General features: G+C 42.8%; 2 protein-coding genes across 2 annotated transcripts; both read left to right on the forward strand.

The window, feature by feature from the left end:
* Nucleotides 1–40515: 40515 nt before the first annotated feature.
* LOC113900337 (aromatase) lies at nt 40516–94500 on the forward strand. The gene is made up of 10 exons (XM_027554016.1): nt 40516–40702; nt 60859–61041; nt 64231–64381; nt 77577–77731; nt 80905–81081; nt 83541–83655; nt 86434–86548; nt 87205–87367; nt 89789–90030; nt 91199–94500. Exons 2-10 carry the CDS (start codon nt 60897–60899, stop codon nt 91445–91447), a joined length of 1512 nt encoding a protein of 503 aa, XP_027409817.1. The 5' UTR covers nt 40516–40702; nt 60859–60896; the 3' UTR covers nt 91448–94500.
* A 43645-nt stretch (nt 94501–138145) lies between these two features.
* Nucleotides 138146–140101, forward strand: LOC113900338 (aromatase-like). The gene is made up of 2 exons (XM_027554017.1): nt 138146–138382; nt 139559–140101. The coding sequence occupies exons 1-2, from the start codon at nt 138227–138229 to the stop codon at nt 139805–139807; spliced, it is 405 nt and encodes a 134-aa protein (XP_027409818.1). The 5' UTR covers nt 138146–138226; the 3' UTR covers nt 139808–140101.
* The last annotated feature ends 4078 nt before the right edge of the window (nt 140102–144179 follow it).

Consider the following 144179-nt stretch of genomic DNA (forward strand, 5'->3'; position numbering starts at 1 on the left):
ATGACCTTATTTTTTCAGGTGGGGGCCATAACGCAAGTGAGTAAGGAAGGGCTGTTTGGTTTTATACTACCGCAAATGGCAGCTGCACCCCAGCTGGTGGGTCCTCCCTGGCTCTCAGTGTGAGTTTCCTCTGTAACTGCTCTATGCTCTCTGGGGTGTGTTGGTTCTATGGCAAGGGACAGGGAGCTGGATTTGGAAAGTCCCCTCTCTGCCTCTTAACTCATTCTTCCAGACCCAGCTCAAATGTCTTCTCTGTGAAGCTTTCCTGGGTCCTCCCCCCATTCCTCAGAGTGGCCCCAATCCCCCCCTCCCCATTCTAACTTCTCCACAGTGGCCCTGTTCACCATGTCCCTTACAGCCAAAGTACGAGGTGACTCTGCTAGGTCGTCCCAGCCCTAGAGGTGCTCTTGTTTGTAATTCCCAGTGTTTCAGCCTCACAGAGTACTGTGAGAATTTTTATGCCAATCAGTTCAACTGGAACGCTCATGAGGTCTGAAGTTTGTAAAAGACAAAGATTTCACTCTTGGGGCGGGTGTGGGGGTGTGTGAGGGCACGGTATTGAACCAGGGAGGTTGGGGAGGGGACAGGGAGCGGAGACGTTTGCAGGAAAGCCTTGTTGAAATCGTGGAGGCTGAGGTGGACTATGACCTCTGGGTCACTGGAAGAAAACTCCTCCCCAGGAGGGGATCACGGCTACAGCAGCAGCTCTGAGTCACACAGTCAGAAAGGCATTAAAGATTGGAGGCAAATAGCCATTACTACAAAGGATAAAATGGCATTCTCCTCCAAGTACCACCTGGTAGGCCTAGCATGCTGGGCCAAGGCTGCCGTTGTTTGGCTTGAAGCTTGCTTGCTGGGAAATAGGAGGCTTGCCATAATTTTGAGTTAGGAACAGGTGGAGATGGGAGAGGCCTGATTGGGGGTTTGGAAAGTGGGCCTGGCCCCTCTTTCCTCTTGACCCTGCTAATGGTTGATGATTCGGCCTCAGACAAACCTGCTTCCTTAAAGAGGGTCTCAGGCAGAATAATTCGGATTAGGTGACAAGATGAACTTTGGAATTCCTTCCAGGTCTCGAGGGCTGGGATCCTAGGGCTCCACAAGCCCCATTCCCACCACATACCTGTTCACTGGTGTCTCTGGAGGGAGGTGTATACATAAGAGTTGTCATGTGGTCCTTTTGGAAAAGAGTTGAAAAGACTTGACTTCCCACTCATCTTCAAGGTGAACCTTCCCTGCAGAAAACAGCTCACAGTTCAACTGGTGCACCGGCAGGAGGTGATAAATCCTGACCCAGGAGACCAACCCCAAAACGTCTTTCTTCCAGCATTCTGAAATACTTTATATAAAATAATTGTACTGTATTTTAGAGGTGTATAAACATGAGTTTGAGAACAGTGGTTCCTAAGAATTCACTTTACAAACAAAAATATGAAAAAAGGTGGTGGCGGCAAGGGCAGGCTGCACCAGGAACAGCATTTTTCCTTTTTCTAAGATATTAAGGGAAAAACCCAAACTCTGATCTGTGATCATTGTTTCATGTTTAGCAAAACACTTTAATGTAAAAAAAAAAAAGGGAAAAGGATGTAATCTCAGCATAAAGGACAGACCTTTTACACTGAATTTAGCTCTATGAAAAAAGGACCTCATTGTCCTTATTTCAGTGAGAAGTTCACCACGGAAGGACACTGGTCCATGATTGGCCCTGGGGCCCCCTGGTTTAGAGGAGAGAGTGTCCTTTGATGGTGGTCACTGGGTCCACCCCGCTGCTCGTTTGCCTGTTTTAGCCACTAGCCCACACTACAGAGAACCGACGGTGATGGCTCCCTCCTGCCACCCACTGTGCCATGTGGATGTGGGAGAGCGAGACTCATGAACACAAATCAAACCTATAGCCCTTCTTTTCTATTTCCTTCCGACTTCAGAGAAACAGTACAGTTCCTCTGCTCCTCAGATTCTTTCCCTTAAGGCCTCTTCTGCCATAATGGCTGCCCAGAGGGTTGCTGTTAAAATAAAACTCCAGTGTCCACTCCCCTTCCCGGCCCCAGTGACACAGCACCCCCACCCCCCCCCCCACACACACAGAGCCCCCCATGCCAGTTTTTATTCTCTGCTGCTTTGGAAATGTGTGGTCTTTGCCTTACTGCACCCTACTGCACCACCACTCCTCAGCCCCAGCCCCAAGCCCCTCTTTAACCCTCCTGTTATCTAGCATCTATCCTTACCCCTCTGGAATCACTTGAAAACTTGAAAAGTAACTTTTGGAAATCAAGGGGTCTTTTCTTGGTTGTCCTCAAACTCAACTTGTGATCCTTAAAATGTTCCTGTGCTCCTATAAACAAGGCTCTGCCTGCCTGGCCACGTCTCATTGTGTCCCTTCTCTCTTTTCTCACTCTTCTCTCCACTCCCCAAACCTCTCTGCTGCCAGAGCTTTGTGACTGACGTTGCAGCCTGCTTTCCCAGAGCCACAGCCAGAAGAGGACAAGAGAGCCCTGACTGGGCTGGCACTTCATTCACTCTTTCTGGGAAGTGCAAAGATGTGGAGACAGTGTCAGTTCCGTCTGGCAGCATCAGTCGTTCTGAGCTTGGTCTTGGTTTATCGGCTTTTATTCCGTCTCTCACCTAACCCCAGCTTTCTGTACCCAACACCAGTGCCTCCCTGAAAGCCTCCCAGGTGGACACTACCCTGCTGCCTGCTTCTGTGGGCGGGAAGGATAACACTACATGCTTTGCTGCCCTTTACGGGGCTCCCCAAATCCTGGTGTTTCAGTTACCTGGAGACAAGGCAGCTGGCAGGAATTCTGTGAGAGAGGGGCGGGAAATTAGGAGAATGAAAGTCAAGGAAGATCCCTGGTGGAAACTGAGAGAAAAGTGACCAGACTGAAGCTTGTCTAGACTTTTGAGTAACACGTTGGCTAATGTTTCGCCTGTCCTGAATCACCCTGGCATTACCAACAAAGAATAATGCATGATCCTTCTTGAAGTAAAAGGAATTTAGTAACACTTCACAGAAAATTCTACTGTAAATATTGTGCCCTACCTCAAAATATATTTTTTTTTTATAAGGAACGTTGTTAATTCACTGCAAGCCCACTCAGCCACTGAAGAATTTAGGGTATTCAGCTGGAGAGCTTTGTAATGAACAAGTAGCTCAATTATTCTACTTTCATTATACAATCAGACATTCTTTGGCATCAAGGAATTAGAGCATATTTTCTCTGGCAAATGGCAACAATTTGAAGACATATCCTACATAAGTGGTTCTTGAGTAAATGTAGCTCCATTTTAAAATAGGGATTTCCACATGATTTAACCTCTTCTGGTCTGGTCTCAGCTGGTTCATTCAAGGACCAGGGAGAGCATTATTTAGTGAAGACTCGCCAATTTTGTGTTTAAAATAATTTGCACAGACAGTCAACAGTGTTTTGCACCAGGCATTGGACCACTAAAGTTTGTTCCCGTAACTCAGCGGATTTGGCCCCTTCCCCTTTTCCATCCAGCGCTCCTCTGGAAGCTGACCTTTCTACCTGAGACTACCATGGCCTGTGGAGCACTCAGCCCTAGCAATCCCGGCCTCTCCTCAACCCTGGACTGCCAGCCAGAGAGCCTGGTGACTGGAGACTAGGCCTGTGAGGGCTAGAGGACGGCAGTCAGGGGAAAAAAAAGAAAAAATTCTTCTCTTGAGGATAAAGCTGCCCTCCACCCACACAGAGGGACCTCAGACCTTTTCCCAACGTACATGTATAAGCAAGCCCCCACTAGCCTACGCTCCTTTGGGCAGTTTAGAAAAAGGTGTCGCATCTGGATGGACCCAGGACTAGGCAAGAAAGCAGGAGCTGGATTTCATTCCCACTTGGCCCCTGCACCTTTGGCCCTAAGTAAAGAGGTCTTTTCCTTGGCCTTTAACATTGTTCCTCCTGAATCAGAGGCTGACGAAATAGGTAAGACCAAGAAGCAGCTTAAATCCACACAAGTTGGATATGATTGGCCCCTTTTGGAAATGCTCAGAGCTTTCTACAGATTTGGGGATCCCCAAGGCTGCTTGTCAGCCTGAGCCATTACTGCTCCCACACAGAGTGGTGGGTTGGTTGAGGTGATCGCCAAGATTCTAGCATCATGTTAGAGATACGCTACTTTTACAGCCAGTGGTGGTGGCAGAATGACCCCCACCAGAGAGTTTGAGTTGAAAGGGAGGTGCTGTAAAACTGTTGCCTCTGAAGTATGGTCTGTCCAGGCCAATAAATAATCTGGTTGGGGATGATTTCTCTCTTTGCACACTGCAGGGATTGTGAGATGAATGATTAAATCTGTGCAATCCTGCCTGAAGGAGGGAGAGTCCCCTCCCCCACCCTCCCCCACCTCTTCCAGTTCTCTCCTCTTTGACTCTTCTTGAAAGAAGAGTCCACACTCGCTGCTCAGCAGCTCCTCTGCTCACCATCTGACAGAATCTGAGTGGTGGCAGAGCAGCAGTGTTCTTCTAATGGTTGAAGCCACTAGCCTCCTCCTGCTTTTTCAGCTTGTCAGTATAGTGTTCTAAGCTTATGGCTTCTTGCTCCTGTCTTTACATTGCCCTCCTTGGACTCTCCAGTTAAATGATCCACTCCTGGTTTTCCTTCTACCCCGTGGCTTCTTTTCTGCTTCTTCATTAGTTCCTGAACCGAGGGTGTCCCTCAGGGTGGTGGCCTGCACCTTCTTTTCTGATCTCTGTGTCTATGCTGGAGATCTGACGTGTCCAGGAGTGGCTGATGCCCAGGTTTGTCTCTCCAGGTCCTGATCTATCTACAGATCTCTAAGCCCACAGCTCTTGACTGCTGACTGGACTGCCAGCCCCTCAACCTGTTCAAAGTGGTCATCTTCCCCCTCTATTTTGCTCCTCTTTCTGGCTTCTGTAGATAAACACTCTGCACCGCCAGGGGCAAGGACTTCAGGGTCATGCTCCTAGGCTGGACTCTGGCTCTGCACTTTAATGGGTAGCCTTGGAGGTAAGGTCCCTGGTTCTCAGGTTCCTTGTAGGCTACCAATGCTCCTTCCATAGTAAGAACTTGCTAGATGTTGATCACCTTGTCCGTTTCTTCTTAGCACGAACATCTTTCCTATAAGGGGGTTTGCCTCCCTGGGTGCTTCCTGGGAAACTGAGTGGGAACCTCAAGTAAACAGAGACCGAGGGGTTAGGAGAGCGGGCTCATAGGGGAAGGCACCATTCAAAAGACGTTTTTGCAGTTACCTAGTTGTTTAACATAATATGTTCTTTCCCTTCCCCTACACTTCCCCAGATTCATGTCAGTTCTTCTGAACCATCTCTCACATTGGTTGCCTCCTTTCCACCTTGAGGGGAAGTTATCTAAGTCCATGTGACCAGTCTCTCTGCCTTGAGGCTCTGTCCAGTCCATCTTGCCCACATGCGGCCTCCCTGCTTGAACACCTGCAGTGACCCCACCCCCACTCCACACCTTCACTTTAAGGTTTCGGATCTGCCACCAACCTAGTTTTCTGCCAGACCTTGACTGGCTCAATCACAGGGCATGCTGGGGTGAAAGCGGCACAGAATCTTGCATTTGGTGGGAAGGAGAGCCAGTGTTCTACCCAAGGGCATCCAGTCTAGAGCTTTGGGGTCCTGGCAATGGTCAAGGTGAAGTGCGGGCCTTACCTGCACCAAGGTGCTGAACTCTTGCCCTCGTCATGGCAAGTCTTGGGCAGGGAAGCAAACCTGTGCCCCACAGAGCCAGTTAGAAATCAAGGCACTACAGGAGGACCAGCTGGAAATCAAGACAGACTCAGGGAATGGAGAAAGAATTCCGGCCTCCATGTGGAGAGCAACATGACAAAGGAGAGGGAGGGAAGAAAGCAGGGCTGTGATTCTGGGCTTTAGGCAGTAAGATGAATTCTGGACTCTGAAGGCAGAACCTCAGCTGTTTATCTTTCTGTTCCCCGGCTCTAGGTGGGAATCTTGCAAATTCTGCTTGTTTATTTGGTTTTACACCTCTCACTAGCTTTCTTTCCTCCCATAGATGGCACTGGGTCCTATGAAATCTTTTACATCATCTGACGAGCAGGAATTCTCACAACCAAGACAGAAGACAGATGGGTGATGTTTTGCCATAAACCTCCATCTTAGGTACTGAGCACTATACTCAGCCAGTGCGAGAAAACTTTTTTCAACTTTCTTGGAGATTTTAGGAATAATAAAATACTCTTTATCATTTTCATTTGGCTAAAATGCATTCTTTTTCTCCTTTAAAGAACTGCAGGCAGCTCCCTCCATTTCATAACCGTTAAATAAGTAGTCCACCACGTGCTGAGAATTTAGCTGCCCACCACTCTTCTGGTCCCCTAGCTATTCCTAGCAGCTTCTATGTAAGCATCCTGGATTTCATTCTGGATTTGTTCTTTAATGTCTAATAGCTAACATTTACTGAGTGCTTACTATGTGCCAGGCACTGTGCAAAGAGAAACACATTGTATCTTTCCCAAGTGGTTCCTGGGAATAATCTGAGCAGGAATGTGAGATAAAAGGAAACTCTTAGGAGCTGGGGAAGTATGGGCTCACACAGGATTGGACCAGCCAGGGATAACAGTCTTCAAAAGGTGCATTTGCAATGCACCCTCAGTTTCCCACCTGCTGTCTGCCTTCCATTCACTCAGCGCTGGGCCTGAAGTTGGGTGGTGGGGCAGGGCCAGGCCAGAGGAATGTGGGGGCTGCTTTCACTGAACCTTGCCAGCCTCTGCTGGGTCTGGTAGCAGGAATGTTGTATAGGATATTGGGGCACTGGAAAGGGCCTTTCTCAGGCTCCTCCAGCTCCCTGAGGGTTAATGATAAATCCCTTCAAAGGGGCCAGTCTTTATTCCTTGATTCACTGGAAAAGGGCTTAGAAAGCAAATAGCTCTAGAGAAGGTGCTGGGGTTACCTCCCATTTACAAGAAGAGACTCGTAAAAGTTTGACTCAGGAAGGCTTTCTGGCAAGGAGTGTGGAGAGGATGGTGTGAGAATCCTGCCTGTCTGAGGGGAGTAGGGAAGAAAGGGGACACAGTGGGCAGCTGAGAGTTCAGCAGGCAAACCTGCCATCTGAGCATGGCTGGGAGCTCCAAAGCACCCAACCAGCTGAAGGTGGAGGGTAGTTTGCAGCCTTACGTGAGAGGAAACCCAAGAGTGATGACAAGCAGAACCAAGCTGACATCCCTGTGGATGAGAGCAGGGCTCTTGTAACATGAAGCCTGCGGTTAGAGTCAGGGGCAGGGCCCCTGGGGAGAGCTGCTCCATGCCCAGAATGATGCCAGGGGAGCCATCTACTCACCTGGGGGCCCCCCTTTCCCCCAATTCATGATTTGAGAAGGAATTCTTTTAAAATGTTTTTGGAAATGTGTATAAACTGCAACAAGGCACTTGAAATGTAAGGACTTGTGTATTTAGTAAAGTGCGAAGTAAATTACCTTCACTGAAATGAATTAAAGCACCATAGAAAGTAGGATTGTCCCCACCAATTCAGTATGTCTCATTACTAGGGAGCTGTATCCCTACCCCTCCTCCCACAAAGAAAGTAACTAACCCCAAACCCTAGTTCCACAGCAACATACCTATTTCAGAGAAATCCCTCCCCACTTAGTTCACCTTCCATTTCTCTTGACAGTGCAAGAAGGATGCTGGAATCCAGTGGGGTGTGTGTGTGTGTGTGTGTGTGTGTGTGTGTGTGTGTGTGTGTGTTGGGGGTGGGCTTACCACCATTACTTGCAGATCCCTTTGTTGAAGGTTGCCAAGAAAGGTTGGGAGATGTCAGAGCCCCCTCACTAACTGTGGCCATATGCTAAGTGGAGGGCCAGCTGGGAGAAGAGGGCACAGGGCTCAGTAATCCCCTGCCTTGATTTAAACAAATGGTCAGTACCCCGGGAGTTGGGGGCTGGTTCGGGAGATAGGGGTGTCCCATCAGAAAGGCAAAGCAGAGACCAGACTGAGGGCAAAGAGGCTGCTGTCAGCACTGAGAACAGTCTGAGTTTAACTGGAAGTAGACTGTTGGGTCAGGGGGTCAAATCAGGGCTTCTGTTTCCAGGAAGGAAGGGATGGAGGGTGAGGGGAGGGGAACAGGCTGGGGGATACGTGACCGCTATCCATGTAGTGGGCTGCAGAAGCGTGCGCGGCGGGGTGGTAGAGCTGGCATGCTTATTAGACAGCTCACCCAGACCGAGGAAATGGGGTCAGATGAATCCCTACTCAGTACTAAACACTTAGGCCCCGGGGAACTGCAAGGAGTTATGGTGGAGAACCTGACTTGAGTAACAATGTGGAATGCTAGGGGTCAGCTCCAAGGCACCAAGGCCTAAGTTAGAAAGCTTGGGATAGACAGTGAGTTGGTACCACGCTTTGAACTGTAGACAGGGCTGTGGCTACTTGAACAAAAATCCTTGTGTCAAGACATGATTGGTCTGGGAATATGGCAGGACTGAGAGCTCAGGTAGCTCAGCTGTCAGGCCCTGAGGAGCACCAGGGAAGGTGGGGGCTGGGGACATGAGGTGAAGGGTAAGCGGCAAAGTTCACTGTCCATCTACTAAGGGCTGCAGACTCCAGCAGCCCAGGGATTAGAAGATGAGTAAGACATGGTCCTTACTCTTGAGGGGTGCATGAATTTGGGGGAGAGATAGGTTGGGGAAAAAAATAGAGACTTTAGCACCTTGAGATGACTTGTCACATGCATGGTGCTTTTAAACTATTACATGAAAACAGCTTTCTACTACTTAGTATTTTACTCCAATAACACTCTTTAGCTAATATATCAACTCTTTACTAATATATCAAATTCAGTTATCCATGGACTATTTCACTGAGGCATTGAACTTTTTAACATTCCACCTTCAATTCACACCCCACCTCGAAGATGTCAGAATTTCCTATTAGTTACCAATAAAATCAAGCTGGCGACCTGGATCTGCTTTGGGTTGGACATCCAGAAGGCAGTGCTTTCGTTTCCTTTAATAGGTTTAGCCCTGCATCATTGCGGATTATCAGGAGTCAGTATGATAATTACTTTGGGGGTTTTAACTGAACAGTTAGAGGAGGGGGTGCCATTTGAAAGTAAGAGGGAGACCCGCAGGGGCAGAGTTAGGGCCAAGGTGCTTGTGGCTGGGAGAGGAGGAGGGGCCTGGGGAGCCAGTGTGGGAACAGACACCTTCCAGCAAGGTTGTGTACCAAAGCCTGAGCGGCAGCTGTTTGAGAACTGGAAGAGGCTCACTGCAGCTTCAAGGAAGCAGCATCATGAAAAGCCCTAAGTACCAGGGGGCTCTGTTTCCTGGTCACTTCAAAACAGACCTTCCCTGGTCTGCTAAAGCAATGTAAATCTACATTGCTTTAGCAGTGCCTCTTGGAAACAATCACACTTAACCCCGTGGCAGTGGTTAGCCCCTGTCTCTCTTGGATGACAAGGCTGTGTTGTTTTCCCTTTCCTTGAAAGTTATATTTTCTACTCTTTTGATTGGGATTGGTCTAGGGAATTGGAAAGGGCAGGATAGGCAAGGAAGACTGATAAATTTCCCAGCTCATTCCCAGAGGGTCTATTTTTCTTTTGGAGTGGGTGTCATCTAGATGAGTTATGTGTAGGAGGAACATGCAGGGGCAAACCCTAACGGTTGTTGACCCTGCCCTCTCCTGATCACTATATGGATAGAAATGATGGGTGGGATGGATCGAAAGCCTTTTCTGCTGGGATCACCCTTGGCAAGACTGGGGCAGCACTTCTGTCCCCTCCAGAGGCCTCCTAGAGGTGTGTTCTGAATATGCCACTGCTTACCTCTCAAGATGTCATGGGCATGAGGTCTCGACTTCTTGCTTGTATGTAAGCCAGAATATCTCCTCTGTGTGGATCTCTTCCTTTCATTGCCTCCTGGGTGGTTTTCATCAGCCTTCCACTGGATGCCTGCTGCATGCTTTGCTGTTGTTTAGTCGCTATGTTTACAAATCAACGAATCTCCTGCAGGATGAAAACAATTGGGAAACCCTGAGTGGGAAGGAGGCAATGGTGTCGGAAGCACGGGCAACTGGAGAACATTTGTTCCTTTGAGGAGGATTCCCTTTAAGCTAACTGAGGACTGATGCCCTTACACAGTGGGCTTTGGACATGCCACGTGGTTACAGCACACTTGGCTTCAAAATGCAGTGTTAGAGTGAAATAAGCACTGTGTACTCTGCTGGCTGAAAACTGTGGTTCAGGCAGGAACCAACCTTTAAAGGAGGGAAACAAAAACCAACAAAACAGGTTCCTGAAGACAGAGCAGTTTAGTTTAGTGCTTTTTGGCCTTTATCTTAGCCCACCTCATTTCAAGATGTGTGGCTGTCCCAGGCTTGAGCAGGTGTGCATAAAGATGGGGCAGAAGAGAGTGCTTCCCTGCAGATGAGAGGTGGCTTGATGGGGGGATGTACAGGGAGAATGGGAAGACAGGGAAAGATTGACTCAGAGGTGGATCAGAGAAGGGAAAGAGAGTAGTTTTAAGATAATTTTGCTCAGTTTATTTGTATTTTGCTAAAGCAACATTGTTGGCTTATAATTGTGTTGCAACTATTAATTATCTCCCTTTGATCTCTCTTGAGGAGGATTAGAAGATTCTAGAGCTAGTCTACAGGGAAATTTGTTTAGTGTGGATATTAATGTATGTGCCTTGTGAGGACATGTAATGCTCATAAGTTCAAGAGCACCAGACCCTTAACTTCTGTTTGCTTCTACATTTCCCTACCACAGCATATTCTTCTTTTGCTTCCCATTCCTTTTCCCATTTTTTTTTTCTCACCCAGGAAACTACTTAACAGATGGGTATAATACCAACTGCGAAAGAGGGTCAATGAGGGCCAGACAATCTATGAAGAGAACATCATGGTTCTTTCTCCAAGAAAAGCAGTGAAATTGGATTACGTGGTGGTTCTTATCAGGCTGAGCTCTTTTGTTACGTTAATTATCATACAAATTGCAGTCCGAGAGCTCCCTGCCTTGAATATCTGGCAACCAACAAGATGGGTTTGGACATACATGCTTGCTCTGGAGACCAGGGGTGGTGGATGGGCTCTTTGTTGCGGTCTTCAACATGTCAGAGCAAGGTGCTGCTGAGGCCTTTCTGGAAGGGGGTTGCTGTTGCTCCCCCAATGGCAGGCTGGTTTCCAGAGTGTTGGTATGACCAGAGCTTTGGGGACGTGGGGTGGGTGGAAGCCATATTTCCTGTGGCGGGGTGGAGAAGGAGGGGAGAGAAGGGGCGTTCTATCTAGCAGGAGAGAAGGGGCAGAGGGTTGTTACAGGTACATTATCTAGATAGTTGGATCAGGTCTGTTACTGGTGACAGGGACAAGGGCGAATCTTCCCTGAGCACCCAAGAGATACGCTGTGTCTGGCCTTGCTCTTTAGGTAATCATTGGAGAGTATGCCTGTGGACAGATGTATACCCCCAAAAAGCAGGGATACAATCTGGATGGGGGAGCAAGGTGTTTTAGAGGGATTTTTGCTGAGTAAGGCTGTGATGATGTGCCTAAAGGGGTGATGACACGTGATGTCTTAAAGCCTTCATCACTGCCAGGAGAAGGTGGGACCAGGAGGAACTGCCGTTAGGGAAGGCAGCAATAACGTGAGCCTTGAGGCCTGCCTCTGTGTCTCAGATCTTAGCATGCCAGAAGTCCCTGTGGATTTCAACAAGAGTTTGGAGTCCAGAGAAGCAATCAGCACAAGGGCAAGCTTGGTTGCAGTACTTCTAGCCAGGATGGACAGCCGTCTCTGGGAGAGACACGTCCTCTCTGCACCTTCACCTCACACCTCCCAAAATGGCCCTGAAGTTCAATTTGAGGCAGGTGTGTTCTGCTGCCGTCACTGTCCAAACCCTGTTCTTTAATAGCAGCCACTGCGCTGACAGCTAGAGGAGACTTTTCCGGGGCGGTGGCTCCTCTGTGGCCCTCTGGTACTCTGGCTTTTAAGAGTAGCTTTCTGCCCAGCACACAACATTGGCAAGGTGCCTTGTTTGGTACTGCTTAAGCTTTTACTAGTTGCTGTAGGCTGCCTGCATGCAGAGATGTCCCTTGAGAGAGGACCTCAAGCACTTGAGGCAGCCTCCATTCTTATCTAGTAGGGCATGCTCCTCTAGATAGGCCCTTTGCCCTCTTCTGGGGATATTTTCCCACAGAATTTGGCATGGGAGTTGCAGGCCACTATACTGGAATAGGAGTAGGTCCTATCCACTTTCCAGGATAGGAGTAGGTCCTCCTAACTAACTAAGAAGGGGGCTCTTCTATTTCTAGAAAGTGTCTTCGGTTTTCAGTCAAGAGAGGCAAGTCCTGGGGGAATTACTGGCAGTTGGGTAGGAGGCAATAGATGCAATAGGGTGCCCAGGTGGGAGTGGCATCAAAGAAAACTGCTTTTATCAATGAAAGGCACTGGAGGCAGCAACCACTTCTGCAGAAGATGTCTTGGGGCTCGATGTCTCTCAGTGTATACCGTCTCCCTACTCTTCTGGATTCCCAGCTTCCCCCTCATTCCTGAGGTTGGGAGATGGAGCTTATATGGGCTGAGCAGCACCACAGCAGTGGTAGAACCAGGCTGTGGGGGCTCTTTGGTCCATTCATCTGTGGAAAAAGTGGTCTGCTGCAGTGTAGGATCCCAAAAACACCAGATCACATTCCTTGGTGCAAACAGTTTATTTCCTGTGAAAAATGTCCTTTCAGTTTGGGACGCTTGTAGGAAGAGGCTTCATGGATCCAAGCCTATTTTCTTCAGTCACACAGGGTTGACAACTGAGTGGGTCCTTCACAGACCCGCTACATTTCTCACCTCCACCTAGGCAGGTGAAAGCCTGGAGCTTGGCCAAAGATTGGTATCCTGAGTGGTGCCTGAATCACCTTCCAATGGGCAAGAGGTGGCCAAAAAGACAGGCAGGGGCCTCATGTCACAGAGGTAGAAGCAAAGAAATCCAAAGCAAATGGCCACAAGAGTGGGGAGAGTCAAAGCAGAGCCAAAGGAGTTGAGATTAGGGCAGATGGATAAGAATAAAGGTGGGTTTTATTTTCAGATTGGACTCCAAAATATAAACATCTGCAGAGCCTGCTCCTTTGGAGGGAACCAGGCACATGCGGTATAGGGCCAAGGAATAGTTCAACCTCTTCAGGCCCAGTTTTTTTTCCTTTGACTTGGAAGTTAACAAAACCATTTGATTGAGGTCTAAATGCAAAAGCCCTGTACAAAGTATGTGGAATTGGGGAAAGAAAAGTATAAGGTGGTCCCTGCCTTAAGAAACATGCAATCAACTTCATGGCCTCTTTCCCCCTAACCTCCTCTACGTTTGTCTCATTCCTTCAACTAAGGACCAATCACGTACTCGGGAATTTTAATTTCTCTTGCCTTTTTCTGTCCCTAATTGCTCTCAGATCCCTTCCCTTTCTACTTCCATTTCTTTCTTAAAAAAAAAAAAAAAAAAAGGCAATAAAGAAAAATTGGGGGGATTAGAAAGGGAGAAGAGACTTTAAGGGAAATCTTGGTGACATACCTGAGTTTATTCTGCAACACTCACATGCCCTATATCCATTTGACTCATAGCTTGGGCTGGGCAAAGTCAGCGTTTCCTTTCCTCTTATAATGAATTTCTGCTGAGCATTAGCCCCATTCCATTTGCACAGGTTGTAATTTTTTTTTTTTTTCCCAACTGCCATGTATCTCTAAATAAGTTGATACTGGTGGGTCTTTCATCTACTCTGTAAATGAATGATGAGATGATTGTAACCTAACAAAGATCAGCACAAGGTAATGAATGAGAGCCAGACCACTTCATCACCCCACCTGATGCTTCCATCCCACCTCCTAGCCCTGGCTCCACATTCTCCCACATAATGTGTTCATCATAACACTATTTAGGAGTCAAGACAGGCATGAATTCTTTTCTAATGGCAAGCACTTTGGAGGCTTGTTTAAATATATATATATATATATATATATATATATATATATATAAATAATTCTAGGTATTCTTTTTATCTTACCTGAATCTTAACTCCAAGTCTTTGATCCCTTATTGCTTGCTTGCTTCTCACCTAAGATGGGACCAAAGAGAACTGTGAAGGATGGAGGAGGTAGGAAAAGAGATGGAGGATGGCAAGGTGTTATGAAGTCATAGAGTTAAGGAGTGTATATAGCTTTATTTTGCTCCCCTACATCACCTATCCTACCTGTTAAGAAGCTTCACATGCTACCATTCTTAGTCTTTCATTTAAAAATATATTCCTAAAATGTAAATGTCCCCTGGGAGGGGTAATACTTGAATGACAGCTAATTTGAGGGGAGAGTCTCTCAATGGGCAAAGTCACCACACAGTGGGAGAGAAAGAACCCCAAGGCCAAACCTTACCTACTTAACCAATTGTTTTTATTGCTGTCTCCTTGATGGTGCTGCACAGGGGAGAAGATAAAAGGCAGATTTGTACACCAGCCCCCTCCTCCCAGCATGGTACAGACCTGCAGCCGTGGCAGCTGTTCACACACAGAAATATCTGGCTGAAGCCTAAGATCACTTCAGTTTCCCAACTGAACATTTTTCCAAGTGCAGCATCTTTTTTCTCTTAATTTTCCTTTGAAAAAGACAAAAGTAGCTCCACAATTGCCCTGTCTTCATACTCCAAACTGCACCCAAGTTTACCTGGGACAGGTATATGTGTGTACATAAACGTACATCTCAGACCCCCCCATGAGGAGTCAAAGTTTCCGAGAGCCCCGTGAGGTTGTAACTCTCTCCCAGGGAATCAGCGGTGTTACTCCCTGTCCATGGGAGCGTACGCACAGATCTTTTCTCCTCCTCATGGTCCGTTTTCTATTTGTGATTAGTAATTGGCTTCTCTTGGTACGTTACGATCTATTACAAAAGCCAAACACTAAGAGGGCGAGCTGAAATGACAAATTTTGGTTATAATTTATGTTGGCCTCTGACATATATATTTTTTTTAATGATTTGGTCTCTAAGCAACTGATCTCTTAGCAACAAGAAGCACCTTTATAAAAGATGGCACACAAAGAGTGATTGCCAGAAAAGCCACCCGGTTCTTTAAACAGCAGCGCATCATTAGCAAAACTCACCATCTTCAAGAGTCCAAAACTAGAAGTGACCAGCAGACCCAGGTAACCTTGATATTTGCACATTATCCTGAAAGAAAAAAAACAACTCATGCAACTATTGAAGAGAACAAAATTCTTTGAGATATGTTCCTTTTTTGAGGTCTTGTTAGTTGGTCTTGGCTAACTTTTAATAGAATGTATTCTATTAAATAACTGTTTCTTGATTTTTAAAAACAACTTGGACTTGAATTTTGTGATCAGAAAACTGTTCACTTAAAATATTTTATTGGCATGAGGATGGAAGGGGGAAGCAATCTCTCCTTTTTCTGAGTTTATTTCTGCAGGTTTTCATTTGAGGGGAAAAAATCCACACTGTGGCAATATAGAACTGTGCAAGTATCACCCCGAATGGTATGCTCTGAGAGGGGGAAATACGTGAATTTTTTTCCTAGTGCATTTTTAAGCTGCTAAAATATTTAAGGAGTATCCAAATAATTTTACTTCTAAACTTCAGCTTTTTAATCCAGTTTCTATTCCAGTAGCAAGTGGTCTTTTTTTTTGCAAGTATTTATGGACCGGTTTTTCTCTTCTCTCTTTCATAGCACAAAAGCAAGCATTTTTCTATTTGTTTTCATTACCATCAGAAAAGATTCATTCCAAAGCTAAAAATAGAAATTCCAGGCATCTGTGCCTTGTTTCCTTTTTTTTTTCCAGGTACCCAGGAGTAGCTTTAAATCTTTCTAGAAATTTGGAGTTAGAGATGAGGAACCATTTTTTTCATCTGAACTCCGTCAATTAAGACTGTGTAATTATAATCCCACTTGGGGATTGCATAAAAAGATGTGTTGTAAGAGTGAAATAAAAAATTTTCCAATTGAACCTGGAAAGATTATAGAGATACCACAGATCTAAGCAAAGAGACTTTAGAAAATTTCAGTTTCAATAAATTAGACAAGTTGGGATGATGATACTTTGGTTTTTTATAACAATCGTGTGTGCCACTTATCTTTAAATTGAACCATGTGCTGACACCTTTTTGAAACCAGAAAATGGGATATTTAGTCTAAATACAGAGTTCAGTGGGTCAGGGCATTCAAAATCAGGACAGTCCCAGAAAATCTGGGACCTACAATTGCTCGGTTAAGAAAATGCTCCTTAATCAGCACAACACGATCATGCTTGATTTTAAAAGCTGCTTATGACTTGTGTTTCTGTTACTGCTACCAATTTCAGGCAGAAAGAATTCCTTCTTGTGATAGCTTTGCTTGGAAGTTAGCAGCTTGGGTATTTTAAATTGAATTGCAGAAAGTTTTTTTTTTTTTTTTTTAAGCGATGTGCTATGCAAGTACAGAGAAACATAGCTTTGTCCTTTAGAACTAAAGACTTACTGTACTTCTGGTCATTATTCTGGAAACTTGTTTGTGGATTTAAGGAACTTGGATAAATAACTATAAGATATAACTTGTGTGGACTGTGTTTGGATGTATTTCCATTTTACAGCGTACCACAGTCTCCTAAATATGAAGGGGAATTAAAATAAGTGAAAATATGATAACATTTATATTATAAGTGGTAGTTTTTTCAGTGGTTCTTTAAGATTTTTCAGATCCATTCACTATGTCTTTTGAGGGTTACATCTTCTACATTTTGTCTATGCGTAAGGAAACAAAGGGGCCCACAACACTATAGAGCTTGTCATTTTGTAATGAGCTGTCTGGCCAAGACAGACAAACAATGACAAAATCTGAGATATACAATGAGATACTTAGAACAGACTGGCTACTATAGACTAAGGCAATTTGTTCTGCTGTTTTGGGATTAGTTACTTCTGAAACACACACACAAATACACAAATGGTCTCAATATAAATCATAAACCAGGAAATCAAAATAAGCCTCTCCATTAGTGAGGGCTTCCCGGGAAAAAAGATAGTTTCATGAACGAAAAGCTTCTAATTATTTGGTGTCTAGGATTTTCAGACAGACTTAATGGCCCTTTTCCTTCAACTTTAGGGGTGGGATTGGGCTGGTAGGGTGGGGAGGGGTGTGAGGGGAGGGTAACAGCTGGTAGACCCACTGGCAAACTGTCCTGCTTTGTGGGAGGTCCACACTGCAAACAAATCCATTTACTCTGGACACCTTAATACCTGAATTGAAATGGTCAGTCAGAAATGATCAATTATGACATGATTGGCTTTTTAACAGAAAAAAATTTAAATGAGTCATACTTGAGATAATTTGGTCTTTCTCTGGTGAGAAGGGAGCAAGAGAAAAACCTTCGGAGCAGCCCCTATAGGCTGGGTGCTTTACAATATGCAGTTCTGTTTAATCCTCACAACAACTGTGCAAAGGCATCAGCAGCTCCACTTGACATGTGTGTGAACCGGGCTCAGCAATTTGCCCCAGGAGGTTACGTGAACAGTGAATGTAAAGTTGGGATTTCCACTTAGGGCCAGTCTGACTCCCCAGCCCATGCACTCTCCTTGTGCCACAATGGCACAAGCTACCATTTTAAACTGACCTTCAAATAGTCCCTCTAGTCTTAGTAAAGCAAACGTTTTTAGTAGGTGGCTGGTGGTGAAGCTTTAGGCATCTTTTCACAGCAGAGAATCCTTAACCCCTGGTTCTGGGGTGACTCAGATCCCCAATTTTCAATGGTTGTCACAGGCTATGAATTGGAGGGGGCATTTGGCTGGGCTGTGGCACTGGCAGTCACAGGGCATATGGCCTCCTTGCTATGACACACATCTCAAGTCAAGTGGGGTAGGACTCTTTGAGGTACCCTTTCTGTGAGAACAGAGCCTGAGGCAGGGCTCCCTAGGGGGCAGCCCCTGATCACAACAGTTAGGGGCTGCATGGGTAGAGGGGAAGCAGGTCAAGTGACATGCCACCAAGTTGCAGTGACTGGGAAGAGAACCCAGGCGGGCTTGGGTGAGGGTGGGTGAGATGATGCTACTGAAAGCAGAGCTTCCTCCGAGGGACACTGCTTCAAAGTTGCAGGACAGCAGTGCCCCGTGCAGTCTGGTTCTAAAGCCTCTGGTCTGTACGGATGCCCCTTCTTCAAATATCCCTAACAAAGGGATGAGTCTTAGTTAATTTAACAAAACTTCCCTGAAACAGTATTTGAGGAGGAGATCTATAGAGGAGGGAGGGCCAGGACTGCTGTGACTAACCCTGGAACAAAGCGCTTTACATGCGCTTGTCTCTTTTGATCCTTCTATCAGCTTAGAGACCTGAAGAGTCCTGCCCAAGGCTTAACTCAAGTCTCTGACTGGAAATCCTGTGGTTCTTTTCCTGCAGCTGGGAAATAGGATAGTGTTAATATATACAAGCACATACATATTCTAAGGTGTGATATAGATCCAGAAAGGTTTGGGGTTGGAAATGATCTGCCTTGAACTTGGCATGATCATCAAATGAATACCAGTGGGGCAGCTCTTCACCTGCTACACTTGAGTTCATCCCTGGAGGAAGAACTAACACGCCAACAGATGTAACAGGCAACTTTCCACTTCTTTTTCCAGACTTTGTCTACTGGGGTATACCCACAGGTAATCCCTCCAACCGAAAAATCAGAGGGCCAGTGGGCAGCTTAGGAAATGTGAAAAAAAATGCATGATAATAAGTTCTGCTTTTGCATAAAACATGATCATTATATTTGTGCAAAGATATCCAAATAATTCACATGCCTCTACTGCCCTCGAGTACTTGTCTTCAATCGCACTCATACTCTTTGAGTTCCTGCCTGGTGCATGGTGCTGTGACACATATGGTCAGCACATAGATGCCAGATACTGACCTCGGACAGCACAGGCCATGCCCCTGTCTCTATACAGGGCGCAGAAAGTCTCCTCTCATCTGGCATCCCTGGGTAGAAGAAGAGGGCCCCTTCATTTCTTAAAAAGTATATCCATTGCGGTTTGGGAGCTGACTTAGAGTTTGCCTCTTTTAGACTTCTCAGTTTAGAGGGGAGGAAACTGAGTTGAAGTGATTTGCCCAAGGTCTATGCAGCTAGTCACAACAAGGGATAGAACTCAGTCCTCTTGACTCCCAGTCCAGTGCTCTTTCCTCTGTATTATAATTATTAAGAAGAAGAGGATGAGAGTTCAAACTATTACCCCTATTTTACAGATAGAAAAACTGAGAGCCTAATTCAGTTTAGGAGTGACTGCCACTCCAAAATTATGAAAATTCTTAAGTTTATGGAAGTGATTTGCAAGCTCCTCAGGAATTCTATTTTCCACTCTTCCTGATGGAAACACATATGCAGAGTTCAGTGCTGCAGTGAACGCGCTGAAGCGTTCAAAGGCTGTGCAACCTGCTGATCATACAGTTTCTCTCCTATATGAAAAGTAAGGGGATTGAAACTGGTCCTTGCCATGATTAAGCCTAGTATCCAAACAGATTATGCATTTATAGATTCTCCTAAAGAGGCAAACCAGCATATATCTGCATGTCAGATATGTCACAGCCATGCCCCACACCAAAACTTGATGACAAAGGGTACTGTTTCCCTCCTGTTGGACCCACACTTGAATTTGGTACTACTCCAGAAAAGGCTCTAACAGAAATACCCTGATATGCAATTAGGGGAGCTCGACAATTGTGATGACAATTCTAAAAATTCAACAGAAATGTGTGAACCCAGCATGGACTGAACTCTCTGTGCCAAGTTCTGTGCTAGGACCTTTACATGGGTTTTCATATTTAATGTTGATGACCTATGATGCTAGCATTGTGAGCACTGTTTTCCATATTAGGAAGCTAAAACTTCTTCACTTAAGGAACTCGCCACCATAAAATGGTAGTTGATTATTCAATATATGTTTACTGCACTTAAATGATGTGCCTGGCACTGGACTAGATGCTGGTAATATAAAGTTAAATAAGACATGGTCCTCATCTTGAAGAAGCTTATAGCCTGATGATATTCATTTCCAGCTGATGTGAGAACTTCTGCTTGTCAGAGCTAGATTAATGTAAATATAGTATTTGCTAAGTAAATTCTAAAAGACTTGCTCTAGAACATTCATTTTGAAGGTTGGAAAGGGTTAGAGAAGCAATCCTAGGATAGCAAAATATAGGACTAGGGTCTACAATGAGAGGGAAAAATTAGAGACAGAGAATTGGCATTCATGACACGTGGAATAAAATGGGCAAAAAGCATGGAGGTGAGAACGATCAGCTCACATAAGAGGGCCAGCAAACCTTGGGTTTCTTCTCTTGGCTGAAGGTGTTCCATGTTGAGGAATAATGTGAACAATAAACTTGGTGATACAAGACACTGGCAGAAAACCTTAGCAATCAGACAAAGCCGTTTGAATTAAGTGATCAGAAAATGAGTCAATAAAAATATGCTGATTCAGGCTCCTGGTTTTTGAATATCACTAGACTGTAGACATCTGTGACAAATAATTCCAGAGAAAGAGTTTTGTTCATGTGTTATTGATCCTAACTTGGGCATACTACCAACTAGATCAGTCTTTTGAAATCCTTGAACTAATCAGGAGTGAACTGATGGTCCTGGCCTGGGCAACAGATGCAGAGGATAAAACCCAACTGGAGATGAGTTCAGAGCAAACAATGGGCTAGGCTTTGTGATTAGATGAAAGAAGGAAAGGAGGAAAGAAAACAAAGATAATGCTGGTAACCCTAGAAATAACAGAAATTTAGGAATTAGCTACCTAGTAAGATTGGCTTTCAGTAAGGTTTAGATATTACAAATGTGCTTATTCAAGTGGGAGACATTCCTTGAAAACATTAAATATGTCCCCCAAAGTATAAATCAAGATATTTAGGGTCTAAGAATTTGTGCTGTTTTTAGAGTAGAAGGTGGGAGTGGGGGGCAACCTGGAAAACATCATGTAGATGCTAAGCCATTAGAATTTCCATGATGTTTTAATGGTTTTATGTGAAGATGAAGAGTAGGGGTACTCTGGAATACCCAAGAAGCCTGGGACCACACCTTTCGGCAACTGACAGACCTGTTAAAAAGGGTCTTGCTCCTACAAGTGTTTGGAAGGGTGTCTCTAATGAGTGTGGAGAGGGACAAAACAGAAGACCTCAGTCTGCAGACTGGGTGACCCTGGGTGATTAATGAGAAAAGAGGTCACCATAAGGAATTAGGACAGAAGACAGATAAAAGGTGGCCAGAGACTTTAGAAGAGAGCCCAAAGCAAATAGTTGCAAGATGTTCTTTGCAGCAGCAGAAAAGTAAAAATTTCTGACTGGCAAACAGTTCATCAGACTAGTGAAAGAGAAGTCATTGGTATCCTCAAAAGGCAGCATGTGGAACAGGAAGCTGGTGAACCAGGAGGGGTGGAACATCAGAGCCCAGTCCGGCCTCCTGACGTGCAAGCCCATGTGCTGGATGGATGCATAATTAGTCAATACAAAAACCTGGCCATCAGCATCAATCTGTTTTAATATCTAGCTGTCTGGCTGAGTCAGACTGGGGAGGAAAGAACATGAACTTTGGGAGTCAGACAGAAGGATTTTAATCCTTCCTCAGCCAGCAATCAACTGTGAGACAGTATCGAAAGATTTAACCTCTATTTCTTTATCTTTAAAATGGAACTGCTTTTACTTATCTTACAAGTTTTTTTTTTTTCCTTTTTTAAAGACTGAGGCAAGGAAAAATGCCTATAAATTATGGTTAAAGGTACTCAGTACATACCAACTCCCCTAGGACAGTGGGTTGTGTAGCTGTGTTACTTAGTGTCTTGCAGTTCTTAAGAGGATTTTCAGAAACTGTTTTTGAAGGTCAGGGGCAGGGAAGTTCTGGAGAGACAAAGGCTGAAGCTTCAACTACACCCTACTCTTACTAGAGCACTGCAATTCCATAAAATTTTTATTTAAAAATATGATGAAAGCAGAGACAAAATGACAGAGACTAGTAATGAATTTAGCAAAGTTTCAGGCTACAAGGTTAATATACAAAATCCAATTGTATTATATTACATTAGTAGCAATCAATTGAAAAAAAATTAAAAGCCATTCCAATACAATAGGACAAAAAGCCATAAAATACTTGTAATAAATAAATTAAAAAAAGTTTAAGATTGCTACATCAAAAAGTGCAAAACACTGCTGAGAGAAATTAAAGATCTAATGGTGAGATATATCAGATTTGTGCTCTAAGGCTGTATCTTTAAGGCGGCAATTCTGCCTAAATTGTTCTGTAGAATCAATGAACTGTCAATTAAAATTCCAGCAGGCTTTTTGTTTAGAGTTTCAAAGAACAAAGCTGATTTCAAGATGTATACAGAAATGCAAATAACCAAAGTATGGTGAGTTAGGGACCTCTGAGAAGCAGGCAGGGAGACTGGATTTAGATATGCAAGAGATTTCTAGAGGAAAATGGGGAGGAGAGAAGGTGGGAAAGGGAGCAGGAACAGACAAGAACACTGTCAGATCCCAATGCAGGTCGGGCACCCATGAAAGGAGACAAGGAGGGAAGAATTGTGTGCAAAGGGCTTCAGACCAGAGTGTAATTGAGAGTTTTAGTTAGGAAAGGGGTTGTCCCCAGGCAAAGATTGCCTTTTGGAAGGGTCTTGCATTGGACGGAATGGGTTATCAGAATACCCATACCATACTCAGTCATTGGTTGGAGCTACCAAGAGAAAGATAGCCTTTCTGTGAACTTGCTGGTGAATCTATAGAGTTAGAGTCATCAACCACACTTCCAAAAGCAGGTTCTTTTGAAGGAGATCTGAGAAGCACACTTCCATGGCAAAGTTATTTATTGAGCTGCTCTGGGTCTTAGTTGCAGCATGCAGGATCTTTTAGTTGTGGCATGAGAACTCGGTCACAGCAGGTACTAAGGACTAAGGACTCTCAGTCTAATTCCTCAACCAAGGCTTGAACCTGGACACCCTGCATTGGGAGCATGGAGTCTTAGCCACTGGACCACCAGGGAAATCTTGCAAAGTAATTTATAAAGAACAAAGTTGGAGAATTTGTCTTCCAAGTTACCAACCTTATTGCTATATTTCAATACTTTCTATAAAGCTACAGTAATCAAAAGTTTGGTATTGGCAAAAAATAAACATACAGATCCCTAGAACAGAATAGAGAGTCCAGAGAGTCCTACACATATACTGTCAATTTTAAACAAAGGTACCAGGGCTGTTCAATGGGGAAAGAAAACTTTTTTCAACAAATGGTGCTGGATCAACTGGATATGGTTAAGGAGGTAAGGGGTGGGAGAAGCATCAACCCTTAACTCACACCATACACAAAAATTCACTCAAAATGAATCACAGACCTAAATGTAAAACCTAAAACTGCTAAACTTTTAAAAGAAAACAAGAGAAAAAAATCTTTGTAATCTTGAGGTGGTGAAGTTTCCTTAGAATACATATAAAAAGCACAACACAGAAGAAAAATTAATAATTGGAATTCATCAAAAGTTAAAAAACTTTAGATCTTCAATAGACAGTAGGAAAACAAAGCAGACCACAGACTAGGAAGAAAATATTTGGAACACATATATTAAACAAAAAACTTGATTTCAAAATGTTTAAAAGAAAAAAAAAAAAAAAAAAACCTCTTAAAATTCAATAAGACAAACCAATTTTATAAAACAGGGGAGGGAGTTCCCTAGTGGCCTAATGGTTAGGATTCCAGGCTCTCACTGCCAGGTCCAGGTTCAGTCCCTGGTCAGGGAACTGGGGCCCTGCAGGCTGTATGGTGCTGCCAAAGCAAACAAAGCAAAAAAGGGGAAATACTTGACCAGATGTTCACAAGAGAAGATATATGGCTGGCCCAGCCCTGCTGACCTCCACAGCTGACTTGGGCTGGGTCTCCTCTTACCTGCTCAGTGAAGCAGGTTGGTGTGGGGGCCGGAGTTTAAAAAAAGAAAGAAAAAAAGATAAATGAATGGCCAGTAAGTTGGCTAAAAATAGCTCAAAGTTATTAGTAATTCAGTTCAGTTCAGTCACTCAGTTGTGTCTGACTCTTTGCGACCCCATGAATTGTAGCACTCCAGGCCTCCCTGTCCATCACCAACTCCCAGAGTTCACTCAGACTCACGTCCATGGAGTCAGTGATGCCATCCAGCCATCTCATCCTCTGTCATCCCCTTCTCCTCCTGCCCCCAATCCCTCCCAGCATCAGAGTCTTTTCCAATGAGTCAACTCTTCGCATGAGGTGGCCAAAGTACTGGAGCTTCAGCTTTAGCATCATTCCCTCCAAAGAAATCGCAGAGCTGATTTCCTTTAGAATGGACTGATTGGATCTCCTTGCAGTCCAAGGGACTCTCAAGAGTCTTCTCCAACACAATTCAAAAGCATCAATTCTTCGGCGCTCAGCCTTCTTCACAGTCCAACTCTCACATCCATACATGACCACTGGAAAAACCATAGCCTTGACTAGACGGACCTTTGTTGGCAAAGTAATGTCTCTGCTTTTCAATATGCTATCTAGGTTTAGGGAGAGGCTAATTAAGACCACAATCAGATACTTCTAGAATGGTTAAAATTAAAAGACTGACGCATATCAAGTGTTAGTGAGAATGTGGAACAACTGCAACTCTGATACTTCTGGTAATTTGAAAGATAATTTGGCAGTTTTAAAAATGTTAAAAATATAGCTACCACACAATGCAGCCACATTCTATTCTTGTATGTCTGTGTTCATTGTAGCCTTATTTGAAATAGCCAAAAAGCTGGGAAACAAATTGAAGGTTCATTAACAAGTGAATGGATAAACTGTGGTTTAACCATAAAATAGAATGCTACTCAGCAATACTGAGAAACAAATTGTTGAACTGAACAATGACATAAATGAGTCTCAAAACCAATATGCTAAGTGGAAGAAACCAGACAAAAGAGTACAGATTATATGATTACACTGAGAAAAGATTCTCAAAAATGTAAACTGATCCATAGTGATAGGAAGCACATTTGTAGTTAAGGATGAGGCAGAGGAAGGGATGGCTTACAAGATGATGAAAATGTTATCTTGATTTTGGTGATGATCTCATTCATACATAGATATGTGTCAAAACTCATAAGATTGTATGCTTTAAATATTTGAGGTTTATTATATGTCAATTATGCCTCAATAAAGTGGTTTTAAAAGGATGAAGGAAAGAGATAAGAGCTAGTGTAAACCATGCAATCCCATCAATACAATAAAAGGATTTGAACAGTGCCCTAGAAGAAACATAGGGAAGAGTGAGTCTAGTACTTTGCTTTCCTACTTGTCTATTTAGAATCTGCCTTTCCCTTAGGCTGGAGAGAGTGGAGAAAAAAGAGATGCCTAGTAACAACCGGCTGTGGCAGTTAAAGCTTCTTGGAGCACTCCAGCTTGCTAGGCTGGGGTCTGCACAAGGAGTGCCCTTCCCTTTTGACAGGGGAGCAGGCAGACTAGCTGCCTGGGTAAACACCACAGGGGTTGGTCGCATAGAGCCTGGAGCTCAGAAGGGGGTTGTACTTGCTGTTTAATGGTCTGCAGTCACCATATTGACTCAACAGTTTTATCTTTGAGTCTTTGTTTTGTGAGCAAAGTCCCATGAGACTGAATGCACCAGGAACTTGGACCCTTGGCTCAAACAGGGTCATGCCTCCTGCAGCTTCCCAAGTTTTGGATTCCCCACTCCTCTGTCCTGCCCAGTGAACATGGCTGGGCACAGATGGGAGAAGGACAGGACTGGTGCACAGCCAAGGGGACTGAGTCATCACACGGTGGTTGCCCTAAGAGTATCCCTGTGCCCAAGAGAGCACAACAGCAAATGGCAAACTTTAAAAGGCGGAAAGACCATGGAAGAAAGGAAAATGCCTTTCCCTCCCTGCTTTTTGACCAAGGGGCTCCTCCTTTTCACTTTGCACTGAGCTGTGCAAATTCTGTCTATGCTGTGGAGCTGCCTGCCTGAGATTGCTGTGCTCCTCCAAGACCTACCTGCCCAGTCACTGCAGCTGTGGACTGCCACCATGACAGGAGATGGGCCAATTTTGCTCCTAAGAGCTTTCCCACCACTTGCAGGGGAAAGGTGTGACTCAATGACAGTGGAGCATTGTCAGGAGAAGTCTGGAATGTAGGGCACATTCGCTCTACAGAACAGGAACTCTATCAGGGTAGAAGCAAGGGAAAGTCTTGCTTTCCTGAGATCCCTCTGGATGCAGACTTCCCTGCTTGTTGATTTCCTCTCCAGTGTGGAATAAGAGTGAAAGTCCCAATGTGGTATCTTGAAAAAAGTAACCATGACAACAGCCAAGTCCATAGAGAGAGTAGTAGAATGTATTGAGCTCACCTTCAATACCTAGCCCTTCCTTCCGGAATGACTGCTCCTACGCAATGATCCAGCTTCAACAAAAGAGCAGAAGGGAAGAGCAGGCCTGGAAAACCTTCGTGTGCCCAGGCCCATCAGAGATTAGCGGTATCTCGTTGATTTGTCAGTTCTGTGCCTTCAGCTGTCTTTACACAGTCCAGGTAGTCCAAATCAGCTTTAGAAAACTTATTCTGAAAGAATGAGAGCAGATAGGAGCTCTTTTTAGAAACATGTCTGTTAAACACATGTGTTTAGAAGTAAAAATAAACTTGGAAAGTTTCATTAAGTGAGTTGGGATATGATCAAACTTGTGGCCTAATCTTCGACTCCGTGGTTGGAGAATGAACTGGTAGGAGTGTTTTTCCTTTGGTCCCAGGGGAAGGGCTTCCCACCAGCCCTTCTCCAAGGCAGAATGAAGCAGTCCAGTCTTCAAGGGCTCTGGCTGGGAAGAGAGGAGGTCTGGGTTCTAAACTCTACCACTAACTTGGGACCTTGGGTGTGCGGTTTAGCCTCTTAGGCTGAGCCAGTGTTTGCCCTGCTCTGTCTGTGGATGTAAATCACTGTGACCTGTGAGAGCATATCACATATTTGTCTTTGCTTTTCTCTGAGTCTGGCATTTTTTGCAAGGTGAAAGATAAGTCTTTCCTCTGCCGAGTATGGGAAGACTTGGGGAGAGAACAGAGGGTTATTGCAGCTTTCCACTGAGGAAACCAGCTATTTTTCTCAGTGTTGGGGGAAGGCAGATTTGCTTTGTCTCTGAGATTATAACTAGACTTATCAAGACTGGTCATGTATGCCAGCCTGTAGCCTAGCACTTAGCTCACTGGGCATCAGAGATCTGAGGCTCTAGAGCCAAAAAGTTCAGGCAGGCATTGGGTCAGAGAATAACAGATAATAATCAAAGGAAGTGGGGGAATGCCAGCCCCATTGAAAGGAACAACAGACTGTTGGCCATAGGGACTGTGGGTCCAGTGTGGGCCGATCTGAGTTTTCCTCAAGAGAGGCCTGAAATCTGGGCTTTTAAAACTTCAGATGTCCAAACCTTTAAATAACCGCAGTGAAAACAAATTTAAAGCATAATGTAAGCCAAAGTGAGACAGGTTAGCGGGCTGGGAGGGTTAATGACAGAAACTCTGGTTAGTGGGGGAAACGCAAGAGCAGGCCAGTCGCGGCCCACTCCTGCAGACAGCCCAGGTGGAAGCAGGGCCTCGGGTGTGCTTGTGTAGGCAGCTCACCTCCTGTCCGTCAGCTGTCCTCTTCCGTCTCCCCTTCCTCCAGCCTGAGGCTGCTTCACCTCTACGTGGGAGGAGGAGGTTTAGGCCCTCCTATCACCCAACCTTTTCCCAAAGCCACCACTGTGGCCAGTCCTCCCTACCCCTATAGGGCCTGGATTTTGAGACTCAAAAGCCAGGAAAGTATTTTTTCCTTCTGCATTCTGCTTTTCTGAGGCAATGGAAAATGCTCAGCTGATTTAATGAGGAGAAGGTATAAAGGTAAACCTAGTAACGCTAACTAACCTGACCCCAGCCCAGGGGTTATACTGGATGGAGGAACATCACACACAACAGGAGGCTCAAATGTGGGCCGTGTGCTTGGGAAGTTAGGGCTAGTCTGGTATAGCTGGTGGCTGCTGCTGCTAAGTCGCTTCAGTCGTGTCCGACTCTGTGCGACCCCATGGACGGCAGCCCACCAGGCCCCACTGTCCCTGGGATTCTCCGGGCAAGAACACTGGAGTGAGTTGCCATTTCCTTCTCCAATACATGAAAGTGAAAAGTGAAAGTGAAGTCGCTCAGTTGTGTCCTACTCTTAGCGACCCCATGGACTGCAGCCTACCAGGCTCCTCCATCCATGGAATTTTCCAGGCAAGAGTGCTGGAGTGGGGTACCATTGCCTTCTCCGATAGCTGGTGGAGTGTAGGGCAAGTAGCAGGGGAGAAGACTGGAAAGACAGATGATATAGGACTTAACATAAAAAGAAATTAATTGGCTTCGATGTCTGATTACTTATGTGTTATTTTTGTGGTCCAATTCTACATCTGTTTTGTGTAATCTTTTCATCCAAGCACTTTAAAGTGACATAAAGGGCTTCAGAAAGCATGATCTGGAAACCATGCTCATCATAATTTGCCATCTACAAAGGATCCAAAGCTGACACAGCTGAACTCATTTGAGGGTATAAGTAGCCCCGGACTTCACTGAGAGGTGCACCACGGCTGTCACTAAGCTTTCTTGCGATTTCAGAAACTGCTACCACTTTCTGCATGCCCTCTCCCCGCTGCCCCCACCCAGTTCCCATTGCCTACTTTGCCAGACTCCACCAAACTCTTCTTCCCCCAGTGACCCTTTCAAATCCATCTCTGACCCCTGAGGACACTGTTTTCCTTTCTACCCTCTCAAGCAGAGGGTTTGTTTCCAATGGTACAATCTCCAGTTTCAGTGTCCGGAACCTGGGCGCTGCCTCTGGACCGTCACTCTCTTTTTCTTTCTAAAATACTGTAACATCCTTGAGGTTCACGCTGTCCACCCCTTACCCTGACTTCCCTCCTCACTGAAGCCTTTAGCCTCTCTCTCCGGGTCTTCCTCTCCACTTTACTCTAAGGCACTACCATCCTTAGTGCTGATCAAAGCAACACCCTGGCTGCAGAGTTTGTTGACGACTGCACCTTCAGTGACCTTCTTCCTCCACCTCAGCACACTTTGAGAGGCGTAAGTGAAACCTTGCCATCATCAGAAACTGCACCCACTCTGACAACCCATCCTCATCATCTCATCACCTTCCAGCTCATTTACTCAAGTCCCCTCACTAAAATATTCTCCAGCCTCACCGAGATCTCTAAGCCAGTGCCATCACCACTTTCTCTATGTCTTTGAACTTCCTCCTATCTTGAGCTTCTTCTGTATCTGGCCTAGAAGCCATAGTTCTTCTTATAATAGCCTCAAAATATTACTGAGTCCATGGCGCCCCTTTTGCTTACCCTTGCCCGGCAAAGCCCCACAGATAGATAGATAGATAGATATACCTGTGCCTGAGTAAACCAGTATTACTGGAGAACATGGCACAGCTGGGTATATGGGCGTGATGCTAACTAACTTCATGTTTGCCAACCTTGTCTGTATCCTCAACACTGCTCAGCCGTTTTACCATGCTTTGCTAGAAGCTCCTGCTACTTTCACAAATTTCATTTCCTCTTTAGGCTTCCAATCCCTTTATTGTCAAGACATGAAGAGAATGATGACCTCCATACTCCAGGGAGAATGACTCTTTCCCTCCTCTTTATCCCTACAGCACTTCATTCAAATGGTCAATATTATTGCCAGTCGTATATAACACAAGTGATTATGTAGTTAACTATGTCAAGGCATTGTGCCATCTCTGATGAAATAGCTACTTCAAACTAAAACAGCTGGAAAACAGTCATAAGTTGAAAGAAGTATATTTATTGTCTTTATTTTCTTGACTTAACAATTAATTAAAAGCATCTTTTCATTTTTTTAAACAAAGTTCTGGTAGGGAATGTTAACAATGCTTATTGCTCATTTATAAATAAGATTTATATATACTCCTTCCTTTGGTTTTGGAATTAACAATTTCTTATTTCTTTCCAGAATAGCTTGAGGCACCACCTTGGAGGAGCCTCTAAATGACTCTTGTATCCTGAAAACCCATGGTAACCTCATTCCTACTCTGCTGGTTCCAATACCTTTCTGTAAGCTATTTGTATGTGCATGCTGTAGCCTTTTAAAAGGGGCCAGACAGTTTTAGCCACACTGGATCAAATAATAACATGGTTTAATTCATACATGATGTGGATTGGATTATACAGATGTATAATCCAATGTATACAGATGTACACAGATTATTCAGAATGTATCTGAATACAGGTCCTATGCTGTCACCAAGAGCATTTTACCATCTAATTCCAGCCAAATCCTAATAATACCACAAGACTGGGACTGTCTATCTGGGAGACAATTCCCAGTTCCCATCTCCTTCCTCTGTCTAGAGTAATCCATTTGCTGTTCCACCTTTGTAATTTGCATACTCCTTTCATGCGGAGTTTATCACATAAAACCTTGCTATTTTTATATGTATTCGTGTCTTTCTCTTTAGCTGTATCAGGATCTTCTTAAAGGCACAGATAATATTCTCTTTGAGTTCCTCCTACCTGCTCCCACACCTTCCACCCACCCGAACTGGAATCCTAACACCATGCTTTGCACTTAGTTGAAGTTCAGGGTTCCAGAAAAGTTAATGGATGAATGAATCATAAACACAATGTGGGTCATTTCCCCCATGCAATGCATCACCTGTCTTTGCCCACTCTGAAAGCGCTCAGCCTCTTCTCTGCCCACTCCCCCAGCTTCCCATAGTTTCTCCCCATCTGTCTGGTATTCATCTCTACCTCTAAAGTGCTTTCCAATCTGCTGAAATGCTGGTGCCTGCACCATAACTCCCTCTTTTAACTCCTTTTCAAAGCCATTCAGAAAGACTTAATCCTAAGGCTTAGCACTCTTCCATTTGAGAACTGTCCTACCACTCTGGGCTTCTCCAGCCCTGATAATACTGCTCACTCCCCCTCAATCTATGAAGCCTCCCTTAGCAAAGGAGCCAGTTGTCTTGGAACCAAAAGAAGCTATGTGCAGTGCCCAAGTCACCCACTAAATCCCCCTGGAAACTGAAGAGCTGGATGTGTTTCTCCCTAGGTTCTTTCCTTATGCCATCTTTTCTTGAACATCGCCAAAATGCTGCAACTATCTCCAATTATTCCTAAGCTTAAGTGTTTGCCAGAAACTGATGCATATGTAAAGCATGCACTCTTACTGTTCATGCAAAAAAAAAAAAAAGAAAGAAATTTTTTTTTTTTGCTTTAGTGATTACTTAACAAATGTTCCTGGCTATAATGACCCTAAATTCTAACTCTGCCTACCATTACTCCATAGATGTTTTCACTAACCACTACCTCCTCTAACGATCACATCGCCCTCTCATTGGGTGGGAGGTAGGGGGTGCTGCATCATTAGTCCCATTTTACAGATGCACAGTCTGGGGCTGGAAGAGAGATTTTGTGATTTTCCTAAATTGCCATGGTTTGTAAATGGCGGTGGTGGTACTGAGACTTTCCTACTTTCTCAAGCTTTTGTCAAATTTGTCGTGAGCAGCATTTGCTGCAGCCAACTTTGGTTCCTTGGGCATGCAGTCATTCATTTAAATGCTGGCTTCTTTGTTTATTTTTTGATTTAATATCTTCTAATTGGATAAACCAGATTTACATTTTAAAGGGAAAATCACCCTTATAGTCCTCTTAGTTTTTATAAATCTTTGTAACAATTTTAACTGGCCCCTATGTTAGAATTACAAGCAGCCAAAAGATATACATGGAGCACCTCCTTGTTAGCCCTACTGCCAGGCACAGGGAGGCTGGTGCGGGGTGGGAAATGGCACGGGATAGGGTGGGGAAGAAGCGCAGGGAGCTGGAGGGCCTGGAATGCGGTCCACGTTCCCCTGAAGGAGTACCTTTTCCAAAGTTTATCCTTCCTAAGGTGGTTTTTTCCTAAATCACAGAAATGTGCTGCATAGGCTAATAGAGGTCTTGCTAGAAGGGGAAGGGGGCGAGATGCAGGATAGTTTACAATCTAATCTCAGAGTCAAGCCACATGCCCCCAAGTCACACGCACACAGAGGCCCCCACCTGGGTTGCATTGGGATAAAAGACATGCTAGAAATGTCACCAAAAATGTACACCAAAAGCTGGCTGCAGCCATAGGCAATAAAGGAAAATAAAGGGGAGGTGACTGTAGGGTGAGAAAATCTGGAAAGCTTTGTAGAGAAGAGACTGATTTGGAAAGCACACAATCCTAGCTGAAGGAGGGCAATGCTGTCCTGTCCCCTGGCCTACCTATTGCTTGCTTAAGGAGACTCCAGGCCTGTGGAAGTAAGTAGGATATGAAATGCTAGTGTCCGCTACAAAGGAGAGGAGAGAAAAGAAAGCAGGGGCCACAGAGTGGGCAAGGGCATGCTTCTGAGCCACACTTCCTGGATCTGCGTCCTGTTTTGCCACTCAGCAGCTACGTGAACTTGGGCAAGCTACTGGTAGATTCTGGACTTCAGTACTGGTAGTGCCTACCTCCTAGAGCTGGTATACAGATTAAATGAGAATATTACCCACAAAGTGCATAGAACAGTGTCTGGCACACAGTAAGTGCTCAATAAGCGTTAGTTATTATTATGATCACACATGCATACATGTGTATACATTTACCGATATGTACACATGCTGCTGCTGCTAAGTCACTTCAGTGTGATCCACAAGTAGTACTGGGATCCATAGATTGAGATTGATTCTAAAAGACACCAGGAAGGGTCAGAGAAAGAGGACTTGACCATCATGTGCTGCTGCTGTTTTTACATGAGTTAACACTTTGAGATAACAACTCAGAGGAAAGGACAGTAACGAAGATGGTGATGTTTGGGACTGATCTTATGTCCTGGGCTCAGGCCCTGGAGCAGAGGGTTCAAACATTCAAGCCCTGCTTGGATTCCCCACACCGCAACCTGGAGGCAAAGCTGCCATTGGCTTTGCTGCTGTCAGAGGCAACAGTCATCTGAGTTGTGCCCTCCCCAGGGGTTTTGTGGTCCAGGCCCTGGAGGTCATGGAGACCAGCCTCATTGCTAAGGGGAATTTCCAGGCTGCTCTCATCACTCTGACAGAGTCACTGCCTGCTCTGCCTTGCTCCAGACTGAAGGGCACACACAGGCCTGCCCCAAAGTGCAGGAAGTTGGGGCCATCACCCTACCCTCCACACTTGGTGAAATCTATACTCTTGGGCAAGTTACTTAATCTCTTCAAACTACATCTCTAAAATGGACGCGATAATAAAAAATCATTACGGGACCAGTTGTGTGGTTTAGATACAACACGGTAAAGTTTAGTATTCTATAAAAGGTAGCCATTATTGTCGTGAATAGCTTCAATTGCCCTGCTGTTTTGATGCTGCAGGTAGCACATCTGAAAGCACACCTGAAATTCATAATTATGGTGACCAGAACATGTATTGACCAAAGAGGGGAGTTTTTGAGTAAAGGGAGTGCTGTTAGTGATGGCTCTGGGACAATAGGCATAAAGTGGGACTGTTTTGGGTAAACCAACCAGTTCACGATTTTCTACCCATTAGGAAATGTTTTCTCCTTCTTGACATTTCTGTCTTTTGAAAGACATTTATCTTATTGTTTATATTGCTTAGCTCTCGTTGATGGGGGAATGAATATGTGCTAGCCCTTCTACCTAGCACTCTAAGGAAATGAACTCTAACACCCTTCTGATCACTATAGGAGGTAGGTGTGACCTCTACTGCACAGCTATGGAACCTGAGGCTCAGGGAGGTTACATAACTTGCCCAACCAAGGTTACAGGTCCACTAATCGGTATCTTGGGGATTTCAGACATCGGCCAAAGCCTATGACTTCTACTGGATTAGAATGTTTAGAGGCGATTTGAGGATGATTTGGGGGGCCTTGACTCCCACCTCTCACCTGCTGGACCTAAAGGTGCATATCTTCCTCCCACGTGTGCACCAATTCCCAAATCATCAGCTCTGCAGAACCATTGCCTGCAATCTGATGTTCATAGAAATGGGAGCTTCATAAATACAGCTATTAAACCTGCTCCTGGTTTGTTTGTATATGGAATTTTGTGTAGTTTTCATAAGACCTGAAGAGTAATAGCTAAGCCGGCAGTAGGTTATATCTCTATTTTTTCCATTTTTATATTCCCTGCATGGGGTGGGGTGGGCAGCAATATCTCTAGACCTGATGCTCCTCATAGATGAGCTATACAGAACCCCTTGTTTTGGGAATGCCCACTTTGAACTCTGCCCTGGTGATACAGATGAACTGCCCTACCTAATAAGTAGCTATTGTGGAAAACATTAACCTTTGAAAGCTTAGTTCCATGGGAGCAAAGCTATGGCTCCCATAAAACTGGGGAATGATACTCAGAACTCAGCTGAACTTTGGGGACAACTTTATCATTTCTGGGGCCCTAATTTTCAGGAGGATAGCTCCCATGGTGTAAGCTAATGACTGCTTCCTATAGCGGCAGCATGAGTATGAAAAGTGCTCTTTGGCAAACACATTATTCACCCATTGTCACAGAGCCTGTCGTGTCCAGGGTGCTCATCCAGAAGTAATATCTTGTCATAGCAAGCACAAGTTTTCCTCCATACCCTTTGGACCTGGTTTCTCAGGACCGCTGATAAGAGCTTGCATGTAGAACTTGGCATCACTAGCAGGCAAGTCACAACTTTTGTCTCAACTAAACTTCAGCCCCAGGGACAGTCTTCATCCAGGGGTTTAAGGGCTTCCAAACTTTCAACAGTGGCATTGATGCCAGTCCTGAGGAGTGGGAAGATCAAAATTCCTCCCTCCCTACCCACTTGCAAGCAAGCAGACTGAGAAATCTATTCTCAAATATTCTGTTGAGTAAAGATTCCTTTGTTATTTTAACTGGGTTTTTATGGAGACAGGGATTCATTTTTGTGTCCCATGTCCTGAGTGACTTTAATGAGAAATGGCGGAAGTCAGTTCAGGGGAGCCCACATGCCCCTGGGTCTAGGCCCCCACTTCACTCCCCTGACAGATCAAGAAACCATGCAAGAAATTACAGCGTTACTCTTCCAGAGACCTTCAGCACAAATAATGCCTGCTCCTGATTACCAGAATTATGCCTGCATCATTTGGAAAGAGGGAGATTCCCTGCTTTTGGTACAAGTACTGTCTTCTTAACCATCAGGGGTGTTGTACACACAGTTCTATCTCCCTGAAATAGGTCACCACTTGGTGGTTCTTTCTTTTGGTAAATACCTGCTATCTTTAAGACTCAGCTTAAGGGGGGCACCTGACCTCATCTGGAGGACTTGGAAGATCTGGAAGTTACATAGGGCTGAACATGCTCCCTGTGACAAACTTCATCTCATTTTTATACTTACTAGTTCAAGGCCTGCCTTCATTCTTGGGTCGCAAGCTCTAGTTCAACCTGGACCTGTCAGCCATGTTCCTCACATGGCCATCACCTGGCAGAAGCAGAGAAGGCTCTCACTGAAGGAGCGGAATATTTGGGAGAATGTGTCTGGTGCAGTGGTGGTAGCATGTCAGAACCTTGTAGGGACCCCTGGAATGCTTAGCTGAAGCTGGAGATGCTTTCTGTCTCCCTTTCAGGGATCACTGGATGGTTAGTTTCTGCTTTGCTCCTAAAGTCCTAGAGAGTTAGAAGGAGGCTCCAGAAAAATCATGCCTTCCATTTGATTATATCACTTTATGGTTTATATAGATATTTCACCTATGCTATCTCAAGGCAAGGAAGGTTCTCTTATTTCCATCTTACTGGCAAGGACACTGAAGTCTCAGAGTGGTATAGTAACTTGTCCCCAATCACACACAGTATGGGGCGGAACTGGAAAGTGAATTATTTCCTGCTGTGACACAACTACATTAATAATACAGCGTCATTAAAAACTATAACAATGCTGATTATGTCTAACTTCCAAGTTCCAGCTGGTCACAGATCATTTGGAGCCTTTTTCAAACTGTCTCTATCACTTACCAAGGATTCAATCATTGCCTTTTTGCAAGTTTACCCTGCCTTGAGGAAATTTTTATTATTGGAATTCTTATTCCTGACCAAAATCTCCCATGTTCTGTGTGTCATCCATTCTTTGATAAGCCATTTTTACGTGTTTGCAATTCTGCTCTTTCCTTCAGCCAGGACACTAACCTCCATGTCTAGCCTATGTTTATTCTTCTGGGTCTCCAAGTGTATCTTTTTTCGCCTTTCATCCCCTGATACTTCCTATGTTACCCTTTCTAACTCTGGACCCTTCCTTAGGTGAGGTCTAGAGTACCTACGACATCAACGATGCTGCTTCAGTGTCACAGGGTCTGGCCTCAGAGCCACATGACTGCTAAGTTAACTACTATGTCAGTCAATTCACGCCCAAACAGGCGATTCTCCTGTGAGCCTAACTGCTCAGTCTAATATCACAAACACCACGGACCACCTTTGTTGGAACTGCTTTCAGAAATCAATGGCACCTTATTTTTAATATCCTCAGTAAGCTTCTGGTTCAAGATGATGGGTGAAGCACATGCTACAGCCTTTCCTTGTCACCCCCAGTCTCTGAAAGTGATAGAAAAGATAGTTTTTACCTTCATAACTGAATTATAAGACAAGAAGTGTAGCCCTCCTTGGGCCAGAAATTCTGGTAGTGTAAAAAATGTTGGGATCAACCCAATGAAGGAAACAAATCAAAATACATATGGGAGAGAAGAGTATCCCTCCATAAGCAGGACAAAACCCAGTAGGGCTCCACACTGAAGGCCATGGATAAAGGAAGCTGGAGAGAACCAGGGGCAACCAGCAGATTGAAGAGCTGGCCTCAGGAGCTCTTATGCATCTTCTCTCCTCCTACCAAGTGGCAGCTGAAGTGGGACTCTGCCCAAAGAAGCTATGGATAGGGAGGAGTGGGGCTGGAGACACAGAATATACCCAAGCCCTGCAGCCTCGGCGCTAAGGTATTCTGACTAGTAGCATGCCTTCCCCACTCTTCCTGAAAAGAGAGTACAATCTGCAGCAGAATATCTGGCTTCTTCCAGTCCTTCCCCAAAAGGTGGGAGAACAGAAACAGCCCAGCTAACAAAGAAATTCAGCCACAAAAATGAGCATATAGTTAAGACTCACCAAATATTTGGTGACTGCCAATACCGTGGAAGGGAGTTTATTTCACGAACTGTAAACAGAAGAGTTTATAATCGACGAAACAGGGCTCTAGAATGTGTTGCATCAACAGCCTCAAAGACACCAGCAGGCATTGCATCCATCAAAGGATGAACAGATAATGGACATTAGTACTTTGGCTTTTGAGATATAAATCTGAATGAATGGACTGAAAAGCCAAATACATAACAGTTGAAGTGATGGCTGGGAAATTCAGTCAAGGAAGTACCTTAGAATGTGGCACACAGAGATAAAAGAGATGAGAAATACAAAAGAGCAGGTAAGAAACAAGAAGGATGAATCTGTCAGACCCAGTATTTGTCTAACTGGCAATCTAGGAAATATTCAAAGAAATATGAGCTAAAGATATCCCAGAATTGAAGAGGACCTCCTAAATACTCAGCACTATAAATAAGTCACAGGTATCTCAGTGGGGCAAGGTTTTCATCCACTGTAGACAGACTTGATTTGGGAAGCAGCAGAAAGCCATTTTAAGCCCAATGTAGTGGAAGAGATCATCAAACTCCATTCTTATTGACAATGAGATATAAGCTAAATTAGACGGAAATTTAAGACATTTTTGCAAGACTCATAAATTAGTTCTGAAGATGCTTGCTGCCTCGACTGTTAGCACCCACACATACAGTTTAGCTAGTAGGATTTCCTGTTTTCTTAAAACTTCCTCTAGTTTCCTTGTATAGGAGTATACATATGCTAGCTTCCTAGCATAAGAGTATCTACACAAATTAGAAGCCAAGGAGTCAAGTAAGAGAGCAATGCCTCTCCTGCATCCTCCCTCAGCATCCTCACCCCTACTTCTGGTTCCACCAGTGGAAATTATTAATGCTTCCCAATGTGACTCCAGCTCCTTTGGTCTCATCATCCCAACTACACTGCTCGGTCCTACCTCCAAGCATTGCCAAAGCCCTCTTTTCTGCTCACCATCAAAATCCTAGCCACGTTCCAAGGCTCGGCACAAGTCCCACCTTTCACATAAAGGCTTCTTGGGCCGCCTTCTGTGCTAGTATCTCTTTATGCTTGTGACGACATCATGCTTATTAGTATTTCCTCCTCCTAGCCTGCAGGCTCCCACAGAGTGGAAAGAGTGCCACACGTGAACAGTTCCACCAAACTGCTTCAGGTGCCTGTTAAAATGAGAATACCCTCAGGAGAGACAATAAGCTGAAGGATTAGCCCCTGGAGACTAATTGTTTTGGTGAGATGATTTCCTCTGACTGGTCAGGGAGAAGGAAGCGAGTGGATAGGAAATGAAGAGAGAGAGTACAGCCAAGGAAATGTGGTGGAGAGTGGCTCTAGAGTTGTACTCATGCCACATCAGTGTCCCACGACCACCAAATTACTCCACGGCACCGGGGTCACAACTGCTGACACATGGACCACCAAGGAAGCTTAGAGATCATCTCATTCCCAGGCCCCTCAGAGCATCCAAGAAGGTGCGGTTACCTGCCTGCAAGGACACAACTCCAGTCCAGAGACTCTGCTCTTACCAACTGTACCCATACTATCCCTTATTACCCATACTCTCGTGGGAGACTGAAGACTAACGGCAGTAACAGCGTTTATTGAACTCCATGTGTTTCATATAGATACTCTGGTAAGGCTTCAACATGCTTTATCTCTTTTCCTCTTCACAGTTACCATATCAAGAAACACTATTATTTCCCCAGTTTTTCTGATAAGGAAACTGAAGCAGAGCTGTAGCAGTAAATGTACTCGCACAGTGATAGGGAGTCCATCTGAACCCTGGAAATCAGATGGCGCTGGCAGGGGTGCAGGAGGAACTTTGAGTTCCCCCCGTCAATTGTTTTCTCATTCTCTGAACCTGCAATGCCTTTCCCTCAACTTGATGTCTTGAAAACAATACTCCTCCTTCAAGTCCTGCTCATTAGGCCATACCCAGACTTCCCAGGATAATCTCTCCTCTACCCTATCATTGATCATGCTTCTGGTTGAACAATTGTAATTTGAGCTTATATTAACAGTAATAGGGCTTCCCTTGTAGCTCAGTCAGTAAAGAATCTGCCTGCAGTGCAGGATACCTGGGTTCAATCCCTGGGTTGGGAAGATCCCCTGGAGCAGGAAATGGCAACCCACTCCAGTGCCTGGAAAATCTCATGGACAGAGGAGCCTGGTGGGCTGCAGTCCATGGGGTCGCAAAGAGTCGGGCACGACTGAGCGACTAACGCTAACACTTAACGGTAATATGAATGACTCTGTCTTGTCCAAATTAACTTCTTGAGGGCAAGGGCCTCATATGGTTCATTGCATTATTCCCAGGGACTAGAACACTGGCTGGTAATTGTAGATATTAAATTTTTGGAGTGAATACAGTAGTCTGCATGGGCACTTGCTCTCGATGAGACAGGCTCCCCCATGGCAGAAACCCAGAGATCCCATCAGTCTGGATGCCCACTGAGGCTTAGGGCAACTGTGGACAGTGTCAGTATGAAGTGGGTCCCGGACGTGTCCCTCATTCTCCCTCTAAATATTTCTCACTGGCTCCGCTGGCTGCATAATTTACCACTGTATCAAGCCTTCCTCATCTGAAAGATGTTGGCGCCCGGTGAAAAGTTAAATGACATCAAAGTTCAAGGAGATTTCATTCACTTAACAACCTGGAAATCACACTCTACTGGTCAACAAAGGTGGTTCTGATCTGGAAAGAGCCTCTGGGACATTGGAAACCTGAAGTAGTAGGTGGATAAAGGATCTTAGGAGTTGTAAATCCTGCAGGGAGTCCAGAACCCAGCATTGTATTCAAAGTATATTGATTACTGAGTGTTTCTCCACAGCTTTCATTAGATTCTTAGAATGATGCGTCTGGGGCTCTAAAGAGAATGAGAAGAGCCAGCGGAGATGGCCAAACCTGGCCACTTGCACCTCACATTCCCTGACATCCGAGGTCAGTGCCAGGTACATGAGCCTGTAGGTGACACTGGCTGGCCTGAGGGTAATCGTGCAAAAGAGCCAAGGAAGGTGAAGAGGGAGAACGCACTGGGGAAATCTGTGAAGGGAAGCTGAGAGAAAGGGTAAGAACCCTGGGCATCAGATCCACAGCTCAAAGAGGTCATGTGGCCCAATCCCCTTGTTTTATAGATAAGGGAAGGAGGTCCAGAGAGGTTAGGTAACCCCACTGTTTGAGGTCAGTCAGTGGCTCCCTCACCAGAGATTGGCCCTGCTCTAGGCCATTTCTATGGCCTCACAGTTTGTTCATTAAACAACAGATAAGCTCACAAGTAAAGGCCGGTATTGCTGCATTTATCTGACTATTTGGGTGGTGGCTTCGGGCCAATTCATTGCTGGAATTTGGCATTTGGAATCAGAGATAGGGTAAGGAAAACATCCCTCTGGGCACATGTGAATGCATCATGACCCCATTAAGAAGCGTAGCTTGTCAACTGTTCATTCATTCCCTTCACCAACATTTACTGAGCACATACTAGGTACAGGCACCCACGGTGTCTTCATCAGAGGCTCCAGAGAGGAGTGAATAGTGAGGATTTGCCTTGGAGGAACTTGCGCTGTGGTGATGACGAAGGACATCCCACTGCAGAGGCAGCTTTGTTACTGCCCTTCAAAGGACTTATCACAACCAGGTAGGTGAGCCAACGCAAGGCCTCTGGGGACCTCGATGTGGTAAATCTTGGACACCAAGGCTCAGACGTGGCTATGAATCTTGCCACAAGAAAGAGGTTCAGTGGCCTCTGGCTGGTGGCCCCGGGGCTGCCCACCCCTGTTTAGGAACCTTTCAGGTTGGTTTTGGAGTTGCGGAGTCACACAGCTCTGTGTGCCAGGGAGACTCTGAAGCTTGAGGAGCAACAGCCGAAACTGCTGGTGCCCAGTCCCAGAGGTTTCAGTTTGACCCTGGGCTCAGTGAATCCTGAGGCAGAGAGGATCCACATCCTTGACTGGGGCCCCAGGGAGGCTTGGGGAGTGCACAAGGTCACAGGGCTAGTTAACCACAGAGCCTAGACTGGAACTTGGGTTCATGACTCCAAATCCCACTACTGTGATGCTGTCACTTCTGCATTTCCTCACCTCAGGTAAAAAGTCAAAATTGGGCTGAAAAATCCCACTACTAATAACCCTTTGAGGCCAGATAACATGTTGTGAAGCCACTCAGTCACGTCTGACTCTTTGAGACCCTATGGACTGTAGCCTACAAGGTTCCTCCCTCCATGGGATTCTTCAGGCAAGAATCCCAGAGTGGGTTGCCATTTCCTTCTCAAGATAACATGTTAGATCTTTTAAAATTGAGTTGAAAAGTGAAGTGGTGGGAAACCTCTTGAACTGCTGCTATGGGAATGATGCCCAGCCTGGCCTGTTCTGCCTCTCCATGAGACAGGCTCAGCCTGCTGGTGAGAAAAAAGTATGGTTTGGATGTCAAGTGGCTCCTTACAAAAGGCTCTGAGGATGCCATGGGTCTCCAGTCTCTCGACATCAAATCCCACCCCCCCCCCACCCCCAACCCAACTTGTCTCATGGCCTGAAAAGGCCATCATCTAGAAGGCTCTTCAGGGGGTCAATGTTGATACTTTAAGACAAACTCACCTGGGGAAGGATATCAGATGCAGCCTACTGGGAAGACAATGGATTGGGTGTCTGAAGGACAAGAGGGCAGCCTCGGACGGGTGAAGGTGAAAGCTGAAGTAAAAGGGCAGTCAGTAAGCAGCTGTGGAGAAAGGAGCAGTTTCACAAGCATGCATTGGAGTCATGGGACCTCAAAGATGAGTAGGAAAGCCCCAGGCCTGCCCGACACCCAAGAGCTTTGGGTCTGTGTGTTCATGTGAAACGTGGATTTTGGTATTTACTAGAGAGGGAAACTTGCCTTTCAGGCTCCATCAACTGTCTTTCCTATGTGTAAGGAAAGCTTGTGGCTGAGGTCTCCCTATGGTGCCCTAAAGGAGAGTCCAGGCCAACCACACAATCTTTATCCCACCAGATCTCCCTTGTTGGTTTCTATTATCTCTCCTCCAGAATAAGAAATTCCCAGGGGCTCACCTGAATGCCTGCTAGGAAAAATGACTTACTCACCAGTGTCATGACCCCAACGCCAGGACATGGAAATCAGATCACAGAATGTGCACACGGAAAACTTTTCCCACTTTTAAGTGACCATTGACAAGTGATCTGGCTTCTCTGGATCTCATGTGGTTGGTTCAGTTTTCAAAGGAGAGAACTGTGCTATTGTAAGGTCTTGGAGTTTTGCTCCCCCCACCACAACCCCGCCTGCCATCCCAGATCTGATACTCTGTGTTTCCTCGATGTAGAAGTTCATGGGCAGTTTTGCCTCCCATCTTACAGACTTGTGGTCCTCACATGATGTCCTGGTTTACAGCACCTTCCTCAGAAAATTTTCCACATACCTCCTGTATCTGAATGTAGTGCCTTGTTCAGACAGGGCCCTAAATGTTTAACGAGAGCCTCCACAACTCTAATGACTTGGCAGTCAAAAGCAAGAGTCTCTCATGACCCACATCAAAGGGAAAGGAGGAGGGATGTTTCTACTAGGTGAGAAAAGGCTCAAGGAATAAGAGGAAGACACAGACCGCTCCTGGGAGGCTCGCAGGGCAGAACCAGTTGAACTCGGGTGACATGGGGGAGACATGAGGTAGGTTATCTGTGGTTCAGTGAGGCGTCAGAGTGTGGGTAGAGAGAGCCAAGAAATAAGGCTGACTAAGGATAATTCTGGAAGCCTTGTAGTTATGTGGAAGCAAAAAAAGTTTTTAATGGGATCGATGTAATGAAAACTGAGTTGGAAAACAATCTGGCAGCAGCGTGCAGGATGAACTGAAAGGGATGGTCTGAAGAGCAGGATGTCAGGTGACAATGGAGAATAAAAACCTGCATAGAGATGGAAATGGTTCAAACACAGGGGACAGATTTGTAGTGAGCACATGCATAGCCCTGGACACTGTTTCCCCTGTGGGACATAGTTGTAAAGGATGTAGATGCAGACCCCCAGCCTTGGGGGACTTCATCTTCCAGGAGCCAAACAGAAGGGAGACAACCCTTAAGAATGAAGACTTCATTTTATTCAGCAAAGGATTTGAGGAAACATACACATCCAATTCAGAAGGATAAATATAAATTTAACTGTTTTCCTTAACATCCCTTTAGATGAAACAATGATTTGTGTGTGACTGACCTTATAAACGGAGAAGGCAATGGCACCCCACTCCAGTACTCTTGTCTGGAAAATCCCATGGATGGAGGAGCCTGATAGGCTGTAGTCCATGGGGTCACTAAGAGTAGGACACGACTGAGCGACTTCCCTTTCACTTTTCACGTTCATGCATTGGAAAAGGAAATGGCAACCCACTCCAGTGTTCTTGCCTGGAGAATCCCAGGGACGGGGGAGCCTGGTGGGCTTCTGTCAATGGGGTCGCACAGAGTCGGACACGACTGAAGCGACTTAGCAGCAGCAGCAGACCTTATAAGTCACTCGTAGTTGAAGGCCTGGCGCCACAGCACGACTAGGCAAAGGCAGCTGCAGAAGGGATTTGCACACCAGGTCCAAGTGTGCAATGCCTGAAAGGCTGTGGTGCTTGACACTCAGCAAAGGCTGCAAATGGGCTGGAGTCTGGATTGGACCCATGGAGAGATGTTATGTTTGGCATCACATCTGAAAATCTGAGAGGAGTCCTGGGCTCTATAACATCTACCCATCTCCACAACTGTGTCATCCGTGTAGTCCTTGAAGTCATCAGATCTTGGGAATGCCAAGAGTGGAATGAAGGGTCCACCAGAAAACTTCAATTTGGGGAGATTTTTCCCAACAGAGGCTTTTGAAAACCACTGGATATTAGATTTTAAGGTAATGTTTTGCAAAAGTCTACAAGGAAGACATTAATTTGCATTCAACTGACCACTGAGAATACGTTTTGATCATTAATGGAGCAGAGGATAGGGTTAAGGTCCATCTCAAAAATTAAGATATGGGTTCAAAGGTAAAGGGAAATCTTGTGTTAGAGACAAGACATTTTTAGGGAATATCTTTAGAACCTTGTGATAATGTGTTTAGACTGGGATATGGAGCAAATATTCCTAGAGGGTAGGAAAGTAAGGGTAAGGGGTAAGTAAAGAAAGATTTTGAGAATGACTGGGGAAATGATATATGAGAAAGTTGGGGTGGGAGGAGAAGTTTAGAAGGAAGTTAGTGGATTTGGTTTTAGCCATAAATGTGGAGTGATGGTGAGACATCTAAGTGCTGATGTTCACTAGGCACTTGATATTTCAGATATGGGGGTAAAGAAAGAGGACAGGGCCAAGAAGGGAACTGAGGGTGGGTACGCACACAACAGAAAGAGCTAAAGTCAGGAAAATAAATGAGTTCTCAAAAGGAGTATGAAGCCAAGGGCTAAGCTCTTAGGCTGGGAAATGCTCAGGGAGCTAGGAACAGGTACAGAGGAATTTCTTATTACAGAGGAGCAGTGGGAGAAAAGGAAAAGCCTATCAAAACAGCCATGGGCAAACAGATACAAGAAGAGATAGCCAAATGGGTCCAAAGCCATTGGAGTGAAATCAGATGAACAAAGATGGAAGGGGAAAAGGTACAGTCTAGGAGGTAGGAAGGGCATTAAAATCTCTGGGGACTGATGGGAGTGTAGGTAAAGCAGAAGCCGGAAGTTATGAGGAAATGGATTTAAGGGAAATGGTAACATGGGTTATTTGGAAGAAAAAGAAGTTAGCCTGCAAAGAAGATAGGAGGCCAGAGATGTAAAAGGAAAACAAGGAGAGGCAGCCAGGAAAGAACCAGGCGTGTAGTGAGAGGACACGGAAAGTGTGTTTGGGTTAAGAGTATGGGCTTTCAGCTCTCCCAGATTGGTGCTCACCTCCCACTTTACCACCTGCTTTGACATGCTGAGGCCCAGTTTCCTCATCTGTAAAATGGAGGTATAATGAACTCATTCTAGAAAGTTGTTGTGGTGACTGAGCCCTAATACATGTAGAGCACTTGGTGAAACATTCCGGGTGAGAGTGAAACTGATGCTACAGATATCTGGTCTTGTCCACACTCTTCAAGGGACTCTTGACACCCACATCCAGGTTGTTTGTTTCTCTTGTAAAACAGCAATAACAGCTGTTATAACTTTTTCTAAAAATAGAAAAAATTAGTTTTTGGAGATTCATGCCTTTTGAACATTCTCCAGCTTCCATCTTCCTCTCTCTCAATTATCATAGCATCCTAGCCACGCCTCCTTGCTCATCAAAAATGCTAGCACTTAGCCATGAGCAGCCTCTCCTGGTTTCTTGTTAGATTTGGGCCAGTCCTCCCCCACCTTCTTTTTATAAGTTTATCCTCTATATTCTGTCATCAAATTTTGGTGTCCCTTAAGACACCCTTCTCAGTCTATACACTTTCCATAGCCCATAAGTCAGCTTAGACCTCTTTCCTGAATTATAAATTGTATATTGCCTCTTGGATATTCCAAACCTCAAAACTGGTCCAGGCTCAGAAAATGGCACACCACCCCTCTAGATACAAAGTGTGGAGACTTAGAAGGCATACTTAACATTTTCCTTTTTCCTCAAATCATTGTGTTTATATCATGACCACCATGCCAATTTAACCACCAAATATCTCACAAACCTGTCCACTCGTCTGTTTCCCAAGACCACGATACTGCCTTCTATTGCCTGAAAAACTATAGGAGTCTCCTCCACCCTCTCCAACACCCCTCCTCGCACTGTGTTCTTCCCACTGAAGTCAGAGATTTGTATTTTTAAAATGCAGGTATGACTTTGTTGATTCCTTGCTTAAAGCCCTTCGGTGGCTCCTCATTTCTCTTAAGACAAATTCTAACCTTTTTAATATTCCTACAAAACTTTGCACAGGTGTATGTTATCACTTCAGCTCAGCCCCAGTGCACCCCACACTCCTCCTGCTCTCCGGGCCCCAGGTCCCCAGCCTTCTTCCTGTGCCTTGCTGACCCTTCTTTCTGCTTTACATCATGCTCACCCTCGCTCTGCTCCCATTGGTCCCAGGTCGCCAGTCTCATTCCAGAGCCCCTCCTTGAGATAGGACCCTCTGCAGCCATAGGTCTTCCTGTCCTCAACTGGATGTTCTCACTCACTTGGGGGAACCATTCAATAAACATCTGTAACTTCTCCAAGACTCTGTCAGTCCCTGGGGGCTGAGGTCACATCTGTCTTCCTCCTTGCAAGAGCCCCAGTAGTCAGGCTTCTATCTATGGAGACTGAGATCAGAAGGTGTGTTAGGGAAAACCAAGGTGACTGGGTTGTGGGGGCATGAAAGAGAGATGGGCCAGGTGTACTAGAGAGAATGAGGAGGGCAGGCTTGGCACCCAGCGCTCAGACCCTAGGTGGCTGTGTCTTCTCCCTGCTGGGCAGGTCACTGCCATGCTGCAAGGTAGGATTTGATAGGGTCTGGCCAAGTTGGACAGCACTTTTGCAAGGTAAGAGCCTGCCTTCATACCTTGCAGAGGGTCAGGGCTGTATCAGGGGATCTGGGAGGCCCTTCCAGCACTGTGGGGCCCAGAGTATATTCTGACCCCAAGACACTGGTACACCCAGCCTCTGCTGTGCCCCCAGCTGACTTTACCCTTGCTCACACTGGGGACTCTGTACTGGTATTTCTTTATCTCGAGGTTGTAGGGCATTAAGGTGGTAGGATACCTGTGCTCCACGCAGCATGGGAGCACGGGCCTAGTTCAACAGGAGGCCAAAGTCTCTGCTTGGTACGATGTGGGATGCTTCAGTGAAGGAGACCACTCTGCAAACAAATGCCTGGAGAGCCAGGTATGTGAGATGGCTTTTGAAGGTACGTAGCCACATGTGTGTATATGTATGTTTGTGGGTGAGGGGAAACTCTTCCTGGCACAGGGACGTATAAGTAATCTCTCTGAAGTTCTAGGACCTTACTCCATTCCTGTACCATAGCTCAAAGGCCTATGTTCAACCTGTGTGGCCCACTGGAATGTTCTATTGGACAGGAAAACCAATATGCAAGGCAGGGAGAATCTTTAAGGACCTTTCCATTCAGAGGTCAGAAACGCTAACTTTTTAAAAGGGAGTTGTTCTGAATAGGCTGGGAATGAATATACATAACTGAAAGGTCCGTGAATGTAGAGACCAAATGAATCCCATAACAGGGAGCTAATGCCATGATTCAGAGCATGGGCTCTGGAAACAGACTCCACAGGTTCCAATCCCACCTCTACAATAACTAGCTGGGTGCCCAAGGGCAAAACACTTATCCACACTTCAGTTTTCTCATTTACAAAATGGGTACCATCATACTTAGCCTACTTATTGTGAGGATGAATGACTTACTATTTGTAAAGTGCTGGGAACATTGTGTTGACACACAGCAAATGCTTTGTAAGCATTAAAAAAATTCTCATCCGTTGGGTCTTTAGTGCCCTTTGAGGCATCTTTATGACATATTTTTGAGGAAGATGAGGAATCAGGCTTCTTTGCCCCTGCAAACATTTAGACATACAGGCAGTGCTAACATTGTACAGTAGTGCAGGACAGTAAAATGACCATGCAAGCTGAAACCATGCAAGATAATCCTAAAAATTGTTCAGTTCAGTTCAGTTGCTCAGTCGTGTCCAACTCTTTGCGACCCCATGAATCGCAGCACACCAGGCCTCCCGTCCATCACCACCTCCCGGAGTTCACTCAGACTCACGTCCATCGAGTCAGTGATGCCATCCAGCCATCTTATCTGTCGTCCCCTTCTCCTCTTGCCCCCAATCCCTCCCAGCATCAGAGTCTTTTCCAATGAGTCAACTCTTCGCATGAGGTGCCCAAAGTACTGGAGTTTCAGCTTTAGCATCATTCCTTCCAAAGAAATCCCAGGGCTGATCTCCTTCAGAATGGACTGGTTGGATCTCCTTGCAGTCCAAGGGACTCTCAAGAGTCTTCTCCAACACCACAGTTCAAAAGCATCAATTCTTTGGCACTCAGCCTTCTTCACAGTCCAACTCTCACATCCATACATGACCACAGGAAAAACCATAGCCTTGACTAGACGGACCTTTCTTGGCAAAGTAATGTCTCTGCTTTTCAATATGCTATCTAGGTTGGACATAACTTTCCTTCCAAGGAGTAAGCGTCTTTTAATTTCATGGCTGCAATCACCATTTGCAGTGATTTTGGAGCCCAAAAAAATAGTCTAACACTGTTTCCACTGTTTCCCCCTCTATTTCCCATGAAGTAATGGGACCAGATGCCAGGATCTTCGTTTTCTGAATGTTGAGCTTTAAGCCAACTTTTTCACTCTCCTCTTTCACTTTCATCAAGAGGCTTTTTAGTTCCTCTTCACTTTCTGCCATAATGGTGGTGTCATCTGCATATCTGAGGTTATTGATATTTCTCCTGGCAATCTTGATTTGTGTTTCTTCCAGTCCAGCGTTTCTCATGATGTACTCTGCATAGAAGTTAAATAAGCAGGGTGACAACATACAGCCTTGACGTACTCCTTTTCCTATTTGGAACCAGTCTGTTGTTCCATGTCCAGTCCTAACTGTTGCTTCCTGACCTGCATATAGGTTTCTCAAGAGGCAGGTCAGGTGGTCTGGTATTCCCATCTCTTTCAGAATTTCCCACAGTTTATTGTGATCCACACAGTCAAAGGCTTTGGCATAGTCAATAAAGCAGAAATAGATGTTTTTCTGGAACTCTCTTGCTTTTTCGATGATCTAGCGGATGTTGGTAATTTGATCTCTGGTTCCTCTGCCTTTTCTAAAACCAGCTTGAACATCTGGAAGTTCACGGTTCACGTATTGCTGAAGCCTGGCTTGGAGAATTTTGAGCATTACTTTACTAGCGTGTGAGTTGAGTGCAATTGTGTGGTAGTTTGAGCATTCTTTGGCATTGCCTTTCTTTGGGATTGGAATGAAAGCTGACCTTTTCCAGTCCTGTGGCCACTGCTGAGTTTTCCAAATTTGTTGGCATATTGAGGGCAGCACTTTCACAGCATCATCTTTGAGGATTTGAAATAGCTCAACTGGAATTCCATCACTTCCACTAGCTTTGTTCATAGTGATGCTTTCTAAGGCCCACTTGACTTCACATTCCAGGATGTCTGGCTCTAGGTCAGTGATCACACCATCGTGAATATCTGGGTCATGAAGATCTTTTTGGCACAGTTCTTCTGTATATTCTTGTCACCTCTTCTTAATATCTTCTGCTTCTTTTAGGTCCATATCATTTCTGTCCTTTATCAAGCCCATCTTTGCATGAAATTTTCCCTTGGTATTTCTAATTTTCTTGAAGAGATCTCTAGTCTTTCCCAGTCTTTCCCATTCTGTTGTTTTCCTCTATTTCTTTGCATTGATCACCGAGGAAGGCTTTCTTATCTCTCCTTGTATTCTTTGGAACTCTGCATTCAGATGCTTATACCTTTCCTTTTCTCCTTTGCTTTTCACTTCTCTTCTTTTCACAGCTATTTGTAAGGCCTCCCCAGACAGCCATTTTGCTTTTTTGCATTTCTTTTCCATGGGGATGATCTTGATCCCTGTCTCCTGTACAATGTCACGAACCTCATTCCATAGTTCATCAGGCACTCTAAAAATTGTACTGTGATCTATAAAAATTTTCTTGAAACATGAAAAACTCTATTACTATAGTTGTTAAGTGTATATGGAAGTGTAAAAAAAAAAAAACCAGTATTTTAATACATTGTAATATAAACATTCAAACATTGCAATTCTTAAAGTGTTTTTTTCTTTGTAAAAAATATTTAGCAAGAGTATGTCAGCAGTCCCTGCTGTCTTCTTTTTGTAGAACTGGAACATTTTTTTCTATGCCTTGCTGAAAAAAAGCTGTAATATTCCTCCTTTATAAATTTGCATCAGCTTCCAATATCTTATACTTTGTGCTCCCAATATTGTAATATCTCTCTGAGAGTTTCTTAAATGAGAAATTTTTGCTCTCAGCACTTCCTCTGCAACATCATTCTCCTTCACTTTCTTCACTTATGCTTTTAACACTGGTTTCAGGTTTCATCAATGTAGACAGAAACCCTGAGGGTCTTGACTGTCAGGAAGTCACAAGGAGCTTACTCAGAATGAGCTTTACTTACTCAGTAAAATTTCAGTCTGGAAACTGAATACCTAAAAACTCAATCTGTTCAAAGGAACTGCTCACTAACAAAGGAACCAAATGATAATAGACACAAGGCTGACTTTTCAGTCTCAATTTACATATATTTTTTAAAAAGGAAAAAAACTACCCAACATATGTGCAAGAAGTTTTAGTGCCTTGCACTTAGCTGTTAATGATTACTTAAATAGTAGAATAATAGGATGAATCAATAGCGTGAATCAGGCAACTGAATGAATTCAACTATGTCATGAAATTTCTGTTCTTGCCAGAAATGTGTCCTTGATTGCATATCTAAGATCTCATATAGATAAGGGGAGAAAAGTAATTATATATACTTCGGAATCTGATGAAAATTATGGCTTCTTTCCCCCATAAAAGAGCAGATATAACATTTTATTCAGTATTTCAAGGAGTTTGCATAACCCCTGATATCCACTTAAAAACTTCATTAAGAATCTAGAACTTTATCGCTAGGTAAAACTCAGCCAGTTGGATCATAAAGAAGGCTGAGCGCCAAAGAACTGACATTTTTGAACTGTGGTGCTGGAGAAGACTCTTGAGAGTCTCTTGGACAGCAAGAAGATCAAACCAATCAATCCTAAAGGAAATCAATCCTGAATACTCATTAGAAGGACTGATGCTGAAGCTGAAGCTCCAGTACTTTGGCCACCTGTTGCGAAGAGCTGACTCATTGGAAAAGACCCTGATGTTGGGAAAGATTGAAGGCAGGAGGAGCAGGGGACAACAGAGGATGAGATGGTTGGATGGCGTCATTGACTCAATGGACATGAGTCTGAGCAAACTCTGGGAGATAGTGAAGGACAGGGAAGCCTGGCATGCTGCAGTTCATGAGGTCACAGAGTCAGACATAACAACTGAACAACAAAAACCCAGCCAAAGTCTGTTTCAAGAACACTGCAAGTCTTGGAAACTCAGAACACTTTTCAAGGGAAGATAATCCTTGGAGTAGTCACCTGGGACCAGGAACTGAATGGAATGGTTGCTCATTCTTCATTACATAAGACTATTCAATATAAGTCTCTTCAACAAACTACAATCCTTGAAACTCTCTTCTGAGAGTATAGGTATTAGAAATCCTTATTGAAAAGAAAGACTCAACACTACATTGTTGAAAAACACTGCAGAGGGGAGTGGCCAAGATGGCAGAGTAGGAAGACCTTGTGCTCACCTCCTTCTGTGGGCAGTCCAAAATTTTGATTATTTACAGAGCAACTATCCATGAAAGTGATTTGAAGTCTAGTAGAAAAGATCTATAGCTCAAGATTTAAAGAAGGAACTATAATATGGGTAGGAGGAGCATATATATAGTAAAGTCAAGACCGATACCTCCAGGTAGGTGAACCCACCAACAGGAGGATAATTACAATTGCAGATATGGCCTCCAATAAATGAGGGGTCCAGCTTCACATAGGACTCCTCAGTCTGGGAGTTCTACACTGGGAAGATGAGCCTCCAGAACATTTGGCTCTGAAGGCTAGTAGGGCTTGCTTTTGGGCTTCCCAGGTGGTACTAGTGGTAAAGAACCTGCCTGACAATGCAGGACACTTAAGAGATGTGGGTTTGATCCCTGGTTAGGAAGATCCCCTGGAGGAGAACATGGCAACCCACTCCAGTATTCTTGCCTGGAGAATCCTGTGGACAGAGGAGCCTGGTGGGCTACAGTCCATAGAGTCACAAAGAGTTGGAAATGACTGAAGCAGCAGCAGAAGCAGGGCTTGCTTTCAGAAGCCTCAGAGGATTGTGGGAAATAGAGACTCCACTCTTAAAAAGTGTACACAAAACCTCACGTGCTCTAGGGTCAAGGGCAGAAGCAGTCATTCAAAAGCTAGCAGGCCCACTGGTGGATCTTAGAGATGCTCCTGCAGAATCAGTAGGCAACTGAACCTCAATTTGAGGATGACACTAGCAGCAGCCATTTGGGGGTGTGGATCCCACCACAAGGATATTGTTGCTGGTAAGCACCATTTTGGAATCCTCCATCTAGCTTATTAGTGTCAGGACCTGGCTTATCCCCACCAGCCCATTGATACCAGTCCTGGAAACTCCCACATCAGGTGCCTAGGCTAGATGGGGACACATCCCAGCCTACCAGCAGGCCTGTTTATATACAAACCCCTGAGCCTCTAGACACCCTGGAACATGGCCCCCCAACCAGGGAACCAACATTAGCCCTGGACCCAGTTTCACTCATCAGGGAGAAACCAGCCCTGGGATCTCCTGGGCCCCAGCCCTGCCCACCTACAGGCCAGCATCAACTCTGGGACCCCTGAAGCCCTACAGCCAAAGACCCCGAAGACCAGATCTTCCCACCACTGACCTGGAAGTAACCTCAAGACCTGACTTCACCCTCCAATGGGTGGACAACAGCCCTAGGACCCCCTGGGCCATGGTTTTACCCACAGGCCGACGGACACAGCTCTGGGACCACCAAGGACCTGCAGCTGGCTGTGTCACAATCCAGTGAACTCACCAGTGTGCCAGCACCAGAAATGGGAACCCCTAGGCCTACAGCCAGAGAACCCATGACCTGACTCTGCCCATCAGTGGACTGGCAGTAGTGCCAGCACCTGCCCTTATTGGTGGTTGGGCACCAGCCCAGGGCCCACCCACCAGCAGGCAAAACAACCAACCCAGGATCACAGTAGCCCCAGAGGCAGCTATGTCAAGACCCAACCTACCCACCAGGAGATTGGCACCACCCAGGAATGCCCTGGGCTCTGGCCCTGGCTAACAGCAGGTCTACAGCAGATCCAGGACACCTTGGGAGGACACCCTGGGAGGACATCCTGGGAGGACAACTCTCAGCCAGCCAAGTCAGGATTTGACTATGAAATATGTCAGAAAGAAACGGGGAGAGGGAGAAAATTCAGAGTTGTTAAAATTCATTCACACTTAAAAAATCAACTCAAAATGACTGTGTGTATATATATATATATATATATATACACACACACACACACATATACACACACATATACACACACATACATATATGCTCATATATATATTACTATATATAAACATTTTGGTAACTAGAAATCAAAAATCTATAGTAGATATACACAGAAAAAAAGAGGACTCCACACATAACACTAAAAATAGCCATCAAATTACAAAGGAAGAGAGAAAAAGGAATAAAAAGCTTCATCAAACAAAAGAGAATTAACAAAATAGCAATAAATATATAACAATGAATTATTTTTTTAATCTGTTTTTTGGGGGCTGTGCTACATGATATGCAGGATTTGATCCCATGTAGTTCCCTGATCAGGGACTGAACCTGTGGCCCTTGCATTGGAAACATGGAATCAACAACTGGATCACCAGGGAGTAAATAATTACTTTAAATGTAAGTGGAGTAACTGCGCCAATCAAAAGACATAGAATGGATGAATAGATATGAAAACAAGACCCATATATATGCTGCCTATAAGAAACTCATTTCAGATCTAAAGACATACAAAGTGAGGGGATAGAAAAGTATATTCCATGCAAATAGGAAAGAATAAAGCCAGGACGCCAGTGCTTATATCAGACAGAATAGACTTTAAATACTGTTACAAGAGACAAAAAAAAAAAAAGCTACATAAAGATCAAGGGCTCAATCCAGCAAGAAGTTTAACAATTATAGTCATATATGCACTCATCATCAGTTCAGTTCAGTCACTCAGTCATGTCCGACTCTTTGTGACCCCATGAATCGCAGCACGCCAGGCCTCCCTGTCCATCACCAACTCCTGGAGTTCACTCAAACTCACATCCATCACGTTGGTGATGCCATCCAGCCATCTCATCCTCTGTCGTCCCCTTCTCCTCCTGCCCCCAATCCCTCCCAGCATCAGAGTCTTTTCCAAAGAGTCAACTCTTCCCATGAGGTGGCCAAAGTACTGGAGTTTCAGCTTTACCATCATTCCTTCCAAAGAAATCCCAGGGCTGATCTCCTTCAGAAGGAGATCAGACTTCAGACTGGTTGGATCTCCTTGCAGTCCAAGGGACTCTCAAGAGTCTTCTCCAACACCACAGTTCAAAAGGATCAATTCTTCGGTGCTCAGCTTTCTTCACAGTCCAACTCTCACATCCATACATGACCACTGGAAAAACCATAGCCTTGACTAGACAGATGTTTGTTGGCAAAGTAATGTCTTTGGTTTTCAATAAGCTATCTAGGTTGCTCATAACTTTCCTTCCAAGGAGTAAGTGTCTTTTAATTTCATGGCTGCAGTCACCATCTGCAGTGATTTTGGAGCCCAGAAAAATAAAGTCTGACACTGTTTCCACTGTTTCCCTATCTATTTGCCATGAAGTGCTGGGACCAGATGCCATGATCTTCGTTTTCTGAAAGTTGAGCTTTAAGCCAACTTTTTCACTCTCCTCTTTCACTTTCATCAAGAGGCTCTTTAGTTCCTCTTCACTTTCTGCCATAAGGGTGGTGTCATCTGCATATCTGAGGTTATTGATATTTCTCCCGGCAATCTTGATTCCAGCTTGTGCTTCTTTCAGCCCAGCATTTCTCATGATGTACTCTGCATATAAGTTAAATAAGCAGGGTGACAATATACAGCCTTAATGTACTCCTTTTCCTATTTGGCACCAGTCTGTTGTTTCATGTCCAGTTCTAACTGTTGCTTCCTGACCTGCATATAGGTTTCTTAAGAGGCAGGTCAGGTGGTCTGGTATTCCTATCTCTTGAAGAATTTTCCACAGTTTATTGTGATCCACACAGTCAAAGGCTTTGGCATAGTCAGTAAAGCAGAAATAGATGTTTTTCTGGAACTCTCTTGCTTTTTCGATGATCCAGCAGATGTTGGCAATTTGATCTCTGGTTCCTCTGCCTTTTCTAAAACCAGCTTGAACATCTGGAAGTTCATGGTTCACATATTGCTGAAGCCTGGCTTGGAGAATTTTGAGCATTACTTTACTAGCATGTGAGATGAGTGCAATTGTGTGGTAGTTTGAGCATTCTTTGGCATTGCCTTTCTTTGGGATTGGAATGAAAGCTGACCTTTTCCAGTCCTGTGGCCACTGCTGAGTTTTCCAAATTTGCTGGCATATTGAGTGCAGCACTTTCACAGCATCATCTTTGAGGATTTGAAATAGCTCAACTGAAATTCCATCACCTCCACTAGCTTTGTTCGTAGTGATGCTTTCTAAGGCCCATTTGACTTCACATTCCAGGATGTCGTGATTATCTTGGTCGTGAAGCTCTTTTTTGTACAGTTCTTCTGTGTATTCTTGCCACCTCTTCTTAATATCTTCTGCTTCTGTTAGGTCCAGATCATTTCTGTCTTTATCGAGCACATCTTTGCATGAAATGTTCCCTTGGTATCTCTAATTTTCTTGAAGAGATCTCTGGTCTTTCCCATTCTGTTGTTTTCCTCTATTTCTTTGCATTGATTGCTGAGGAAGGCTTTCTTATCTCTCCTTGTATTCTTTGGAACTCTGCATTCAGATGCTTATATCTTTCCTTTTCTCCTTTGCTTTTTGCTTCTCTTCTTTTCACAGCTATTTGTAAGGCCTCCCCAGACAGCCATTTTGCTTTTTTGCATGTCTTTTCCACAGGGACGGTCTTGATCCCTGTCTCCTGTACAATGTCACGAACCTCCATCCATAGTTCATCAGGCACTCTATCTATCAGATCTAGACCCTTAAATCTATTTCTCACCTAAATACATAAAGAGAAATATTAACAGACATAAAGAGAGAAATTGACAGTAATACAAAAATCGTAGCGGACTTTAACACCCCTCTTACATCAAAGGACAGACCATCTAGACAGAAAATGGATAAGGAAATATTGGCTTTAAATGACATATTACACCAGAATATATTAATAGATGTATAGAACGGTCTATCGAAAAGTGATGCATGTGCATGTAAATCATTCTCCAGGATAGATCACATCCTATGCTACAAAACAAATCTCAGTAAATTTAAGAAGATTGAAATAAAATCATGCATCTTTTCCAGCTACAAAGTTATGAGCCTAGAACCCAACTACAAAAATGCATAGAAGCTAAACAATATACTAAACAGCCAATGGATCACTACAGAAATCAAAGAGGAAATTTAAATATCTGGAGACAAATGAAAATGAAAGCAAATCATAAAGGTAAGAGCAGAAATGAAAGAGAAACTTAAAAAGAAAAGATCAGTGAAACTAAGCGCTAGTTCTTTGAAAAGATAAGATTGGAAAACATTTAGCCATACATCAAGGAAAAAAAAGAGGACCCAAATCAATAAAATCATAAAAAGTTACAACTGACACCACAGAAATACATAGGATCATAAAAGATTACTACCAGTTATATGCCTATAAGGTAGATAATCTAGAGGAAAATGACAAATTCTTAGAAGTCTACAACCTCTTAAGACTGAATCAATAAGAAACAGAAAATATAAACAGACCAATTACTAGCTATGAAATTGAATCAGTAACACAAAAACAAAAACCTCCCAACAAAAGTCCAGGACCAGATGGCTTCATAGGTGAATCCTACCAAACACAAGATAATCTAACAGTCTTTTCAAACTATTCCAAAACTTTTCAGAGGAAGAAATACTTCCAAACTAATTCTACAAGGCCAGCATCACCCTGATACCAAAACCAGATAAAGATAACACACAAAAAGAATATTACAGACCAATATCACTGATGAACATAGATGCAAAAATCTTCAACAAAATATTGGAAAGCCAAACTTGACAATACATTAAAAGGATCATACATCATAAATAAGTGGGATTTATACCAGGGATGCAAAGATGGTTTCATATCTGCAAATCAGTCCATGTGATTCACCACATTACCAAACTGAAGAATAAAAATCATAAGATCATCTCAATAGATGCAGAAAATCTTTTGACAAAATACAATATCCATCTATGATTAAAAAAAAAACTCTCAACAAAGTGAGAATAGAGGGAACATAACACACTAAAGCCATATATAACAAGCCCACAATTAACATCATACTCAATGTTGAAAAGCCGAAGTATTCTTTAAGTTCAGGAGCAAGGATGCCCACTCTTACCACTTTTATTCAACATAGTTTTGGAAGTCCTAGCCACAGCCAACAGAGAAGGAAAAGTTACAAATGGAATCTACATTAGAATGGAAGAAGTAAGACTGTCACTGTTTGCTAATGACTTGATAATACACATAGAAAATCCTAAAGACACACCCAAAAAATTTACTAGAACTCATCAGTGAATTCAATGAAGTTGCAGGAGACAAAATTAACATGCAGAAATCTTTCTATACATTAATATTTATTAATATTAATATTTAATAATATTGCATTTTTATACAATAAAAGGCACACTACTAGAGAAAATTTAAAAAATAATCCCATTCACAATAACATCAAAAAGAATAAAGTACCTTGGAATAAATCTAATCAAGGAGGTAAAAGACCTATACTTGGAAAACTATAAAGACACTGATGAAAGAAATTGAAGATGACACAAACAGATGGAACGATATACTGTTCTCATGGACTGGAAGAACTAATATTGTTAAATGATCATACTACCCAAGGCAATCTACAGATTCAATAAAATACCTATCAAAAGATAACATTCTTGAAAGAACTAAACGAGTAATTCTAAAATTTGTATGGAAACTAAAAAGACCCCCATTAGCCAAGACTATCATAAGAAGAACAGGAGGTATCACACTCCATGATTTGAAACAAAGCTATAATCATCCAAATAGTATACTTCTGGCACAAAATCAGACACATGGATCAAAGGAACATAGTGGAAAATGCAGAAATGACTCATTTCTGATATGGGCATGTAATCTACAACAATGAGGAAAAGACAACTCTTCAATAAATGGTACTGAGAAAACTGGACAGCTACACACAAAAGAATCAAACTAGACCACTCAGACCATATACGAAAGAAAATTAAAACTAGATTAAAGACGTCAATGTAAGACCTGAAACTTTTAGAAGAAAATACAGATTTTGACACCAGTTTTAGCAATATTTTAGGGGATATGTCTCCTCAGGCAAGGAAAACAAAATAAAATAAATGGGAATACAGTGAAAAAATCTTTTGTACAGCTAAGGAAACTATCAACAAAACAAAATGATCATCTACTAAATGGGAGAGGATGATATGTCCAACAGTGTTAATGTCCAAAATATATAATGAACTCTTTTCAATATCAAAAAAAACAACCCAATTTAAAAATGGGCAGAAGACTTGAATAGACATTTTCCCAAAGATACACAGATGGCCAACAGTCACATAAAAACATGTTCAACATCACTAATTATCCAGGGAAATGCAAATCAAAATCACAATGAGATATCACTTTATACCAGTCAGAATAGCTATTATCAAAGAGAGAACAAATAAGTTTTGGTGAGGATGTGGGGAAAAGGGAACACTTGTGCACTATTGGTGGGAATGTTGATTGCTGTAGCCACTCTGGAAAAAAGTACAAAGCTTCCTCAAAAAATTAAAAATAGAACTATCTATGATCCGGCAATTCCACTACTGGGTGTTTATGGGAAAAAATGAAAACACTAATTCAAAAAGATACAGGAACCCCTATTTTTTTGCTGAATTATTCACAATAACCAAGATATGGAAGCAATCTAAGAGCTCGTTAACAGATGAATGGATAAAGATGATGTGGGGTGTGTGTATAAAATGAAACATTACTCAGACATAAAGAGGAGTGAAATATTACGATTTGTATCAACATAGATGGACCTAAAGGGTATTATGCTAAATGAACTAAGTCTGACAGAGAAAGGCAAATACTATATATGATTTCACTTATATGTGGAACCTAAAAACCAAAACAAATGAACAACCATAAGTGAACAAAGTCATAAATACAAAGAACAAATAGGGGTTGCCAGAGGGGAGGGGTTTGGGGGAGGGAAATAGTTGAAGGAGATTAAGAGGTACAAACTTTTAGTCACAAAATAAGCTAGTCATGGGTATTAACTTTACAGTGTTGGAACACAGTAATAATTACATAATATCTTTCTGTGGTGACAGATAACCACTAGACTTATCATGGTGATTATTTTGAAATGTATAGAAATACCAAATCACTATGCCATGTGTACCAAGAACCAAAATGGTGGTGTACTTCAATTAAACCTCAAAAACAAACTCATAGAAAAGGAAATCAAATACGTGGTTGCCAGAGGCAAAGGGTGGAAGCTGGTGGCGGGGGCGGGGGGGGGGGGTTGGTGGTGGGGGGGCAGGGAATTAAATGAAGGTGGTCAAAAGGTACAAACTTCCAGTAATAAGATAAACAAGTGCTTCCCTTGCGGCTCAGCTGGTAAAAAATCCTGCAATGCGGAAGACCTGGGTTCAATCCCTGGGTTGGGAAGATCCCCTGGAGAAGGGAAAGGCTACCCACTCCGGTATTCTGACCTGGAGAATTCCATGGACTGTATAGTCCATGGGGTTGCAACGAGTCGAACACGACTGAGTGACTTTCACTTTCCAGTAATAAGTACTAGGTAAATAAGTACTAGAAAAGATAAAGACAATATGATAAAGATAACCGACACTGTGCATCTTATATATGAATTATTGAGAGACTAAATCCAAAGTGTTCTCATCACAAGGAAAACTATTATTTTTCTATTTCTTCAGTGTTGTATCTGTATAAGATGATAGATCAGCACTAAACTCATTTTATAATCATTCCAGGATGCATGTAAGTTGAATCATTATATTGTACACCTTAAAATTATATACTGCTGTATGTCAATTACAACTCAATAAAGCAGAAAAAAAAAAATGCTCTCCAAGAGGAAAAAGGAAAGAGAAAACCACATCAGAACCAGAAAATCAAACTGAAAATTATCCTGTACAGGAGATTAGCTGCTGTGGAGAGCTTGGTGGCTGGGTGGCATCCGAGCCTACTGCTGGTGGTATCAACCAAGCCATCTCTTTCTTCCTGCTTCCCCACTTCTCTTTTTCCTCCTCTCTTTTTATTCTTTCTCTCCTCTTCTTCTCTCCTACCACCTCTGTCATAGTCCAATGTGTACTGCTTCAACCAGCACATGGTGCAAGAGGTTTTCAAGCTTTATTAAAGCCAATAGGAAAAGATTGTCCTGTTGAATTCAATAGACAATTTATGGGAGGCTCTGAGAATGCCTCAGTGATGCCTGAGAAATACCTTCTGACTGGAGAAGCCTACCCTCTGGGGGAAGTAATCCCAAGCAAGCAAGGTAGTTGGGGATTGTGCTTTAAAAAATGTATTTGGCTTCGGGGGGAAAAATATTGCCTAAACAGAAACTGCTGATGAAGTCACAGAATGACTCCACCTCTGGAATGAGCTGCATTTTCATGTATTTTGGTATGAAATTTGGCTCTTAATTGAGAACTCAGTCACTCTACCCACTCAAGGGCAAGGTGATAAGGTTCTATCAGACCAAGAGTCTAAACGAACCTGAGACTCTACCAAGGTCAGAAATGCTGCACTTCAAGCCAAAAGATCTCTCTTGGGCTTGCTTGTTTTGACTCGTGACTATAAATTTGTCTTGTCTAAGTGTCCAATCATATTATAAAACAAAGCGCCAATCTCTACGGTACAGCATCCTCTGAAGCAACAGGAGTCCTAAATGTACATTTTGGGGATTTTCTAATTTTTCCACTCTTCTGATCTCCACAGGACTTTAAATTACTTCCCCTGAGATCAAGTAAAACAAAATGCTTTTGGAAGTGCTGAACCCAAGGCATTACAACGTCACCAGCATGGTGTCCGAAGTTGTGCCTATTGCCAGCATTGCAATCCTGCTGCTCACTGGATTTCTTCTCTTGGTTTGGAATTATGAGGACACATCCTCAATACCAGGTAAGGCAGTCGTCTATTTCTGTATCTAAAGAGATTGTTTCCTTGGGCTTTTGATCCACGAGGGTAAAGGAGATTCTACGAAATGACAAAGAGTAAACCTGGAGAGCTGGCTGAAGTCCACAGCATGTAAGCAAATGAGGACTCAGGTGAAAAAATGTTTAGCCAATTATCTGCACATGTTTAATGACAACATTAAAACAATACCTCAGATAATCTCTTCCAGGCTCCACTTTACTTTGGTAAAATAGACTTGGCACAAGTATCCTTTAAAATAAGTTTAAGATGGGGACAGCAAAGTAAAATTCCAGGAACTTATTTTTCTTTTGATTCAAATTCGTTCCAATTTTGCTCTGAAGGTGAAAATGTCTCTGGAATGCCTTCTGTCCCCCTTTCTGTCTCATTCCCACTTTGCCTCAGCCATGTCCTCTGCCCTCTCCCTTCTCAAACTTATTCCTTCTCTTTATCCCATTCTTTATTTTCTTTTATTCTTGGATAAGGTGGTGATGTTGATGCCAACATAAGAGCTGGATGGATCCTGGATAGTGGAAGAAAAATGGGGGACCACTATCATTGCCTTGAAAACCTAAAAACATCTTCAACAAGCTCTGTGGACCAATCAAAAGTAGAGCATAATATAGTTATCCAGATAATTCCAGTAGAAACACCATCACTCTACACTGTCATACTAACTCAGAATTCTCAGAAATATCAGATTGCTTTTTAATTTTCAGGGAAAATTCCTCACAGCAAGCATCTGTCTCCAGTCCCATAAGATACTTGATAAGGCTTTATTTCAAGAGCATACTCATTACACACTTTCAAGTGTGGGCCTCTTTGCACAGTGATGGAAAGTGGGAGTGTAGGGCTGCTGCAAAATGCCCTGGGTCTGGTTTCTTTATCATTTTTGAGAGAACGGCCTGTCTCTCTGTTTGATTCAGCCTGGTATTTTAGGTTACTTTAAATGCCCAATGTAATGGAATGCTTAGTTGGTTTTCTTCTCTACTCCCTGATAGGGGTCTGAAGGAAGACTGTTCCATGGTCTTTAGCTCAATGAACCCCTTCTCCATCACTGCCCCTTTCTCACTGGATTCTCTTCCCCCAGTGGGCACCCAAGTCAGGGTCCATGAATGGTAGAGGGGAGGGAGGGGCTATTTTTAACAAGTCGCCCCAGAGGTTTGCGTTGCAGGTGATGGTAGAACTGCCTTGGACCTTTGGGGAGGTGGGGGGAGGCAAGCACAGAATGAGCATCCCTGAAGCTCTGGACCAGGAGCCAGAAAGGGGCAGCTCCTCTGTCTACCACCTCTGGGCTGGGGATATCAGGCTGTCACACGCTGACAGTCTGTGACACAATCACACAGTGCTGTCATTCTCAGCCCTGCCTGAGGTGGGTCCTCACATGGACTTTTCATTTCCCAGGTGGTTTTCCTGAGCACTCAGGGTTGAGAGCCACAGAATGGAGCCCAACCCCTTCATTTGAAAGAAAGGGAAATTGAGCACCAGAGACAGCCTCTGCCTGGTCCAGGCGGTATGAGTAACTGTGGAGCCAATCTCTTCTGTTCATAGGTGAGGGGTTAAAGCCCCAGAAGAGAAAGGGCTTGCCAGCATCTTAGCTGGAAGGCAAGTGGGAATAGGGGGAGCAGGGGGACCACCAGGAAGTCCTAAATCCCAGATGGATGTTCATTTTGCTACTAGGGAGCTTCTATTGAATAGTTCCATGCTTTCCCTGGGGAAAGGTGAGGTCTGGTTAGAACTCTCTAGTTCTAGAACCCTCTAGGCCAGATCCCTCCAATCATCAGCTCTCTGGGCTCTGAGTTTTATGCATATGGAGAATCTCGGGGTCAGTGGAGCCAAAGAGTTGAGAAGGTACAGTGAGCCAAATCCCTCAGTTTAACAATTTTGAAAGCAGTTTCACACCCACTTTCTCCTGTGAACCTCTGGGCACTCTGGTGAGGTAAGTGTGTTGATCCCTACTTTGCAGATGAAAAAGCTGAGACATAAAGAGGCCAGATGTCCATGGCTAGTAGACGACGAAGCTGGGACTCAAATTGAAGCTTCCTCAACTCACATTTACTGAGAGGCCCCGTATTATCAGGGCATGGGGAAGGGGGTCCAGGAGTGTGAGAGGTAACCCACATAGGCAGAGGACATAGTGCCAGGGAGGGCCGTGAGGGTTGGAGAGGAATCATTCCTACTTGGTGATGTGCAAGCTTCAATTTGGAGAAACTGCGCCAGTTCGCTGATCTCTGACAAGACTACTGTTACCTGGCGCCTGGCAGCTCTCCCTTCCCCAAGGTTACAGGGTGATGTCTAACCTTGCACGTGGGCCCTCTCCCCCAGACCCTGTCTCTGCCCTGTGCACCACATTCTTTATGGGAGCGCTGGGGAAAAAGGTATGGTGACACAGTTTCCTTTTGCCTGTTAAAAATCTGTTCTACATAAAATGCACAAATAAACATGTGATCACAGATCAGAACAAAAAGGAGGATGCTAGCAGGATCCCAGAAACTCCTCTTGTGCCTTTCCAGTTATACCCTCTGTCACCCCCAGAAGTAAATAGCCTTCTATTCTATAATGATCACTCCCCTGCTTTCTGATAGATTTTTCACCTAATTTCATATTCTAAACAATATCCTTCAGTATTACCTGCTCTTGCATGTTTTAGCAATAGGAATCCTATATTCCTTATTCTTCTGTCTTGGTTTTTTCCTTACATTTTTGCCTGTAGGTTTCATTCAGGTTGTGGCATGCAGCTGCAGTTCATATAGTATGCAGTTACATGAACACCTCACTGTTTAGTCACCTATTCTACTGCTAATAGACATTTGGGGTGTCTTCATTTTGGGGCTATTGTGAACAAGGCTGCTATGAACATTCATGTGCACAGGTTTATTTTGTCTAATGAGGTTTAGCTTAAGATTCTCTTCTTAAACCCGTCCATTCAGACTGAAATGATTGAGACCATAAGGAATTGGTGTGGTGTGGACTACTTTTTACTCGTAGAGCTGTGAAGAGCCTCATGTTAATTAACTTGTGTTGTTGTTTTAATTATTTTGTGTGTGTGACTCACCCATATAGATCAGAAGATATAAAAGGACATTTGGATTTATAGGAACAAGAACAACAGTATCTTAAACAATTGCTCTTTTGAGTAGTGCTGAAATACTGATTATGATCTGATGACTTTCCTAGGTCCCAGCTACTTTCTGGGAATTGGGCCCCTCATTTCCCACTGCAGGTTCCTCTGGATGGGGATCGGCAGTGCCTGCAATTACTACAACAAGATGTATGGAGAATTCATGAGAGTCTGGGTATGTGGAGAGGAAACCCTTATTATTAGCAAGTAAGTCTCAATAATTGGAGAAATACTTTAAAAATCAAGGTTGGGATATTTCCTATTAAAAAGCAAACTCATTTTGATATTTTGCCATCTTTGTTTCCAATGTCTTTACTACTTAAATAAAGATGAGTGATTACCAGGTTAAAAATCTAACACTTGAGACAAACAGAATAATTGGGTTTTGCTTGAGACCTGAGGCATATATAATGAATTCTGGAAAGACTGGAAATTATTCAAAATATCTCTGAGCAGGGAATGTGGAAACTTAGAATACAGAGGATTTGGTTTTGACAAAACACTTGAAGGAGAGGTGTTATCTTTTATACTTCCCTAAGATTTTGGTCTTAACTGTAGAAGTAAGCATGAAAACAAATGAACAAATAGTAATAAAAAAACAAATACCTGAGGGGAGCGGAATTCTGATTGCATCAATTTGCTGATGTGTTTCTAATGCCAACAGGAGGGTAGACAGCAGACGAAGAAGGCGTTCTTCTCTTTACAGAATGCTGCTGTCCTAAAGTGACTGTCAGTGTGCCGGTAAAAGCAATGGTATTCTCCTGCTCCATTACATTTTCCAGATAACTGGTAGACTGAGTTCACTTCAGTGTTAACAAAATATGGATCAACTAAAGAACTAGCTTTGTGAAATATTAGTTTTCTTACTGACTGATCATAGAAAATGAAGCATTTAAAATAAAGCACATATCATAGATGTTCAGCTACTTTGCTAGAATTTAGCAAAGCTAACTGCCAGAATGTCTCATTAATGAGATTTTATATTTATAATCCCTGACAAAGATTTACTCAGAAACTAAGACTGACCAGGGTATTTTACTTATTTATTAGAATTGTTTCTTCAGATACATAGACTATTGCCCAGAAATAAGTGAAGCATTTCTGGAAACTACATTGGCTTTTTTTCATGCCATATTATACATCATTTCCGAAAATACCATGGTAAACACAAAGCCTGAATACTTTGAGCCAAATACTTGAAAGAAGGGAGGAGGGGAGAAAAAGATGTTATCCTTTCAAATATTTCTACCTATCCAAGAATGTTATTTTGAACCAAACTAATTCCTCAATCGTTGCCTGGGTGTTTTCCCATTTCATTCAGTTTGCTGTTGTAAGAGTCTTAATAGTAACTAAGACAGACCATGTTTATATAACTAAACATGTTTATACAGCTTCTGCGGAAATGTCATTTTGGGTGGAAATGTCATTTCACTGGGTTAAAGTCAAACACCCCAGTACAGTGGTTCTCAGACTGTGGTCCCCTGACCAGCAGTAGACACATCTGGCTTTCCATCCTTGGTCCCTCCCTGACACTCTAAATGAGAAAATCTGGGGTCGGGGCCCAGGGATCTTTGTCCATGAGGCCTCCAGGTCATTCTGAGGCACACTCCAGTTTGAGACTCACTGCTCTAACGGTGAGAATATAGGTGCTCTTAGGTTTTACTCCTCTTGGTGTATTGAGCTCTGCTTAGCCAAATTTAAATGAATTTGACATGTTCTCATTTTCAGAATCATTACTTCACTCATTTTTGCAGCCAATTTTCAGTCTCAAAATTGTCCTGGAACAGATGACTATTGAGCTTGGGAGACTGGGACACTACCTCCTGCTCTTTGATCTCCCAGGGCAGCAAGTTGCCTTCCAGCCCTCCTCAAGTCAGCATCTGCCTGTCCCTCAGATACCGGTGAAGGGATCCACAGGATATTTATCCAAAAGGATGACACCTGCAGCCCGGGGTCTAGAGCAGTGCTTCTTGTCTTGGCTTTACATCAAAGTCGCCCAGGGGGCTGTTCAACATCCCAATGCCCAGGTCACATCCCAACTTTTATAGTCTCTTGATGGGGGGACCCAGGCATTGATGGTGTTTAGAGCCCTCCAGGTAATTCCAATATGCTGCAGACTGGAGGGAGGAGAGGAGGTAAGAAGCTCCCAGGACAGAGGGCTTTTCCCTTCAGTATGGGGAAATGCTGAAGCAGGTTGGAGTGGATTCATCTAATTTTCTCCCCCTAAGGTCTAGGTCAGGTGATGGAGGTGCAAGACTAGACCTGGAGGGAAGAATGAAGCACCTGAGAAAGGATCAGATGACCAGGACAGAAACAGCTCATAGACAGTAGATACTCAGATCCCCAGAATAATGCCCAGGAGCCTCACAGGCAATTCCTGAAACAGGATCCTTGTCACAGCACGTGCCATCTGACCAGTCTGCACCTTACAGGAATGTGACCTTACTGACCCCCAAACTGTCAGGTGCTTCCTTCACACTGAGGACACAAACAGCCTTCTGCCTGTGCCCAGCTCCATCTCTGCTCTCCCCGTTCTTCCCTGGTCCTGTCCTCACAGGCTCTTCTCTGGTTGGAGTCTCTGTGTTCTCTATAATTGCCTCTGAGCCGCTCGATTTTGTTGTTAAGGGCTGAGCTCCCCACAGGAATAGGACGTGTTTGTCCCCATCTCCTTCCCTCGCTGCTCTTCAGATCCTTCCAGAACTTCCTGTACCTCTTGAAGAGACCCCACTGGACCCCAGAAAGCTTTTTCTTTGAATAATATGCCAGGTCTTTTCTCTTCAGAAAGTTTGATATCTGTCATCATTACAACTGTGCTGAGATTATGGCCCAACTTTTCAATTCAGCTTAGTTCTGAAGTGGTTGGGGCTGCAGAACTTTGGGTGGGGGAGAGTCAGGCACCAGGGCTGCTGGGCTTCTGCCTGAGCAGCTGGGGGGGGCGGGGGCGGGGGGAGGGCATCTGATCATCTGTAGGTAAAGTGTGCACAGTTCCCCAGGCAGGGGTGCTGTAAATAATGAGGGGCCACAGACACTTCGTGCCCTAAGTATATATTGGTGTTTGCAAGAATATCAAAAAGAAGAACATGGGTAGCATCAATAAGCGAGTAGCACTTAATACGCTAACTGGGGTCAAATTGGCCCATCTGCTACCAGTTTAAATACTATTGTTATAGTGTTTATATATCTGTTTTAATAGTGCATAAATTTATCCCCATGTTGTGGGATTTTTATGGTAAAACTCAGATAGTTCCAGGCAAACCAGGATGGCAAACCCACACTATTATCAGGTAAATATGTGCTGTATAAAAGATGAGGTGGGTGGAACATCTTTCGGATGGGGAAAAATCAGGATTCCATTTCAGATATGTTGACTTGACTTGCCTAGTACCACTGAATGGGATATTAAGAAGGAAGTTCTGACCATCCAGACCTTCTACTGTAGTCATAAACTAGCAAAGGAGCTGAGGAGGAGAGCCAGACAGAAAAGGGAAAACCAGGAGAATGTGGTGGTCTGAAAGCAAGATGAGGAATGCGTGGCAGGGAGGATGGAACTGTCAAGTATCCAGATAGTGCCACAAGACTAGACAGAGATGTGAGCATTGCATTTAGCACCAGGCAGGTTAAGGGTGACCTTGACAAGGGGAGTTTCAGTGGCATTCTGGGGGCAAAATGTGGCCACTGTGGAGAATGGGAGAGAAGAATTGGAGGTGCCAGGTACAAACTCTTCAAGGATTTTGTCCTAAAGGAGGCAGAGGAATAGAATAAGGGTTGAAAGGGGTATTTGGTCCAAGTCTTTTTGTTTGCTAAGATACAAGATACTATGACATGTGTGCTTTGGTGGGAATGATGAGTCACAGAGGAAAACCATCAATGCAGCAGAAAGGAGGAGTGTGCCAGGTGAGATGACAAAGAGGTTCAGGTGACATGTGGAATTGGCCTTGAATAGGGACATGGAAGTTCATCCCCAGTAACAGAAGTGAAGTTGAACATATGGCACTGATCCTGATGGTTGGACTTGCTTCTGTTTTCTCATTAAAATAGGAAATCAAGCCTCTATGTGTGTGTTAGTGGTGTCCAACTCTTTGTGACCCTATAGACTGTAGCCTGCCAGGCTCCTTTGTCCATGGGATTCTCCAGGCAAGAATACTGGAATGTGCAGCCATTCCCTTCTCCAGGGGATCTTCCTGACCCAATCAAGTCTGTAGTTGAGATTAAAGGTGAGGAAGTAGAACAGTGAAGAGAGGAGGCAGGATATAACAGTCATAGAGGAGACAAGAGCATGATTGGACTCAGGAAATGTACTAGATTGGGCAACTGCACCATGGGCCCATTTGAATTTAACTGAGACTCCTTCTGTGTGTGTGTGTGTGTGTGTCTTTGTGCATCTATGGTTTTTCCCTGGCCCCATTCAGCTGCCAGGTGCAAGCAGAGTAATCTAAGAGTTGGCTTTAGCAGGGTTGAGATTTTACCAGGGAACGAGGACAAAGTAAGTAGAGGTCCAAGGAGGTGAGGATGCATGACAGGCAGAGACTTTAATGATAAACAAGAAATATTTTCCCAACTTTTTAGTAAGAAAAGTTCAAATGAACAAGAACGTTAGAAGAACAATCTCCGAACAATCTCCCTACTTTTTGTCCCCTGACCTTGACCTTCTGAAGAAACCATGTCAGTTGTCTTACAGGATGCCCCACATTCCATATGCCTTTCATTGTCTCATTATGGTGTCATTGAACATACTCTTCTATTCCTGGTATTGCCTATAAACTGAACACTAGGTTTATAAGCTCAATTCAATTCAGATTAACTGTTTTGTAAGAGTATTTTCCTGTTTAGTCCTAGATACTTCATATTGCATCATAATCGGGAGCCCAGGGAAGGTGGTCCCATATTATGAATACTAAATCTGATCAGCTTAGGGTCGTTGCAGTCAGGTCTCTGTTATATTCATTTTCTCTTGCAGTGACCTCAGTATTAGAGCTGCATAAGATTATTAGAGGGCAAAGGACAGGGAAAACGTGGTAAGACTAATGGAGTGTGAGTGACAGGCACAGAACAGGTGTACAGGAAGCAAGTGTTTTTGAATGTTTGGTACCAGTTGTTCCATTGATTATCTCCCCATATTTCTAGTACTCATCAGTCTTGAACCTCACCATGGGTCTGTGAGTTCTTTAAACTCAGAAGGGAGGTCTTTTTTTTTTTTTTTAACCACCTAAATTTCTTTTTTACCACCTAAACTGACTTCCTGACTACTTTTCATTCTGAAGAGACAAAACATTTGCCTTCTTTGGAGATAGCTTTTGACTTCGGTCATGTTTTGAGAAGAATAACAACTCCAGGGACCAGGCATCTTAAACTACCCAGTATCCTTTCTGAGCTTGGGGACTCTGGTCTCTTCTCAGTGGTGAGAGGCCCTCACTCTCTCAGTCAGTCAATCCATGTAACATCCCCCTTACCTAGTGTTACAGCCGGTACAATTATGGGAAGGAGGTCTCCTCTGTCCTCCTAAATGTCAGGAGAGCTCTGGGCTGAGGTCCTTAGCGCCTCACCAACCTTCCCTTCTTCGCTCTCCTGATTTACTCTGGTTAGATAAGACCAGCCTACTTTTGATAAGTGATTTTGTTTTAAACTGCTTGTCTTTAGTCACACTTTCCTTGCTGTGTGTATCACCTCTGTCTTGCCTGCATGTGCGTGCTAAGCTGCTCAGTCATGTCTGACTCTTTGTGACCCTATGGACTGTAGCCCGCCATGTTCCTTGGTCCATGGGATTCTCTAAGCAAGGATACTGGAGTGGGTTGCCATGCTCTCCCTGAGGGGATCTTCCCAACCCAGGGATCGCTTGTATCTCCTGCATTGACAGGTGGGTTATTTACCACTAACACTACCTGGGAAGCATTCTTTGCCAAGTCAGAGCCTCTGTCTCAGGATAAGTAAGATATTGGTGCCCCTTAAAGAACACATTGCCTTTAAATGGTAGCTCTTTATTAACCAGCATTTAGTTGGATTGATTTGGGATTTCTTATTCTCTTTTTTTAAATTGATGAGGTAGTTCCTCAAAACATATGGAAAGACCAATATCTTTTATGAAATATGCCAAAGCTCTAGGAGTCAGAGTAGAAAAATACTGTTCTGCCTGTTTCCTAATTAAAATGTGTATACTAGTTTGTGAATAATGAGGAAATAAATTGCTTGCTTTCTGCTTTAATTATAGAATGAGGTGGGGGAAGATGAGAAAGCTAGAGGCCTAAAATCTTTTAATTAATAAGAGTTTCAGTCCTTTTATACCATGACATTTCCACACAGGACAAAATTTGGCTAGTTGGTTAAACTAATTCCCTGAAACACAAATAGAAGCATCTGGATATTTGGTTTTTTGCTTTTATAGTTGCTAAGAAGAGAAAAACTTACCCAAAACTTAGGATAATTTGATTAATATTATCTGGGATTAAATCAAGAATATATGTGACTTAGAGAGTATTTTGGTTTGAAAATAAGATTTTGTTCCTAAAATATATATCAAGTAAATTCATTCATATGATAATTTTGTTTTCATTTCATAGCACTGCCATTATTTCAGGGGCTTTCTTTTAAAGTTTAAATGGGATCTTGAAATCCATCACAGATGTGTGGGTTTGGCTAGTACTTAGCCCACCACCTAATCTACTCAGTTGGAGCTGAGCTCCTTTGGCCCAGGGTCTTCTATGGCAATGTGTTCTCACAGGCATTCACTGAACAACCTCATTAGAGATAAGTCATCCTTTCAGGAGCCAATTGCAACTTGGAGCGAGAGGACCACCCTAGCTCACTGGAAGAATAAATGCATAGGGTATAGTAGCCACTCCCAATCTTTGAGTGTTGTCTGTTCAGAAAACAGCCATAGTAGGAGAATTTGCAGTTGAGAAACAGAATTTTAGTATAGAAGGAAGGATGAGCCAAAGTAGTAGTGAATACATGAAAATCTGTACAATATTAAGCACCAAAATAAGGGAGAAAATAACATCTAAAGTAAAGCTAACATCAGAAATAAGTTATGCGTCTAGAATTTGCACAATTGAGCACTGTGTGATTCTTTCCAACTTCTATCCCCTGCACACCAGAAAAATTCCAGATGCTCCCTCTTTTGCAATGTCAAAAAGATGTTTATAAATATATCCTAGGGATTTTACTGGCAGTCCAGTGGTTAAGACTTCACCTTCCAATGCCTGTGGTGTGGGTTCCATCCCTGACAGGGGAGCTAAGATCCCACACGCCTTGCAGCCAAAAGAATCATGACATAAAACAGATACAATATTGTAACAAATTCAATAAAGACTTTAATAATGGTCCACATCAAAAAAAAATTTTTGTTTAAAAATATATTTACTTTCCTGTTATAATGTGCATATTTTCCTTTATTCCTCTGCTCAAATGTTTGATCCCTTTCTGATGTCATGATCTGTGTCTCTTCTGAATTCCACTCTGGCCTTGGACACATGGAATAGTGGGAAAGCTCTAGAAGGTCTATTTTAACTTCCCTAGCAGACTTGAGCAGATTGGCTCTTGAGCCCCGAATTTAAGGGTTATATCATTTTAGCTCTGCCTCTGGCAGCTCCTCACCAGAGCACACAAAGTGGGCATCTTTTATACACATTCTGGCTTCTGTCTTGTAAATACTGCTGAAGCACAGACTAATACTGGTTCACCCTGCACTGACTTTCTTCATGTCTCCAGCAGCTGCACTGCAAAAAACCTCTACTTCTCTGCTCACCACTCTGTCCCTCTTTTTAATTTCCAAACTCTGCTTCTTTTTTTCTGATTATCTCTGTGAAAAAAAGGCTGTCAATTTGAAGATACTCAAGTGGAAATTTTTTGAAGTTTCAGAAACATATAAGGAGGAAAGTCACTCTGCTATGCTTATGTGTCACTAAGATGTATTTACACTTGGCCATGTGGTCCACATAAAAATACTGTGTGACATAAACCCTGTAATCTGAAGAGCCTGTTGTCCTGCCCTACAGAGGGGTCTGGGTAACAAGCTTGGAACAGCTGTGCTAGCACAGGGAGGTGGAAGGTGGTACATGAGACCTAAGGTTGGTCCAGTGATTTGTGTAAGCTTTGTATAGGGTGAGATTTATGCTGAGATTTTTTTTTTCCCTCTGATGGGCAAGGCTGAGTGAGGTGGTAATCCTGTCTGCTGATGACTGGGTTTGTATTTTTGCTTTGTTTGTTGTTTAGATGAGGTGTACTTCCCTGGTGGCTCAGATGGTAAAGCGTCTGTCTACGATGCAGGAGACCCAGGTTTGATCCCTGGGTTGGGAAGATCCTTTGGAGAAGGAAATGGCAATCCACTCCAGTACTATTGCCTGGAAAATCCCATGGACAGAGGAGCCTGGTAGGCTACAGTCCATGGGGTTGCAAAGAGTCGGACACAACTGAGCGACTTCATGTACGTACATGTATGTAGATGAGGTGTACTGCACAGGGTGCTACTGGGGGCTGGGTGATGCCAGGTCTCGTATTCCAGCGGTGTCCTTTGTGTGAGTTCTCACTATTTGATACTCCCTAGGGTTAGTTCTCTTTAGTCTAGGGTCTTGGAAGTCAGTGCTCCCACTCCAAAGGCTTAGGGCTTGATCTCTGGTCAGGAACGAAGACTCCACAAGTGGTTTGTTATGGCATTAAGTGAAATTAAAATAAATACCCCAAAACGAGAAACCAAAGATGAACCCCAGACAAATGACAGTTACAAAATCAGGCAAATAATAATTACGATAATGGAATATACACATATACATACACACCCATAAGCAAAATCAAAACAGTCCAACAAAAACAAAGTACAGTAGATTGATCTGGTGAACAAAGGAAATACTTATATCTACCAGTTAAGAACAAAACTAACTAAAGCACAAGTTGGAAAACAAAACTAAAGCACAGTGCCAAGTGGGGAATAAAACAATGGAAACAAAACTAACAAATACATTGAGAGGAAAGGAAAGAAAGAAAAGAAAGAAAGAATAGGTATGCAAAGTTAAATAGAGGTAGATAAAGAAGATTTATATACATTAAAGATTAACTGCAAGGGGAAAAGAACAGTAGGAAAAGCAAATAAAGGGATAATGTAGAAAAAATAATAATAGGTTTAAAAATTAAAATTAATAAAAGGAGGGAAAAAAAGGAAGAAGAAAAAAAAAAGGCAAACTCCATAGAACTGCAAAAACCCAATGGAGAGGCAGAGGTTTATAACAACAATAAAAAATGTGACTGAGAAAAAAAAGCTCAAAAGCGTAATTAGATTTCATAGTGTCAATAAAATCAACAACTACAACAGAGGGGGGTAGGAAGGGGAAAAAAAAAAAAGAAAATTAAAAAAAAATCCAAAGAATCTACAGAACAAATCAAAACATAAGAATAATAAATGTTTTTCTTGAGTCACTGCTGTCAGAGTCCTTTCCCTCGCTGGGAGTCACAGTCCGCCTCACCTCCCTAGGATGCCCTCCAACACTGTGCTGATCTCTGGACCTGCTGTGGGGCAGCTCAGATTCTAATCTGGTCCTATTCCTGTGTGTTCTTTCCTCCAATGTCCACAGCTATCAGAACTAGTGCGTTTTCTTTTGTGGGAGCTCTCAATGACCTTTTATATATTTCACAGACACAGAGTCTGCCTAGTTGATCATGTGGATTTAATCTGCAGCTTGTACAGCTGGTGGGAAGGTTTTGGGTCTTCTTCCTTAGCTACACTGCCCCTGGGTTTCAACTGTGGTTTTATATCCACCTCTGCATGTGAGTCATTCATTGGGGTTTGCTCTGGAGGCTGCACTGGAGGACTTGAGTCTGTCCCTGTGAGGGCCAGGTGTGGAGGTGGAGCAGCTGTTTGGATTGCAGGGGTTCCGGCGGCACCAGGTGCTCAGGAGAGTTGGCAGCTAGGACAGAAGGAAATATAGAGTTCTAGAAGGGTATGGCAACCAGTATTGGCCAATACGCTCCAGTATTCTTGCCTGTAGAAACCCCCTGAAAGAGAAGTCTGGCAGGCCACAGTCCACAGGGTCGCAAAGAGCTGGACATGACCGAAGCAACCCTGCATGCTTAGACACAAGACTTTTGTTGCCTGTGGCAGCTTTGCCCCAGTAAGGGTTGAGTGTGAAGGTGGCGCAGCTGCTTGGCTTGCAGGAACCCTGGCAGCGCCAAATGTGCAGGGACACAGACTGCCTCCACTCCAGGAGTTCTTGCCCTATCAGAGTCTTTTTTTGAGCCTCTTGTAACTGGCAATTGGAAGGCCTCTTTGGCCAGTCTTTCTCCATAGTTCTGCCCATTCAGGCACTTAGAGGGCTCCCTTGCCTGGGGTCCTCCTCTGTTGTTCCGCACGTCAGACACATAGACATGGCTGGGCTCCTACTCTGTAGATCAGCATGTCAAGCACTTAAAGGGGCACCCTGGGTAGGATCCTACTCTGTAGTTCAGTACATCAGGTGTTTGATGGGCCAGCCTCTCTATTGTTCAGCTGAGGATGCGAGTTTTGCATGGTTCTAGAAGCCAATGGCGCCCCACTCCATTACTCTTGCCTGGAAAATCCCATGGACGGAGGAGCCTGGAAGGCTGCAGTCCGTGGGGTCGCTGAGGGTCAGACACGACTGAGCGACTTCACTTTCACTTTTCACTTTCATGCATTGGAGAAGGAAATGGCAACCCACTCCAGTGTTCTTGCCTGGAGAATCCCAGGGATGAGGGAGCCTGGTGGGCTGCTGTCTTTGTGGTCTCACAGAGTCGGACACGACTGAAGTGACTTAGCAGCATACATTATTTTATGCTGGTCAGGTACTCTTGTCTGCTCTCAGCTGGTGTTCTGCCTGCATTTCTGTGTCTGAAGGTGTATTCCTGATGTATCCGTGAAGAGAGATGTACTCCACGTGCACCTACTCCTCTGCCATCTTGTCCTCCTAAAATTTTTTATTGAAGTATAGTTGATTTACAATGTTTTGTTAGTATCAGGTATACAGCACCACTTTAATTGAAGAGACTGTCTTTTCTCCACTGTATATTCTTGCTTCCTTTGTCATAAGCTAATTGACCATAGGTGTATGGGTTTATTTCTGGGCTTTCTCTCCTGTTCCATTGATCCATATGACTTTTATTCCAGTATCACACTATTTTGACTACTGTAGCTTTGTAGTACGTAGAAGGCGATGGCACCCCACTCCAGTACTCTTCCCTGGAAAATCCCATGGACGGAGGAGCCTGGTAGGCTGCAGTCCATGGGGTCGCTAAGAGTCGGACACGACTAAGCGACTTCCCTTTCACTTTTCACTATCATGCATTGGAGAAGGACATGGCAACCCACTCCAGTGTTCTTGCCTGGAGAATCCCAGGTTCGGGGGAGCCTGGTGGGCTGCCGTCTATGGGGTCACACAGAGTCAGACATGACTGAAGTGACTTAGCAGCAGCAGCTTTGTAGTATACTCTGAAGTCAGGAAGCCTGCTTCCTCCAGCTCCATTTTTATTTCTCTAGATTGCTTTAATTACTCAAGGTATTTTGTGTTTCCAAATTAAAAAATTTTTAGTTTCTAGTTCTGTGAAAAATGTCATTGGTAATTTGATAGGGATTACACTGAATCTGTAGATTGCCTTGGGTAGTATAATCATTTTAACAATATTCAATCTTCCAATCCAAGTACATGGGTATATCTTTCCATCTGTGTGGTCTTCAATTTAGTTCACCAGTGTCTTTAGTTTTCAGAGTACAGGTCTTTTGCCTCCTTAAGTAAGTTTATTCCTAGGTATCATATTTTCATTGATGTTATTGTAAATGGTAGTGTTTCCTTAATTTCTCTTTCTGATCTTTCATTGTTTGTGTATTTTTGCAATATCCACAAATCAATTGGTGTGGTATACCACATTAACACACTGAAGAGTAAAAACCATGTGATCATCTCAAGAGACGCAGAAAAAGGTTTTGATAAAAATTAACAGCCATTTGTAATAAAAACTCACCAGAAAGTGGGCATAGAGGGAATCTATGTCAACATAATAAAAGCCATGTATAAAAAACCCACAGCAAACATACTCAATGGTGAAAAGCTGAAAGCTTTTTCTCTAAGATCAAGAAAAAGACAAGGATGCCCACACTTGCCATTTTCATTTGCTATAGTTTTGGAAATCCTAGCCACAGCAATCAGAGAAGAAAAGGAAATAAAAGAAATTCAAATTGGAAAAGAAGTAAAACTGTCACTTTTGGAGATAACATGATATTACACAGAAAACCCTATCCTTTCAATTATTAAATTATTTAAATGATTGATTTATACTTCCAATGCCATAGCCTAACTTATAAGCAGCCTTCATAAAAGAGCTTCTCACCAAAGTGAGCCTCTCTGCAGAAGAATTCTGTACTGCTGTCCTAAGATAATATTCTCTTCACATGTGGAGGCCCCATGATGCGTTCAGCTAGAATTTTTAAAAATTCTATAATACTCAGTGTCTTGTCATGCCCTAATTCTATTGGTATTGGAGGTAGGAAGCAAGCCCTGGAGGAGATCTGTGGGGAGGGGGGCTGCCTCCTTCCTACCTACTTGTTCCGAAGGCTGAGCCTAGGCTGTAAGAACTGGTCCAGGAGCGAGGGTAGAGGGCAGAGTAGTGGAAGAAGAACTGGGAAGTTGAAGGAAGCCTGGGGTATTGGCAAAGTCCCAGGGATGCCACATCAAGGGCTATCTAATGGCTCAACATATCCTACATCTTGGGAGAACTCTGTGACCCTCTAGACCCTGGTGATTCATGATGGATGCAGAGCCCCAAAAGAATTGCTGTCACCACCACAGAGAGCCTTCCAGGTCCACCCAAGTCAGTCAAGCTCAAGGCAGAGGTACCCAGGTATATCCTTCAGTTCCAGAATGATACCCCTGGAGGGACCAGGCCTGATTAGAGACTCTGGGGAATAGGTGGTACAAGGCAGAACTGCTGCTTCCAGACTAAAGTGATGAGACTTCAAATATTCCAGCATCTCCCAATCCTGAGATTCACCTCTCGGGGAGGGGAGAGAAGGGCACCACTGGCTGCTTCAGGGCTGGAGGCTCTTGGAAACATGGTGATATGGAGGGTGCAGTTTCTTACAGCCTTGCAGCTTTGACCACATTAATGGGTAATATTTTAGAGACTTGGTGTTAGAGAAGAAGGGCAAATAACAAATAACTCTGTGTGTGTTGTGTGTGTTGTTTGTTGATCTTTAGTGATGCCCAAACAGAGAGCTAGTAGGTAGAAATGTTTTAACTGGAGGAGGAGGTTCTTGTGCTAACACAAATACTTATTTAATCTAACACTAGAAATTATGCATTTTTGTCTAGATCAAATGCATTTGCTACAAGAGCCAACAGGTAGTCAAACTCACCATTTTGAGTTCTTGACCCTTAAAATTCAATACCAAGTTTTGCTTTTGCTGCAGGTCCTCAAGTATGTTCCATGTAATGAAGCACAGTCACTACATATCCCGATTTGGCAGTAAACTTGGGTTGCAGTTCATCGGCATGCACGAGAAAGGCATCATATTTAACAATAATCCAGCACTCTGGAAAGCTGTTCGACCTTTCTTTACAAAAGGTATTCAGGTGCCGGGTACATTCTGCTGCTTTGTCTATGAACATGTCTGTTTTGAAATCATTTTTAACTTCTTCTGCTTCATAGTTTTAAAATGGTTACAGCTAACATTTATTACTCATGTATTATATAGTAGGCACTATTTTAAACACTTAATTCTTAATTCCACAGCAACCCCAGGTGGTAAATAATAATACCACCTACATTTTGCAAATGAGAAAACTGAGGCATAAAGAGGTTAACTATCTGGCCCAATTTCCATCATTAGTAAATGTTAGCACAGAAGACAACCCCAGAGCCTACATATTTAACCACTTTGATCTGGTTCTTCCTGTTTCTACATCCATCTCATGGATTTAAAAAAGAATTGGCTCTCTATACACTTAATGTCACTTCAATTAAGAATTTAGTGTGTCAGCCATATTTCGGGCTTCCCTCATAGCTCAGTCGGTAAAGAATCTGCCTGCAATGCAGGAGACCTGGGTTCGATCCCTGGGTTGGGAAGATCCTCTGGAGGAGGAAATGGCAACCCACTCCAGTATTCTTGCCTGGAAAATCCTATGGACAGAGGAGAGGAGCTTGGTGGGCTACAGTCCATGGGCCGCAAGAGTCGGACACGACTTAGTGACTAAACCACCACCAGCCATATTTAGCATAGCCAACATGTTTGCTGAACCATTGGTTGACATCCCACATGTTTTAACAGAAAACAATTTGCAAATAACAGAGAATTTTAAAACTGTGAGTGGCTATATATGTCATTTCTTCCAGGCTCTGAGTTTTTTACTTAAGTAAATACATTTCTAGAGAGCTTGTGACTTTTCCCCAAGGCAACATAGCCAGATTATGGAATAGCAAAAGCTAGATTCCAAACATCTTTATCTAGTGTTTTCCCTCTTTACCATCTGCCACTGGAATTGAAGTCTTATAGTTTTATGGGTCAAAAGTCTGATGTGGGTCTCACAGGGCAATAATCAAGATACTGCTGCTGCTGCTGCTAAGTCGCTTCAGTTGTATCCGACTCTGTGCGACCCCATAGATGGCAGCCCACCAGGCTCCTCTGTCCCTAGGATTCTCCAGGCAAGAATACTGGAGTGGGTTGCCATTTCCTTCTGCAATGCATGAAAGTGAAAAGTGAAAATGAAGTCGCTCAGTCACATCCGACTCTTAATGACCCCATGGACTGTAGCCTACCAGGCTCCTCCGTCCATAGGATTCTCCAGGCAAGAATACTGGAGTGGGTTGCCATTTCCTTCTGCAATGCATGAAAGTGAAAAGTGAAAATGAAGTCGCTCAGTCATGTCTGACTCTTAATGACCCCATGGACTGTAGCCTACCAGGCTCCTCCATCCATAGGATTCTCCAGGCAAGAATACTGGAGTGGGTTGCCATTTCCTTCTCCAGTCAAGATACTGGGAAAACTATTCCTTTCTGGAGGATCTATGGAGAAAATGTTTCTTTGCCCTTTCCAGCTTCTAGAGGCTGCCCACATTCTTTGGCCCATGGCCCTATCAGTGATATTACATTCTGTTTATACATTTGAAATGTGGCTTCAAACTCTTGAACTTGAAGGAAAATCAGACATCAGCCTGGAACTGATATTCAAGGCCAATCCTTTCACGCAAAGGATTGATTCATGAAGGAATTAGCTGTCCCACTTGTGGATGTGACAGTCACCCAGAAAACAGCATCCCCACCTTCCATATCTCCAACTCCTTCCTTAAGTTAGAAATTATGCTGCCAACCCAAGCTTCCTTTTTATACATGGGTGGAAATGCTTAGAGTCTAGAACCACTTACAGGTCTCTTTCTTATTTGTAAAGTGTGTCTTCAGGGGCTCTGCAGCACAGCTGATTTGCTTTGTTTGAGCACTATGAATTTGACAGAAAATCTGAATAACAAAAGACATAAAAAAGCAATTACTCCTAAAGAAAACTCAAAGAAACTTAAAACAAGGAGAGAAATAATTTTAAGAGTTAAACTCTCAAGTTAGACCATCTACCATCATGACCCACTAGCTGCTAAGACAGTCAGGGACAAAGCAAAGGGAGAGAATAGAGCTAGTTAACTCTACCAGGTTTCATTCATTCCTCTATTTGACAAATACATTTGGAGACCTACCATGTACAATGGACTTGAAGTACAAAGCTAATAGGTTATCATTGCCCTGAAAGAGTGCACAGTTCTGTGAGAAAGACTGCTCAAACAAGGATTTGTTTTGTTGTTATGACATTGATTGAGTACAATAAATGATTGCAGTTTGAAGAGAAACTAAGATTAAGAGAGTTATATTTGGTAAGGGCTTCCCAACTGACTCAGTGGTAAAGAACCCACCTGCCAAGCAGGAGATGCAGGTTCGACCCCTCAGTCAGGAAGATCCCCTGGAGAAGGAAATGGCAACCCACTCCAGTATTCTTGCCTGGGACAGAGGAGCCTGGTTGGCAATAGTCCATGGTGTTGCAAGGAGTCAGACATACCTAGCGACTAAACAACAACAAAAACATTTGGTAATTTAGAAAATTAGCTGCGACCCCATGGACGGTAGCCTACCAGGCTCCACGGTCCATGGGATTTTCCAGGCAAGAATACTGGAGTGGGCTGCCATTTCCTTCTCCAGGGGATCTTCCCAACCCAGGGATCAAACCCAGGTCTCCTGCATTGCTGACAGACACTTTACCATCTGAACCACTAGGGGAGCCCAACCTATACTAAACAGTAAGCACCTTAGATCAAAACAGTAAGATCCAATTTAAATAGTTCTGTAGCAATATTCTGCCATCCAATGAAACATAAAATATCCTATTACCAAATCCAAATCTTCTTTAGAAGGGTATATAATAAACATGGAAAATCACAGATTTGTGATTTATAACCACAAGTATTACATAGTTCAATTGCAATCTCACAAATGATTTGTTATCATATGAAGAAAAGTATAATTTTGAATAGCCTGTTTTTAAAATATTTATTTTTTTCATTTTTAACCATAAATGTGATGACCTGCTGTAGAAAATTAAGAGAATACAGAGAAAGCATAAAGAAGAATATGAAAATTTCCACCCAGTTATTGAATAAAAATCTGTGGTCAGTTAAGCTCCGAACATAAAAAGCCAAAATTGCCTGATTGCTGTGTGCCCTGGAGTTGGAGGTAGCTCACTCTGATGTTGTCCCCTTCAGCTTTGTCCGGCCCTGGCCTGGTGCGCATGGTGACCATCTGTGCTGATTCCATCACCAAGCATCTGGACAGGCTGGAGGAGGTCTGCAATGACTTGGGCTATGTGGACGTGTTGACCCTCATGCGGCGCATCATGCTGGACACCTCTAACATGCTCTTCCTGGGGATCCCCTTGGATGGTACTGAAATTTTCATTCTCATGACTTGACATTCAGCCTTTTACTAAACAGGGCATGAGAAGGATAATGAACTCATGGAAAGATACACTTTTTTGTACACTGTTCTTATTTAAATCTTTCCAAGTATTCCTAAAGTGTTTTCCTAGTATGTCTGCATCCTTTATTTATAAACTCTTAAATATTCATAGCAAGAGCCATCTTCTATTTCTTTTGTATCTCTTCTCATTGCTCTAGGAAATAGGATAATTCCACCCACAGCTGAAACTTAATAGATGTGATCATTTCATTTGGTCATAAATACATCCTACCACCAAACCTATGTATTCAACCATTACCAACCTTCTTTTGTATATGATATATATGCATACATACACACATACATACAAACCCATAGCCACATTCAATCTATTTAACTTTCTATGTATATATACAAACACACACACATAAATATACCCTTACACCTCTCCCTCAAAGCCACTAAGTATGAAAACTTTGAGCTGATGCTGCTTAAAATGATGATGATAACTACCATAAATTTAGTATCTACAATGTGCCAAGTAGTATAAAAAATTGCTTCACATAAAGCTTGTGATTTAGCATTTATAACAATCCTGGCAAGATTTCTCACTCAAGAAGATGCTTTCCTCATTATATTATAGAAACAAACATTAAACACATCCATTTAACTCTACCACCAACAAAAAAACCCCAAACATTAATCACGTGGACTCATTCCATTCTGCTGTTGTCAGCTTAAAGAAATTTCTCCCGATTTGATTTCTAACAGTGTTCACTGATTCATACATTCATTCAACTAATATTTATCAATTGCCTATTTTATGGCAGGTTTAGGTTCTGGGGTTACAGCAATGAACTAGATAAAGTCCTTGCCTTCAAAGAGTGTACATCCCAGTGGCCATATGAAGAGTAAACAAGTTACTGTCTAGTAATATTTTAGGCAATAATAAGTGCCTTGAAAAAAAAAGTAGGGCAAAGGGCTAGAAAGTGAAGGGGGGCAATTGGAGACAAGCCAAAACTATAGTGGAGAGAAGGGGTGATCAGGAAGGTCTCTGATCCTCTGATGTGGAATGGACATCTGAACAAAGCCCCAGATGAAGTTTAGCCCTGAACCCCCTACAGATCTGAGGGAAGAACATCACAGGAATAAGAACAAGGCATGATTTCACTCTTGCCCACACCAACTGAGCTATCACACCTGCTCCCTGATTGACCACATTTGGACAAGCAAACAAATGATAAGTCCTCCCTTCCTTTTCTCCACTCTCCTTGTCTCCTGTCTCCACTCTTTAATTATTTCTTTCAAGAGGACATTATAGTCTGATTGACATCAGGATGGGTGTCTCATTCACTCTGAGGACCTTAGTCACAGCCTCTTGTCTGAACTCCTTTCAGACAGGCACTGTAGAAGTCCTATTTGCCTGTCCCACACACTCCTAAGGACTGACAGTTACCTATTTTAGAAGTCCCTTCTCCTTGATTCCCAAACAGCCTTGACTCTTAGGAGGGGTAAGGAAAAGTGCATTGTACAACTCTCTGTTAACTTATGGATGCAGATTTTGTTGCTAAGAGCCTGCATAATCCATACAGAGTTATGTGTATTTCCACCTGCTCAATGGGTCCTTGTTAAACTCTCAATGGGCTTGGGGGACACGGTGCACCAAAGAGGAAAGGACATGGCCCTGAGGTCAGATAGGACTGGGCTGCAGCCTAAGAGCTGCCAGCCACACTGGCTGTATGCTGTTGGGCAAACTTCTTCATTTCTATGAATTGCAGCTTCTGCATCTGCACAATGAGGACATTCTCACTCCCTTCGCAAGACTCTTAAGGATGAAATGAAGTTTCTTTGTAAAGCACCTTACCCTGCGCCTGGTGTTTAGCAGTTGAAAATACATGTCTCTTCCCTTCCCTTGTGTATAATTTGAGAAAAGCAGTGTTTTTTCTTTTCTCTAGTATTCAATGTAATTCAAGAAAATCAATTAAGAACTGACTGTTCAGGAGACTTAGGATAAGGCATTGAAGACTACAACATAAATTCTACACTCTGAACTGAAATATAAGCAGAAGAATGGCAAGGCTTTTTGCCTTTGGTACCAAATTGAGGCCATAATAGCATTAATTACTTTTTATTTCCCATGGTCAGGAAAACAGAAGGTGTTGGAGGCTCAGCCAAAGAGAATCATGTGAGATTCTAAGCTGGATCTCTACCATAAACATGAAAACTGGCAAATCTCTGGTTAACTTGGCCATTTAGGTGCTAAAGTAGAATGAATTAGTGTTGATTTCTTTGGTGACATTCACGTGGCTGTAACACCCACTGAAGACAGAACTTTGTCCTGCTTAGAGTCCAAGATGCTAGGAGAGTCTACAGGGGATCTTCTTTCATCAGCATACCCTTCTTGGACTCATATTTTTGCTCATCTGCTCTGATGTTTTTGCAGAAAGTGCCATCGTGGTTAAAATCCAGGGGTATTTTGATGCATGGCAAGCTCTCCTTCTCAAACCAGACATCTTCTTTAAGATTTCTTGGCTGTGCAGAAAGTATGAAAAGTCTGTGTAAGTAACACATTTTGGAATAATTATTGATGAGACTGATTTGTGTGTGTCTCAGATATATCTGGCCTCTTTGGCAAGCTTTCTCGTCCCCAGAACCACAGGGAGCTGTTGATTAAGATGCTGGTGAAGCACTTCTTACAGCGCTTTGGGCACATGTGGCCAGACCACAGCGGAAAGGCAGCCTTTGGCCCAGGGATGCTTTTCATCTAGGAAGCTAAGAACCCCAAATCTAGAACTAGGACACTGCAGTGTGTTTTGAGTTGAAGACAAAAGGGTTGGCTGAACCTATCATTATTATTTGTCAAAATTTTCTTTTCATGTCTAGAAAAATGGAAACATGAAATCATTTATTGTATTACATTGAAACAATTTAATTTAATGCAACTTGTAAGAATTGACAGTAGTCACAAAAGAATTTTTTCATGATGAACTTTTATAAGGTGTGCTTTTTTTGTTTGTTTAATTATACATCTTATGTCTTGGGAGATCCTAAAATTGTCATTAAATGGCTTTGCCTTGGTCTCAGACTAGTCTAGCAGAAGACTGGACAAATGCCCAATGGCCTGCTGGATAATCATTGGGTTTTTAGGTGCAAGTGTTGTTGTTGTTTAGTCACTAAGTCATGTCAAACTCTTTTGCAACCCCATGGATTATAGCCCACCAGGATCCTCTGTCCATGGGATTTCCCAGGCAAGAATACTGGAATGAGTTGCCATTTTCTACTCCAGGGGATCTTCTTGACCCAGGGATCAAACCTGTGTCTCCTGCTTGGCAGGCAGATTCTTTACCATTGAGCCACCAGGGAAGCTTCAGTGTATAAGTTGCCAGCCACTAAACATGCCACCTCTAACCACCAATGGAAAACCCAGGGGATTTAGAGGTAGACAGACCTGATTTGTATCCTATCTCTACCACTTAGTAACCAAATGGTCTTGGGAAGTTCTTTAAAATAAAATATAACCTACTTTCCAGGGTGGGATATGAGTTAATGAGATCCTCTATGTAGGTCAATCAGCACAGGGCATGACACGTAGGCGACAATAAACATGTTAGCTGTCTTCATACCTCTGTTCATATCTTACTCAGATGTCCAGACTGTCTTAAATTCTCCAACTCTTAAAGTTCCTAAACTTGGTTGAAGAGCTAACTTCATCCATTTGCACATGTTGAAATTCAGTAATATTAGTCTCCAAGGAGGAACTCAGCTTCATGTTGCTCTTACATGTTTGCAACTGGTCGATGAGTATCAGGTGGATGATTTGGACACGTGGTCCTTTAAATACTTCTCTTTGTCTCAACCAGAGCTTAGTGTGACTTGAATCAATAAGGTCAATTATTCATCTCTTCACTCTGGTCAGATTTTGTGGTGGTTTAAAGAGTCATACTGGTCTGCAGCTACATTTGGTCATTATTTTATCTTCACTATTGTCAGCAGGCCCACAGAAACTTATCACATGAGACTGTTCCTCTTTGTTTTCTTTAAAATTAGCTCAGCAACATTCTCTCGATATATAAAATTTGCTAATGGATAGCGAACTAGGTAACATCTCCTATGACCGAGAGCAGCAAAGATCTAGAGAAATTTTTTAGTCTTCTTCCCCATATGCCCTTGCAATATGCCAATATTTGTTTTTTGTTAAGATATCAATAACATATAAAATTATGTTTCAGTTATACAACATAATGATTCAATATTTGTATACTCGGTAAAATTATCATAATAAGTCTAGTATCTTTCACCATACACAGTTACAAAATTTTTCTTGTGATGAGAACTTTAAAGATCCCTCTTAGCCACTCACAAATATACAACACAGTAATATGAACACATACTGTTCATGACATCTCAGTGACTTATTATAACCCAAAGTTTGTATCTTTTGATAATCACCACCACCAGTTTGCCCCACCCTCAGCGTCATGCCTTGGTAGACAACCATCTGCTCTACGTGGTTATGAACTCCCACTTTTATTATTTTTAAATTAATTAATTTATTTATTTTACTTTACAATATCGTATTGGTTTTGCCATCCCACTTTTAAAAAGATTTCACACGAGGCTCTCCTGGTGGCTCAGGGGTAAAGAATCTGCCTGCCAGTGCAGGAGCACAGGTTCGATTCTGGTCCAGAATGATTCCACATGAGCCAGAGCAACTAAGCCTGCGGGCCACAACCATGGAGCCTGTGCTCTAGAGCCTGGGAGCCAGGACTCCTGAGTCCAAGTGCTGCAGCTACGGAAGCCTGCATGCCGCAGAGGCTGTGCTCTGCCTCAAGAGAAGCCATCACAATGAGAAGCCCACACCGCAACTAGAAAGTAGCCCCCACTCACTGCAAACTGAGAAAAGCCCAGGCAGCAGTGAAGACCTAGCACAGCCAAAATGAATAACTAGAATTAAAATACAAAGATTCCACATATAAGTGAGAAAGATTCCACATGCAAGTGAGAAAGCCAGTATGTATTTTCTCTATCATGCCAATACTTAAAAAAATACATTGGATTTAGCCTTTTGGTAACAATTCTCAACACTTAACTATAGGTCATAGCCTTGATTTTGCTACCAGTAGCTAGATATGTGGCTAACTCTGGTTCCTTTATATGAATTGTAATGTATACATAATTTAACGATATTTGCACATAATTAAGCATAAATTTGATTATTCATGAGTACTAATAGCTTCATCTACAGCATTTCATTTTATTTAAATGGCAAATAAATCCATTTTTTGGTGTCTTAACTGAGTACAACAGGTAGATTATATTTTCACTTTTATTTGCAGCAAGGACTTGAAAGATGCCATGGAAATTCTCATAGAAGAAAAAAGACACAGGATTTCAACAGCAGAGAAGCTGGAAGACAGCATAGATTTCGCCACTGAGTTGATTTTTGCTGAGGTACAGATCTCCACTGACCATAATTCCCACACAACATATGTGTATGACTGTATGCGAGCGTACGCAGTTGTTCAGTCATGTCCTACTCTTTGTAACCCTATGGACTGTAGCCCACCAGGTTCCTCTGTCCATTCTCCGGGCAAGGATACTGGAGTGGCTTGCCATTTGCTCCTCCAGAGGATCTTCCTGACCCAGGGACTGAACCCAGGTCTCCTGCATTACAGACAGGTTCCTTACCGCTGAGCCACCTGGGAAGCATGTATGATTGTGTATAGGTGTCTAAAAATTCGCCCTTGTCAATTGCTGCATGTTTCTGCTTTTAAATGTTTGCTTTAGTGTTTATATAATACCCAAACTAAATAGCTCAGTATTAGACAATCTGATTAGACGGATCCTTAAGATTTAAACATCTCTGTGTCTGTACAATACAAAATATGAAAACCAGGGAGTGCAAAGACATTAAATACATAGATAAATGTCTAAACTGTTCAGCTTTGAGCTGAAGATTATTCATAAAAATGTCCACTGTCAATTCCAGAGACTTGTAATTCCTACGATTTCATTTTGTTGAGGTGATTGATCCTTGAGTGCCACCTCCCTTTCTGTTCTGAACCTCACTCACTTTCCCAATATTTCTCTCCCTTCCTATTCTTCAGAAACGTGGTGAACTTACAAGAGAGAATGTAAACCAGTGCATATTGGAAATGCTGATCGCAGCGCCAGACACCATGTCTGTTTCTGTGTTCTTCATGCTGTTTCTTATTGCAAAGCATCCCCAGGTTGAAGAGGCAATAATAAGGGAAATCCAGACTGTTGTTGGTAAGAATTTATCAAACAAACAATAAGCTCAGAAAACAATTTCTTGATATTAGCTTCTATGTCCTAAAATTTTTATGTCAAAAACTTTGTTAAAATCTGCTCAGAGAACAATAAGGCAAGTCATTGGGTCGTATTTTCATTATGCCAGACAGGTTAAAATGATGGTTCCTCCTGTGTTTTCCTAATTTTAAAATAGCACATACTCACTGAAAAAATCCAAATAATGGAGAGATGTATAAACAGAAAATAATGTCACCTGAACCCAACCACTTTTCTCCTCAGCCTCATCCCAATTCCCAGAGGGAATCACTGTTATTATTTTGTGTATTCTTCAAGGTCTTTTTAAAGGGTGACATAAGCACATACATGTGGTTTTATATGTCTGTGTTTAAAACACATGAGATCATCCACAAGGATTTGCTACCTTGTCAGTACCAAAGGCTTTTGAAGGTCCACTTAGGGAAATCGCTATCATTTAAGGCAGCGTTTCCGGGTTTCCAGCAGTCCTTTCTTCCAGTTGGGAGCAGAGGGAGGAAGAGAAGGTGATAGCAAAGGCAGAGGAGTAATCAGTTTCCCTCCCCCACGGTCCTGGACTGCCAGGCCCTTCTTCCCCCTACCCTCTCCTCCGCTGCAGGGGAGCCCCCAGGTCCTTGCTCAGCTCTTCCCAACTCCATCTCCTCCTGCTCTGCCTCTGCTTCACATCATTCTCGCATTGCTTCTGATATCCCCACTTTCCCCTAAAAATACTGCCACATTCAAGTCAGAATTGCTTTCTGGGAGAAAATGAAATGCTTTATTTGGAACATGCTTCACATAAGTAATCTCTTTAGGAGTACATTTCAGACACATGTGAAGAGATATCTGTAATGATAGATTTTTCTTTGTTGACTTTAAAGAGTCTCTATGAAACAACCTATTTCTTTGATGAAAGGCAATACATTTTAAAAAAATTTTATCTTATTTACCTTTAAAACAATTGAGTGCTGCTTGAAATAGTTGACAATAAGGTGAAATTTCATACAAGTATTAAATATGTGAAAGAAGGTTTCTGCAGATGTGCTGTTGTAGGAGGAAAGCTGCCTGGGAAGGTAGATAGCGAGGAACCACAATAACCCCCAGGCTTTGGTTCTGGAATGTTTTCTTGAGCACCCATTTTAGGTTATGGGTTCTGTGCCAGGTGTGGGGGCACCGTGGTGAAGGAGCCAGAGCCATCTCTGCAGTCCTGGGGCTCTCAGTATCATGAGGAAAAGAGAACTCAACAAGCAGGCTCACTGGAGCGAGAAGGAGAGCCATAGAATGACAGACTGTAGACAACAAGGAGGAAATTGCTCTTGAGATCATAAGCCTTTAATACAATTTCCTTGAGAGGTGAAAAGGGCTTGTGCTCCATGATGTCTCCCTGACAAAACAGTCCTCTTGAAACATAAAACCGGGACAAACACTAGTGCATGTACACGTGCTCCCTCTAGGCCCACACACCTGGTCATTCCTAGGAAATGACTTGGATTACCTTCCCTATCATCTGCCCTCCACCTCCCCACCCCAGATAAACACAAAGAGCAGTACATGAAGGGCTGGGTCAGTAGAGTTCTCTGACCAAGTAAGACCTCTCCTGGATAGCATAGTTATACAGGAGACAGACCTGCCTCGGGACTCTGGGTTGAATTTCATTCTATAGAACTGATACTCTATTTGAGAATGCTTTAGAGTTATCTGAGCCTGTCTGACCAGTGTTGGGCCATACTGAGACTGTAGAGGTGTCCACCAATCCCCAGCTCACCTAGGGCTTATCTCAGGACCCCCTTTTGTGTGGTGGGGAGAGGGAGTTCTTGGCACCTTAACACACCAGGTTGTCCTGGATGAGATGGGGAGGAGGGATAATCAAAGACATTTTCTGACAGAAGACTGCACAGGATACCAGAAGAGAACATTTCCTTGAACATGATTAAACTCACCATCTCACTTTGACTAAAGAAGAAATTAACATCTTCTAGAATTTAGAGTAGGGAACCAAACTCAAGAACCACAGAGGTGGCAGATAAATGTTTGAAGCAGACTGAGTAGATCTACATCATGCTGCAGAGAGTTTTTCTATAGGGCTCCTCAGACACTCAGCCTCAGCCAACTGCGGCCATGTGGGGATGCGGATCCAATGTTTTTCATTTTTGTTATTTTCTAGAAATTTAGACTTAACTATGAAACCCCTAGATGTTCAGATAATAAAATTCAAATCAAAATTTTCATAAGACATTCTACGGAACAAGCACAGGATATTTTACTCCAGTTATTGGTTTACATTAGAATTATAGATATACATTTTTTCAACTAAGAGCAAACTGTTCTGTGGAAAATGTATGATTTTAAACACTGACCATATATTGAAACTAACATGAGCTGTGTCTTTTTAATCTTATTCTACAGGTGAAAGAGACATAAGGATTGATGATATGCAAAAGCTAAAAGTGGTGGAAAACTTTATTAATGAGAGCATGCGGTACCAGCCCGTTGTGGACCTGGTCATGCGCAAAGCCTTAGAGGATGATGTCATCGATGGCTACCCGGTGAAAAAGGGGACTAACATTATCCTGAATCTTGGAAGAATGCATAGACTCGAGTTTTTCCCAAAGCCTAATGAGTTTACTCTTGAAAACTTTGCCAAGAATGTAAGAGTCCTTCCTTAAAACTGAGCGTGCCACCCTTGAACGCATCAACTGTTAAATCCCCTCTGTATTTGTGTTTGTACATTTCATTCTATTCACTCATCCCCTCCAGCCTCACCAGGAGAGAACACATTTCCCCTGGCTAGAACATGCCCATCAGTTCTGTCCTTGAGCCAAGGAGGCTGGCTTTCCAGCTCTTGGAAATGTCTTCATGGAGGGCACATGAGAGATCAAAGTGTGAACAATTCAGGCCCTTAATTTGCCTAAAATGAGATGAAGTTTATTTAACCAACCCACTTTTCCATTTAAACTTATCATATTGTCATCATGTAGATTCAGCTGAAGCATCATCAATGATGATTAGATGGAAATCAAATGAGAAGAAATGATTTGTTTTTTGCAGTCTGCCTTTGGTTCTCCAAATGGCCCCACAAGTACTAGTCTCTATTCTAAACCGGATTTAGTAATTAGAAGAACTCCCACCTTGTTCTTAATTGAGGTGTACTGGAGATTCTGCCTCTGTTATGTCAAATTCCAGGCAATTTAAAAAAAAATCTGAATTATCCATACAGTTCCCTCTGTGCCCCTTTTTCCATTGCCATATTGGGAAGAGATATGATCTAAGTTAAACCAGTTCTCTAATTCATTTTGCTTCTATGTAAGCAACCCATGCCATGTTGCCAATTGGTCTAAAATAACTAAGCATCTATTAGGTACCAGAATCCAAATGGGGACAAGACAGAGAGGTGTGTCCCTTTAAATATTTGTATGACAAAAAAATATTTAGATTCTTGGCATTAATAGGACAGGAATGCACACTTTTGCCTAAATTGTCCTTGGCATCAGGTTATACGGCCTGGCACAACAGTCTTTGCCTCAGTGACTGGCAGAACAGCAGTAAAGACGTGGCCTTCCCACAGAGCTAGCTGAGTACTTCACATGAAAACATAACTGGGGATTATTGAGGCTGTGTCTGTATCACAAAGGGTGAATCAAACTGGAAGGAGAAAGAGTCTTATCTGAGTCATAGTCATTCCTGTCTGTGAAGAAGCAGTATGGCCAAATCACTAAAACCAAGCATTCTGACTGACTGTGGTTTCAGGGCGAATCAAACGGAGATGCATGACTCTAGCCTTTACTACTCTGGCTAATTGTCTGATCTCTTTCCCAGGTTCCTTACAGGTACTTTCAGCCATTTGGCTTTGGGCCCCGGGCCTGTGCGGGAAAGTACATCGCCATGGTGATGATGAAGGTCGTCCTGGTCACCCTTCTGAGACGCTTCCACGTGCAGACTTTGCAAGGTCGGTGCGTTGAGAAGATGCAGAAGAAAAATGACTTATCCTTGCATCCAGACGAGACCAGAGACCGGCTAGAAATGATTTTCACCCCAAGAAATTCAGACAAGTGCCTCGAGCGCTAAAGAAGTTTGGTCAGTCCCTGCCCCAGAGCACTGCTCAACAGAACTCCACATGGGAACCACCCATCTTTGCCAGGTAGTCCTCCTCACATGAACAACCATGGCCTGTGCCGTTTTATAGGCTTACCTCCTGTGGGTTGTCAGCTAGGCAGGAGACACGGTTCATCTGACCAGATCCAAACCAGACACCAGACTGCAAGAGAAAATAGAGGCCAAGAGTTTGTACAGGAAACTGCAGCCCTAAAGACCCAATTCCACAAAACATGCTTTGCATGAAAGTGAAAAGTGAAAGTAAAGTCGTTCAGTTGTGTCCGACTCTTAGCAACCTCATGGATTTGCAGCCTACTAGGCTCCTCCGTCCATGGGATTTTCCAGGCAAGAGTACTGGAGTGGGTTGCCATTGCCTTCTCAGTTGGAAAAGACAAGCCACCAGCAAAACTCACCCCAGCTCCTTACTGTCCTACACTGAATTGGGAGCTTTTTAACATCTGGGGCAGAAGCACTCAATTTGATTACAAAGGCCAGGCCAACATCTACGTACCTCGGACCTCCTAGTGTGAATAAAATGGTTTTCATTTGCTTTTTGGTGGGGTGGGGACTACAACATCCATACCCTTGGAGAAATGCTTACAAATTCAGCATTTGACTTTTCCTACAAACTATATTCAAGTAACTCTTGTTTATCTACATGTGACTTGTCTGCAGAAAAAGTTAAATTGAAGACTATCCTTTCCCAATTTCTCAATTTATTCCTCTCTTACCTCTGATACAACAGGTGTAGATTCAGGTATATGAATACAAAGTAACTTATTAATAGCCTGAATAAGATATAATTACTACCATTCATCTGCCATACTAAAAAATTCACACAATACATTTTAAATTAAATAAAATTCCTCTTTTCATGTCTGCATAGTTGCTTAGCTCCAGGAGTGCAGTAACCAAGAGATAAATTTAGATAATGGCACCTATTAACTCTTACTGAAGCTTCTGTGATTTTCAGGGAGGGTAAGACTCTGAATGTATATCTAAATCTACAACCCAGTGGGTTCAAACTCTAAGGAGTGCTCCTTGTACCATTATCCTTCTCTCTCACCATTTCTTCCCTCTTCTTTCTTTCCATGACCCTAAGCCAAGAGCAACAAGCATATCAGTAGAGAACACAGCCAGGGTATAACCCCTACAATCACATTTTATCCTAGCTCCAATTTAACAGTTACCTATGAGATTTAACAGTTAACCTGATTTACTGAATCACCACTATATGTAACCATAGAAAAATGCACATCTTGGAATTAGCGCCAAATCAAACAGATGAGTGAATTTTCCAAGTATTAATAGTATTTTCCTTGTGTATTATTGATATGGCCTTACAAGTGTATCTGCTGAATGCCACATAAAAACTAAAAAACTAAATTCATTTACATATATGTAAATGTTTGCCATTGAGTCAACCTGAATATTCTTCTCATCCTGCTGTTTGGCAGTAGGGCAACAGCTGAGTATAAAATGAGAATGTAAGCTACTGAGAGTGGAAGCTCTTTTCTTTCTTTTGGAATCCATGCCTGTCCCTTATTCTCACTCCCCATATTTATTTTCAAGATCAATACTGAATTGACACTCTGGCCCAGAGATATTCTAATTGACCCAGAAATCAAGTAAAGGAGAAGCAGGAATCCTAAAAATTAAAGGATGGGCATTAATAAAGCAGCAAGTATTTGAAATTGAAATTATCTAGATCATCTATATGACATAAACATATGCAGAAATATATCTGTGTATCTGGATGTATCTGTGTTGTCAGGTCTAGAAAATGAAAGTCACTCGGTCATGTCCAACTCTTTGTGACCCATGGACTATACAGTCCATGGAATTCTCCAGACCAGAATACTGGAGTGGGTAGTCTTTTCCTTCTCCAGGGGATCTTCCCAGGGATCCCAGGGATTGAACTCAGGTCTCCCACATTGCAGGCTAATTCTTTACCAGCTGAGCCACAAGGGAAGCAGTCAGGTCTAGATGAGTATCCAAACACTTCAAAAGCTTGAAAGAAAAGGATTTTAGACTGAATGGATCCTCATTAATTCACTTGGTGATTATTAATGGTTTCCTTGTCTGGCTGGAGCTACATAGTAGAGCAAAACAGACTTTGGATCCCTGTACTTCATCCATCTAATTCTCCTGAACATCTACTGTATTTAATATGCATATATGCAGCCAAGGTCATACTCTGCCTATACAAAGTGAAATGGAAGGTGAATATAGTTGTATATAGATAATGCAGATACAAAAATATGCTCGGGGAAAACTGGGGTGGGGTGGGGGCAAGGAGAGAGGGAAAATATAGGTTAGCGTTGTCTAAGCAAACTCTCCCAGAAACAAGTTACCTGGGTAATTGTTCAGCTTGTCACTCTTTTCCCGGTATTGACAAACCTCATAAGTATGTACAGACTTGGCTTAAGGAATATGGAATGTCATTGACTTTACATTGGGTTGATGAATGTATATTTGAAAATCCTGTTTTCGCTTCAGAATTTTGCCTTATTGTTAAGTACTTAATTGTGACTCTGAATGTGCTGTGTATTCTGTCTTCACCACCTCTCAAAGAACTGGAATGTATAAATTATTAAGGAAATGCATACACATGAGGGCTCTATCATTTTCAACCTGTGAGGAAAACTGTAGTCTCCCATCTTTGGAAGTTCCAGACACCTGCCTCTGCCTTCATCGACCTCTTACTCTTCCCTCCCCCAAATGGAAAATCATCTCATTTAGAAAGACTAATGGGAAATGCCAGTTGGAAGCTGTCACTTTTTATTTCTAAGCAGCACCCCTCACCATTCATGGTGCTAATATTCCACAGAAGTGTGGGGCACTGGCCCACTGGAAAGAGTGCTAGCTGGGCCCTCCTCAATCTCCTGTAGTAGTTGGTCTCTGGAACTGAATTTCTCATCCGTATTTGCAAAAAACTGGCTAAACTTTGTCAAAGTATGGAGTTGAATGGAATTTGCGGTACTTTCAGTTGAACTTAGCTCAAAAACAAAGTCAAGCGCTAAGGGCAAAGACAAACTCTCCGTGGCTCAACTCAAGATATTACTCATTCTCTTACTGAAGTTTTTAGCCGGTTTTGACCTATGTCTAGGGAGTCACTGCCATGCCATTTCCACCAGGTCAACAAGACAAAAGGAATGCATATAGATAAGGTAATCTGGTCCTCAAACCCAGCCCATCAGGCATACATGCCTCTTTTATGTTCCACCAAGAAAGCATTACAGGAAACCCAAACAGGGGCTCTGTATCAACCTAGAGGGGTGGGATGGGGAGGGAAATGGGAGGGAGGTTCAAAAGGGAGGGGATATATGTATACCTATGTTGATTTTGACAATGATTCATGTTGATGTTTGACAGAAAACAACAAAATTCTGTAAAGCAATTATTCTTAAATAAAAAAATAAAAAGAAACAAATATTACCGACTACAGAACAAGTTAAAATTCTTATGAGAGTTTTTATGTTAAAGTTAATTAAAGTTAAAGTTCTTATGAATGATTACTATAAGAATAATCTTAAATGCACTGTACTTACAGCCTAAAGCAAATTTTTCACAGACTTTAGCATTTTAACTTATTGATAAAACATTTCTTGTAATAAATATTGTAAGTCGCAAGACCTGGAAGCTGAGCCTGCAGTCCAGGTGTTTTTAATGTTTCTTTCACCTACAGATCTACAAATAAGGAGGCGGTAAAGTCTTGACTCTGGGCCCAGCCTTTTTACAAATGTATACTTGGGTCAAATGTTTATTTACTTTCTCATATCTCAGTTTTCTCATCAATCGAATAGGAATAATAAATTCCTCAGAAGGTTGATGTGGCAATTACAAGGGATAATTTAGGTGCCGCTCTCAGCACAGTGTCTGGTATAGGGCAACCTCTCAGCAAGCCTTGCGCCTGATAATGGTGATGCTCAGTAACTAGGCTGATGATGACACTCTGAAACCTCTTTTCATGCTCTGGAGGGGCAGAAGATGTGCCAGATGCTTCTGCATTCATGATCTCACATTAAATTTCCTGACAACTCTCACATTAGTATGATTGCTTGGGAAGGCCCACACTGTATAGATGATAAGACAAAGGAGACTTGCCCATAAGGACTCAGCCAGTAAAGGAGTTAGATTCTTGGCCCATTTCTCATTCCAAACCCTCAGCCCCTCCATCATGCTGCCTCTCTGCAGCAGGACTCACTGCTGGAAGGCTGAGGAGTCTAGTCCCAGGTTCTGGGCTCTCACCCATGTGATGTTGGGTAAACCCTTTTCAAGTCTCACTTCATCTCATGTTCATCTCATTACCCAAAGAAAATAAGTCAGGAAATATCTTGGTTTCATCATCCATAAAATTTGGATGATTCTACCTGCCTTACCCACTTCCCATGAGTGCTTGGAGGCTCATGCTCAAGATAGGTGTTTCATGGGAAAGTGCTGTAAAACTTCACTTAGTATAAGTGGATGGTATTAACACGTGGATTGCACCAGCTGCCTCAACTGGAAATTATCAGATTCCATTAAGCTATTACCTAACCATCAGGAACATTCTTAGTTTTGCATAATCTCAATTCATGTGGTACTGCAAGAAAAAAAAGAGTGGAGGAAAAAAGTAGTAATTTACTATTCAGTTCAGTTCAGTCGCTCAGTCATGTCCGACTCTTTGCGACCCCATGAATCGCAGCACGCCAGGCCTCCCTGTCCATCACCAACTCCCAGAGTTCACTCAGACTCACGTCCATCGAGTCAGTGATGTCATCCAGCCATCTCATCCTCTGTCATCCCCTTCTCCTCCTGCCCCCAATCCCTCCCAGCATCAGAGTCTTTTCCAATGAGTCAACTCTTCACATGAGGTGGCCAAAGTACTGGAGTTTCAGCTTTGGCATCATCCCTTCCAAAGAAATTCCAGGGCTGATCTCCTTCAGAATGGACTGGTTGGATCTCCTTGCAATCCAAGGGATTCTCAAGAGTCTTCTCCAACACCACAGTTCAAAAGCATCAATTCTTGGGTGCTCAGCCTTCTTCACAGTCCAACTCTCACATCCATACATGACCACAGGAAAAACCATAGCCTTGACTAGACGGACCTTTGTTGGCAAAGTAATGTCTCTGCTTTTTAATATGCTATCTAGGTTGGTCATAACTTTCCTTCCAAGGAGTAAGTGTCTTTTAATTTCATGGCTGCAGTCACCATCTGCAGTGATTTTGGAGCCCCAAAAAATAAAATCTGACACTGTTTCCCCATCTATTTCCCATGAAGTGATGGGACCAGATGCCATGATCTTCATTTTCTGAATGTTGAGCTTTAAGCCAACTTTTTCACTCTCCTCTTTCACTTTCATCAAGAGGCTTTTTAGTTCCTCTTCACTTTCTGCCATAAGGGTGCTGTCATCTGCATATCTGAGGTTATTGATATTTCTCCTGGCAATCTTGATTCCAGCTTGTGTTTCTTCCAGTCCAGCGTTTCTCACGATGTACTCTGCATATAAGTTAAATAAGCAGGGTGACAATATACAGCCTTGACGTACTCCTTTTCCTATTTGGCACCAGTCTGTTGTTCCATGTCCAGTTCTAACCGTTGCTTCCTGACCTGCATACAGATTTCTCAAGAGGCAGGTGAGGTGGTCTGGTATTCCCCTCTCTTTCAGAATTTTCCACAGTTTATTGTGATCCACATAGTTAAAGGCTTTGGCATAGTCAATAAAGCAGAAATAGATGTTTTTCTGGAACTCTCTTGCTTTTTCCATGATCCAGCGGATGTTGGCAATTTGATCTCCAGTTCCTCTGCCTTTTCTAAAACCAACTTGAGGGCAAACCAGACCTCATGATGGCCATAAAATCCTCTCAATTTTGGCCAAATTGAGAAATGCTAAGAAACCCATGTGAAGTCAAGTGGGCCTTAGAAAGCATCACTACGAACAAAGCTAGTGGAGGTGATGGAATTCCAGTGGAGCTATTTCAACTCCTGAAGATGATGCTGTGAAAGTGCTGCACTCAATATGCCAGCACATTTGGAAAGCTCAGCAGTGGCCACAGGACTGGAAAAGGTCAGCTTTCATTCAAATCCCAAAGAAAGGCAATGCCAAAGAATGCTCAAACCACTGCACAATTGCACTCAACTCACACGCTAGTAAAGTAATGCTCAAAATTCTCCAAGCCAGGCTTCAGCAATACATGAACCGTGAACTTCCACATTTCAAGACCCTGATGTTGGGAGGGATTGGGGGCAGGAAGAGAAGGGGACGACAGAGGATGAGATGGCTGGATGACATCACTGACTCGATGGACATGAGTCTGCGTGAACTCTGGGAGTTGGTGATGGACAGGGAGGCCTGGCGTGCTGTGATTCATGTGATTCATGATTCAACTCACAAAGAGTTGGACACGACTGAGCGACTGAACTGAAGAAACCCATTATGATGGAGACGGATATCAGACAAACTCTTCTTTTGGCAAAGATGTCAGATATGAATGAAATAGTTCCTTATCTGGTTATTTCCAAATATCCAGATATTTAGTCCAGCCAGACATAGGCATGGGGGTTTCCTCTTCTAGCCTAGTTCAGCTTGGATAGATTAGGAGCTGAGAACACTTCGTTCTTCAGCCTTTCTTATTTCAATTTATTGTGAAGTGTTCATTCTTTCACACCAAGAAAGCAATCATAACTGTAGGTACTTTCTTATTGTGTTCAGCCCTTTACAAAATTATTTCATTTAATTCTTCCAATAATACTACAAAGCAGATATCTCCCCCATTTTACAGATTAATTCTGCCCTTTCAGCCATTAAATTCTTGCTACTAGCTTTGTTAACTGTTCACTGTGCTTAGGTACTCAGTTGTGTCTGACTTTTTGTGATGCCATAGACAGGACGCCACCAGGCTCCTCTGTCCATGGGGATTATCCAGGCAAGAATATTGGAATGGATTGCCTTGCCTTTCCACAGGGGATCTTCCCAAACCAGGGATTGAACCCAGGTCTCCTGCATTGCAGGCAGATTCTTCACTGTCTGAGCCACCAGGGAAGCCCAAGAATACTGGAGTGAGTAGCCTATCTCTTCTCCAGGGGAACTTCCTGACCCAGGAATTGAAATGGGGTCTTCTGCACTGCAGGCAGATTCTTTACCAGTTGAGATGCTTGCTTCGTAGAGTTTCTCAAACCTCCCCATACAAACTTCAGCATACATGCTCCGTGTCTCAGGTTCTCTTATCAACACCTGCCCCCTCCAGTTTTTCTTGATCTGCTGAATTTATCTACCTCAGTTATAAAACATACATAAATCCAAAATCTTTTCCTCCCTTCAAACATAGCTATTTTCCCAAAGAATTGCTTAAGAAAATTATAAGCATCAGCAAGCAGGACTTGTGGAAGGAAAGGAGGTTCGGCCTTCCAAATACCCCCAAAACAACAGCATTTTCTTTACCTAAAGATGAGGCTGTTCCTACCTGTACAGTGGTGTCTAGGTTACACGGGTTCCCTACTCCGAATGTCTAGAGGAGCAAGGCACTTATGATCTGTAAGTAGAGCCTGTGGGAAAAAAGGAGCATGTCTCACCTGTAGGCACCAAACACAGGTTCAACGTTCCGATATACAGTGTCAACCAAACCAAGTCATCCATGAGCTGGACTGGCTCACTAGTACCTCCCTTCCCATAGGAAATTAACGCTTTCCCTGACCATCAACACTTTCCCTCAGGCAAGCTTACCACCTTCCACAAACATAGGTGAATGCGTTTACTACTCATTGTTGTTGTTCAATCAGTTAAGTCGTATCCGACTCTTTGCAACCCCATGGACTACAGCACACCAGGCTTCCCTGATCTTCACTATTCCTGGAGTTTGCTCAAACTCGTGTCCATTGAGTCAGTGATGCCACCCAACCATCTCATCTTCTGTTGTCCCCTTCTCTTCCTGCCCTCAATCTTTCCCAGCATCATGGTCTTTTCCAATGATTTGGCTTTTTGCATCAGGTGGCCAAAGTATTGGAGCTTTGGCATCAGTATCAGTCCTTCCAATGAATATTCAGGATTGATTTCCTTTAGGATTGACTCGTTTAATCTCCTTACAGTCCAAGGGACTCTCAAGAGTCTTCTCCAACACCACAGTTCAAAACCACCAATACTTCAGTGCTCAGCCTTCTTCATGGTCCAACTCTCACATCCATACATGACTACTGAAAAAATCATAGCTTTGACCATTGTTGCAAAGTTATGCCTCTGCTTTTTAAATGCTGTCTAGGTTTGTCATAGCTTTTCTTCCAAGGAGCAAGCATTTTTTAATTTCATGGCTGTGGTCACCATCCACAGTGATTTTGGAGCCCAAGAAAATAAAGTCTCTCACGGTTTCCATTTTTCCCCCATCTATTTGCCATGATGGGACCAGATGCCATGATCTTAGTTTTCTGAATGTTGAGTTTTAAGCCAGCTTTTTCACTCTCCTCTTTCACCTTCCTGAAGAGGCTCTTTAGTTCCTCTTCACTTTCTGCCACTAGGGTGGTATTATCTGCATATCTGAGGTTGTTGATATTTGTCCTGGCAACCTTGATTCCAGTTTGTGATTCATCCTGGAATCAGGATGTGATTCAGCCTGGGCATTTCTCATTATGTACTCTGCATATAAGTTAAATAAGCAGGGTGACAAAATACAGACTTGACATTGGTCTGTTATTTCTATATCTTTAAGAATTTTTCACAGTTTGCTATGATCCACTAAAGTCAAAGACTTTAGTGAAATCAGTAAAACAGAAGTTGATGTTTGGTTCCTCTGACTTTCCTAAATCCACTTTGTACATCTGGAAGTTCTCAGTTCATGTACTGTGCAAGCCTAGCTTGAAGGATTTTGAGCATAATCTTGTTACCATGTGAAATGAGTGCAATTGTACGGTAGTTTGAACATACTTTGGCAATGTCTTTATTTGAGAATGGAATGAAAAACTGACCCTTTCCAGGCCTGTGGCCACTGATGAGTTTTCTGAATTTGCTAGCATATTGAGCACAGCACTTTAACAGCATTATCTTTTAGGATTTTAAATAGGTTAGCTGGATTCCATCACCTTCATTAACTTTGTTCATGGTGATGCTTCCATATGGCCCACTTGACTTCACACTCCAGGATGTCTGGCTCCAGGTGAGCAACCACATTATTGTGGTAATCTGGCTCATAAAGACTTTTTTTTAAACAGCTGTTCTGTGTATTTTTGCCACCTCTTCCTAATCTCTTCTACTTCTGTAGGTCCATACCATCTCTGTCCTTTATTGTGCAAATTATCCCCAAACTCACCACCATTAATCAGTCATTTATTATGCTCATGGATTCTGGGGTTTAGGAATTTAGACAAGGTACATCAAGAGTGGCTTGCCTCTGCTCCATGATGTTGTTGGAGGTAGCTGGAAAGCTTGAAGCCCAAAGGCTAGAATCTTCTGAAGGCTCCTTTACTCACATACGTCACATACATCTGCCCCGGGAGCCTCAGATCCCATACACGTGGCCAGTTGGGCTTCCTTACAGGACGGTGGCTGCTTGGGTTAACTACTGTACAGTCACTTCTTCTCACTTTGTTATTACTAAGTAGCTTATAGAGAGATAGTATGAGGCTGAATAAAAACTCTGTACCTCAATCATAACTTTTTCATTACTTTTAGCATCTACTGATGATTTTTGCCTACAGCAATTCATGTACTATTGTTGCAAACTCTATTTTTAAATGCCAGTTTACTTCACAGACAACTATATTTCTTCAAGAAGTTCAAAATCCAAACAGATTACAGGTTAAATCTCAGAGACATAGAATCCCTCTTGCTCACAAAACTTCATCATTGATAAAGCCTCTTGTTTTTCTAGTTTGACAATCTTTGTTAATCCAATAGGCTACCAAAAATGGTATCTCATTATACATTTAATTACACTTCTATTCTTATACACCGAAGTTGAGCATCTTTTCATGTTTGAACCATTTACATTTCCTTTTTGATAACTGTTCATATCATTTTTCCATTTCACATTTACTTGCAGGATGCTTTTTATATATGGGCTTCCCTGATAGCTCAGTTGGTAAAGAATCCACCTGCAATGCAGGAGACCCCAGTTCGATAGCTGGATCAGGAAGATCCACTGGAGAAGGGATAGGTTACCCACGCTAGTATTCTTGGGCTTCTGTTGTGGCTCAGCTAATAAAGAATCCGCCTGCAATGCAGGAGACCTGGGTTTGATCCCTGGGTTGGGAAGATCCCCTGGAGAAGGGAAAGGCTACCCACTCCAGTATTCTGGCCTGGAGAATTCCATGGACTATACAGTCCATGGGGTTGCAAAGAGTCAGTCATGACTGAGTGACTTTCACTCACTTTTATATATGCAGAAGTAATTATTGTATAAAATAGCTCTTTATCAGTTACACAGGTAGCAAGTATTTTTCTCAGCTTTGTGTTTGCCCTTTCTCTTTTAATTTTGCTTGAAAATTCTTTCTCATGCACACTTGTTTTTGTTATTTCTATGTAGTTGCTGCTAAGTCACTTCAGTCGTGTCCGACTCTGTGTGACCCCATAGACAGCAGACCACCAGGCTCCCCTGTCCCTGGGATTCTCCAGGCAAGAATACTGGAGTGGGTTGCCATTTCCTTCTCCAATGCATGAAAGTGAAAAGTGAAAAGTGAAAGTGAAGCCGCTCAGTCGAGTCCGACTCTTAGCGACCCCATGGACTGCAGCCTACCAGGCTCCTCCGTCCATGGGATTTTCCAGGCAAGAGTACTAATTTGTGTGTATGTGGTTTGTTAAAAGATTATTTCACATTCTGCTATTATTAGTCAAATCACTCATATTTTCACATATTACATTTATAATTTTATTCTTTATGAATTTTTTGGGGTCTATCTGGAATTTGCTGTTAAAAGTGAGTTAGAGATCCAACTTTTCTTTTCATATAATAATGTATTTAATAGTTGTCTGAACATCATTAAATGAATAATTTACCTTTTCCCTACCTGATACAACTTTTATAATGTAATAAATTCCAGCATATATTTGCCTTGCTTTTTAGTCTATATTAGTGATATAGTCATGTTTTAATTATCATAGATTTATAATATTTTAATATTTGATCTGACCAGTATCTTTTCATTATAATTTTTCTAAGAATATGCTTCTTTTTCATGTGAACTTAGATTCAGGTTATATGCATAAAAATGTGAGTTTAATCATATAAACAGATACACATCAAAAACATGTTTAGAATGCTATGTTAAGCCACACCAAAGAGGATACCAAAAAAGTCTTGAGCAGTGGAAAGGTCTGATATGTTTGAACTTCTATGGATTTGAAAAGACTTTGATACTGATACATCTGTGTGAAAAGATGTAAAATCTCCCTAACTTAATCCAGAAATATATTACTTTCATGATAACATTTATTTGGGGAATATTTTATCTGCTTCTCACTGTTGTAAGTGAGAAGCAATTGCAGCTTCCATATAGTTAAGTGTTTATAAGTACTTCAAGAGTTTATACATTCCATAAGTTTATATCACTAATGGAAGAGCATGTTATTTCTTTCAACATCAATCACCAACACACTAAGTAGGAAATGAATCTAGGGCTCCACACAAAGGCAAAAGACCAGTATTTTGTCCTCTTCTTATCCGTTCTTCAAACGACCTCACGGGGAGGGAGATATGATAACTCTTAATTTTTCAAGAAATATAAAATCAGCACAGTTGTATGGCTTCCTTGACCTCTACAAAGTCAATGCTTCTGCTCAGCCAGCTTCAACAACTTTCTCTGTCTGTCTCCAGCTGGTTCATCAAGTAACCCCTATCGCAAGGCTTTGTCCCTACTGTGTGTAGAAGCCTAAATAGGAAAAAAAGGAGAAAAAGTAGTTTATTTCAAGCCTTAGAAGAGGCAGAGATAAACTTCATAAAATCCTAGAAAAGAAGCTGAGATAGATGGGCAAAACTCAGATGGTACCCCACTCCAGTACTCTTGCCTGGAAAATCCCATGGATGGAGGAGCCCGGTAGGCTGAAGTCCATGGGGTCGCTCAGAGTCAGACAGGACTGAGCGACTTCACTTTCACTTTTCACCTTCATGCATTGGAGAAGGAAATGGCAACCCACTCCAGTATTCTTGCCTGGAGAATCCCAGGGACAGGGGAGCCTGGTGGGCTGCTGTCTATGGGGTCACACAGAGTCGGACACGACTGAAGCGACTTAGCAGTAGCAGTAGCAGCAGGACTCCTATACGAATGAGTTCCTCAGGAAAGTCAGGCAGGATAGTGGATAATGCCTGGTTAGAGAAAAATGGTCATTACATTTGTTTGTAGGTTTATTCTGAATGGTTTTACAATCCTTAAATACATCTTTGGTAAATTTTCAACTGTTGTATATAATGAAGATTTGAGTGGTATTTTACAAAGAGAAATTTGCTTTTATGGAGCTGAAATACCATGAGGCTAATTCTGTAGTTTATCAAAAAGCAAGTGTTCTGCAGGGAATCCTTTGGACAGCAAGGAGGTCAAGATCACTCCTAAAGGAAATCAACCCTGAATATTCATTGGAAGGACTGATGCTGAAGCTCCAATACTTTGGCCACCTGATGCGAAGAGCTAACTCATTGGAAAAGACCCTGATGCTGGGGAAGATTGAGGGCAGGAGGAAAAGGGGACGACAGAGCATGAGGTGGTTGGATGGCATCGCCGACTCAGTGGACGTGAGTCTGAGCAAATTCCAGAAGATGGTGAAGAACAGGGAAGCCTGGTGTGCTGCAGTCCACAGGGTCACAAAGACTGACTGAGGGACTCAAGAACAACTGCCGAGAGGCAAGTGAGTCTCTCTTGCGACTTAGGAAACATTTCTGAATGGGAAATAGCAAAGGAAGGTTCCATTTGACAGCCACTGGGAGGATAGAGAAGTCTAGACAGAAAATCCATAGTTGTCATTTCTGAATGACTGCTCATATTCACAAGTCCCAGTGTGGACTGAGGTGGTGTGTGTACTAGACTGAGGCACCGATGACCAGCTGCAGGAGTGCTGCCATCTGATGGCTCAGATGAGTTTTCCTCTAGGATTTGCTCTCAGTTGAAGAGAACAGCCTCATTCAAAGTCATGACCCCTTCCCACAGATAACCCACATCCAGCGATGGATGCAGGGAACAAAGCCTGGGCCTCCCACCTTTATACAGAACAACTTGAAGGGACCGTTCCAGCTCCAGGGCCTCCCGTGGGATTGGCTGACCTCTGTCACATCTGCACAGCACTTCAACTCCCTCTCCCCACCCTGCTGTCTTCATACCACCATAGGTGTTCATCCCAAGAGTACCCCCAGTGCACATACATCTCTGCCTGTGAGTCTGCTTTCCAGAGAACCTGATCCACAACAGATACCCTAGGTGACTTGGTTCCAATGTAAACAAACCAGATGGTATTAAAATAGTTTCAGAAAGACTGTACCGATCTGAAGGAAGTTGGTCAGCCACGGAAAGTCTGGAGAGGTTCACCCAAGCTCTGTAGAGAAGGAGCCTCGTTAAGGCCTCACCAGCTCTGTTCCACCTGGAAGGATGCTTCCCTCATGGGGACAGAGGGTTGCTGAGATCTGGTGCCATTAAATGAACCCATATCCTATAATTAAATCCTCTCTCCCCATTCTTACGCTCAGCAATAGATACTCTGATTCTCATCTGCCTTTCTGTGTACCTGCAGACAGAGAGTCCTGAATGTGCAGTCCATCTGGCGGTTACAATTTCTTATTTTCATCAGCACATTGACTTTCAGGCTTGGAGCCTGTCTCCACAAACTCCATTAGCCTGGGTGGATTTATTGGTGCTGAGACAGTGAGGGAGACATACTGCAAGCCTATAAAGCAGAGCCTAAAACTTGGATGATGGTCAGTTTACCATGGCAATGACCTTCTGGGGGTGTCTCAGTGGACAGACACCCCACTGCTTCTTATGATGTCAGCTAGACTTTCAAATGTCTATAGACTTATTTCAGAGGGAACACAGAAGCAGTTCTGCTTTCCCCATGTAGCCCCTTCTCAGACCAAACTCACTAGGAAACAGACCTCTTTTACCTCAAATGTCAGGGGAGATGACTGATCAGAGGTTGAAGAGATTTTTCACAAGCAAAGGAAAGGAAAAGAATTGAGAATTTTCCAAGGAATGAAACATGACTAAGGCTCTCCTGTAAGGACATGTAGTTGGTATATTAAAGCAAGATTTGTATAAGTAATTTCCTTGGAATAAAGGAGATAGTTTCACTGGTAACTGCTTTCTGAGTTCACTTTAAAACCTCAACAGTAAACTGAGTGATGCTGATAAAAATAAAAATTCAATTTTTAAGGAAACACCAGAAAAATTTAAACATATAGCTTTTTCTCTTTGGCGCTTTTTCTCTTTGGCCCTTTTTCTCCTGTCTAGTGTGCACTGTGCATCTGTATTTACATTAACCAAACCACCCCTCAAAGGCAGAAATACCTGCTTAGCCATAAAGATCAATTTTTCTCCTTCTGACACCAATCAGGTAGCTCCTTAGACGATAACAGTTTTTCTTAATCCTATAATGGACACAAAGACCCATAACTCACCATGTAGATGTAGACATCTTTGGTGATCTTTATATACAATGCCAACAAATAATTTCCCTTAATCATAGTGGTTGGTGCAGGTCAGACTAGTCAGACAACCTTTGGAGATAATGGACCAAACCTAATAGAAATTCTTTAAATAAGAATTTAAATAATTATTTATGATTTCACCAAAGTTCTTAGCTATGTGACTTGTATCTGCCTATTTGCAAGATTGGGCTTCCTGGGTTGTGCTAGAGGTAAAGAATCCACCTGCCAATGCAAGAGATATAAGAGACTTGGGTTGGATCCCTGGGTCAAGAAGATCCCCTGGAGGAGGGAATGGCAACCCACTCAAGTATTGTTGCTTAAAGAATCCCAAGGACAGAGAAGCCTGATGGGCTACAGTTCATGGGGTCACAAAGAGTTGGACACAACTAAAGTGACTGTGCACACGTGAATTTACAAGATTATTATTCCTGGTATTACTAGATGTGTATCTGAGCCTCAGATAAAATGAATGATGATTCAGTTCAGTCGCTCAGTCATGTCCGACTCTTTGCGACCCCATGAATCCCAGCATGCCAGGCCTCCCTGTCCATCACCAACTCCCGGAGTTCACCCAGACCCACGTCCATCGAGTCAGTGATGCCATCCAGCCATCTCATTCTGTCGTCCCCTTCTCCTCCTGCCCCCAATCCCTCCCAGCATCAGAGTCTTTTCCAATGAGTCAACTCTTCGCATGAGGTGGCCAAAGTACTGCAGTTTCAGCTTCAGCATCATTCCCTCCAAAGAAATCCCAGGGCTGATCTCCTTTAGAATGGACTGGTTGGATCTCCTTGCAGTCCAAGGGACTCTCAAGAGTCTTCTCCAACGCCACAGTTCAAAAGCATCAATTCTTCGGTGCTCAGCCTTCTTCACAGTCCAACTCTCACATCCATACGTGACCACAGGAAAAACCATAGCCTTGACTAGACGGACCGTTGTTGGCAAAGTAATGTCTCTGCTTTTCAATATGCTATCTAGGTTGGTCATAACTTTCTTTCCAAGGAGTAAGCATCTTTTAATTTCATGGCTGCAGTCACCATCTGCAGTGATTTTGGAGCCCCCAAAAATAAAGTCTGACACTGTTTCCACTGTTTCCCCATCTATTTCCCATGAAATGATGGGACCGGATGATTAGGCAACCTGAAACTATTATCAAATATATAGTCTTATAAGATCAACCATCTTAACAATGTAACTCTGGATATGGGAAGAAGCAAAAAAGGAAAGTATTCCCTGGACCATAACAGGCTAGTAAAATAGGCAGTCCAAAGGCCTACTCCACTAATAAGTAATAATAAAATCCACCCTTGACATGGGAATAAAGCTTCCTGGCACCTTGGAACAAACTGGTCATGAAATGCCTATCAAACTTGGTTGAAATAAAGACCAAAAGAGACCTCTTTTCAAGGGTCTATTGACCATCCTCGATGAGGGTCAGGGGTTCAGAGCGTAAATCATGAACTGTCACTGCTGAAAGGACCATGGAGGTGAGAACAACACTTCCAATCTACAGATAAGTGACCCGAGGCCCAGAGAAGGGCTGTGGCAAGTTGGGAGAAGAACCAAGGCCTGCTAGTAGACAAGCCCCCCAAATGCCAGTCTTGGCTCAGAACCTGAGCGGACCCTACTGCCAGCTGTACTTCCTTCTCTACAACACTGGGAGGTAAGCGGAGAAGAAAGGGAAGATGGCTTGATGGAAGGGGCTTCTGAGCCAGACAGACTGGCCAGATCTGCTGCTTTCCAGCTCTGCAAATTTTGCTGTCATAGAAATAGAGTCTCAGTTTCCCCACCTAAAAAGTGAGGACAGAATGTGCCCTACAGGTTGGATGAAGTGAGATGAGATGCCTGATAGGCTCAGCGATCCTGCCATTAGAGCACGTGCTCCCTCAAGGTTGTGTCCTGCCCACCCTCCCTCTCTCCCTCTACATCAGGAGCTCCAGCTGGGGCCACAGGCAGGCTTGGAAACTAATCATGGATGATGTGAGGTGGAGCATCCCAGCAGCTAGTTGCATCTCCTGAAAAACATTAATCTGAAGACCTTATGAGAAGAGACTTTACCTATGTACACAGCTGAGGTTCTGACTCACAAGCAAACTGGGGTTCAGTGGGAAGGGATAGGGAGAAGCAGAGGGATCCTTATTTTGGATCAGCAAAGGCCTGGGTTCACATCAGATACACCCAGGATGTCCAGAAATCTTTGAAGGAAGAGGGAAACATAAAATAGCTGCTGAGAACCTGTGGGCCAGCAGGGATGTGAATCAGTAGTAAAATCCATGTGTTCCCATCAGTGGGGTCTCCTGGTCTCCTCAGGCTGCTGAGGACTGCAATTGCCTCACACCCCACATATTACCAGGAAGAAGTCTACAGGGGGTCCTAAGGGTGGGGGACTCCAAGAAGAGCCCATTGGCTATTTCTGTCACCAAAGCTGCTCCTTTCCAGCTTACCTCTCATGCATTCTCCTCCATGTACCTTTCAACCCTTCTGTCTGCACTCCTCTGACTCTCACTTAAAAGCCATGTCTGATTTATGTCAATGTATGGCAAAAACCACCACAATATTGTAAAGTACTTAGCCTCCAATTAAAATTAATTAATTAATTTTAAAAAGAAAAAAAAAAAAAAGCCAATTTGTACCCAAGGAAGCCTTCTCCTATCTCAATGCCCCTCCTGGAGGAAGTTCTTCTCACCTCCTCAGCTGGAACCTTGGACACATTTATGGTCCTTCATGCTGGCCTGGGTCTCTGTCCCATAGCAGACTCTGATGGGCTGGGACCCTGTCCCCAGACACTGTGAGTCTCCTGGTGCAAGAAACACTGAACTAGTCACCTCTGTACCCTCCCCAGTGCCTGACACAGTGTTGGTGTCTTTAAAATGTCAATAAAATGGAATCATTGGGTAGCTGTCTCAACATTCAGAAAACTAAGATCATGGCATCAGGTCCCATCACTTCATGGCAAATAGATGGGGAAACAGTGACAGACTTTATTTTTTGGGCTCCAAAATCACTGCAGATGGTGACTACAACCATGAAATTAAAAGATGCTTGCTCCTTGGAATAAAAGTTATGAACAACCTAAACAGCTTATTAAAAAGCAGAGACATTACTTTGCCAACAAAGGTCCATCTAGTCAAGGCTATGGTTTTTCCTGTGGTCATGTATGGATGTGAGAGTTGGGCTATAAAGAAAGCTGAGCACTGAAGAATTGATGCTTTTGAACTGTGGTATTGGAGAAGACTCTTGAGAGTCCCTTGGACAACAAGGAGATCGAACCAGTCCATCCTAAAGGAAATCAGTCCTGAATATTCTTTGGAAGGACTGATATTGATGCTGAAACTCCAAAACTTTGGCTACCTGATGTGAAGAGATGACTCATTTGAAAAGACCCTGATGCTGGGAAAGATTGAAGGCACGAAGAGAAGGGGATGACAGAGGATGAGATGGTTGGATGGCATCACCGACTCAGTGGGCATGAGTTTGAGTAAACTCTGAGAGTTGGTGATAGACAGGGAGGCTTGGCGTGCTGCAGTCCATGGGGTTGTGAAGAGCTGGACACAACTGAGTGAATGAACTGAACTGAACTGACTGTCTAATTATTGCACACATGTGCAAGTCTTAGCCTTTACATTTAAGTCCCAGGAGCCCACAGTACCCCTCCCCAACCCCCTGACCACCCACACCAACCAGCACACGCACACTGCTGACCCTTCACTGGTTTAAGGCATTGCACTATCTTTGCCATTTTCCTGATGGCCATGGGTCACAGGAAGGGGTCATACCACAACCTCCCAGCACTTCTCTGGGGTAATCCATCCTTGCAATCCATCCACCTGTAGCTATTCCACAGCGCTAGCTGCACCCAGCACCAGCCCTCAAGACCTCTTTGCTTCTTCCTCATGTCCTCAGGTACTGGAGCTCCCCAAGGCTCCCTTGTCCTAAGCAACCCTTCCTACTCAGAAGCACGTGTCTCTGAACCTGTGTGTCCACCTTGTCTCTCTCTGCAGTGCCATGGGCTCTGATTATGGACACTCCTATCAGAGTGCCCACAGAGGATGGGGGCACACTTGAAACCACGCACACAGGGATGAGCACTGGGTTCTGGAATGCAGACACTTCTGCAGATAGAAGAGAAGATGAGGACTTGGGGACTTATTTGTACAGTTCTAGTTCTCTAAAGTTACAGGTAGGTATTCTAAAGCCAATGTGGCAAATAAGAAGGGTGTCCATGGTTGGCAAAATATTCTGCATGTATGTGCACATATATACCATAATTTAAGATTTTTGAAAAGAACAAAATTTGAGGATATGAGTACAACATACTTTTCACTCACAGTTTGTACAACATCTCTGCCTGCACGTTCTCGCCTTCTTCCCAGTGGGCCTCAGGCTGCTTAGGGCTGCCAGTCCCGGAGCCCATGGTGAAATTAGCAAGGGGAATGCCTACAGAAGCCACACACAGTCCTTCAATCTCATAGGATGGAGGGTGTAGCCAAGTAGACCCAGAATCACTTTCTTCCACAGGCACACCAAAATTACAACTATTTACAAGCAACTACTGATGAGAAAGATCTGAAGATTAGCAGAAAGGATCTTCTACAACTGAAGATATACAGAAGGAACCACAACAAGACAGGTAGGAGGGACAGGAGACTTGGTTAAGATTCCTACGCACTGGGTGGGCAGTCTACTAATGAGAGGATAATTATAATTGCTGAGGTGTCCCCTGTGAGTCAGGGATCTGAACCCCACATTGGACTCCTCAGCTAGTCATTCTGTGCAAGGAAGATGAGCCCCATGGACTTTTGTAGGTTTTTAATGGCTAAAATCAAATGTATCTCTCCATTTAACTTTTATCATAATATAGTTGATTTATAATGTTGTTAGTTTCTGGTGTAAAGCATAGTGATTCAGTTACAGTTTTACAAATAAATATACATACATACTTTTTAAGATTCCTTTCAATTATAGGTTATTGCATGATACTGAGTATAACTCCCTGGTCTTTAAAGTAGGTCCTTGCAGATCATCTATTTTGTATATAATAATGTACATATTTTAATCCCAAACTCCCCTTTGGGATTGATCCCTCCCCTGCTTTCCCCTCTGAAAACCGTAAGTTTGTTTTGTATGTCTCTCATCCTGTTTCTGTTTTGTAAATAAGTTCATCTATATCTTTTTTTTTTTTCAGTTCCACATATAAAAGCAATATCACATGGTATTTGTCTTTGTCTGGCTTACTTAATTTAGTATGATAATCTCTGGGTTCATCCATGTTGCTACAAAAGGCATTATTTCATTCTTTTTATGGCTGAGCAATATTGAGTATTTATACCATATTTTCTTTATCCACACTTCTTAATGCATACTTCCATGTCTTGGCTATTCTAAATAGTGCTGCTATGAACACTGGGGTGCATGAATGCTGCTGCTGCTGCTAAGTCTCGTCAGTCGTGTCCAACTCTGTGTGACCTGATAGACGGCAGCCTACCAGGCTCCGCCGACCCTAGGATTCTCCAGGCAAGAACACTGGAGTGGGTTGCCATTTCCTTCTCCAATGCATGAAAGTGAAAGGTGAAAGTGAAGTCGCTTAGTCATGTCCGACTCTTCGTGACCCCATGGACTGCAGCCTACCAGGCTCCTCCGTCCATGGGATTTTCCAGGAAAGAGTACTGGAGTGGGTTGCCATTGCCTTCTCTGGGGGTGCATGTATATTTTTGAATTATAGTTCCCTCCGGACATAAGCCCCAGAAATGGGACTGCTGGATGATACGGTACCTCTATTTTTAGTTTTTTAAGGGATCTCCAGACTGCTTTCCACAATGGCTACACCAATTTACATTCCCACCAAAAACAGTGTAAGAGGCTTTCTTTTTCTCCACACCCTGTCCATCATTTATCATTTGCAGACTTCTTTGTGATAGCCACTCTGTCTGGAGTGAGGTGATACCTCATTGCATTTCTCTAATTATTAGCAATACTGAGAATTTTTTCATGTGCCTATTGGCTATCTGTCCATCTTCTTTGGAGAAATGTCTATTTAGATCTTCTGCCCATTTTTTGATTGGGTTGTTTGGTTTTTTAAAATCGAGCTGCATGAGCTGTTTGCATATTTTAGAAATTAATCTGTCAGTCACATTGTTTGCAAATATTACTCTCATTCCATAAATGGCTTTTTGTTTGTTTTTGGTTTCCTTTGCTGTGTAAGGCTTCCCTGGTGGCTCAGATGGTAAAGTGTCTGTCTGCAATGCGGGAGACCCAGGTTCGACCCCTGAGTTGGGAAGATCCCCTGGAGAAGGAAATGGCAACCCATTCCAGTACTCTTGCCTGGGAAATTCCAAGGATAGAGGAGCCTTATAGACTACAGTCCATGGGATCGCAAAGAGTTGGACACGACTGAGCGACTTCACTTCACTTCATTTTACTTGCTGTGTAAAAACTTTTTAAGTTCAGTTAGGTCCCATTTGTTTATTTTTGTTTTTGTTTCCACTACTGTAGGATACAGATCCAAAAATATATTGCTGCAATTTATATCATAGAGTATTCTGCCTGTATTTTCCTCTAGGAGTTATATAGTATCCGATCTCATGTTCAGGTCTTTAACCCATTTTGAGTTTGTTTTTTTATATGGTGTTAGAGAATGTTATAATTTCATTCTTTTACATGTAGCTGTCCAGTTTTCCCAGTACCACTCTTTGAGGAGACTGTCTTTTCTCCATCATATATTCTTGCTTCTTTTGTTGTAGATGAATTGAGCATAAGTGCATGGGTGTATTTCTGGATTCTCAGCCCTGCAGGACATTTGGCTTTAAGGCCAGTAGGGCTACTTTTGGGAGAGCCAGAGGTCTGTGGCAAATAGAGAATCCAGTTCTAAAGGATGGACATAAAATCTCACAAGCTCACAGGCTTTCAATTTGAAAGGAGCCTGGGTCAGACCTACTTGCTGACCTTGGAGAGCCTCCCAGAGACACAGGAAGCAACTGAAACTCAGCCTAGGAACTTAGACGCTGGCAGCAGTCATTAATGAGAGCACATCCTACCAAGAAACACTGGTGCTGGAAATCACCATTGTGAAATTCTCTGCCTAGACAATCAGTGCAGGGACCTGCTCTCACCCACTTGCGAGTCTGCCCCAGTCACAAGAAGTCCCAGTACAGGCAGTCAGCTGGGTGGGGATACTGCCCCACTGGCCAGCAGGCCTGCTGCTGAAGGACACCCTACGCACCCAGCAGCCCAAGAACTGGCCCTCCGTACCAACAGGCCAGCAAAGCCCCAGGACTCCCAGGATTCTGAAGCTAGTCATCAGACCCAGACCACCCACCAGGCCTACATTAGCTCTAAATCTGGCCTCACCCACAAGGCGTTAGGCCCTAGCCCTTGCAGGCTGACACAAATTCTGGGTGTCAAACTAGGGTCCTGCTGCCAGAGACCCTGGGACCCTGCTCTGCCCAGCAGGGGGCCAGCACTAGTCTTGAGAAGCCCCACTCTGCCTTGGCACTGCCCACCAGCAGGCTAACACCTAAGGACCTAAGGAAATCTAAGGACCTTCCAGCCAGAGACACAGATCCACTCAATTAGTGGGCCACCCCTAGACCTGGGATCTTGCCTTACTCATCAGTAGGTGGACACTAGCCCTGGGAAAACCATGGCCCTGCAGCTAGCTGTGTTAGGATCTGGTGCATTCACCAGTGGACCGTCACCAGCTCTGGGTCACCCCAGACTCCACAGTCACCCAATTCCAAGCGAGGAATTGGCCCTGCCTGGTAGGGGGACATCAGGCCTAGTGCTTCTGAGCCATGGTCCCACCCATCAACAGTCTGGCCCAACTCTAGGAGTCCTGGACCCACAAGCAGCCACCCCAGGACCAAGCTCTGTCACCACCAGATCAGCATTAGCCCAAGGACCCTCTTTCCTGGGCTTCAAAGCCACTTTATGACCTGGACCTGCCCACTACATGTGGCAATCTATGCACAAGGCAGGGCCTGGCAACCAACCTGACCTTGGTGCAGCCACATCAATCACCATACCCACAATAGTCAGCCTGCCACAACAGAGACTCATGCAGCCAACATAGAGGGCACCCCTAAACTATATTGCTCAGGTGACCAGAGGGCAGTGTACTGCTGGGCCCTGTGGGACATTTCCTCATAAGGAAGTCTCCAAGATTAGAAACAAAATCAACATACCAAATGCATGGGAATAAAAACAGTGAATTATGCAAAATGAGGCTATAGAGAAATCTGTTCCAAATCAAAGAATTAGATAAATCCCCCCAAAAATAATTAAGTGGAAATAAGCCATCTACACACTGAAGAGTTTGAGGTAATAATCATAAAAATGATCAGAGTCAGAAGAAGAATGAAGAGTGAGAAATTAAAAGTTCTCATCACTGTAAAAAGCTTACTCTTTGGGGAAAGTAATTTTCAGCAGGAAGCGGGTGAGGGATCGCTTTAAAAAAAAAAAAAAAAAAGGTTGCCTCCAGGGAAAAGATTGCCTAAACAAAATGCTGATGAAGTCACAGAATGACTCCATCTCTGGAATAAGTTACATTTTCATGTGTTTCAGTAAGAAATTTGGCTCTTAAGAATTCAGTCACTCTACCTACTCAAGGGCAAGATGATAAGGTTCTATCAGAACAAGCATCTAAGAACCTGATACTTTGCAAAGGTCAGAAATGTTGCACTTCAAACCAAAAGCTCTCTCTTGGGATTGGTTGTTCTGACTTGAAATCACAAATTTGTCTTGTCTAAATGTCCCATCCCATTATCAAACAAAGCACCCATCTCGATAGTACAGCATCCTCTGAAGCAACAGAAGTCCTAGATGTACCTTTGGGGGATTCTCTAATTTTCCTGCCCCTTGATTTCTACAGGACTTTAAATTGCTTCCCCTGAGATCAAGGACCACAAGATGGTTTTGGAAGTGCTGAACCCAACGCATTATGATGTCACCGGCATGGTGGCCAAAGGCGTGACTGTTGCCAGCATTGCAATCCTGCTGCTCACTGGCTTTCTTCCGTTGGTTAAGAACTCTAAAAACACAACCTCAATACCAGGTAATATGGCCATTTAGTTCTATATCTAAGGAGAATGTTTTCTTGGGGTTTTGGTCCATGAGGGTAAAACAATTTTGAAAATGACAAAGAGTAAATCTGAGGATATGATTGAAGCCTCAATACATTAGCAAATGAACTCAGGTGAGTATTTTTACAACAATCATCACATGTAAGTACATGCTATGTACATGTTAAATGAAAGCATTACAAATATCTTAGATAATCCCTTCTAGTTTGCATTTTGTTTTGGTAAAATATACATGGTAGAAGTATCCTTTAAAGTAAGTTTAAGATGGAATAAAACAAGGCAAAATTCCAGGATTGCCTTTGCTCTTCTGATTCAAATTCATTCCAACTTTGCTCTGAAGGTGAAAATGCCTCTGGAATGCCTTCTGTCCTGTCTCCCTCCCACTTTGCCTCATCCTTGTCATCTGCTCTCTCCCTTCTTGAACTTATTCCTTCTTGTCATCCCACCCTTTATTTTCTTTTATTCTTCAGTGTGGTGGTGATGGTGGGGCCACCATAAGGGCTAGATAGGCCCTGGACAGTGGAAGAAAAATGGTGACCACTGTGGACTATGGATCCTTTGAAACATCACACCCTGAAAGAATCTTTAACAAGCAGATGAATGGATAAGAAAGCTGTGGTACATATACACAATGGAATATTACTCAGCCATGAAAAAGAATGCATTTGAATCAGTTCTAATGAGGTGGATGAAACTGGAGCATATTATACAGAGTGAAGTAAGTCAGAAAGAGAAACACCAATACAGTATACTAATACATATATATGGAATTTAGAAAGATGGTAACAATGACCCTATATGCAAGACAGCAAAAGAGACACAGATGTAAAGACCAGTCTTTTGGACTCTGTGGGAGGGCAAGGGTGGGATGATTTGAGAGGGTAGTGTTGAAACGTGTACATTATCGTATGTGAAGTGGATCACATGTCCAGGCTTGATGCATGAGACAGGGTGCTCAGAGCTGGTGCACTGGGATGACCCTGGGGGATGGGATGGGGAGGGAGGTGGGAGGGGGGTTCTGGATGAGGAAAACATGTGCACTCGTGGCTGATTCATGTCGATGTATGACAAAAACCACTACAATATTGTAAAGTAATTAGCCTCCAATTAAAATAAATTAATTAATTTAAAAAAATAAAAAAATTTAAAAAGCATATAATTATCCAGATAATTCTAATAGAAACCCCACCACTCTACACAATCAGATTAACAGAATTCTCAGAAATATCAGACTGTTTTGTAGTTTTCAGGGAAAATTCCTCATAGCAGGCATGTGTCCCCAGTCCAGTAAAGAATTCTGAGTCAGTCAACTGCTTATAGTGTTATTAGAACAATAACAAGATTAAGACCCCTTGACCTAAGACTCCCAAACTTGTTTTTGTTATATAGACATTAACAAAGACTTTCCATTTTAAGGGCAAAAAGAAAACCCTGACAGTCTTTTCCACATTAATTCAGCTACTTCAAAGTTAAGTAATAAATCTTGTTTATCAGATTTGGGCTTTGACATCCAATTTAAATAATTCACACAAATTACCATCTAATATTACCATCTAATATTCACATCTAAATTACCATCATTGTACTGTCTCAGAGAGTTGAGTGAGTTTGGGTCCCAAGACTAACTCACTGACAAAATGGAATTCAGGAGTAAGATATAGAAATGTTATAACTTTACAACAGGACTCCTAAAATCTTTCCAACAAGATATTGATTAACTTATCACCATCATCCCTGAAATCAAGCTACCAGGTTTGTTCTCTGATATAAGCAACAGCAAATCCCCTGGCTGCTCACCAGATTCACACTCTTTACAATTCTGTCATCATCTACATCAGCAAGGGTATGAGGGCCACTGCTCTTCAGAAAAACCATGTCACCAGACTCGACTCTGTTTGAGATACTGATCAGACCCACTGCCTCGTTACTCAATGCTTTGTTTTATTTTGTCTAATGAAGTTTAACTTGATTCTCTTCTTAAACCAAAACCTTTTTGGGAAAAAAAAAGACAAAACAGAAATGGATGTCTTTTGTTTGGACATTGTCTTTGCAGACCACATTTCTCACAGTTAAAAAGATGACACCAAAACCATAATTTAATTCAAACCTACCCGTTCCATTCACTGGTGCTTTCAAATCCAAAGTTTCCAGACAAAACTCGGCAGCCAGACAAATCTGTCAGCTGGTCACTTGTCCTCATTTTCATTCCTATTCTCAGAGGGACTGATTGACTTGTATCTGACACCACTGATACCATTTAACACAGCAAGAGTAGAGTAGACATCTATTCCAGTCCATTCAGACTGAAATTATTAAGATCAAAAGGAAGTGGTATGGTATAGAATCTGGACTACTTTTCATTCACAGAGCTATGAAGAGCCTCATTTTAACTTGTGTTGTTGTTTTAATTATTTTGTGTGTGTGACTCACCTACATACATCAGAAGATGTAAAAGGACATTTGAATTTATAGGAACAAGAACAGCAGTATCTTAAGCAATTGCTCTTTTGAGTGGTGCTGAAATACTGATTGTGATCTGATGACTTTCCTAGGTCCCAGCTACTTTCTGGGAATTGGGCCCCTCATTTCCTATGGCAGGTTCCTCTGGATGGGGATTGGCAGTGCCTGAAATTACTACAACAAGATGTATGGAGAATTCATGAGAGTCTGGACACATGGATAGGAAACCCTCATTATTAGTAAGTAAGACTGTTAATAATTGGGGATATATTTAAAAATCAAGGCTGGGTTTTTTTTTTGTATTAAAAAACAAACTCATTTTGATATTTTGATGTCTATTGCTAAAGATATCTTTTTATTACTTAAGTCAAGGAGGACACCTGCAGCTCAAGAAGTAAACAGTGCTTCTCACCCTGGCTTCTATTCAAAACCCCATAGCCCTGGCTATAAACCCAATTTTTACAGTCTCCAGTGGGGAGGGAACCCAGTCATCACTAGATTTTAGAAGTCTCCAAGTGATTGCAGCATGCTGCAGAGCTGGAGGGAGGAGAGGAGGTAAGAAGCTCCCAGGACAGAGGGCTTTTCCCTTCAGTATGGGGAAATGCTGAAGCAGGTTGGAGTGGATTCATCGAATTTTCTCCCCCTAAGGTCTAGGTCAGGTGATGGAGGTGCAAGACTAGACCTGGAGGGAAGAATGAAGCACCTGAGAAAGGATCAGATGACCAGGACAGAAACAGCTCATAGACAGTAGATACTCAGATCCCCAGAATAATGCCCAGGAGCCTCACAGGCAATTCCTGAAACAGGATCCTTGTCACAGCACGTGCCATCTGACCAGTCTGCACCTTACAGGAATGTGACCTTACTGACCCCCAAACTGTCAGGTGCTTCCTTCACACTGAGGACACAAACAGCCTTCTGCCTGCGCCCAGCTCCATCTCTGCTCTCCCCGTTCTTCCCTGGTCCTGTCCTCACAGGCTCTTCTCTGGTTGGAGTCTCTGTGTTCTCTATAATTGCCTCTGAGCCGCTCGATTTTGTTGTTAAGGGCTGAGCTCCCCACAGGAATAGGACGTGTTTGTCCCCATCTCCTTCCCTCGCTGCTCTTCAGATCCTTCCAGAACTTCCTGTACCTCTTGAAGAGACCCCACTGGACCCCAGAAAGCTTTTTCTTTGAATAATATGCCAGGTCTTTTCTCTTCAGAAAGTTTGATATCTGTCATCATTACAACTGTGCTGAGATTATGGCCCAACTTTTCAATTCAGCTTAGTTCTGAAGTGGTTGGGGCTGCAGAACTTTGGGTGGGGGAGAGTCAGGCACCAGGGCTGCTGGGCTTCTGCCTGAGCAGCTGGGGGTGGGGGCGGGGGGAGGGCATCTGATCATCTGTAGGTAAAGTGTGCACAGTTCCCCAGGCAGGGGTGCTGTAAATAATGAGGGGCCACAGACACTTCGTGCCCTAAGTATATATTGGTGTTTGCAAGAATATCAAAAAGAAGAACATGGGTAGCATCAATAAGGGAGTAGCACTTAATATGCTAACAGGGGTCAAATTGGCCCATCTGCTACCAGTTTAAATACTATTGTTATAGTGTTTATATATCTGTTTTAATAGTGCATAAATTTATCCCCATGTTGTGGGATTTTTATGGTAAAACTCAGATAGTTCCAGGCAAACCAGGATGGTAGCCCACACTACTATCAGGTAGATATGTGCTGTATAAAAGATGAGGTGGGTGGAACATCTTTTGGATGGGGAAAAATCAGGATTCCATTTCAGATATGTTGACTTGACTTGCCTAGTACCACTGAATGGGATATTAAGTAGGAAATTCTGACCATCCAGACCTTCTAATGTAGTCATAAACTAGCAAAGGAGCTGAGGAGGAGAGCCAGACAGAAAAGGTAAAACCAGGAGAGTGTGGTGGTCTGAAAGCAAGATGAGGAATGCGTGTCAGGGAGGATGGAACTGCCAAGCATCCAGATAGTGCCACAAGACTAGACAGAGATGTGAGCATTGCATTTAGCACCAGGGAGGTTAAGGGTGACCTTGACAAGGGGAGTTTCAGTGGAGTTCTGGGGGCAAAATGTGACCACTGAGGAGAATGGGGAGAGAAGAATTGGAGGTGCCAGGTACAAACTCTTCAAGGAGTTTGTCCTAAAGGAGGCAGAGGAATAGAATAAGGTTGAAAGGGGTATTTGGTCCAAGTCTTTTTGTTTGCTAAGATACAAGATACCATGACATGTGTGCTTTGGTGGGAATGATGAGTCACAGAGGAAAACCATTGACGCAGCAGAAAGGAGGAGTGTGCCAGCTGAAATGACAAAGGAGTGACATGTGGAATTGGCCTTGAATAGGGACATGGGAGTTCATCCCCAGTAAAAAGGGATGAACTAACAGAGAGATTAGTTCATTCCTAGCCCAGGGATTGAAGCCACACCTCCTGTGGCTCCTACATTGGCAGGCAGGAGACTTTACCACTTTACACTGGCAAATCCTTTACCACTGATCACCTAGGAAGCCCATATCCACGTGCATCAATAGCCTTTTCTCTAGCCCCTTTCAGCTGCCATGTGCAAGCACAGACTTAACTAAGAGTTGGCTTTAATCAGGGTTGACTTTTTACATCTTACAGAATGTCCCACATTTCATATTTCTTTCAATGTCTCATTATGATGTCATTGAACATTCTCTCTATTCCAGGTATTGCTTATAAACTGAACACCAGGTCTATTAGGCTCAACTTGAATCAGGCTAATTTGTAAGAATACTTTCCTGTTTAATCCTATACACTTCATATTGCATCACATCAGGAGACTGGGAAAGGTGGTCTCATATTATGGATACTAAATTTGATCAGCTTAGGATGGTTGCAATCAGGTCTGTCTGTTAATATTCACTTTCTCTTGCAGTGACCTCAGTATCAGAACCGGGTAAGAATATCAGAAGGCAAAGGACAGGGAAAATGTGGCAGGATTGTTGGAGTGTGAGTGACGGCACAGAACAGGCCTACAGGAAGCAAGTGTTTTTGAATGTTTGGTACCAGTTATTCCATTGATTGTCTCCCCATATTTCTAGTACTCATCAATCTTGAACCTCACCACCGGTCTGTGAGTTCTTTAAACTCAGAAATGAGGGTGGCTTCTCTTTACCACTGACACTAACTTCCTGGTTACTTTTTATTTTGAAGAGACAATAGGTTTGCCATCTTTGGAGATGGCTTTTGACTTCAGTCATGTTTCAAGAAGCATACTGACTCCGGGGACCAGGCATCTTACACTGTCCACTATCCATTCTGAGCTTGTGGATTCTCTGATCTCTTCTCAGTTAGTCAGTGTAATATCTCCCTCACCTGCTGTGACAGGCTGGCCCAACTGGGGGAAGGAAGTCTCTACAGTTCTCCTGAATGTCGGGAGAGCTCTGGGCTAGTGTTCTTAGCTCCTCACCAACGTTCCCTTCATCATTTTCCTGATCTACTCCAGTTAGAGAAAGCCAACCTATTTATTTTAAACCCTAAAGAAGTGTATATCATTTCTGTCTTGCCTACTTTGTTCTCTGCCAAGTCAGAGCCTCTGACTCTGATTTGTCTCTAACTGAGATATTGGCACCCCCTGGTGGACAATTGATTTAATCGTTAGCTCTTCAGTAGCTAACATTAAGTTGGAGAAGGAAATGGCAACCCACTCCAGTGTTCTTGCCTGGAGAATCCCAGGGACAGAGGAGCCTAGTGGGCTGCCATCTATGGGGTCGCACAGAGTCGGGCACGACTGAAGCGAAGCAGAAAGTTGGGTTGAAGTTTTTGTTTTTAATTAATTTATTTTTAATTGGCTTCCCTTGTAGCTCAGTTGGTAAAAAATCTGCCTGCAATGCAGGAGACCTGGGTTCGATTCCTGGCTCGGGAAAATCCCCTGGGGAAGGAAGTGGCAACCCACTCGACTATTCTTGCCTGGAGAATTCCATGGACAGAGGAGCCTGGCAGGCTACAGTCCATGGGGTCACAAGAGTCAGACATGATTTAGCGACTAAACGACAACAAATTTTTAATTGGAGGATAATTGCTTTACATTACTGTGTCAGTTTCTGCCATCCATCAACAAGAATCAGTCATAGGTATAAAGATGTCCCCTCCCTCTTGAAGCTCCCTCCAACTCCACCCCATCCCCTCCCTCTAAGTTGTCACAGAGCGCTGGTTTTGGCTCCCCGTGGGCTGAAGCTTTTAACTGGGCAGAATTCATCAAAACATTTGGACACACCAATGTGTTTTATGATATACCCAAAAGCTCTAAATGTCAGAGTACAATAGTATTCTTTGTCCTCTAAGAACTTAAAATTTGTTGATCCTAGTTTGTGAAGTAAAAGTATACCAATGACTTACTTGCTGCTTTGATTATAGAGTGAGGGAGGGGATGGTAAGAATAGCTAGAATTCTGAAATCTATCAATTAACTAGAAGTTCAGTCCTTTCTATGGCATGATGTCTGTACATAGGGCAAAATTTTATCTGTGTGTCAATCATATTAATTTCCTGGAATACAAATAGAAGTATCTGGATTTGCGTCAGTATTAAATATACAATGGAATAAATAAAGCTACCCTACATTTTATACTAAAGAGAACTACCCTGTTATCCTTTATCCTCTCAATTGTAAATTATTTAAATGGTTGATTTTTCTTGCCAATGCCGTACCCTAAATTATAAGCAGTCTTAATAAAAAAATCTCAACAAAGTGAGGCTCTCTGTAGAAGCATTCTGTACCACTGTCCTAAGAAGACAATATTCTCTGCACACATGGAGGCCCCAGTTTGTCTTCAGCCAGGAATTTACAACATTCTATAATGCTCCTCGCTTATTGTGCCCAAATTAGACTGGGATTGGGAGCAGGAAACAAGTCCTGGAGGAGGAGATGGGTGGGGAAGGGTTGCCTCCACCTTCCTAGTTGCTCTGAAGCCCAGTCCAGGGCTAAAGAGCTGGGTATGTGAGTGAAGATAGAAGGCACAGTAGTGGAAGGAGAACTGGGAAATTCAAGGAAGCCTGGGCTATTAGCAAAGTCCCACAGAAGCCACATCAAGGGCTATCTAATGGCTCAATATATCCTATGTCTTGGGAGAACTCTGTGACCCTGAAGACCTTGGTGATTCATGATGAATGCAGAGCTCCAGGAGAGCAACTGTCACCACCACACAGAGGATTCCAGGCCCACCCAAGTCAGCCAAGCTCAGGGCAGAGGTACCAAGGTATATCCTTCAGTCCCAGAGTGATATCCCTGGAAGGGCCAGGCCTGATTAGAGACTCTGAGGAATTGGTGGTACAAGGCAGAACTGCTGTTTCCAGACTAAAGAGATGAGACTTCAATTATTCCAGTACCTCCCAATTCTGAGGCTCCCTTATGCAGGGAAAGGGGGTCTTGGGGGTGGGGGGTGGGGAGCAAGGAGAAGGGCACTGTCTGGAGTGGGGCTGCCTCAGGGCTGGAGGCTCCTGGAAACGTGGTGGTGTGGAGGATGCACTTTCTTATAGCCTTGCAGCTTTGACCACATTAGTGGATAATATTTTAGAGACTAGCTATTAGAGAAGGGCAAATAACAAATAACTCTATGTGTGCATTGTTTGTTGATCTTTAGTAATGCTCAAACAGAGAGCTAGTAGGTAGAAATGTTTCAACCAGAGAAGGAGGTTCTTTTGCTAACACAGAGAAGGAGGTGCTCATTTAATCTGAATACTAGAAAGTATGCACTGAATTTAGATCAACAGGCATTTTCTACGAGAGACACCAGGTCAGCAAACTCATCACACTGAGTTCTCCTGACCCTTAACAAGTAACCCCAAGGGTTTGCTCTCTCTGTAGGTCCTCGAGAGTGAGAGAGTCAGTTCCTAGGCAGGTTGATAGGGAGTCTAGGGGTCCCCAAAGAGAGAGGGGTCTGGAATTCTCAAGGAGGAAGAAAGGACAAACTTTTTTTTCTTTCTCCACATTCCTTAGGATTATATAACAATAATGTATCCTGCCTAAGGACAGTCTTTGGATTCAACCTTCTGTTATCTTAAAATGTTAATTATGGGAGTAGACCTGGTATTTACAAGGATGTATCTTGCCTGAGGACAGTGTTATCTTAAAATGTTAATTATGGGAGTAGACCTGGTCTTTACAAGGATGTATCTTGCCTGAGGACAGTGTTATCTTAAAATGTAAATTATGGGAGTAGGTCTGATGAGGTCTTTACAACCTCCAGACATTCTTTGGATTATATAACCTCCTTGTTAACACTAGCAAGTGGGTACTCTTTCTACCCCCTTCTGATGCCTATGTCAGAAGCTTTCTCTATCTCCTTTATACTTTAATAAAACTTTATTACACAAAAGCTCTGAGCGATCAAGCCTCGTCTCTGGCCCCGGATTGAATTCTTCTCCTCCGGGGGCCAAGAATCCTGGTGTATTCACGTGATTCAACAACCACCTTTCAAGAGTGTTTCACGTAATGAAGCACAATCGTTATACATCTTGATTTGGCAGCAAACTTGGCTTGCAGTTCATTGGCATGCATGAGAAATGCATCATATTTAACAATAATCCAGTGATCAGGAAAGCTGTCAGAACTTACTTTATGAAAGGTATTCAGGTGTGTGGCTAAATTCTGCTTTTTTGTCTATGAATATGCCTTATGAAATCATTAACTTCTGCTGCTTCACCGTTTTGAAATAGTAAGAGCTAGCATTCATTCTGGGTTTCCCAGGTGGTGCTAGTGTGTAAAGAACCCGCCTGACAATGCAGGAAACACAGGTTCAATCCCTGGGTCAGGAAGAGGCCTTGGAAGAGGGCATGACAACCCACTCCAGTATTCTGCCTGGAGAATCCCCAGGGACAGAGGAGCCTGGAGGGCTATAGGGTCACAGAGTTCGAAATGACTGAAGCGACTGAGCACAGCACAGCATTCATTACACATGTACTCTGTAATAGGCACTGTTTTAAACACTGGATGCCTTAATCCCACAGCAACTCCATGTGGTAAATATCACCTACATTTTGCAAATGAGAAAACTGAGGCATAAAGAAGTTAAGTGAGTGAGTGAAGTCGCTCAGTTGTGTCCAACTCTTTGCGACCCGGTGGACTGTAGGTACCATGCTCAATTTCCACCATTAATAAAAGGTAGCACAGAAGAAAACCTCAGAGCCTACATATTTAACCACTTCAATTTAGTTCTTCCTGTTTTTACATCGACCTTATGGATGTGAAAAAGAATTGGCTCTCTATACACTTAATGTCACTTCAAGTAAGAATTTAGTGTGTCAGCCATATAGTTGATTTAACAGAGCAACATGTTTGCTGAGCCATTGGCTGACATCCCAGATATTTTAACAGAAGGCAATTTGCAAATAACTTCGAGAATTTTAGAACTGAGAAGGGGTGCATTATCTCTTCCAACCTCTGAATTTCATACTTAAGTAAATACATTTCTAGAGAGCTAGTGATTTCCCCCAGGCAACACAGCCAGATACGGAAGAACAGAAACTAGATTCCAAATATTCTTATTTAGCGATTTATCTCTTTACTATACCCTGCTGAAATTGAAGTCTTTGGCTTCAAACTACATATTCCTTATCTTACAGTTTTATGAGTCAAAAGTCAGATGTGAGTCAGTTCAGTTCAGTTCAGTCACTCAGTCGTGTCCGACTCTTTGCAACCCCATGGACTGCAGCATGCCAGGCTTCCCTGTCCATCACCAACTCCTGGAGCTTGCTCAAATTTATGTCCATTGAGTCAGTGATGCCATTCAGCCATCTCATCCTCTGATGTCCTCTTCTCTTTCTGCCTTCAATCTTTCCCAGCATCAGGGTCTTTTCCAGTGAGTGGCCCTTCGCATCAGATAGCCAAAATATTGGAGCTTCAGCTTCAGCATCAGTCCTTCCAATGAATATTCAGGATTGATGCCTTTAGGATTTACTGGTTGGATCTCCTTGCAGTCCAAGGGACTCTCAAGAGTCTTCTCTAACACCACAGTTCAAAAGCATCAATTCTTTGGCATTCAGTTTTCTTTATGGCCCAACTCTCACATCCATACACAACTACTGAAAAAACCATAGCTTTGACTAGACAGACCTTTGTAGGCAAAGTAATGTCTCTGCTTTTTAATATGTTCTCTAGGTTTGTCATAGCTTTCCTTTCTAGGAGCAAACGTCTTTTAATTTCATGGCTGCAGCCACCATCTTCAGTGATTTTGAAACCTAAGAAAATAAAATCTGTTACTGTTTCCATTGTTTCCCCATCTATTTACCATGAAGTGATGCGACTGGATGCCATGATCTTAGTTTATTGAATATTAAGTTTTAAGCCAGCTTTTTCTCTCTCCTCTTTCACTTTCATCAAGAGGCTGTTTAGTTCCTCTTCACTTTCGGTCATAACGGTGGTGTTATCTGCATATTTGAGGTTATTGATATTCTCCTGGCAATCTTGATTTCAGCTTGTGCTTCATCCAGCCCGATATTGTGCATGATGTACTCTGCATAGAAGTTAAATAAGCAGGATGATAATATACAGCCTTGACGTCCTCCTTTCCCAATTTGGAACCAGTTTGTTGTTCCATATCCGGTTCTGACTGTTGTTTCTTGACCTGTGTACAGATTTCTCAGGAGGCAGGTAAGGTGGTCTGGTATTCCCATCTCTTTAAGAATTTTCCACAGTTTGTTGTGATCCACACAATCAAAGGCTTTACAATAGTCAATGAAGCAAATGTTTTTCTGGAACTCTCTTGTTTTTTCTATGTTTTTCTATGATGTTGGAAATTTGATCTCTGGTTCCTCTGCCTTTTCTAAATCCAGCTTGAACATCTAAAAGTTCTTGGTTCATGTACTGTTGAAGCCTAGCTTGGATAATTTTGAGCATTACTTTGCTGGTGTGTGAGATGAGTGCAATTGTGCAGTAGTTTGAACATTCTTTGGCATGGCCTTTCTTTGGGATTCATGATGTGAGTCTCATATGGGGCAAAAATCAAGACACTGACAAGGTTGTGTTCTTTCTGGAGAATCTAGGGAGAAAGTGTTTTCTTGACTTTCCCAGCTTCTAGAGTCTGTCCATTCTGTTCATATGTTTGAAATGTGGTTTATACATTTGAAATGAGGTTTCAAGCTCTTGAATGTAGAAGCAAATCAGACATCAGCCTGGGACTGACATCAGCCTGTCAAGGCCAACCCTTCATGCAAAGGATTTATTCATGAAGGAATCATTTGTCCCACTTGTCAATGTGACAGTCACCCAGGAAACAGCATCCCAGCATATCTCCAAGTCACTCCTGGTCAGAAAGTGTGCTGCCAACCCAAACTTCCTTTATATATATATATATATATATGGGTGGGTGAAAATGTTTAGAGTCTACGACCACTCACCAGGTCTCTTTTCTTCTTCAGAGTGTGCCTGAAAGGGCTTCTGCAGCACAGCTGATTTGTTTTATTTGAGGACTTTGACTTTACAATACAATTGAATGAAAAATACAGGAAAAAAGAGAGATTATTCCAAAGAAATCTTATAGCAACCTTGAACAAAAGAGAGAAAGTAGGACTTTAATAGTTACGTCTAATGTTAGACCACCTACCTTCAAGATTAATAGCTGCTCAGATGGTCAGGAGCCAAGCAAGGGAAGAGATCAGAGCCAGTTCACTCCACCTGGTTTCATTCATCCATTCATCCACTAATTCTAGGGGCCACCATGTTCTGTGGACATGATCTATAAACTAATAGGTTATTACTGCCCTTAAAGTGTTTTCAGTTCTGTGAGGAAGACGGCTCAAACAAAACAGAAATTTTTTTGGAAATTTTGACATTGAGTACAATAAATCTGGATGTAGTTTGAAGAAAAACCAAAATTAAGAGAAAGGTATATTTGGTCATTTATAAGACTATGCATGTGTGTGTGCTAAGTCACTTAAGTCATGTCCAACTCTGTGTTACCCTATGGACATAGCCTGCCAGACTCCTTGGTCCATGGGATTCTCCAGGCAAGAATACTGGAATGGGTTAGCAGACCCTTCTCCAGAGGATCTTCCAGACCCAGGGACTGAACCCGGATCTCCTACATTAGTAGGCAGGTTCTTTCCCTGGTGGCTCAGACGGTAAAGCGTCTGTCTACAATGCAGGAGACCCGGGTTCCATCCCTGGGTTGGGAAGATCCCCTGGAGAAGGAAATGGCAATCCACTCCAGTATTCTTGCCTGGAAAATCCCATGGAGAGAGGAGCCTGGTAGGCTACAGTCCATGGGGTCACAAAGAGTCAAACACGACTGAGCCACTTCACTTTCACTTTCTTTACCATTAGCGCTGCCTGGGAAGACTACTGCTGCTAAGTCGCTTCATTCGTGTCCGACTCTGTGCAACCCCATAGACAGCAGCCCACCAGGCTCCCCTGTCCCTGGTATTCTCCAGGCAAGAACACTGGAGTGGGTTGTCATTTCCTTCTCCAATGCATGAAAGTGAAAAGTGAAAGTGAAGTCGCTCAGTCATGTCCGACTCCTAAGGACCCCATGGACCGCAGCCTACCAGGCTCCTCCATCCCAGGCTAACACTTTACAAATATGAACTACAATTAAACAGGAAACATCTTAGGTATAAAAGTAAGATCCAATTTGAATAGTCCTGTATCAATATTCTGCCACCCACTGAAACATAAAATATCATCCTGGTGAAATCCAAACCATCTTTAGGGAGAAATGTATATAATAAATATAGAAAATCACTGATTTGTAACTTATGACCACCAGCACTAAAGATTTCACTTGCAGTCTCTCAAATGATTTGTCATAGGTAGAATACAAGTTTAATTTTGAGGCATCTGCTCTAAAAAAATTTATTTTTCATTCATCCATTCATTTATTTTTAATAATAAACATGATACTTGATACTGGACAATTAGTAGAATATAGATGAAAATTTAAAGACGAAAATTTCCACTCATTTAATAAAAATCTGTGGTCAGTTAAGCTCCGAACATAAAAAGCCAAAATTGCCTGATTGCTGTGTGCCCTGGAGTTGGAGGTAGCTCACTCTGATGTTGTCCCCTTCAGCTTTGTCTGGCCCTGGCCTGGTGCGCATGGTGACCATCTGTGCTGATTCCATCACCAAGCATCTGGACAGGCTGGAGGAGGTCTGCAATGACTTGGGCTATGTGGACGTGTTGACCCTCATGCGGCACATCATGCTGGACACCTCTAACGTGCTCTTCCTGGGGATCCCCTTGGATGGTACTGAAATTTTCATTCTCATGACTTGACATTCAGCCCTTTACTAAACAGGACATGAGAAGGATAATGAACTCATGGAAAGATACACTCTTGTACACTGCTCTTCTTTAAATCTTTCCAAGTATTCCTAAAGTGTTTTCCTGGTATGTCTGCCTTCCTCACTTATAAGATCATAAAAATCCATAGTGGGGGGCATTTTCTATTTCTTTTGTATCTCTCCTCATTGCTCTAGGAAATAGAGCATCCAAGGAAATCCTAGAGCATCCTAGGAAATAGGATGATTCTACCTATCTATTACATTTCAGATTAGAAACATATCTATTATGTTTCAGATTAGAAACTTAAGTTTCTAATCATTTCATTTGGTCATAAATACATCTAATCACCAAACCTATGTATTTAACCATTACACACCTTTTGGCCATTCTTTTGGCAAAAATATAGATATATACATACACACATACACGTATATATGTGTATATACACATACACACACAAAGAAACATTCTATCTCTCCATACACACACACATGCACGCATGCACACACACACAACACATAAATGGACAAACACACCTCTCCCCCAAAGTCACTAAGTGTGAAAACTTTGACTCTATCTATATGATGATAAGGGTACTGCTGCTGCTGCTGGAAATGATGATGATAACTATCATTAACTTAGTATCTACTATGTGAAAGCAGTATAAAAAGTTGCTTCACATAAAGTTTGTGATTTAACATTCATAACAACACTGGAAAGATATTTCACTTAAGAAGATGCTTTCCTCACTACACTACAGAAAAAAATCATTAAACACACATATGCAACTCTACCACCAACAGAAGATCAAATATCAATCATGTGGATTCATTCCATCTTGCTATTGTCAGCTTAATGTAATTTCTCCTGATTTGATTTCTAACAGTGTTCACTGATTCATATATTCTTTCAACTAATATTTTTTGATTGCCTATTTTATGGCAGGCTTAGGTTCTGGGATTACAGTAGTGAACTAGATAAAGTCCTTGCCTTCGAAGAGTTTACATCCCAGTGGACATAAGGACAGTAAACAAGTAACTATCTAGTAATATTTTAGGCAATAAGTGCCTTGAAAAAAAAGTAGGGTATAGGACTATAAAGTGAATGGGGGTGGTTGGAGAGAGGCCGAGACTACTGTGGAGAGAGAAGGTGGTCAGAAAGGCCTCTGACCCTCTGATTTGGAATGGACAACTGAACAAAGTCCCAGATGAAGTGTAGCCCTGAACCCCCTGCAGATCTGAGGGAATAACATCACAGGCATAAGAACAAGGCATGATTTTCACACTCACCTACACCAGCTGAGCTATCACACCTACTCCCTGATCAACTACATTTGGACAAGCAAACAAGTGATAAGCCCTCCCTTTTTATTCTCCACTCTCCTCGCCTCCTCTCCCCTGCTCTGTAATTATTCCTTACAAGAGTCATAGGACCCCTGTCTGACTGACATCAGGATGAGAGCCCCATATGCTCTGAGGACTTTAGTCACAGCCTCTTGCCTGGATCCCCTTTCAGATAGGGACTCTCAAGGTACTTTTCTTGCCACACACATCTCTCCTAAGGATTGACAGGTACCTATTTTAGAAGTCCCTTCTTCTTGGTTCCCCACTAGCCTTGATTCATAGAAGGGGTAAAGTAAAATGCATTGTACAACTCTCTGCTAACTTAGGGATGCAGACTGTGTGGCTAAGAACCTGCATAATCCATACAGAGTTATATGTATTTCCCCCTGCTCACGAGGTCCTTGTTAAACTTTCAATGGGCCTGAGGGACCCAGTGCACCAATAGGAAAGGACATGGCCCTGAGGTCAGATAGGACTGGGCTGCAGTTACAGGCTGCCAGCCACACTGGCTGTATGGTGTTGGCAAACTTCTTCATTTCTATGAACCACAAATTCTGCATCTGCTTATGTCTCTTCCCTTCTCATGTGTATAATCTGAAAAAAATAAGTAGTTATCTTTTCTCTGGTATTCAATTTAATTCAAAAACACCCATTAAAGAGCTGACTGCGCAAGACACAGGACAAGGCATTGAGGATTCCAAGATGAATTCTACACACTGGACTGAAATACAAACAACAGAATGGGATGGCTTTTTGCCATGCCAGGTGCCAGAATTGAGGCCAGAACAGTTTTAATTACTTCTTATTTCCCATGGTCTGGAAAACAGAAGGTGTTGAAGGCTCAGTCTAGGAGAAGGATATGAAATTCTAAGCTGTGTCTCTAACACAAACTTGAAAACTATAAATATCTCTGATAAACAAGTAGGATAAATTAGTGTTGGTTTGTTAGGTGACATTCATGTGGCTGAAACACCCACTGAAAGCAGAACCTTGTCCTGCTTAGAGTCCAAGATGCTAGGAGAGTCTACAGGGATCTTCTCTCATCAGCATATCCTTCTTGGACTCATATTTCTGCTCACATGCTCTGATCTTTTTCTGTTTTTCCAGAAAGCATCCTTGTGGTTAAATCCAGGGTTATTTTGATGCATGGCAAGCTCTCCTTCTCAAACCAGACATCTTCTTTAAGCTTTCTTGGCTATGTAGGAAGCATGAGAAATCTGTGTACGTACCACATTTTGGAATAATTATTGATGAGACTGATTGGTGTTGGGTCTTAGCTATTGCTGGCCTCTTTGTAAGTTGTCTTGTCTCCAAAACCACAGAGATCTGTTGATTTATATGCTGGTGAAGCACTTCTTACAGCACTTCAGGCCCGTGTGACCAGACCACAGAGGAAAAGGTAGCCTTTGGCCCAGGGGAGCTTTTCACCTCAGAGGTTGAGAGCCCCATCTCTGGACCTAGAACACTGAAGTGTGTTTTGAGTTGAAGAAAAGGGTTGGCTGAACCTGTCATTATTATTTGTCAGAATTCTCTATGCATGTCTGAAGAAATGAAAACCAAATCATTTTATTGTTGTGCTGCTTCTGAATGAATTTTACTTAATTCAACTCATAGGAAATGACAGTAGTCACAAATTTTTTTCATGATGAATTTTTATAAGATGTCTTGTTTGTTTATTTATGTATCTTATATTTTGGGGGAATCCTAAAATTGTCATTTTTGGGTTTGCTTTGGTCTCAGCTTACCCTAACAGAAGACTGTACAGATGCCTAATGGCTTATTGGATAGTCATTGGGTTTTAAGAGTATGAGTAGCCAGCCACTAAATGAGCCACTTCTAACAATCAGAGGAAAGCCCAGGGGATCTAAAAGTAGACAGACCTGGTTTGTATCCTATCTCTACCACTTGGTAACCAAATGGTCTTGGGAAGTTCTTTAAAACAAATTATAGCCTACTTTCCATGGTGGTATATAGGTTAATTAGATCCTCTATGTAGGGCAATCAACTCAGAGCATGACACATAGAAGGCAGTAAACATGTTATCTCTCTCCATCCCTCTGTTCATATCTTCCCCAGATGTCCAGAGTATCTTAAATTCTCCAGTGCCTTAAGTTTCTAAACTTGGTTGAAGAGCTATCTTCATCATGTTTTCACATTTTGAAATTCAGTAATACTAGTGTCCAGGAAGTCAGTTTCACGTTGCTCTGACGTGTTCTCCAGTGGTCGATGAGTAGCAGGTGGATGATTTGGACACATGGGCCTTTAAACACTTCTCTTTGCTTCACCCAGAGCTTACTGTGACTTGAATCAAGAAGGCCAGTGATTCATCTTTTCACTGTGGTCAGACTGTGTGGTGGTCTGAAAAATCATATTGAACCACAGCTACATTAATTTAGCTTCACTATGGTCAGTAGGCCCATAGAAACTTACTTCATGAGAATGTGTAACAGTTTTCTTTGTCTTCTTTGAAATTAGCTCAGCAACATTCCCTCTCTATATAAATTTGCCAATGGTTAGTGAACTAGGTAATATCTTCTCTGATCTAAAGCACTAAAGACCTAGAGAAATCTTTTAATCTCCATCCTCTCATGCCTTTTCAATAATATCAATACTTTTATTGTTGGGGCCTAATTGACACATAACATTATGTTACTTTCAGGTGTACAGAATGATTCAATATATGAATATACTGAGAAATACTCATCACAATCTAGTTAACATCTTTCACAAAACATAGTTAGAAAATGTTTTCCTTGAATGAGTACTTTTAAGATTTACTCTCTTAGCAACTTTTAAATATGCAAACAGCATGTTAACTGTAATCACCATGCTGAATATTACATCCCCATGATCTATCAATCATATAACTGAAAGGAAGTTTGTACCTTTGACCTGACCCTCTTCACCCATTTCACACCCAAACTACAGGAAGCATCCATGGCAATCACCAATCTCTTCTTTTAACAAAGAGCTTGGGATTTTTGCTTTTTTTTTTTTTTAAGATCCAATATATAAGTGAAATCATATAGTATTTGTCTTATGTCAACACTTTTAAAATATATATATTTATGGAAAGGATTCTGGGACATCTACTTCCATCCATAGATATCCAATTTTATATTTTTCCCTCTTTGAATTCCCAGTTTTACAAAAGTATCATTTTGTACTTTTTATTTTGTTAAGTGTAAGGTTTTTTCAGTCTCAGAATACATTGAAGGTGTTTGTGGCTTAGACTAGGAACCTAGCCACAATTATCTTGTACAAAATACATTCAGAGTTCCAATAGACACATTCTTATAAGTTTGTAAGTCAGAGAGTTTGTATTTTCTGAAAACTATCACTAAACTCAATTTTTCCAGTTTTTAATGACATACAAGTTCTAATGCATACATTTAATTAGGAGCAACTTCTAACCTGAATAGGAGGAATCCCAATGGATATTCACAGGCCCCTGATTCTGGCACAGGGAGGAAGCAGATGCTTAGAAATGGATTCAACTCTATCAAGACATTCTCTATGAATTCAAAGTCTAAGGGCATTTCAGTGCATCCCAGACATTTGGGGACTACTGCTTAGGTGAGTAATGTTGTGAACATTCTAGACCACCACTGAGTGAATATAGGAGACACTCAACAAATATTTGCTGAACAAATGGCTGGGTAGATGAATAAATGAACATGAATATATCCCTGCTATATATTTGGAATGACGTGTGAGTGTGTGCCTGTAAGTGTACTCACAGACATACACAATAGTAAACATCCTTATTTGGAATGACACATTAAATTACTCTCCTGAAGAATATCTCTCAATGTTTAAACATCTTCCCTGAGAAACCAAAAAAAAAAAAAGGGAGAAAACTTTACAAATAGGAGGAATATTAAAGAATATTCCCTTACTTCTGCTAAACTGGAGTAAACATAGAGGCTATTTAGGTCAATTGAGTATTTAAATGTGTAGGCAAATGTGTCAACAAGAATTTGAAAGAAAGATTTATTGTACATTTAACGTAATACAGAATAGTATTCTCTGAAACTGGGGAACAATACAATTATACATGAAAGCATATACTTAAAGACAAGAAGAGCAGAATAGAGATCTCAAGATGACCTTAATGTTCATCTAGTCTGATCTCTTCACTTTAAAAGAGACATACACCTCAAAGACTAAAAGTAGGTTATGTGGAAGGACAACAACCTGGAGCAGAACCTTGACTCTTCTCCAGGGTGTTTTACCGTTCACCACACTCTCAAAATGCAGAAGCCTCTTGATGTAACTAGTCATTCATTCAACAACGATTTAGTCAGTGTTACTATGAGGCGGAAACTTCAAGGTATGAGATAAATATCAAAAGGAATAATTCCTGTGTAGAAGAGGAACCTCAAATTTAATCATCTTTGGGGTTATGCAGATAAAAATGGCCTAAGTGGATATGAGATAAAGAAAATGGAAGTGCCCATGGCAGACTGAGGTGTGCGTGCTCCTACCAATGGCATTCACTAGCTTTGGGATTTGATGTTTAATTTAAGCACAGTGCTGGCCCAATCAAATATCAGAAAATTGGATTTAGCATTTTGGTACCAGTTTTCAACCCTTAACCACAGATTACAATCTTGATTTTACTAGCAGTGCTGAGATATAGTGGCTAACTCTGGTTCCTTAACTTGATATAACATATATAATTTAAGGATATTTGCAAAGAATTAAGTATAAACTCAGTTATTCATGAACACTAATGGCTTCAATTAAGCAAATTTTAAATGGCAATTGAATTTGTTTATCTAGATGTCTTATCTGTGTACAAGTAGGTAATATTTCCCATGATTTTTCCAGCAAAGATTTGAAAGATGAAATGGAAATTCTGATAGGAAAAAAAAAAAGACATGGTATTTTCATAGCAGAGAAACTAGAAGACTCTATGGATTTTGCCACTGAGTTGATTCTGGCTGAGGTACAGCCCTGCACTAGCCATAATCCCTCACAACATATGTGTGTTACTATTTCTGTATAGGTGTCTAAAAATTCCCTATTAATTATTGCATGTTTTTGCTCTTGAGTATCTGTTCCAGTATCATGTCCAATCCAATAGTCAATCAGGTAAGACTTTAAGTCTGAAACATCTGTGTCTGCACAACACAAAATGTGAACACCAAGGAGTCCAAAGACACTAAACACACAGAAATCTTTGGTTAAATTGTTCAGTTTTAGACTGAAGGTTGTTAATGCAAAAGTCTATCATCAATCCAAACGATGCATAATTCCTATGATTTCATTTTATTGAGGTGATTGATCCTTGAGGGCCACTTCGCTTCCTGTTCTGACCTTTCCTTCACTTTCCCAATATTTCTCCCCCTTTCCATTGTAGAAACGCGGTGAACTGACAGGACAGAACATAAACCAGTGCATACTGGAAATGACAATCGCTGCACCAGACGCCATGTCTGTCTCTGTGTTCTTCGTGCTGTTTCTCATTACAACGCATCCCCAGGTTGAAGAGGCAGTAATGAAGGAAATCCAGACTGTTGTTGGTAAGAATTTATCAAACAGATAATAGAGATTAGAAATCAATTCCTTCTGAACATCAGTTTCTATCTCCTAATGATCTTATGTCAAAACCTTCCTAGAACCCATCCAGAGAATAATGAAGCAAGTCACTGTGTCATATTTTCATTATGCCAGACAGGTATCAGTGTTTTTCTGATATAAAAAAACACATGCTAGTTGGAAAGAAATCAAATAATGGAGAGATTTACAAAGTAGAATGTAATATCTCTTGATTCCTCCTACTCTCATCTACAGCATTGTTCCCATTCCCCAGGGGGAGTCACTATTGAGGGGCTGGGTTGGTAGAGTTCTCTGATCAAGTGAGACCTCTCCTGAATAGAGTAATTGTACAAAGGCAGAGTTGCCTCGGGACCCTGGGTTGATTTTCATTCTGCAGAAGTGATATCCCATTTGAGAATGCTTTAAAGTTTTGCCAATTCTGAGGATAAATTGAGCCTCTCTGACTGGTATGGAGCCAAGCAATCAGAGACTGTGGAGGTGTCCACCAATTCCCAGCTCACCTGGGACTGATCTGAGGACCCCCTTTTGTGTGGTGGAGAGACAGGATTTTTGCCACTCTGTCGCACCAGGTTGTCCTGAATGAGATGGGGAGGAGGGACAATCAGAGATATTTTCTGACAGATGACTGCACAGGATACCAGAAAAGAACATTTCCTTGAACGTGATTAAACTCACCATCTCTCTTTGACTAAAGAATTAATGTCTTCTAGAACTGAGAATCGGAGAAGGCAATGGCACCCCACTCCAGTACTCTTGCCTGGAAAATCCCATGGACGGAGGAGCCTGGTAGGCTGCAGTCCATGGGGTCGCTAAGAGTCGAACACGACTGAGCGACTTCACTTTCACTTTCCACTTTCATGCCTTGGAGAAGGAAATGGCAACCCACTCCAGTGTTCTTGCCTGGAGAATCCCAGGGACAGGGGAGCCTGGTGGGCTGCCATCTCTGGGGTCACACAGAGTCAGACACGACTGAAGTGACTTAGCAGCAGCAGCAGTAGCAGAATCGAGAATAGTGGACCAAACTCAAGAACCACAGAGGTAGCTGATAAATGTTTGAAGCAGACTGGGTAGGTCTACATGATGCTTCAGAGAGGAGTTTCTCTACAGAGCTCCTCAGCCATTCAACCTCAGCCAACAGCTGCCATGTGGAGATGTGGGTCCAATGTTACCTGGCCTTGTTTTTCTACAAGTCCAGATGTCTCAATGACATCCCTCAGATGTTAAGATAATCGACTTCAAATCTGACTTTTCATAAGACTTGGTGGACAAAACATAGCATCAGATCAGATCAGTCACTCAGTCGTGTCCGACTCTTTGCGATCCCATGAATCGCAGCACGCCAGGCCTCCCTGTCCATCACCAACTCCCGGAGTTCACTCAGACTCACGTCCATCGAGTCAGTGATGCCATCCAGACACCTCATCCTCTGTCATCCCCTTCTTCTCTTGCCTCCAATCCCTCCCAGCATCAGAGTCTTTTCCAATGAGTCAACTCTTCGTATGAGGTGGCCAAAGTACTGGAGTTTCAGCTTTAGCATCATTCCTTCCAAAGAAATCCCAGGGCTGATCTCCTTCAGATTGGACTGGTTGGATCTCCTTGCAGTCCAAGGGACTCTCAAGAGTCTTCTCCAACACCACAGTTCAAAAGCATCAATTCTTTGGTGCTCAGCCTTCTTCACTGTCCAACTCTCACATCCATACATGACCACAGGAAAAACCATAGCCTTGACTAGACGGACCTTTGTTGGCAAATAATGTCTCTGCTTTTGAATATGCTATCTAGGTTGGTCATAACTTTCCTTCCAAGGAGCAAGCGTCTTTTAATTTCATGGCTGCAGTCACCATCTGCGGTGATTTTGGAACCCAGAAAAATAAAATCTGACACTGTTTCCACTGTTTCCCCATCTATTTCCCATGAAGTGATGGGACTGGATGCCATGATCTTCGTTTTCTGAATGTTGAGCTTTAAGCCAACTTTTTCACTCTCCACTTTCACTTTCATCAAGAGGCTATTTAGTTCCTCTTCACTTTCTGCCATAAGGGTGGTGTCATCTGCATATCTGAGGTTATTGATATTTCTCCTGGCAATCTTGATTCCGGCTTGTGTTTCTTCCAGTCCAGCGTTTCTCATGATGTACTCTGAATATAAGTTAAATAAACAGGGTGACAATATACAGCCTTGACGTACTCCTTTTCCTATTTGGAACCAGTCTGTTGTTCTATCTCCAGTTCTAACTGTTGCTTCCTGACCTGCATACAGATTTCTCAAGAGGCAGGTCAGGTGGTCTGGTATTCCCATCTTAAATTTTTTCAAACTGACCTATAACAACACTGAAATTAGCATGACCTTCTTTGTCCTTTTTGTCTGCTTCCACAGGTGAAAGAAAAATAAAGAGTGATGATATTCAAAAGCTAACTGTGGTAGAAAATTTTATTAATGAGAGCATGTGATACCAGCCCGTCATGGACCTAGTCATGAGCAAAGCCTTAGAGGATGAAGTCATCGATGGCTACCCAGTGAAAAGGGGGACTAACATTATCCTGAATCTTGGGAGAATGCATAGACTCGAGTTTTTCCCAAAGCCTAATAAATTTACTTTTGAAAACTTTGCCAAGAATGTAAGAGTCCTTCCTTAAAACTGAGTGTGTCACCCCAAAAGCATCAACTGTTAAATCCCCTCTGTTTCTGTATTTGTACATTTCATTCTATTTACTCATCCCCTCCAGCCTCACCAGGAGAGAACACATTTCCCCTGGCTAGAAGATGCCCATCAGTTCTGTCTTCAAGCCAAGGAGGCTGGCTCTCAAGCTCTTGGAAATGTCTTCATGGAGGGCACACGAGATCAAAGTATGAACAATTCAGGCCCTTAATTTGCCTAAAATGAGGTGAAGTTTGTTTAACCAACCCACTTTTCCACTTATCACATTGTCATCATGTAGATTCAGCTGTAGCATCATCTATGATAATTAGATGGAAATCAAATCAGAAGAAATGATTTGGTTTTTGCAGTCTGCCTTTGAGTCACCAAATGGCCCCACAAGTACTAGTCTCTATTCTAAACAGGACTTGGTAATTAGAAGAACTCCCACCTTGTTCTTAATTGAGGTATACTGGAGATTCTGCGTCTGTTATGTCAAATTCTAGGCAATGATTCTTTTTTAACCTGAATTATCCATATAGTTCATTGCATTACCCCATTTTTCAATTTCCATATGGGAAGAGATATGATCTTAGTTAAACCAGTTCTCTAATTCACTGTACTTGTATATAAGCAACACTTACCATGTTGCCAATTGGTCAAAAATAACTTACTAAGTATCCTTCAAGTGCCAGATAATATGTAAGTCCAAATGGGGACAAGACAGAGAGGTGTGTCCCTTTAAATATTTGTATAACAAAAAATATTTAGATTCTTGGCATGAATAGGACAGGAACGCACACTTTGCCTAAATCTGTCCTTGGCATCAGGTTATAAGGCCTGGCACAACAACGGTCTTTGCCTCAGTGACTGGCAGAACAGCAGTAAAGACGTGGCCTTCCCACAGAGCTAGCTGAGTACTTTACACGAAAACGTAACTGGGGATTGTTGAGGCTGTGTCTGTATCACAAAGGGTGAATCAAACTGGAAGGAGAAAGTCTTATCTGAGTCATAGTCATTCCTGTCTGTGAAGAAGCAGTATGGCCAAATCACTAAAACCAAGCATTCTGACTGACTGTGGTTTCAGGGCGAATCAAACGGAGACGCATGACTCTAGCCTTTACTACTCTGGCTAATTGTCTGATCTCTTTCCCAGGTTCCTTACAGGTACTTTCAGCCATTTGGCTTTGGGCCCCGGGCCTGTGCGGGAAAGTACATCGCCATGGTGATGATGAAGGTCGTCCTGGTCACCCTTCTGAGACGCTTCCACGTGCAGACTTTGCAAGGTCGGTGCGTTGAGAAGATGCAGAAGAAAAATGACTTATCCTTGCATCCAGACGAGACCAGAGACCGGCTAGAAATGATTTTCACCCCAAGAAATTCAGACAAGTGCCTCGAGCGCTAAAGAAGTTTGGTCAGTCCCTGCCCCAGAGCACTGCTCAACAGAACTCCACATGGGAACCACCCATCTTTGCCAGGTAGTCCTCCTCACATGAACAACCATGGCCTGTGCCGTTTTATAGGCTTACCTCCTGTGGGTTGTCAGCTAGGCAGGAGACACGGTTCATCTGACCAGATCCAAACCAGACACCAGACTGCAAGAGAAAATAGAGGCCAAGAGTTTGTACAGGAAACTGCAGCCCTAAAGACCCAATTCCACAAAACATGCTTTGGAAAAGACAAGCCACCAGCAAAACTCACCCCAGCTCCTTACTGTCCTGCACTGAATTGGAAGCTTTTTAACATCTGGGGCAGAAGCACTCAGTTTGATTACAAAGGCCAGGCCAACATCTGCGTACCTTGGATCAAACATATCTCCTACTATGAATAAAACGGTTTTCATTTGCTTTTTGGTGGGGTGGGGACTACAACATCCGTACCCTTGGAGAAATGCTTACAAATTCAGCATTTGACTTTTCCTACAAACTACATTCAATTAACTCTTGTTTATCCACATGTGATTTATCTGCTGCAAAAATTTAAATTAAAGACTGTCCTTTTCTTTTTTTTTTAATTTTATTTTATTTAACTTTACAATATTGTATTGGTTTTGCCATATATCAAAATGAATCTGCCACAGGTATACATGTGTTCCCCATCCTGAACCCTCCTCCCTCCTCCCTCCCCATACCATCCCTCTGGGTCTGATTGCTCAATTTATGCCTCAGCCAGATCACATATGTCCTATAAGAAAAAAAATTCATGTGATGTGCTTCAAATTCAAATAAAATTTCTTTTGTCATGTCTACATTGTTGCTTAGCTCCAGGAATACATTAACCAGTAACTTTAGGTAATGGCACTTATTAACTCTTATCACAGCTTCTGTGATTTTCAGGGAGGGGAAGTCTCTAGTCTATATGTAAAGCTACAACGCAATGAGTTCTCACTTCTAAGGAGTGCTCCTCATGTACCAATATCCTTTTCCCTTAACATTTCTACCCTCTTTCTTTCCATGACCCCAAAAGCAAACAGCAACATTTCAGCAGAGAATGTAGCCAGGTTAGAACTCCTACAATCACATTTTATCCTAACTCAGATTTAACAGTTACCTTCGAGATTTAAAAGGTATGTAGTTTATCTAATCATTACATGTAGCCAGGCACAAAATGCACACCTCAGAATTAGCTCTTAAGAGAAAATCAAATAGATGAGTGAATACTCCAAATACCAGTTTCCTTGTATTATACCACCAATCTGAATGTATGTACTAAAGGCCATTAAAGATTGAAAAATTAAATTCATTTAGAAAGTTGTAAATGTTGGCCATTGAGTCAACCTGAATATTCTTTCATTATGCTATTTGTCAGAGCTCTTTTCTTTCTTTTGGAGTCCTGGCCCATCCTCCATACTTTGTTTTTTGGCTGTGCATCACATCATGTGGAATCCTACCATCCTCCATTCTTACTCTCAGATCAGTACTGAATCAACACTCAGGCTCATTCCCAACTGGCCCAGAATCCAGGTAAAAGGGAGAGGTATCACAACTAGTCAGGGATGGCAGTAGAAAAGAAGGAAATATTAACACTTTGTCGTACACCTGAATCTAACACATGTTGTGAATCAACTATACTTCAAAAAATAAAACGTAGGAAATACTTGAACTTGGAACTATCTGGATCATCTATATGGCCTAAACATATGTGGAGAAAGGCCTGTGTACCTGGATATGTCTGTAGTCAAGTCTAGACAAGCATCGAAATAACCCAGATCTCCAAAGGAAAGGCCAGGATTTTAACACTTAATGTTTCTACCATAATTCACTAGATGATTACAAATGCACAGTTTACTGTGATTAGAGCTCTACAGCAGAGGAAAAACAGACTTTGGATCAGTATACTATACCCATCCAAATCCCTTGAAATCTACTGTATTTAATGTGCATATATGGAGCCAAGGCCATCATCTATACCGTCAAACTTAAATGCAGGAGGATATAATGTGTATAGATGATGCAGATATAAAAATATGCACAGGGAAATCAGGATGGGGGTGGGGACCAGAGGAGGACAGGAAGAGGAAGTGCTGGTTTCCATGCACTTTCTTAGCAAGTTCAATGCATTTGCTTAGAGAGTTCTAAGAAAACTCTCCCAGAATCAAATTATCTGGGTAATTATTCAACCTGAAGCTCTCTTTTTCCTGTATTGACAAGTCCCATATGTTTGCACAAGCTTGACCTAAGGAATTTGGAAGGTCATTGACTTTTTAGTGGGCTGATGAACATGTATATGAAAATCCTGTTTTCAGTTTTGCTTTATTGCTAAATACTTAATTGTGACTTTGAATGTGCTTTGATTCTGCTTTCACCAACTCTCAAAGAAACTGAGATGTATAAATTATTAGTGAAATACATACATATAAGGGCTCTATCATTTTCAAACTATGAGGAAAATAGTAGTCTCCTATCTTTGGAAGTTCCGGACATCTTCTGCCTTCATTGACATATTACTCTTTCCTCTCCCAAGTGGAAAATCATCTCATTCAAAAAGGCCCCACATAATGGGAAATGCCAACTGGAAGCTGTCACTTTTTATTTCTAAGCAGCACCTCTCCCAGCTCACCGTGCTAATATTCCACAGAAGTTTGTGGCACTGGCCCACTGGAAAGAATACTAGCTGGGGCCTCCTCAGTCTCCCGTATTACTGTGTCTCTTGGACTGAATCTCTCACCTGTACCTGCAGAAAGACTGGCTAAATTAAAGCTTGTCAAACTGACATGAAAGGAACTGGTGTCCTTTCGGCTGGGTTTCTCAAAGTTTTAAGCTCTTAAATTATGAGACATAGAAGCTGAGCCTGCGGCCCAGGTGATTTTTAAAGTTCCTGCCAGCTACAAATCTATAAATAAAGAAGTGATGATGCCTTGAATCTGGGCTCAGCATTTTCTTAAATGTATGCTTTGGGGGCTTCCCTGGTGGCTCAGATAATAAAGAATCTGCCTGTAATGCTGGAGACTCAGGTTTAATTCCTGGGTCAGAAAGATCCCCTGGAGAACTGAATGGCTACCCACTCCAGTATTCTTGCCTGGGAAATTAAAAACAAAAACAAAAACAAAACCCCATGGACAGAGGAATGTGGCAGGCTACAGTGCATGGGATCGCAAAGAGTCTGACACAACTGAGCAACTAACACTTCTGACCAATCTATGCTTTGGTCAAATGTTTATTCTCTCACACCTCAGTTTTCTCATCAATAAATCCCTCAGAGGGTGATGTGGCGATTACAGATTAAGGTCTGGAGAAAATATTTTTTAGATAGATGAACAGCAAATAAGAAGGCCTTGGTGGGGGGATGAAGCTTGGTGTGTTTGGGGGCTCACAGGTGGTAGAGCTGCAGTGTCATGATCAGAAGGGAGCATGAAACAAGGTGAAATTGACGAGGTAGGTAGATGGAATGGAATTGCGTTCCTCCAAAATTCATGTGTTGAAGCTCTAAACATCAGTGTGACTATTTGCAGACAGGTTATTTACAGAATTAATTAAGGTTAAGTGAGGTCATAAGGCTGGGAAGAGTAGGACATAACAGGTTAAGCATCCTTTTAAGACAAGTCAGTAGAGAGTGCTTTAGTCACCTGAGGATGCAGCTGGAAGGCAGCTGTCTGCAAGCCAAGAAGAGATTCCTCACCAAGAACTGGCCGGACCTCTATCTGAGACTTCTAGTCTCCATAACCATTAGAAAATTCATTTCTGTATTTTTATTACTACACAGGCTATAGTATTTGCTTGTGGCAGATTAAGCTAAGACAGCAGACCATACTGGGCCACAAGGGCCACAGTAGGAAGCTGAGTTTTAACAGAGTTGTGCTGAGTCCAGGGCTTCATGGCTTTAAGTCAGCTGTGCAGGTTTCAGGAATTTTGTGAGCTGTTAACTGTCAAGTTCAAAGCTAAATGTTGTATATAATAATAGGGATATTTGCAGCAAGGAAATTGGCAAATACTATAAATCAAGGCTCTTCTCTCTCTTCCCAAAACCCCCTTCCAAGAGAACCAGTTGGCAACTATTCAGAACACTAATGAGGTATGTGTAATTTAAGTTCAATCATTTGTCACTGGAGGGTTTAAGCAGGATGATGAGTTGACCTAATTTATATTTTGAAATAATCACACTGGCCACTGTCTGGAGAATGGCTCCTGGGGCATGAGAGTATAGGCCAAGGGATTTAAGAAGAAAGACTTGAATCCAGATCTTCTGACCCAAAAGGCTAGTGATCACTTTACTGTCACAACTGAGGACACCTTTAGTATTCCCTTCCTGAGCCTATAGAACCTTATGGAAAATATGCT

This window comes from Bos indicus x Bos taurus, chromosome 10, assembly GCF_003369695.1.
Source record: "Bos indicus x Bos taurus breed Angus x Brahman F1 hybrid chromosome 10, Bos_hybrid_MaternalHap_v2.0, whole genome shotgun sequence".
In the NCBI taxonomy this organism is placed as follows: domain Eukaryota; kingdom Metazoa; phylum Chordata; class Mammalia; order Artiodactyla; family Bovidae; genus Bos; species Bos indicus x Bos taurus.

Excerpts from the sequence above, each read along its gene's own strand:
- LOC113900338 (XM_027554017.1), top strand. The coding sequence starts at position 138,227 with ATGGACCTAGTCATGAGCAAAGCCTTAGAGGATGAAGTCATCGATGGC. Across the intron at positions 138,383-139,558 it reads TTGAAAACTTTGCCAAGAAT|GTTCCTTACAGGTACTTTCA; the intron begins GTAAGAGTCCTT and ends TCTCTTTCCCAG.
- LOC113900337 (XM_027554016.1), top strand. The coding sequence starts at position 60,897 with ATGCTTTTGGAAGTGCTGAACCCAAGGCATTACAACGTCACCAGCATG. Across the intron at positions 83,656-86,433 it reads AGAAAGTATGAAAAGTCTGT|CAAGGACTTGAAAGATGCCA; the intron begins GTAAGTAACACA and ends TTTTATTTGCAG. Across the intron at positions 87,368-89,788 it reads GGAAATCCAGACTGTTGTTG|GTGAAAGAGACATAAGGATT; the intron begins GTAAGAATTTAT and ends CTTATTCTACAG.